Genomic DNA, 139,602 nt, shown 5'->3' on the forward strand with positions numbered 1-139,602 from the left:
TGTAAAAAACGGAGATAGTCAAAATCCACTACGGTTTAAGCAAGTTTTCGCTTCCAAACTTAGCCGGATTATACTTCGTGGTTATTCACGATACCTTAATTACTACTATTTCAAACTTATGTTCATGCTAAGTGACTGCACGTTTCATATTAAACTTAATTTCAATTTATACTTAGGCAGTCCCACCTCTTATTACGTAGTATTTACATCCTCTTTGATGAACTATGTTATTAACGTGATTGTATAACTCGTACCTAGTCAGATATTTAAATGTCGGGACGTGTAAAAGCACCCGTCTTGCCAAAATGCTATAGGTCAGCGACCGCTAGAGTAAATGCGTCTTCGCAACTCGATATCATTCTATTGCATAATCGTATAGAGTTGACACGTTACAACGATCATCTCCGATTGTGATACCTTGTTTACCTAAATTATGTAACAAATAGCAATTTTTTTACATATTAGAGTTGCTCTAGTTGTTGGGTAGTCTGTGAAGGGCTAGATTACTTGGCAGTTGGCGTTGAGTGGAGACGTCCGCGTCGCTTCATTGTGTGTCTTCTACCGCAATAATCACGGGGAGTATTCCAAAGAGCTGTTTGATCTGATTCCAGACGCTGATTCCACCTTCGCACGTCACGCCACAAATTAGGATGTCATCTCCACCCATCTGGATGTGTGGCGATTGTCTCCTGTGCGATTTTACAGAAACTTTCAACCAAGCTGTGGAATGAGCTTTCCTTGTCTGGTGTTTCCGGGACGATACGACATGGGTACCTTCTAAAAGCCCATGATTCCTCTGGGGTTGCAAGAGAATTAATGCATTATATGTTGTTCTATATCGACCGCTGCAGGTCTGGCCTTATATAGACAACTGGTCTCATCTGTGGTCGGTTGCACCCCAAATTCGGCTCGAATCATTTGCCTGCATGCGACACAGAGCTGTTTGATTTGTCAGGGATTCCTGCTGCTGACATTCAACACAGCATCACATTCCGCAAACTAAAATACCATCCACACCACTGTAGTGTGTGGTATATTGTGGTGTTTACAGGACAGATCAAGGCGTAGGCACCTTCGAAAGCAGCGCGTTAATGAGTTAACGCGCTGCGATCAAAGAAAAGTCTAGCGACACTCGTATGATTTTTCTCCTTTTGCAACATTTTTTTATGGAAGAGGAGATGTTGAGTGATCACAACACCACATTCTCTTGAAACACTCGTGGTCAAGCAGAGAGGAAATTTTTGTGCGTCTTAAGTTTTCGCTTGGGTGTAACGTCGAAGCCACTACAAGAATCTCTTCAAGCAATTTAATATTCTCTCATTAAGTCCCTTTGAGAAAAATATGTAAATATGAGTGAAATTATATTCTGAGTACTACTTAATTTAATAGATTTTCATATACCAGTCTGCGCTACACGCTCTAAAAATTTATTTCATATCTCAAATACCAGGACCAATACTGGTATTTGAGATATGAACTAAACTGGAATGCCACTGCATAGAGTGTTTGCTTTCCAAAAACCCAAGATTTAATGATGTAGATATGTTTTCGTGTTCCTCTAAAACTTACAAATTCAGAATTGAATCTCAAGTTGACGAGCGCAATTATTGTAGTTCCGTTCAGAATTTTTGGGTTTTTCAAGAATCCTGAGTAACTACATCAGCTAAACATCCTACTGGTCTCGTCACTTATTGTACTAAGGAAAAATTAAGTGCTGGTGCCTAAAGTGTCGGAAATAATAGCTAAGTATATTATTTTGGAACGGGTCATTTGAAAATGAAATAAAAGAGTACAGTTAGAGCATATAGAACGGTATCAAGACTCGGTTACGTCTCTTGCAATTCGTCATCCGCGTTACCGAGCTGTGACAAATATTATGGAGATTTCACGGCCTCATGTCATTGTCTCATCTGGTTGTCACAACGCGCGGGTGCCTCGGTGTGTTTGGCGAGAATGCTTCGCAGCATACTAAAAAGTATTTACGTAATTCGAAATGTCGTAACAGATGTCGCATATAATGTTGTATTTTAGCAACAGATATATTTGGTTCATTGGGTCGTTTATCAACACTTAGATTTTTTTAATCTGCGCTACTAATAAATTACTAGGACTCAGTGAGCACAAATTCAAAAAATATATTTAAGCGTCTTTGACAAAGAAGGCTTACTATAGAAAAAAAAATGAATAATTCAACGATAAGTATTTAAAATGTTTTAAAAAGCAATAAGGACTGATGATTTAAAAACAACAAAATGAGAAATTTAATAGTTGTTATTCATAAGTATGTCACATATGCCAAACAATGTAAAAACTATTATAACCAGGGATCCAGGGAAATTGATAACTTTAATATTGTTGATAAGGTTTTTCTTATGAAAATAAGAGACAAGACGAGCAGGACGTTCAACTGGTGGTAATTGATACACACAGCCCATTACAATGCAGTATTGCTCAGGATTCTTGAAAAACCTAAAATTTCTGAGAAGCACTACAACTGCGTTCGTCACCTTGAGACAAGATGTTAAGTCTCATTCGCCCAGTAATTTCACTAGCAACGGCGCCCTTCAGACCGAAACACATTGCTTACAAATTACTGATTCACGGCAGAAATAGGCGCCGTTGTGGTACCCATATTCTAGCCGGCTTCCTGTGCAAAGGAGCCTCCCACTGGTACATGTAAGATGACAAACAAAGGAGGTGAGAACTCTTTAATAGCGTAAGATTGCAAATTATTGTATCAAATTATACTAATTAAGTAATGACTGACTGAACACACTTCGTTTTGTGTTAAGTTTTTATTTTAAACCTTTGTAGGCAAAATCATAAGATGTTTAAATTGACCTTTTCTAGTGTAATACTCGTATAAAGTAATTAGATATCATAGAGGATAATGATGCTTGGTTCATTTCTGGCTCTACGCAGGCCACTTTAAGATTTATAATATTACTACCTGTCCCAGCAAACGTTTTATTGCCATATAAAGTAATTAAAATAAAATTTTGGGATGCAACCGATTCTCAGACCTACCAAGTACATCGTACTACAATTATTGTATTCGATTGCCATCTTGCAACTCTATTGCGGATCTGTGGATGGAATAGAATATTATAAAAATCGCAATACAATAATAGGTGTTGATCGTAGAGGGTTGAAAATTTTGGGCTGCATGTATTTTTTTATGCTATATCATAAAAAAATAAAAACAAAAAAAATTGTCCAAAAAAATAAAAAATAAATTTAGTGGTGGACAACCCTTAACGTTTAGGGGGATGAAAAATAGATGTTGTCTGATTCTCCACCCTAGCCGATATGCAAGCTAAGATTCACAAAGTCTCGGAGGAGTTCAATTACGTACACCGGGACACGAGAATTTTATATATAACATATTAAATAGGCTAAGTTATTATATGATTTAAAATATGGGCTGGGAGTTTCTTATCAGTTCTTCTCCCCATGTCATAGCCCCTTGACGTATTGATGTATCAAGTGTTGTTGCAATGTGTTATGTTTTGTCACTCCCAATGGTAAATACTTATATTTCTATTTCTAATGTATAGTAAATATATAAGGAGTGAACAAAGCATACAAGATTTTATACCGATAAGACACTCGAACGGTTAGCTCAGTTGGTTAGAGCTCCGGCACGGAACGCCTGAGGTCGAGGGTTCGAGTCCCGCATCGTTCATAAAAAAATTGTGTTTTTTTTTAAATTTTATTTGTGTATTAATCTTAGAAGTGAGGGTTATCACTTTAAAACATAATAAATTGTTTAGATTTCCAAGAGCGACATCTCAAGTCAATTTCCTAATATGAAAATATTGGGGTTGAGCAGGTTATCAACTGTAAAGTAGATCCTGTAGATGAAGCCACAACCTGAGAGTTGAACAAAGCTTACAAGATTTAATAACGATATGACACTCGAACGGTTAGCTCAGTTGGTTAGAGCACCGGCACGGAACGGTAGTGGGTTCGAGTCCCGCTTTATGTTCACGAAGCATCTTTACACAAACAATGAATTCAAGCTGTAATAATTGATGCAATTGTATAGGGTAATTTACATATTTTATACAGTTTATTCTTTTGGACTTTTTACGAAATATTTGATATTAAAAATGCTTTTAATTTTTAACAAGATACATATTGAATGCAGCACCATACAAACTATTTGATTGAAAGGAGTCGCTATTGAGTTTCTTGTATGTGAACTTCACTTTTTCCGAACATATTATAGTTATTTCAGTAAATATATTACTTAAATATTTTAAATGACGATTCTAAGATGCTTTTTCTTTGACTTTGCCTTTGACTAACACGAACACGTGCGTAACAAACAAAGTAATATAAAATAGTAGGAATCTAGCCCGATACATTTTATATAAACACATAATACACAAAACTTAACCGAACATTACTTAAGTTAATCAAGTTTATCAATAAAATCAAATTTATTATTCTATTTTATAAACGAACTAGTTGACCCAGCAAACGTTGTATTGCCATATAAAGTAATAAGAAAATTAATAATTAAAATTTTTGGGGTATAAAAAATAGATGACGACCGATTCTCAGACTATATAATATTTAGGGTATATAGTTATTTTATTATTATCTAGGCTAATTATTTACGGGTGTGCAAAAAAAGATTCGGAAAACAGCTGTTATATTTCTGAATGTTGGCCAAGAAGTGCTTAGTATCATTTAGAAAGAAAGATTATATTAAATGTAATTAACTATTTATTTTAAATTATTCTTTCGAATTGATTTCTGAACGACGGGGGACACATCAAAGGAAAAACAAAATATTTGTTTATATAAATTTTTTCCGAGAATTTTCATATTTATTCATACCTTCCCTGGACTTCCACAAATAATTCAACACCAAAATAAGCCAAATCGGTCCAGCCGTTCTCGAGTTTTAGCAAGACTAACGAACAGCAATTCATTTATATATATATATATAGATTATTAATTGTAATTTCTGTGTTGCTCTTCATCTGTTCAGAAATACCTTCGTTTTTTCATTCGCTTTAAATTAAAACTATTTTAATATTACTGGTAAATAAATAAATCCATATTGCAATAAGAAAACAACCATTATACAGTTTCAAAATCTGTACAATTTATCTAAACACAATATAACTTAAATTTCAAAATTAACTTTCATTGCTATAGTCACGAAGTAGGCTGTTATTAAACTGATTTACCCTATCCTTTCGTACTAGTAAATACTGTATCAAGATCATTGTATACAGTCCCACTACATATGCTACATATTATGTAGAAATCGCGGAAACTTTAAGCTTGGTTGGCAATGTTCTACTCGTATTTCATACTGCTACCATATTACACAATATAAACCATACAAAATCAATTATACCCTATTGCATACACAGTCTGTTATCTGTTTTCATGAATATAGTAGTTATTTAAAAAAAATGTAAAACAAATTAAGATACCTGCACTATTTTATAACATTTTGGTCCAATGGTCTGTGAACATTAATAGTGCTTTAAGGCGTCCCGGGAAGTTGTTTTTTATGCCAATACGGGACGAGATGAGCAGAACGTTCTACTGACGGTAATTGATTCGCCCTGCCCATTACAATGCAGTACCACTCCGGATTCATGAAAAACCCAAAAACTCTGAGCGGCACTACAATTGCGCTCGTCACCCTGAGACATAAGATATTAAGTCTCATTTGCCCAGTAATTTCACTAGTTATTGCGCCCTTCAGACCGAAACACAGTAATCCTTATACATTACTGCTTCACGGCAGAAATAGATGTCATTGTGGGGTACCACAAGGAGGGTACCACAGGATGCCGGCTAGATTATGGGTACATAATCTAGCCGGCATCCTGTGCAAAGGAGCCTCCACCTGGTAAAGCTTTCCATTTTTAAGACATTCTAGGGATATGATACTACCATGTCTAATTTTATTTAACGTTGACACATTATTATTTATTTTTCGCCTTATCTCCAAAGGTATCATATTGAAACGGTCGAGTTTTGTTTTATAGTCTGCACGTTTAATTAATCTTTAAAAGCTAGAAAACGAGTGAAATTCCGTTGAATAATGGGCCAAACTATGTCAAAACAAATGGCAAACATTCCGCATCAAACTGGATAAGAATCACGAAACTCGAATCATAATTCTCATCGTAATATGTACATATATAAAAAAATACCAATTGAATTGAACTCCTCCTTTCGAAGTCGGTTAAAAATACACACAAGATACTCGTATACAATGTGCCAATAGAAGACAACATTGACAACGACTCAAAAGCCTGCGCACGCGCCGAATACATAGAGCTCGTTCTTTGTATTCTGTCAGTGTTCAGGAGCAATGACCAAGCTGACATAGATTTGACTAATATAATAATGATGTCTAGACATTGTTGAAGAAGAATTAACTGGAGCGATTTCATGATAGGTAACTGTAAACAAACAAAAGATAGTAACTGCTTGCATTTGGTGTTTCCGGGCCTTGTTTTAATTGTGCTGTACATTTTATTTTGATACAAATTATATATCTTCAAACTAAGCATCGACTGTACTGCTATACTGTTACTTTTTATGAAAATAAGGGACGAGACGAGCAGGACGTTCAGATGTTCGTAAATGATACTCCCTGCCCATTACAATGCAGTGCCGATTATTGCAAGACCCTAAAATTCTGAGTGGTACTGCAACTGATCTCGTTACCTTGAGACATAAGATGTCCAATCTCATTTACCAAGTAATTTCACTAGCTACAGCGCCTTTCAGACCGAAACACAATAATGCTTACATAATACTGCTTCATGGCAGAAATAGGCGCAGTTGTGGTACCCACAATCTAGCCGGCATCCTGTGCAAAGGAGCCTCCCATTGGAGTCTTTACGATTATGATTATATTGTATACATGTGGAAGTCTAGTCATGCAATCTCTTACCGTTACTTCTTCTTATAATAGTACGAGTTACGCAAATCAAGAATATTAGTCACAATCTGAAGTTCACAAGGTCAGGCAATCACTTAGCTCGCAGAAAGTGTTCGTGGGTGTTCATATGCATTGTTCTTCAACAATGGTGGCATCTATGCAATACAAAAGAAGTCGTGTACAGATAATTCGATAAACCCCAAACAATATCCATCTTTATATACCTAGACATAGAGCCTTCTTCCCTGTATTGAATCTAGAATTTGGTAGAGTTTCAACTGGTCTGATACTGATATATTATGCATGAGTTGCATCTATCAAGGATTGTTTTGTCGCAATGTAAATTTTGTGAAACTCAAATATAAATAAAATAGTACTTAGTACCCCTTTTTCAAGAAATAACACAAACGGATGAACTTGAAATTTAACACAGCTAAAGTTTATTTGGAGGAGAAGTATATACTTAAAGCTTTAATTTTTTATATAAAATGCCTTATCATCATCATCAGCTGGAAGACGTCCACTGCTGGACAAAGGCCTCCCCCAAAGATCTCCACGACAATCGGTCCTGCGCTGCCCTCATACAACGTATTCCTACGATCTTGGCCAGATCGTGGGTCCATCTTGTGGGGGGCCTACCAACACTACGTCTTCCGGTACGTGGTCGCCATTCGAGGACTTTACTGCCCCACCGGCCATCTGTCCGTCTATCTAGCTATCTGCCCTGTTCACTGCCACTTTAGTTTCGCAGCATTTGGGCTATGTTTGTGACCTCAGTTTTCTTTTTTTGTCAACACACACTACTGATTGAATGACACACAATATAGAGGATTTTAGAGGAGAGATATTCATAATTTAAAAATTTAATGAGTTATGGTTGAATTATGACGTCTCGGCGACTACTAGTATATAATATGTTATGTCAGTCATCAACAGACGAGCAAAAGAATCACTTGGTGGTGGGTTATGATACCTACGTCATCTATCATACGCTGCCGGTTAGGTTGTCATGTCAAGTTGAGGAAAGGCTAAAAAGTGCAATTCTAACTTCACAACCCGTACTTACATGTTAACTGTTAGCTGAGGGAATTTAGTCCTGTTATGTGCCATGCGTAAAAAGTTTACCACTTTATTGGTATTTGTTCATTCCCGGATGTTTCACAGACATGATTTCGAGACGTCCAGCGCTTCACATGCCACAAATTTTTCCCATCATCAGATGTTGTAAAAGGAGACAGCTCGTATCCGGCAAACTACAGGCCTATTGCTATTACCTCCCTACTCTCCAAAATCATGTAGAGCATAATCAACCGCCAGCTCTTGGTATACCTAGAGGGTCACCAGTTGATCAACGACCGACAGTACGGCTTTCGCCACGGTCGGTCGGCAGGTGATCTTCTGGTATACCTAACACAAAGATGGGCGGCGGCTATTGAAAGCAAGGAGGAAGGCCTGGCAGTTACCCTGGATATAGCGAAGGCCTTTGATCGTGTATGACACAAGGCGCTCCTCTCAAAACTTCCATCATTTGGGCTTCCCGAGAGCTTGTGCAAGTGGACCTCCAGATTCATCACTGGGCGCAGCATACAGGTCGTTGTCGACGGATATTGCTCATACCCGAAGCCCGTGAATGCTGGAGTGCCCCAAGGCTGTTTGCTATCTCCCACGCTTTTTCTTCTGCATATCCATGATATATCGGACACCTCCAACATACGTTGCTATGCAGACGACAGCACAGGTGATGCCGTATACACGGGCCATGCAGGTCTCTCTCGGGAAATCGTCGACCAGTGCCGGGAGAAACTTGTGTCTTCTATCGCGTTCTCTCTTGAGAAGGTCGCGGAATGGGGCAAATTCAACCTTGTCCAGTTTAACCCCCAGAAGACACAAATTTGCGCGTTTACCACAAAAAAAACCCATTTGTCGTATCACCGCTCTTCGACAACACTTCCCTTAAAGCCTCGCCTAGTATCGGAACACTAGGTCTCGAAATCTTGAGCGATTGCCAATTTCGTGGCCATCTGGAGGGCAAAGCCAAATTGGCTTCGAAGAAACTGGGCGTCATTAACAGAGCACGGCAATACTTCAAGCAGGCCCACATTCTAGCGCTAGCGCCACATATAGAGTATTGCTGTCATCTCTGGTCTCGTGCACCCCAATATCAGTTTGATCCGTTTGACCGCGTGCAACGTAGAGCTGCTCGAATTGTCGGGGACCCAGTGGTCTGTGAACGGTTGGATCACTTGGCATTGCGTAGAGATGTCGCTTCACTGTGTGTCTTCTACCGCATGTATCATGGGGAGTGTTCCAAAGAGCTGTTAAACCTGATTCCTGCCGCCGTATTCCACCTTCGCACGACACGCCACAAGTTAGGATATCATCCCCACCATCTGGATGTGTTGCAGTCCTCCACAGTGCTGTTTTCAAGGAGCTTTCTTACAAAGCTGTGGAATGAACTTCCTTCTGCGCTGTTTCCGGGACGATACGGCATGGGTACCTTCAAAAAAAGAGCGTACACCTTCCTTAAAGGCCCGCAACGCTCCAGTGATTCCTCTGGTGTTGCAAGAGATTGTGGGCGGCGGTGATCACTTAACACCAGGCGTATGCTCGTTTGTCTTTCTATTCCATAAAAAAAAAGTACTTCCTCTCATTACATAAGAAATGTCGCAGATATACTAATTATCCTCGTTTGGCATTCTGCGGCAGTTCCCGGTTTCTGTCAACGCACAGGACCACCTCGGTATACAATACTTTTTGGGACCAGCTGATGTGTAACATTCCCCAATAGCACCACATCTGTTTTTGTTTTCTGTGCCAGATGATACCCCACCCACAAGTACATATGTGTTGGCATTGGTAGAGAAGTTCAAAGGCTGGCTAAAACTTTGCTAAGGTTCCCTTTCGAAGTCCTTCATTAAACAAGGCCAATTCAAATTTATCTTAAAGTCCATGAATGACATTACGCTTGTTGAAGATGATGTCGAAAGATTTAAAAAAAATCTGTTAAGCATTTATGCCAAACATAGGTACATGTCATTTGGTAAGTAAATTGTCTAGTTTTTTTGTCATACGAGAACGATTTTGCCAATATTTGGGCAGCCTCGGACCAATTGTCGTGGAGATCTTTGGGGCAAGCCTTTGTCCAGCAGTGGACGTCTTCCTGCTGAAATGGATGGTCGTGTGTATTGTGGCGCTCCACCACAGTGCTGTTTTCAAGGAATTTTCTTCCACATACCACAAAGCTGTGGAATGAGCTTCCTTGTGCGGTGTTTCCGGGACGATACAACATGGGTGCCTTCAACAAAAATGCTTACATCTTCCTTAAAGGCCAGCAATGCTCCTGTTAATCCTCTGGTGTTGCGAGAGAATGTGCGCGGCGGTGATCACTTAACACCAGGTGACCCGTACGCTAGTTTGACCACTTTTTCTATAAAAGAAAACAATACTTAAGGTTGGCAATTTACGGGGAAAATGGATAAGGTTATCTAAGTAAGGTTACATTTATATTTTCACAACTTAATTTACTTTATTAAAAAGTAGTTAAATTTATTTGTCAAAAACTGCATTAATTTTAAATTTTTGACGAAAAAGTTGAAAAGTGCCGAAATATCTTCACCCAAATCCAGCATAAGTAGTTGTAAAGATAGAAATTTGGATTGACACCAACCTAACTCGCCGATTCAACATACCAATAACTAAGAATTAGCCTTTTCTAATGTAAATTTCAATCTTGACCATCACTGCATTGTAGTGAGTAGGGTGTATACCTACCATCAAATGAACGTCTAAATCGTCTCGACAATTCTTATTCTCTTTAAAAAATGATTTAATTTTTATTATATTTTATTCTTTATTTTTCAGACGCTGACGTTTTATATTCATAAAAATACGTATCACAATATTGCAGCGAAACTGTTCAGTTTGACCGGTCTAAACTGGTTATAGAATTATTTTGTAAGGTTCATTAAAGCTTTTGGTTTTGAAGAAATATTAAGAAACACGATCTATTGTGTCGAATTTCTTCGAACCTCAAAGAAAAACAAGATACACGACATTGTATTTTATATTCATCATGAAATATTGCATGTTCAAAACATGTTAACGAGTCACCAGCTTAATGTAATATAAAGTTACATGGAACAGTCTCACTTTGCTCACTACCTTGACCTTCAAAACAAATGCTTCTGCAGCAACCTTTAAACTGATTTTCAATAAGTTATTAATATTTTCATGAGACATCATTAACTTTGTTTATTTAATCAAATATTTTTATTCAGAATGATGTCACTTATTGAAAGTCAAAAACTACCCATTCGAAAAAGTTTACCTCAGACCTGAGAAGAACGGGCTCACGAAACTCAGCGGGCTTTTTTATCATAAAAATAATGTAATATCGTATATGTATAGTAACAATATAATTTATAAGACAGTAAGCGTCGCAAATATCAGTCAGTGAGTTACACATTTTTGTGCCGTTTGGTGTCGAGAAACTTGGCCCGTGCGGCCCTGAGGCGCGGAGAATGTACAAAGTACTATCTTCGCGCCTTAATAAGGCTACTACTGGAAATCCAAATTCAAATATTTTCATTCAAAATAGGATGAGACATCACTTATTGAAAGTCAAAAAAACTACCATCCATTCCAATATGAATGCCTCAGGCCTGAGAAGAATGGGGGCAACAAACTCAGCGGGGTTTCTTTTTTCATCAAAAATATGTTTTACAATTAAAATAACATTTAACAAAGTAACATTTTACAATTAAACTTATTATTTAATAGCCTGAGGGCGGTTGCTCCATTCCCAATCTATGGTATCATTAAGACAGTCATTTATGTTATAGTAACCTTTATCACACAAACGTTTTTTAACAATTCTTTTGAATAACGTAATACGTTTGTTTTGAACATTTTCTGGGATCCTGTTGTAAAAGCATATACATCGCCCCACAAAAGACTTGCTAACTCGACTGAGCCGAGTAGTAGGCATTATAAGCTTATGTCTGTTCCTGGTGTTAACATTATGGCTATGAAAGTTTCTCGCAAATTCTCTTATGTGCCTATGAACATACATTACATTATCAAGAATATATTGAGCAGCAACAGTCAAGATGCTAATTTCTTTGAATTTTGCTCTCAATGAGTCCTTAGGGCCTAGGTTATAAATAGCGCGAATAGCCCTTTTCTGCAGCACAAATATTGTATCAATATTGGCAGCGCTGCCCCACAGAAATATACCATAGGACATAATACTATGGAAGTAACTAAAGTATACAAGTCGCGTTGTATCTATGTCAGTTAATTGTCTAATCTTTTTAACCGCGTATGCTGCAGAACTAAGTCTGTTCGCCAATCGTTCAATAAGGGGGCCCCATTGTAATTTGGAATCCAGAGTAATGCCAAGAAATTTAGCAGATTCCACCGATTTCATCACCTCTCCGTTTAACAAAACACTTGCATCGACATTTTAGACATTTGGTACGGTAAATTTTATATATTTCGTTTTCTTGCTATTTAACAATAGGTTATTAGCGCTAAGCCTACCTTACACGATGTCAGATAGAATATCGTTCACTTCGTCATACATAGCATGGTTTCTTTTGACTTTGAAAATCAGTGAAGTGTCGTCCACAAACAATACTACCTTATGTTTTTTCTCTATAAGATTAGGAAGATCATTTATATAGATAAGGAAGTGGAACGGTCCGAGAATAGACCCTTGTGGTACCCCTATACTGAGAGGAGTCCCTGGAGATTTCCTGCCATTCACGTTGACCTTCTGAATTCTATTGTTTAGATATGAAATTAGAAGATCGAGCGCAGTTCCCTTTGTGCCATAGTGACATAGCTTCCTGACCAGCGTTGAATGTTTTGATAAGCTCAACACCTGCATCCGTTGTTGAACGTCCCCTAGTAAAGCCAAATTGTTTCAAATGAAGTAACTTATGAGAGTTAAAGTAGGTAAGCATTTGGCTTAAAAATATTTTTTCAAAAATTTTACTAAGGGTCGGCAAAACCGACATAGTTATTCGGGTCAGAAGAGAATCCCGACTTAAATATTGGAGTAATTTTATTATGTTTCAGAAGGTCAGGAAACACGCCATGATTAATACAATTATTAAAAACTATTGCAAGATATGGTGCTATGACATCAATTATTGAACATATTATTTTAATAGAAATGCCCCATATATCAGCAGTTTTTTTCATGTCTAGAGATTTGAAAGTTTTAATTATTTCTCCAGGGCTAACAAAACTAAAATTGAAACTTTGTTGACATTCTATAATATTTTCCAGAAAAAGTGACTCAGCAACACTGGTGGAGGGGACAAGAGTATTTGTGATAGAAACTGGAATCTCAGAAAAAAAATTCTCAAAAGCAGTAGCAACTTCCTGCTGAGATTGAATTATTGTATTGTTTATTGATAGATTGTATTCAATGTTGCGGTCTTCCAATCTTCCATATTCCCAGTTGATAACATTCCAAGTCATCTTTATTTTTATTTGGTGCCTTTTTAATTATTTGTCTGATATGCATAGAGGTTGCAATACAACAAACACTTTTAAAAAATTTAGAGTATTTTTTAACATACTCGAGAAAAGATGCATCATGATTATACAATGATCTCTGACTACGAGTATATAGTTCATATAGCCTTTGTCTGCTCCTATGAATGCCAGCTGTTGCCCAATCATTTAATGACAGGAGACCACCTGATTTGACTGTCTTAGAAGTAAATATAGAAGCAAACTCTGTTTTAATTATTTTAAATAACATATCATACATTTCATTGGGATAAATATTCTATTTGAATAAATCCAAATTTGAGAGTTTAACTGACACATTGCCTCTATATTTCTCCATTCGCCTATTATTCACAGGAACAAACGTAAACTTTTTAATACAAATGCAGGCAGCTATTTCGGTGAACGGATCAGCCTAACTATCCAACGCGGAAATGCTGCCAGTATTCTTGGTACGCTTCCACGTAATGATAGTTTTAATTTTATGTAGTAATATAAAATTTTTTTTTTTCACTAAATTATTAACTAATTTATAACATTTATTATAAAGTAGCGCTAAGAGCAGTCACTCCATTCCCAATCTGTTTATGTTATAGTAACCCTTACCACACAAGCCATTTTTTAAGAATTCTTTTCATGTCGTCGATGTGAAATCGGCTTTACTCACGGATCACCATATTCCAGATTCGTACCATTCGGAGGTCCCTCATCAGGGTGAAGAATATATTATAATAGTAAATGTTAAAAATTCTGCTATACTAATTTTCTTTAAGGCCGCTCGTTAGAAAGTACGGAAAAAATTGGTGCCTTACATTTGTTACACGATCGAAGCGAGTGACAGTCGCGTATTGGTCATTAATCATAGACTTTCGAGTCTAAAATTGATACCAGAGATACCTACATTCGACTGAAGTATAAGAAACAAACATCTATACTATAAATGGAGAGCCGGTTTTTTAGTTCGGTTATACTGCGAAAATACTGAACCGATCAGAATAATACTTATACCTTATGATACAGCGTACTTAGGAGAAAGTCTTAGTATATGATATGTTTGTGATTACTTGTCCGGAACTTATATTTTTTGACATAGAAATCAATATATTCGCAAAACAAATAATTCAGTTAATGAAATTTCATAACATAATATGACATTACAATGGGCAGGCGCATAGTACTTAATTTATATGGCAAAACAACGTTTGCCGAGTCAGCTTTTATCCCTACCTAATATTATAAATGTGAATGTAAGTTTTTTTGCTAAGCTTTTACGCCGGAGCTACTGAACCAATTTTGATGAAATTGATACAGCAATAGACTAGAGCTTGGGAACAGATATAGGCTACATTTTATCCCGGAAAAATCCATGATTCCCGTGGGAATTGTGAAAAACTGAAATTCACGTCGATGAACTACTCGTATAACTATATAAATAGTAGGTTTATTTTGATATAGCAATCTTCCTCGAAATAAGAATCATATAATATGTTGGGAACGGGAGCGAAAACGGGAACCGGAACTAGAATAGGACGTGAGATAATCTTCAATTCCAAACTTGCCTATTATTTCTAAAAACGCTTTATCTTCGCGGACGAAATAACGGGCACCAACTAGTGTTTAAATAATTTGTCAATGATGATAATCTTTCGAGCTCTCCTACAAAACAATGTCTAATTATTTAAAGGAAAAAATACTATACTATAATCTTGTCACATTACCGTCTTTAATTAAATGTTACCGCTGATGCTGATGATAGTTGATACGGCATGCCCATTACAAAGCAGTGCCGCTCAGTATTCTTCAAAAATCCAAAAATTCTGAGCGGCACTACAATTGCACTCGTCACCTTGAGACATAAGATGTTAAGTCTTATTTGCCCAGTAATTCCACTAGCTACGGCGCCATTCCGACCGAAACACATTAATGTTTACACATTACTGATTCACAGCAGAAAATAGCGCCGTTGTTGATACCCATTACCTAGCCGGCATCCTGTGAAAAGAGCCTCCCTTCTTATATTATTTTAACTAGACTATTTATGTATCACAAATCGTGCTCTAGATTGTTTGTAAATTAAAATTCGGCCCAAGTTCCCCGGGGATACCGTTTACAGTACCGGCTACCGTTATAAGTTACCTTCACGCATTTTAATTTTCTTATTATGAGTGCATATTATGTATTAGACACTAATAAATAAGTAACTAAACGGCTCTAAGTAGGCTTTAAGTCAGGTGCCGATTGCATTATAAACAATAACGGCCTTACAAAAACTTTGGTATAAAGTTATGTCTCAGAATAAAACAAGGATATGACAAATGATTACGAATCCCCTTAATGACGTTTTTTTTCTACAAAAATGGTAGCTAATGTCCTTTCCCAAGATCTAGTCTATTTTTGTACCAAATATAATCAAACCCGAATTCGGAGTTAGGCGTGACGTTGTTTGGACTTCCATAGATACGAATTTTCATCCCTAAATTCATCACTACACAAGTAAAAATTTTGAAAACACTAGGCTAAATACTTATTTACTTCTTATGAATTGCCTACACACAAAGTTATGGAGTCATCTTCGAGTAAAAAATTCAGCCCTAAATGTGTTAAAATGATATTTATGCGAAAGAGTTCAGATAAGCGATGTAATAATGGCAAACGGTCTTCGGGTAAACCTGTAGGAATAGGTGTTCCGCAGGGTTCTATTCTCGGTCCATTCTTATTTCTTGTATATATTAACGATTTACCGTTTGTGGTAGATGATGGCCATGAGATTGTATTGTTTGCTGACGATACTTCACTTATTTTTAAAGTGAAGCGACGTGCAGATATTGATGACGAGTTAAACAATACACTCTCAAAGATAGTGAGTTGGTTTGAGACGAAAAATCTGCACTTAAACAGAAAAACACAAAGTGTTTACGGTTCATTGCACAAAACACAGCGGAGGTACACACCAACGAACTTATAAATGACCAGAGATTGGAACTTGTGGACACTACTGAGACGAGATTAGAGAGTATAGGAATGTTGCGGCCGCTAGATTAGTGTACTTCAATTATTTTTACAGCATAATGACATACGGTATTTTACTATGGGGTCATGCAGCTGACATTGATATAGTGTTTGCTCTGCAAAAGAGAGCTGTTCGTGCTATATATCAGCTTGGTTATAGACAGTCTCTCAAAGAAAAAATTAAAGAAATAAATATTATGACTTCATTGTCAGTACATTTATGAAAATTTAATATACCTACGTTAACAAATATCTATATATTATAATATGATTATTTTATAGCAATATCAATGACTGTACAATATTGTATATTTTATTAAAAAGAGCGCAAAAAAAGAATGCTGGGAGAGTTACTTGCGCCCCTTCTTCTCTCTCAGAGCGCCATTTGTTTCCGAAGCGGTAGTAGTATCTAGTATATTAGAAATGATATCAAAAAGAATTCAAAAGGAATCTGTTTTGAGAAAATAAATTGGCTTTTCTGCCTTTTTCGTGGTTTGAGATTTTTGAGTGAAACTTTTTTCACATGGTACCTATGTATTTCTTCTTTTAAAATGTAACATTCAATTTTCGACTTTCAGTTGCTTTTAGTTCAGCTTAGACAAGAAAGATGGTTACTACGAAAATTCGAGTGATTTTTAATACAAGTACCGACGCGGAATTAACGCGGCTGCAACAGCTCACAATACTATTGTTGCGATTGGAGAGGGGACTGCTAATGAACGCACCGTGCGATTTTGGTTTAAACGCTTCGTTATGGAAACTTTGATTTGAAGAATGAACCACGTGAAGAACTCCCACACAGGTGAATAATAATAATAATAACAAATCAATAAAATTTAAAAAAATATGAAAAATGGGTGCCTCATGATTTGACTGATCTGCAGAAAGAAACGCGTGTTGATATTTCTGCGGCCTTGTTCAATCGATGCAGAAATGAAGGAATATTGGAATGAATTGTGACATGCGATGAAAAGTGGATTCTTTACGATAACCGTAAGCGAAAATGCAATGGCTGACCCAACGTCAAACGCCGCAATAGTGTCCTAAAGCAAAGCTTACCAATAAAAGTTAATGGTAACTGTTTGGTGGTCTCAGCATGGTGTTTATTCACTATAGTTTTCTAAAATCTGTTCAAGCAATAGCTGCTGAACTCCGAACAATGATAACAAAACTAGCAGTGAAACAGCCCCGACTCATGAGTCGATCTTCACCATTATTGCTCCATGATAACGCGAGACCTCATACGGCACGAGGAACCGTTTTAACTCTACAGGAACTGCAATTATAGACCATTCGTCACCCTCCGTATTCGCTAGACCTTGCTTCAACGGATTAAAATAATTTTCGTGATTTGGACTATTTTCTACGTGAGGTGACATTTCTAAGTTTTCTTCTCAGGCGGCAGTACAAAATGCTTTCACACAGTTTGTCGAATGTAGCTCACCACAGTTCTATCGCAAAAGCATAAATGACCTTCCTATTAGATGGCAGCAATGTATAGACAATAATGGTAATTATTTCTAGTAAATACATAAAATCGGCAACTTCATACTTTAACCTCTAATATACTATTATACAATATTAGGTGGCCTGCGCTGAACCAGACAAGAACCATGCATTATTATCCTCTATATAATCTATATAATATCTATATAATCTACTATACTTACTATAGTATAGAGGAGTAGATTATATAGAGCCTTCTTTGTCAGACAAAAATCTTTCTTGAATTTGTCCTCGGTGAGTCCTAGTATACAGTATGGTTTTTTATTGTACACTGAATACCAAGACCTACCACGAAGCCCTTAACTCTAGCTAACACGGCATGTTTATTCTCTATTCTAGATTTGAATGAATTCAAATCACAAATTTTATTGAATTCAGTATTTTTTCTAACATATATTATATTCATATAACATGTATGTTTGTATTTATTATACTTATTTTTCGCCCCGACTTCAACGAGGTTGAATTTTAATGTAAAAGCTGTACAAAATTTAACGACTTGCCTTTGTTAGCAGCTAAGTGTTGTAAATATTCACTTATTTTTACCTCATTGTAATTTACGTAGCGTTATAAGTTAAACAAAATAAATAATAAACCGAATTAGTGCAATTCCGGGTCGCCCCCAGCGGGTTCCGTACAAATTTGGAGGTTCCATTCCATTTTAGACGTCCACTGCTGGACAAAGGCCTCCTCCAAGGATCATCACGACGATCGGTCCTGACTAGATCGTCGGGTCATCCTACCACCACTACGTTTTGGTACGTGGTCACCATTCGAGGACTTTAATGCCCCACCGGCCATCTGTCCGTCGAGCTATGTGTCCTGCCCACTGCCACTTCAGTTTCGCAACCATTTGGGCTATGTCAGTGACTTTGGTTCTCCTACGGACCTCCTCAATTCTCATTCGACCTCACAGGGAAAATCCGAGCCCTCTGAGCTTCCTCTTAAGGCCCGTATGTCATCGATGGCAACACACACTGGTTAAAAACCCTCGTTTTCACATACTGTAGTATTTTGTAGGCACATATTATTATAAATTTTGTTTCCCTTGAGAGTGTCGAAATATACGTTTTATAATGATAAGCGGCCGTTAATTTTTTACGTTAACTTAGAAGTTTCATTTTTTCACACCTTCAAGAGACTGCAGTCTTGAGCATATCCGTTCAATTTCAACTCGACACCTCCACGCGTTTCCGAGATACAGGGTGTTGACAGACAGACAGACGGATGGATAACAAAGTAATCTTACAGAAGTTTTGTTTTGTATTTTGAGACACGGAATCCTAAAAATTTTTAATTCTTTAAAATATGTCGCTGAAATACTATTAAAGGCACTCTACAATGACAAGGGATATCCGCTGTATCGTAGAAGAGCGCCGCGTTGGCAACTTACGATCAGTTCGTGTGTGTATTATTTAAAATGCAAAGTTTCCTACCAAATAAAAAATGCTGCCCATAGTAACTATCCCACCCGGACGAAATCGCGGATAAAAGCTAGTACATAATATATATATATATATGTGATATGAGGAAATTTTTAATGTGATAACATTCGCTCTAGTTTAAGGAAATGATGCAATGTGTTCCGGTCGGCATTGGCGTCAGAGTTATTAATACCCGCAGCGAGGCAATCAAGCCAGGTTGTCACTCGACATTCACCATGATAAAACCTTAAATGAGGAAGCAATGAACATAAATGCATCCGTCCGAATTCATTATCTAATAAATATATTCTTAACATTTACATGTATAGCAATGTATTATATAGTATACTAGCTGAACTGACAGACGTTCTGTAGACAATAAAGAAAATACTGTATTATAGGAATTTGCCAAAAATATTTCAAAACATCAAGAATTATTTCGTAAAAAATACTCCCTGTTGTTATAATGAAATTGTTTCAAAGCGAAACTGTCAAACCGTGAGTCACTAAATTCTCTTATAGAAAATATGTCCATACAAAACAAATATTAAAAATAAATATAATAATGGGTCCCAAATCGAAATAAATCCTATCCTATCTCTCAAGTTGGACCAAACTGCACTCCATGAAGTAATCCCCATTAAAATCCGTTCCGTAGGAGTCCATCGCGGACAAACAACGTGTCACGTAATTTATATATATTAAGATATGTATAAGTGATAAATACCACCCGCATAACGTTGACGTCTGGCATTCCAAATTTCTTGCCTCCCACAGCCACTTTGTGGAATCAATTACCGGCTGCTGTTTTCCCGAACCGATACGACTTACGGATGTTCAAGAAAAGAGCATTAAAAGCCGGCAATGTATCTCTAGAACCCTGGTGTTGCGGATATCCATGGGCGGTTGCCTCACCACTCTCCACCACGTAAGCCTCATGCCCGTTTGCCCCCTTTGAAAAAAACATTATTAAGGTTGTTGACGTCACGGATGCGTCTGCCACCTGTTATGAATTTTAATTGAAATAAAATAAAATATTACGATTCCAAGTATTCTACTGTGTTGTGAATACAGCTTAGGCTTCGGTTCAGTAGTGATAGTGTTTTGGTGCTTAGATTTGAGCAAAAGTGGCGAATTAATTCAATACAGCACCAAATGTGCAACTATTATTTTTTTAAACGTGGGTAGTGGAAGAAGTGGCTCGCTGACTCTAATAAATAATTAATATTGCGATGAATTACTGTTTCAAGCGATTTACAACGACACCTACCGGCTGTGTTGCAAACTACTATTAAAAAGCCACCTGGCGGCGTTTTCACAGACTACGTTACGATAATCAATACGAAGGTTCAATGTGTGTGTCGCGGGTGGTGAAAATTCCTGTCACCGCTAGGTGCCGCTGCATGTACGTGTTCAACGATTTATCATAAGGCGTGCGTTGCAATTACAGAAAATAATCAATCTAATTAATTAATTAGTTAGTCAAAGCTCACCACACGTTTCATACTAAACTAAATTTTTTTTTTTTACGCAAACTCTCTCTCTCTCTTTGCAGTTAATTGCGTATCGTGGCGGGAATACTTGATAGTTCTTATTAACTCTAAATTATGGTTGGATTGCCCTATTTCCTTCATATTTTAAGTCTTGACACCATTATTTAGCGGTTTCTAAAATGGTTGATAGAACGATAACAGCGAGCAAAATTATAGCGCTATTGATGAAGATGGTAGTCAATCTTATGTGTCCCAGAGGCTAAATGTGAGTCGTTTGATTGTCCAGAGATTCCTCTCCTGAAGGCTCTTTGTAATAAAAACACATTGAATACAAAAATAATTAACATTTAGAATTCGATAATTTGGTTGTTAAAAGAAACAGAGCTTCCTTGTGCGGTGTTTCCAGGAAGATACGACTTAAGTAAGGCATCGAAGCGCGTACACCTTTCTAAAAGTCGGCAACGCTCCTGTGATTCCTCAGGTGTTGTAAGAGAACGTGGGCGCCGGTGATCCCTTTACGTCTGATGACCCGTACGCTCCTCTTCCATAAAAAGAACAGGAGAGGGCGCTATTAGAAGTTGTAAGAACATATAAAATTGGATTTCAAATTCTTAGTTTTATTATTTTGATTTTATAAAGGTGATAATAATACACGACTCTGTTAAAAATTTTAGGAATCTAACGTGTCTTGTGATTACCTGTAAGATTCAAACCAGAGAGACTGTCTGTCTGTGTGTGTCTCGCAAGACAACGATATATTCAATACAATATATAGTTAAGCATATATAAATACAAATAAATTTTCATGGTTCGGAAAGAAACTCACATATTCATCATATTATTAAGAAAATGTTAGCAACCTTCTCAAATTTTACTAGCAATATCATCTGAAGAAGATTTTATTTTTTAGAGTCGAGGAGTTTTCACTGTCGAAATTTTAATGGTCCATAATCGAAGCGTATAAACGACACCCTATTACCATATTACTCGATATAGTCCAATTGTTTTAATTGAGTTAACCATGTCATGTGGGGTATCGTATAAAAGGTCTTCATTGGCATAAACTTCGTTAGAACATTCTGTAAAAATCAAATATTGAAATGACTTTGGCCGTAGTTCGGTTGATTTCGCCGCCCTTTCTCAGGAGTGACAGGCCGCGTTTTGTTGCATTCTTCGGTGTTTGAACGAGGTTTAAATTTAGAAATATTAATATTTTCTTGTTGCAAGTGTTAAAGGGCTTGTTTTATTTAACAGATTATGGTTCTATTATTTTCAATGAAAAATGTGCAGATACATATTTTGTGCCATATACCAAATGAACCCACGAGAATCTCTAAGGGAAAAATTCAAAGTAGATGATGAGAATGTACGGCCATTATATTTATAGCAATCTCCTGCACGTATATAAACATTATAATTTATACAGTGAAATAAGCAACAACCATAATTTAAACACTAGAAATAACTACAAGCTTATAGTGCCCCCTACTAGGCTCTGTAAAATCAACAATTTCTTTGCGTGCAATGGTATTAAATTTTACAATAAATTACCAAACAGTGTATCTGGATTATCAATAAATAAATTTAAATCTTTTATTAATAAAACACACTTATGTCGAATTAATTTAAAATATATATGTTTAAACTATTCGTAATTAGCATGTATTTGAATCTGTGATTTTATGTCAATATAATATTTTTGACTTTGACTTTGCTTAGTTTTTTCTTGTACCTAATAAGCCACCGAAGTTCGGCCCATCCCTAGTTTATTTCATCCTAATTTTATTATTAGATAAATGTATCTACATAAATACATTACCGGAAGTTTAAGATGAGGGATCATTCCAAGAATTGTTATAATGTAATTAATATACATGAACAATTATTATGTAACTTGTGGTTCTTGTGGGAAACCGTAGTTAATAGCATTTTATCGTATTGATAACCATTGTTAAACTAAGCTTGACTCAAACAGATATAATAATAAGAGTATAAGTATCAAATTGCCGTTTTGATATGGAAACTTTTCATTAAAATAAAACCTCTTTGGTGTGATATTTCGAAATGAACCTTTTTCACATGGCAGCTACGGACGAGTAAAAAAATAAGGACTCCGTGTCACCTTACATAACAGCGAGGCACCAAAATAAGCCGGTAAACGTGTAAATACATATCCCCACGCACACACTTACACTAATACAAGCCAATCGGCCGCCAGTACGAGATCTGCCATCGTCTGAGACAGATCCGTTTGCGTCGCAATAAAATATTTTAAAAAAGCCGTCGTGCGTTGTGAAAACATGTAAAAACAATAATATAAAAGTATTTGTGGATATATGATTACTTAATGGAGAAAAAATTGTGTAACTGGTATACCCCGTAACCGCACACGTACTAGCATAAAGGTGCTTCACTTGCTAATATCACGGCGCGGAGTCCTTCTTTTTTTTTCTAGTTCGTGTTGACAGCTAGAATATTCTAGATATAATGATAGTTTTTAGGATCGGCCAATTAATAAAACGATAATGTGTTGCTCTGAAATAATAAAAGATTTATTTTGTTACTTTATTTTATATTTTTAACACACTTAATTTGTAACATCACCATATTAAAACAAACCTGAAATAATAAAAGAAACGACATTAAAGTTTACTCTTTAAATATGCCAACTACTTATTAATTACTATTGATTGTCTTTAAAGATGATGTAAAACAATAGAATTCAAGAAGAAATTTAGAATTTTTTTAAAAATTACAAGAGAAATGAAATAAAGTTCCACCGTGCAACCGAGCCAAAACCCTCAATGAATTTGCCTTACATTTTGGAGCCTCTTTCGTTCACTTATAAAAATATAACAATTAAATAAATAACTAAGACTTAGGTCTTTAATCTTTAATAAACAAATTTCGAGAGAGCAGCAAATTTCTGTTTAAGACCCGAAGCCGTAGGATATAAGGTGAAATATTTTGCCTTCAGTTGGCACATTCAATAACGGCCGTTCCCAGTATACTACTATAGCCGTTCCAAATACTATCTACAGATTGAGATAAATTACTTCCTTCTACTATCAGTAATTAGCTGTCAATAATCTGAAGCTGTCCTTATATACAATAATATATATATATATAATATATATAAGCAATTTCCATACAAACTTCTATCATCTCTTCCCATATCTGTCCCATTGACCGACAGCGTGTACGGATAAGGTGAGTTACCGTCGATAAGTTTATTGGGACAGATAAGTCAACGATAATTACGATTTTTATCTCAAGTAAGAGATAGACTGAATATTGGGAACAGCCGTAAGACATCAACTAAGAAAACGATCGAACGAACATCCCTAAAGTAAACAGTCGACTGTCGAGTCTACAATTTAGCATTCTCTAGTCATTTTACTTTATTTGATTGTTTGAACTTTGACCCCATATAGTTCATATAATTTCCGCACCAGGAAGTGTGTCGCTACCAGTATAGCCAACATTAGAAAAGACGAATTTGATAATCTCAGCACTATCCCGCTTTCGAAACTCGAAATGGTCTTACCGAATGCGCCTGGTGTAGCATTAATAATTGTTTACATATTATTACTTAAATCATTTAGACGTCTAGATAGACTATCACGGCTGTGAGTGTCGAAAAAAATTGAGTTTAGAACTAAGCTCTATTTTGAAGACTGCACGCACACTAACACAACAGCAAGACGTAGCTTGTCACGCACACTGAAGTATTATTCCTGGCCTGTTTTTATCAGTTGTCTAACGGCAAGAGACTCTATCTACATGTATTAATTATCTAAGCCTGATTAATACGAATGATGGCAAATATCTTAGTACTTATCTCAGATTTTAATTGCAATAAAAATAAAGAAAAGTACGCCAAAAACATAGATGATTGGGCTTTAATCCTTTGCCTGTCCTAGTAATGGGCGAATAACACAATAAATTAGATTTAAATTTATTTTATGAAAATAAGGGATGAGACGAGCAGGACGTTTAGTTGATGGAAACTGATACGCAAGCCCATTACGATGCAGTGCCACTCAGGATTCTTGAAAAATCCAAACATTCGGAGCGGCACTACAAATGCGCTCGTCACCTTGAAACATAAGATGTTAAGTCTCATTTTCCCAGTAATTTCACTAGCTACGGCGTCCTTCAGACAGAAACACAGTAATGCTTACACAAAACTGCTTCACGGCAGAAATAGACGCCGTTGTGGTACTCATAATCTATGGCTCTATATCGGCATCCGGTGCAAAGCAGCCTTCCACTGTCTGTCCTGATTATGGACGAATAAACACAAAAGATAATACATCCATTAAATATTGATAAAGTTTTGACTTCTGTTTTGATCATAAACACACACTGCATTTTTAACAGGTTTTTACAATGAACGTTAGACAGAAACGCAAAGAACACATTTCTGTTCAACTGAATGATATAAATCATGTGTGTTTAATTTTAGTTATGCTGTTCACGTACTAAGCCGACTTTTCCTACTCATAGTGTGACTCGATTGATATTATCTTTGGCAAGGGCATTCAATATTGTGCGACAAACAAATTGTATAGTATTAACGAAATAAACTATTTCTGTTGTCCAGAAGACGTCCAATTTTGGCCAGAGATCTGCTTTATCATTGTGTGTCTTGTCGCACCAGAATAGCACCATTCCATCACCTCCCTAAGGTGTCGTAAGAAGCTACTAAGGGATAAAAGAAGGAGCATCAACATCTACTGCGATCGCCAACACTCACCAATAATACCTATACCATTATAATTATTCTGGTAAATTTTGCTCTAACTGTACTCGCTCCCAAGCCAAACCGACTTTAAGCGAACGATCATTTCATAGTCGATCATATCAGCTTAGTGAGTAAAAAGTTTTCACCTCAAAACTCGGGTGTCGGCTGTGTCGCTTTTATATAGCCATAATTATTTATTCAAACAAACCAATATTATTAATAAATACAAGTATGGGTGGTGTCTTAATTCGTTAAGACGGTGTACGTGTAATATTGCATATTCCTTAGCGGTGTTATAATACATATTCGCTCCATATCGGAAGCTGGGGTACATCTGCGTAGTACAACAGTGATATAGTGAATTTATTTCTGTTGGATTTATCTATTCCTGTTTATTTACCTATAAATTTGATTCAAATTCGACTTGTTTCAATCCCAATTAGAATTGATGGTTCTAAATAAATTTCAATAAACTTATTTCGAATTCGATGATAAGGGAAGGAGTTTTAGTATGAAATTGCCTTAATGACATACTGGCTAGTCCAGGTCCACACAGTTCTACCTGCCATGACGTTTCGGTGACATGGCAGAATCTAGGATAAATACGTCGTAAAAATAAATATATTATTTAATGCATTTGCTTCCAAAACAGTAGATTTTTCCATGCATGTTCGTTCGTGCACGTGCGGACTTGTCATCTCCACTAAAAGACATACTTTCAGTACTTGTATCTAAATCTAGTATCTGTCATACTTGAATCATCTTTCGAATGGTCTTAAAAACAAAATAAAAAACAAATTTGTAACGTTTTTTTTATTACGAATTGAGCAAGGGGAGATTTCCACAGTGTAATATATCTTAGAGACTAGATTATATAACAAAGTTTAAGTAAAGTGATTTACGTAACAATTATTATTGAATTCTTAAACTACTTATTGGTAATAGTTATTTTAGCAATGGCATTTGTTTAATAACAGGGAGTCGTAGATAATAAACCCCCTTATACTGGAGTTGGAAGCTCTTAGCAGGCTAAAATTAAAATTAATAAACACTAAACTTAGGATGGTCATTAAGTTTAAGAATTACAATTCAATACCTTTTAAATGTTAATAAGGCAGTTTGTCAAAAAAACCCTCAGGGACATTTCACATCGACTGGAAGATGCTTATTTAAACATGAATTATGTTTACAAATTCACATAATGTATTTTTTATACTCTTTATTAATAATGAATAAGAAATATTATTTTAAATTGATGTTCTAATGTATTTTTAAACGTCAATATATACAGAGTGTGATTAAGTTTATAAATAATTGTCCTAAGGTCGCTGATCGTTGGAGTTCTCTTATTGTGAATTGGCCATTAACCGTGCATCCTCTTTACATCGGTTTAGTCGAGTTTGTCACGCGTTACCAATCACTATTTACGTTTCCCGTACCCACCCCCGCCCCCTCCTCCGTAACCACCGCCGCCGCCACCGCCGTAACCCCCTCCGTAACCCCCTCCGTAACCTCCGCCGCCGCCACCGCCGTAACCCCCTCCGTAACCTCCGCCGCCTCCGCCTCCGCCGCCGCCTCCATACCCGCCGCCATAACCACCGCCTCCTCCGTAACCACCGCCGCCATATCCTCCTTGACCGCCGTAATTGCCACCGTGATTTCCACCGTATCCTCCATGATCTGTAGCGAAATAATATTGAAATAAATAGCTTCGTTCAGTAAATAAAATGTTGTATCCAATATCCATGTCTCTTATACTGTTATACTAAAACAAGAAATATGTGTGTGTTTGCTCATATCGGTCCGCACGAAAGAAGTTATTACTTCTTTGGCGTAACTAAACAAAAATACTTAAAAAAATATTCCTAGTGCTATTTTCCGTTTGTAATAAGAATAATATTGTAATAAGAAATAAACTATAAATGAAAATATTATTAAACCGCATAGTATAGTTAAATAACGTCTATTTAAATACCATTAAGTTATTGTAGTACAATTTAAATTTGGAACAATAAAAGATTAATTAACGTATAACCAAATTTCACTCAACATTAAATGTTGCGACTTTTGTACAACTCGGGCGAGACAACATGACACCTGGCTCAAATGTCGTTTGTGCAATGTACAGTGTGCAAAAAAGTTTTTGTTTCCATTTTACTTTCTCATACAAATATATTTTTTAATATTTTTATGAATGTAGGTATACTATTACATTACATAGATGTATCAGTTTTAGGTAGTCACTTGTAATTATAATTGTCATTCGATTTATATGGAAAAAAAGAAAAATAGGTAAGTATTCGTATCTTTGTATTACATTTATTTGTATACCATAGTTTGAAAAGTTATATTTTTACTATCACGCTGAATCGTCAATTTCATGAATTTCTACTATTCCAGGTAAGTACTATATCACTATCATTGTCATCTATAATAAATATCTTTAAAAAAAAACGTCCAAACGTAATAATGGCGCTGAAAATATAACGCTGTAGTTACATTTAATACTGCTAAGGCAACTGTCAAGATCGAGCGAGGTGTCATGTTAATTCGTACAAGTTATACGAATTAAACAAACCACCGGAGTGAACCCGCAGACGTTGACAGTTCATAGTGAACATTGTCAAACCTATCCGTTGATGCACACACATGCATCCATTCCAATTTACAATAAGATCGACTACTACTAGTTTTGCTAAAGATAGACTTAATACCACTCAAACCAACTCAAACTCGAAAGATAGACTAATACTAATAGAAAGACTAATTATTACTCGAGGCACTTGGCACTATGATATACTATGGCACTTGATTTCCTCGTGATTCGCCTTCGCTAAATCAAAGGTCCTTACGAGTCCTACGTAAAATTCCAAATCAACACATAAAACGCTGCAAAAAGAGCTGGATAGGCAACTCACTCTGTAATTGCAAACATTGACCGAAAAAAGTCTGAAACCCTTAAAACAGAAACTTGGCTTAAGAAAACTTGGCAGTGGACTGTCTCCGACCAAAATAAAGCCATCGAAAAACTTCTATCGATATCAAGGAATATAATCAGAACATAATATGCGGATGGAGATGGAGAGTTTTGGATAAGTTTTATTGAAATTTAACAATAAAATGAGACAGAAGAGGTGAGTATTAAATAAATATTTATGAATTATACAGAATAGGTCTATTTTATAAAATAGATACAGATACGGAGGAATCGCATGAGCATTACCGGCCTTTAGGTGTAAATGCTCTTTTTGACGATAATAATTTCGTACCGACTTTACACACGGCATAAGAAAATGCTTTAGCCAATATACACTAATACGAGTATTCTAACCAACTGAGCTAACCGTTTGGGTGACGTAGCGTCATAAAATCTTGTATGCTTTGTTCAACTCTCAGGTTGTGGCTTCAACTACAGGATCTACATTACAGTTGATAACCTGGAAAGGAACGCCAGAGGTCGTGGGTACGAGTCCCGCATCGTTCATAAAATTTTGTTTTTCAAATTTTATTTGTGTATAGCCCTTATAGTCAGTAACCGTACAATGTCGAATCTGCCAAAGGAGGAAAAGACCATGAATGTAAAGTAATTAATAATATTCTGAGTGTATTCTCACAGCAAACTGACCAGTTTATAAATAAAATCCCACACGCTTACGTACGTATTAAACGTTTTTTGCCATTGTTAATTTATAACTTTTTCTGTTAGTTATAAAAACACGTTATCCAAAACTTATATGTAGTCACAAAAAACGAATCGTTATCATAAAACTTGAAGATGTATCTCTACTTCAAATTAATGTTTTAAAGATAAATTAATATTCATGTGATTATGAATTGGTTGTTAATTTTATAATTTATCTGTAAGAGGAATGTTTCCTCTTCTTTGTGTTTTCGAGTAATTTAAGGGTGGTATAGACGTTCAAGTTAAATTCTGACAAAAGTTACACTTATGTACGAAATATGGTTATAGTTTACCAATATACATTATTTGGTGGTTATAAATAAACTTAATTACAAATAATCCTATGTCGCTGGAAAAGATTTCGAGCTATCAGCTTAGAGGAGGCTGTTTTTTTTATGAAAATAAGAAACGAGACGAGCAAGATGTTGAGCTGATGGTAATGCCCATTACAATGCAGTGCCGCTCAGGCTTCTTTAAAAACCCAAAAATTCTGAGCAGCACTACAATTGCACTCGTCACCTTGACACATAAGATGTTAAGCTCTTCTGACTGAAACACAATAATTTTTACACGGGGGTGTCCGTTTACACCACCCGAGCCCAAAATATATGGGTCTTATTTCAGGGCCTAATACGTAATGTGTATTTTCCTTCTCACAACAAAAAAAAACGACATTTAACTGTTTTAACATTGAACATTACCTACTATTTATACTGACTAATATTTTACATTATTAAAAAGGGCGTCAGCAATGGTCTAATTATTTTATTTTTTATCGCCGATACTTCATCAATATACTAAAAACAACAGTTTTAATCCTTTTAAAGGTCAGAAGAATAATTCTTCCTACCAGGCGTAGCTCTTTCAATAGTAAATTTAACGCAATATTTTATTTGGTTTTTACGTATTAATTATTTTTAAGTATTATTATAATGACAATACAAACGTTGCAGTGGGTGAATAATGACGGTGACTAAAATTGAAAAACTTGGACCGAAATCAAAACTCTCCCCATAGACAGAGTTTTAGAGAAGTTTTTTTGAAATGTACTAACAATGTAGAGAGACCTTAGAGATGAGTATTAAATCAATATGTAATAAATATACAGAATAGGTCTGACACACCAGTGGGAGGCTCCTTTGCACAGGATGCCGGCTAGATTATGGGTACCACAACGACGCCTATTTTTGCCGTGAAGCAGTAATGTGTTAGCATTACTGTGTTTCGGTCTGAAGGGCGCCGTAGCTAGTGAAATTACTGGGCAAATGAGACCTATCATCTTATGTCTCAAGGTGACGAGCGCAGTTGTAGTGCCACTCAGAATTTTTGGGGATTTTCAAGAATCCTGAGCAGCACTGCATTGTAATGAGCAGGGCGTATCCATTACCATTAGCTGTACGGCCTGCTCGCCTCGTCCCTTATTTTCATTAAAAAAAACACACTTAACATTTTGACACACTACGAGTAATTATCGAAGATATACTCACGATGTTCCTTTATGACTTTAACGACAACAGTTTTGGATGGTTGCCCGTAGCCGTGTCCGCCATAGCCTCCTTGGTAACCACCCCCATAACCGCCACCATAACCTCCGCCGTAACCTCCTCCCCAACCACCTCCAAGAGAGAATCCACCCCCTCCTCCTCCCAAAAGTAAATGTTTTAATAACGTTCTCTTTTGTCTGTTAGATCTTCCATTGTTATGTTGTTCTTGGTCTTCAAGTTTCTGTGACAAAAGAAGTTAATATCACTGATCTTATTGATGTATCTTTTAAAATTAAGTAATAAATGCTATGGGTAAGTAGATTACCTCTATCGTTAGTTAGTAAATACAATTAACTTATGGAGAAATACGGTAAAACCTATGTGGAGTCATAAAAATTTTGCATTTTCTTATACAATAAGGGTGTGCTGCTGTGAATTTAAGATATTGTTTATATAAACTACTATAAACTGAGTACGTTATCTGAAAAACAAAAGATTGCAAACGCTCAGAAATACCGTAAATTTAATATTAAGTTAAACAATAAATGCACAAGGCTAAGTCTCTTTAAAGAATATAGTACATCATTATACAAACAAAACCTCACTAGTACTAGGCTCCTTAGCACAGGATGCCAGCTAGATTATGGGTATCACAACGACGCCTATTTCTGCCGTGAAGCACTTATGTGTAAACATTATTGTGTTTGGGTCTGAACGCCGCTGTAGGTAGTGAAATTACTGGGCAAATGAGACTTAACACCTTATGTCTCAAGGTGACGAGCGCAAATGTAATGTCGCTCAGAATTTTTGGGTTTTACAAGAGTCCTGAGCGGCACTGCATTGTATTGGGCAAGGCGTATCAGTTACCATCAACTGAACGTCCTCCTCGTCTCGTCTCTTATTTTCATATAAAAAAACAGTAAATCCATATTTTATTAGCCATCTAAATCACTTTGTGTTCTACGGTCATACCTGCAGGCCCAGTGATGTTTTTTATGTTAAAATGACATCATCAAGACCCTAGCAATTAATGACTACATTGATAATGATTGATTGTCTTATTATGTTGACCTTAACCCTGTAAGTATTAAGCCTTGATAATCATAGTCTGACCCTATTTCCGGAATTTATAAATAGAAAATAGATCTTATTTAACTTTTCAATAAAACTTTAAATGTATTATTTAAAGTTTCAATTATGAATGTAGTTTAAGAAAAATTCCTCTTAAGATATGTGACCCAAATTATTTACAGTATTTATGTATTTATAAAATGGCAAGGTAATTTCGACCTATGCTGTGGTATTTTTTCAGGCTAGGACATGTTTTTGGTAAAAACTGTAATTTGGTATATTATATTGCCATTATAATCAATAAGCAATTAGTTTGCTAAACGGGTCAAATTTAAGACACTAAATTTATCTAATTTTTAATAATAAATTGTAAATGTATTATATTACTTACCTGGACATAAATGGGCTGTGGGTTCGCTAGAGCTTTTGCCTCAGGCTCACGTCTTTCGCCTTTCTGATCCTGCTGTGAAAGCAGAACCAAAATCGGGAACTGTCTCGCTCGATCCGTCACCAGGGCCTTAGAGTCTCGTGGAGGTGCCAATACAGGCGCCACTAGAACTACCCTCTCTCCACCTTCAAGGGCATTGTCATTGACCGAGCCCTTGGCACTGACAATACCAAGTGCCAATACACACAGCACACCTCTTAATACCATGATGGTTACTGACAAAGGATTCTCGCCGCCAATCTATTTATACGTCTGTTTTTCATATCGACGCCTCTGTACGTCATACGTCTACTTGACACAGAGATTCCCACAGTGACGTTATCATGTTGAATACATGTAATTAATTCTATGGGTTATAACGGCAGATAATGGTTTATTTGTAACAACCATTGTTACTTTGGAATTTCTTCGATTTTTCTTTGTGAGTGCTACAATTACGTTTTATGATACAATAAGATGTTGTATGTGTATATACAATTTTTGAATCGTAATGTAAATAAGGTGTATGGTTTTTATATCAATTGTTGTTTATTTTATATCAAAATAGGGTAATCTTCTAATATATAAAATTCTCATGTCATGGTGTTAAACATTAAACTCCTCCGAAACGGCTTGACTGATTCTCATGAAATTTTGAGTGCATATTGGGTATGTCTGAGAATCGGACAACATCTATTTTTCATCCCCCTAAATGTTAAGTCCACACGATTTATTTATTTTTTAATTTTTTGACATTTTTTTTTAAATTTGTTTGATTATGAGTCAGCATTAAAAAATACATACAACTTAAAATTTTCACCCATCTACGATCAACAGTTACTCTTGTATCGCGATTTTAATATCGGCAATACAACGTTTGCTGGGTCAGCTAGTAATATATATAAATCCAGTGTGGTGATGTTTGTTTCCAGGGAACTCCTGAACTAATTTTGACGGGTTTTATTGGGGATTTCTTCATGAAGTGCAGTTTAGTTAAACTATAATTATTTTGTTTTGTATGGACATATTTTCTATGAGAGATTTTATTGACGCAACGTTTGATAGTTCTGCTGTGAAACAATTTCATTATGACAACAGGGAGCATATTTTACGAAATAATTCTTGATGTTTTGCAATATTTTTGAGAAATTCTTAAAAACCAGTATTTTATTTATTATGTATAGAGCAACTTTGGGTCAGCTAGTCTTTATACATATAAATATTATGTGTCACGTTGTTTGTACGTGATGAACTCTTAAACTAGTGGACCGATTTCAACCAAATTTTGCTCACTGTGTGGAGTTTGATCCAACTTTTTTTTTATGGAATAGGAGGACAAACGAGCGTACGGGTCACCTGTTGTTAAGTGATTACCGCCGCCCACAATCTCTTGCAACACCAGAGGAATCACAGGAGCGTTGCCGGCCTTTATTACTTAAGAACTTAAGAGATAGGATAGGATTTTTTCATTTCGATTGGTGACCCTACGATTATTTTTTAATCACAAATTTAATTTTTGTATGAATAATTCTATGGAACAGGGAAAAATGAAATAAATATTATAATGATTGAACTTCTACAAATTTTGTAATTAAAAAAAATATATAAATTTTGATATGGAAAATATATGTCATTTCGCTATCAAACCAAAAATCATAATATTAAAAACTATATGTATGATTATTTTTACGTTTATCGAGACGAGCAGGACGTTCAGCTGATGGTAATTGAAATGCCCTGCCCATTACAATGCAGTGCCGCTCAGGTTCCAGAAAAAACCCAAAAATTCTGGGCGGCACTACAATTGCGCTCGTCACTTTGAGATACAAGATGTTAAGTCTCATTTGCCCCGTAATTTCACTAGCTATGGCACCCTTCAAACCGAAACACAATTATGTTTACACATTATTACTACACACGGCAGAAATAGGCGCCGTTGTGGTACCCATAATCTAGCGGGCATTCTGTGCAAGGGAATCCTCCCCTACCGCTGAATTCCACCTTGGCATGACACGCCACAAACTTGGGTGTCGTCCTCACCATCTAGATGTGTGGCGTTAATCTACAGTGCGATTTTTAAGGAACTTTCTGACACGTACAAGTAAACTATGGAATAAGGTCACGTTTATCTTCCAGAGGAGTAAGCCCTGATGAAAGATTTTCATTTGTCCTGGTCTTGACTTTTTAGTTTTTTTTTTTTTATGGAAAAGTAGGAAAAACTATCGTACGGGTCACCTGGTGTTAAGTTATCACCGCCACCCACATCCTATTGCAATTCCAGAGGAGTAACAGGAGCGTTGCCAGTCTTTAAGGAAGGTCGAATGTCGTATCGTCCTGGAAACACCGCACAAGGAAGCTCATTCCACAGTTCTGTAGTACGTGGAAGAAAGTTCCTTGAAAACCGCACTGTGGAGAACCGCCATAAATCCAGATGGTAGGGATGATGTCCTTTTTAGTTTTTTTTTAAATGTGCGTATATAATGTCCTTTTGTCCCTATACTTTAATGAATAAAACAACCTTATTTACTTCTTCTGCCACCTATTTCACATAAAAAAGCTTTGAATGAGAAATATAACGTTATTATAATTTAAAACGTTTAAACGTTTTTAAAAAACTACTATAATAATTGAAGTACTTGTACCCAAGCCTATTCATTTTACAATGAAGACTTTTAAATAACTTTTGTATTATTTTTGTTTGAATTTTAACTCACTTTAATCTTTAGCATGTAGAGTTTACCTTAAAATGATTGTGTATACTCTGTGCAACTAATGTTTGTAAATAGTTTAAGAAAAAACGTAAAATCGCTATTGAAGCTCGACAAATATGTCTAGAAATACATATTTCAAAGAATTTATTAAAATATTTTCAGCATGTGAAGTTTTTTTTTGTTTTATTATTATTTTTTTCATTGTCATTTAACGCTGTAATTTCTAAAAAGCGGCCAAGTGCGAGTCGGACTTCCCCAAGAAGGGTTCCGTAGCAGCAAGTAACATAATGTAAAAGTTCTTGTAGTTCGTTGTAACTTCGATCGATGTTTCAAAATTAGTGTATATATTAAAATTAAATTAATGATAATACGATTTAATGACATATTGAAAAAAAAACTACGTCTTACTAGATGGTGGATGATAATGGTAATGTGCATCATATATATTTTTTTAGTTGTATTCTTTTATTTTTGAAGTAATAGGGGGGGGGGGGGGGGTTGACTCACATTTTACCACTTTGGAAATACTCAGAGAGAACGCGAGAACTACTCAGTTAAGAAAAAACAATATATTAGAAACCTCAATATGATTTTTGTAGACCTATCCACATCCATCACACAGATGGGTTTAATGAAAAAAAAAATTCATAGAATTTTCATGCTTATAGACTACATCTACTTACCAAGTTTCAACAGTATTGTTCTTACAGTTTCGGAAAAAACTGGCTGTGACATACGGATGGACAGACAGACATGACGAACCAATAAGGGTTCCGTTTTTTTCCATTTGACTCCGGAACCCTAAAAAGCAAAGCCGAGTGCCAGAGGTGTCGGCAAATAACCTAGGGGATGTATGCAATAATTTAAGAATATAAAAAACAGTAGTTTATATAAAGATTCTCGTATCAGCAACAGTTGTATAGTCTTACCACGTTGTGGGCATTCCCATAAACCGGATACGGTGTCGCGCTTCGACCATTAACTACAATGTTAGTTTTTTCTATATATTAACTGTGATAAACTTGATTCGTTTATTCGGGTACTGAGATTCAATGATTAAAATATGGACTTTACTTTTAAGTTCATATTCTAATGCCCATATACTTTTGGGCCTTTGTAGACGTGATTCATTGTATTATTCAATTATAGTCAACTTTCAAGTCTCCTAAATAACTTTAAATTTATAAAACTTTAATTTCATTTGTAAGACTATAATTATTTTATATATTTCACTAATTATATATATATATTTAGTGAAAAAGGTCTTTGTTTGAGGCTCAATCACGCCTAAATCACTGATCGTATCGAAACTACCACTATGCGATGCGAAATTTTATGGCTACTTATTTTTCGAATTCCAACGTTCCTTCATTAATTTCTTTCCTTTTTATATTTTCCCAGCGAAGCGGGTGGGAGCGGCTAGAATATATAAATATATATAGTAAGTAAATATATAAAAATCAAACCAGTAGCACTCCCAACAGTAATTATTGAAACTGTTATTATTAGTTGTCAAAGGATCAAATTGTTTTTCATTGATATCCTTTGGTTGTTTTATTTTTTTCGAAAATGTATTGAAAACATTATTTGAGGCACATGCGGAATTGTCATTTACACGCCTTCGGCTTGGGGCGAGAAACTGTGAAACTCCTGAAAAAATTTAATACTTTCCGCACTTGTATCGAAATGTTCTAATTTTACTTTCGCAACTAAAGGTTTTATCTCAATAAAATGTTTAAATAGGAATAACAGAGAGGTTGTTATACTGAAACATGCAGGGCAAGCCTGTCAGCCATTAAGTTGGCATAGCGACATCCCATTCTGCACGGACGCACACCAAGAAAGGGAAGAGATTATTAGTAGGATAGATCTTCGTTATATCTGCTTATGCTTTAAGATAATGTTTGATGAAATTTATTAAAACAGAGGACGTAATTTGACCGATTAATTTATTTTCTAGTTTAAACTTATTAGGGTTCATGTGTCGAAGACTATTAACCTTTATAATGTATGTTGTGTGTCATATCATGTGTAATATAATATGTGTATATTTATTTTAATTAATTTAATGCATTTATAAACCATTTTATATAAGAAAAATAGCGTTATGTTCTTCTTCACTATTTAAACTTTAAGTGTGTTAAATTTTACGTTAATACGTTTGCGCATTTTTTAAAGGGCTACTAAGTTTTCGATTCACGTGTTAATATGTAGATAAATAAATAAATAGCAATAAACAAATCACCAAACAATAACAATAAGAAAGTAACAAGCCATATATGCCAACGCGTGGCCGCAGAAGCCACCTGCTGAGCTGTTTTGGCGCCAAACCCGACGCCGGCCACTTAAGGCGCTATATCCACTTGTGCTTACAATAGTCGAGGTATCATTATGCGGTTTAGGTTACGAGTTGCTTACGAGATAAACAAGCTTGGTTATTGGAAACAAATTCGTCATTTATGATAGATTCGTGCTGTGACCTATCCTAGCCCTAGCCGCTCTTTCAGAGTTGTACGAGAAATTGTGACTATTTTGACTAAACGCGTCAAAATAATAATATTGCAATTGAATTCTTTGTATTATTTTTATTTTTGTGGACACGTGAGTTTTTGATAGACGTTCAAAAAACAAAATTTCTTTTAAAAAAATAATTTCGCAAAATAATGTTCCCGTAGTATGGTTAACAAACAAAAATGGCCGCCGCCCGCTGAAGCCAAATAAATACTATTTTGTCTTCAAAGCGTTGCGCTTTGTTTTATGGCTCTTAGAACCAAGAGCAATTAATAATACACCCGGTAAAAAAATCTCTCTGGTTTTTTTTGTCTAGGGATACGTAGATATTGGCAGTTTATTGACGGCTGTCTAGCATAGGACCATAGAAACGCTTACCGTGTACGCTTGTCCACTGGAGTGTATAGGAAGTTAATAAAATAATAGATGGGTACAACTTCGTGCACTGGTATTTTATAAAACAACGCATTATTAAATTTACTCATCACTTATTCACGGTATAAATAATTACGTAATTGCACTCGTCTTGATATAAGAAAAACCCAAGTTAGTGTACCTAATGCATATGGAAAAGGTGTACTTAACAGTTTTTCTGTTAGAATAGTTGATTATGTATTAGTGTTGTTCAATTTTTAACATTATAATCGTAACATTTTATTTTATTTTATGGCATTTTAGAATTTTTTTTAACCTGCATTATGAAATAAGTTGTTTATAGCACTGCTAAGTAATGATTGTTATTTCGACTCATAGACAGCATGAGTTTTAAAATGGCGAATTACATACAATACAATTAAATAAATAGAAAAAAATTGGCAGTTGCTGAGACTGCCGATAGAAGTGACAACTTGAAATTTTTAGTATTAAAATTTGAAATTTAAAATGTTTTTAAATAATTAAATTATCTTGCTTTTTTAGGATTGTTTTTAGTATATCATGAACCATATGATTTTTTGAAAACATATATTTTGATATATACACAGTCAGCACTAAAATTTAGCTATATATACTGACATTTATAACAATGATATGCTGAACATAAAAATGATACTAAAATACATTAAAAAGACATGGGCTAGTAAAAAATAAGGACTCCGTGTCACCTTACATAACAGTGTAGCACCAAAACAAGCCGATTAACGTGTAAATACATAGCCCCACGCACACACTTACACTACTACAGGCCGATAGGCGGCCATTATGAGAATTGTCATCGTCTGTGACAGATCAGTTTGCGTCTCAATAAAATATTTTAAAAATGCCGTCGTGCGTTGTGAAAAAGTGAAAAAACGATACTATATAAGTATTTGTGGCCATATATGATTATTTAAGGGAGAAAAAATTGTGTAACTAGTATCCCCGTAACCGCACACACACTAGCATAACGGTGCTTCACTTGCTAATATCACGGCGCGGAATCCTTCATTTTTTATACTTGTCCGTGAAATTAAAATGAATTCTGAAGCTTACAAGATTCCATGTTATTGAGAGACAAACGGACAGAAAAAACATTTCTAATTATAAATTACTTGATCACGTGGTACGTATTCTATACGGCTTATGGAATACCTTCGAACAAAACAACGTTATCATAAATAAAATGCTCGTAAATTTTGTATTTTGATATTTCCATGATATCATAGGTACAAGTTAAAGCTGTTTTGATGACGTAATCCAATTAATTCATATCGTATAATAGCGGGATTTCCGACTAGATCTACTCTTATATGATAGGGTAATCAATTTATATTTAAACAGATTATTATTATTATATTATATGATGCAAAATGACCACTTTTCTAACATCCACATACAAATAAGACCTTAAATGTTAATGCTTAAACATTTGGCCCTTATAATTGTCATTAAAGTTAGTAAAGTATTATTATTAAAGGTTAGTGCTTCATAAAAATGTAAATGGTTACGTAATGTTACGTAAAATTATAAAACACGATATTTTTCCAAGTTTGTATAGGACTTCTTATTTTTTGATTATTTTATTTAATTTTTATAAATACCTCAAAATTGTACATATAAAAAAAATCGGATGCTAGTTTTTTCGTTTCTTTGCATTTTTCGAGGACATTTATCTTTATACCTAGGTACCATTGAAAATGTTTAGAAAATGAACAACGGCTTAATGTAGAAAGTTGCCAATACTTTTATTGTTTTTCGAAGTAATCTCCGTTCCTCTCTACACATCGTCTCATTCTCATTCGATGGAACCACTGAGAAAAGCAGTGGGCCCATTCTTCCTTAGGGGTCTCTTCTATGGCATTTTCGTACGCTTTCACCGCATCTTCAGGGCTCGTAAAGCGAATACCTCGAATTTTATCTTTAGTTCTTGGGAATAAATAAAAGTCGCAGGGTACCAGGTCAGGACTGTATGGCGGATGACTCATTATCTCGACATCTGCCATAGTCAAATATTCAACAGTCCGTTTTGGGTAATACGCTGAAGCATTGTCGTGGTGAAGGAGAATCCTGCTTCGAGGGCGCTGCTGTCGAATTTTTTCCAAGACAACAGGCAAACAGCTATTGACGTACCAGTCTGCAGTAACTGTCCTTCCATCTTCTAGCACAACTGTCGCGAAATGACCTTTTTGACCAAATAATGAGGCATCTTCATCATCTTTTTTCCTTGACTTCTTCCTTTCTTTACCTTAGTTGGCGGATCCTCTAAAAGCAACACCCACTGATCTGATTTTCTTTTGATTTCGGGTTCGTGGCAAAATATCCAGCGTTCATCACCTGTGATGATGTCATATACAGCATTTGAGTCACCTCCGTTGAACTTATCAAACATTTGGCGACACCAGTCCATGCGAAGGTGTTTCTGATCGTCGGTTAAAGTATGGGGAATCCATCTGGTACAAAGCTTCCTGACGCCTAAATGTTCGTGTAATATTTTTTGTACTTGACTCATACCAATGCCCGTATCTGCTGATAGGTCACTCTCTTATCTTCCTCTATCATGCGTCGGACAGCATTGATGTTATCTTCAGTAGTCGCTGTTAAAGGACGTCTCTCACGCGGATCATCATTGAGATTGCTACGTCCACGCTTAAACTCGTTAAACCAATTGTAAATAGTGGCACGAGATGGTGCTTGCTTAAGAAATGCTAATAGCAGCCTATCATAGCTTTGTTGTTGAGTAAGCCCACAACGAAAGTCATAATCATTTTCACGTCTTACAAGAGTTTTAGATTTGCCAATTCACAAAACCAAATGACAAATGAATGCAATATACTACATTAGGTTACCAAAGAGTTCTAAAATTGAAATTTAAAAAAAAATCATATGAAGTTGATATTAAGTCAAAATAAGGTGAAAAAATAAATATTTAAAATCAAAATTACAGCGTATCTAGGATATAAAAAGTAACTTTTCACCAAATTTCGTGGAAATATTTTTTTTTTTTTGTAAAAGAAAAAAATAAAAACTTGGTTATTTGAATTTTTCACATAAATTTTGAGGTTTTGTAAAAAGAGTGCAAAAACAAAAGTGTTAGATCCTTTTATTAGCTACGACTTAGCTATTTAACTTTTTTCCATAGGACTTGTAATTTCGATTCGATTTCCACTTGCCGACCTCAGATCGCCCGTAATTTATTTTGTCCTTTCAATTTTGTTATACTCTCTTCCTTTTCCAATGGGTTTCATCTTACTATTATTATTTTTCACTGTTTATCATTTTCAAAGGCTTCAGCACCTGTATATAAGGGATCCAGAAGAATTAGGGAATTAAAAACTTATGAAAAAAATCTTACTAAATTACTGAATTAAAAATTATAAAGGTATATCTTTGTAAGATAAAGGTTCCATTTGAAGGTATTGAGGGGCAGAAATAATTCTATTATTGAAATAATAAAAATGCAGAGTCGATCTGAGTTAAGGGTATACAGTTTATATTTTTGTAACTGTTAAAGTGAAGGGAGGCTCCTTTTCTCTAGTGTTACTGTTTTCTGAAACGAAATAAACATAATTATTTATCGACTGTTAGACTCAGGATCCATTAGAATGATATTAAATTTATGAGTGTGTATAACTTCGTAGAAATATAATATTTTTAAGTTGGTAACCCTTAATGTCATGGGTGACGTCAAAAATCCTTATTTACAAACATATCCAGATTTTATGTAAGCAAACATTATTTTATTAACATTATCTAAAGCTAAGATAATTTAATGTTAACTCAGATAAAAGATCAAAACAGGCCAGGTTTAAATTAATTTAAATCAAACATTACTTTAGTGTGAGTGACAAGCTACGTCTTCCATTCGCGATTTGTATGCCACTTTGTGTAAGTGTGAGTGCATTGCTCAAGGTAGAGTTTAACTGTCAACGTCAATTTTTTCAACTATGTATTTCACAGCCGGCACAGTCTATTTACACTTATAAATAAACTAGCTGACCCAGCAAACGTTGTATTGCCGATATTAAAATCGCGATACAAAAGTAACTGTTGATCGTAGATGGGCGAAAATTTGAAGTTGTATGTATTTTTTAATGCTGACTCATAATCAAACAAATTAAAAAAAATTTTCAAAAAAATAAAAAAAAGAATTCGTGTGGACCACCCTTAACATTTAGGGGGATGAAAAATAGATGTTGTCCTATTCTCAGACCTACCCAATATGCACTCAAAATTTCATGAGAGCCGTTTCGCAGGAGTTCAATGTTTAACACCATGACACGAGAATTTTATATATTAGATGATCTTAAAATAATTGTGTTTAATATACATAAAAAAAGCGAGTTTGTGTATGCATAATATATTACATGAGCAATATAAAAAAGAAATACATAATGTTAGAATCTCAGTAAGCTTAAATACTGTGCTTAAAAGTAGTTATGGAGTATTGCTGTCATCTATGGTCTGACGCACCCCAGTATCAGCTCGATCCATTTGACCGCGTGCAGCGCAGTGCAGCTTGAATTGACTGGGACTCAGTTTTCTGTGAACAGCTGGATCACTTGGCAATGCGTAGACACGTCGCTTCATGGTGTGTCTTCTGCCGCATTTATCACGGGGAGTGTTCTGAAGAGCTGTCTCACCTGATTCCTGCTGCCGAATTCCACCTCCGCACGACACTCCACAAATTAGGATAGCCCCACCATCTGGATGTGTGGTGGTCCTAGACAGTGCGGTTTTCAATGAGCTTTCATCCACGTACTACAAAGCTATGGATTGAGCTTCCTTGTCCGGTGTTTCCGGGATGATACGACATGGGTACCATAAAAAAAATGGGTACCATAAAAATAAGGTAAAAATTAATAAATTAATTAAACACGGATTGTGTTTAATTATGACAATTTTAACTTAACTAGTATAGAATAATTAACACGTACCTTGGGTGTAGCATTACTGCAGTTTGCGGTTACTATTAACAACAAAAAGTAATATAATATTAACTTCAACATCTTTTATTATATTTAAAATATGTCTATAACTTTAAATTTAAGTTGCCTCACACAGTAATGAAAAATAAAGGAATAATCATGACAAAATAACTTGCATATATATATGTATTTATACCTGTGTAGTTGCATTTAAGATATTATAATTTGATTATCTTCATTTTAATTGTTTCAGTAATTAGATAGGGATGTGGTACATTAGTAAGTAAGTATTAGGGAAAATTAAGTACGATATTATTGTTAAATTTGTTATTCTTATTCTATATGTTTATTTTAACAATGTATACAAGAAAAACAATGAATCTTATTGATAATCATATTTATGTACAAAACATCCAGCAGTACCATAGCCTATTGCTTGTAAGTTTGTTTACATTTGTTGTTTATTATAAATGTATACAAGAAAAACAATGAATCTTATTATAAATTATATTTATCTACATAGTATCCAGCAGTACCTACCATAGTCTGTTGTTGGTAAGTTTATTACATCTGTTGTTTATTATAAATGTATACAAGAAAAACAATGAATCTTATTGAAAATTATATTAATGTACAAAGTATTCAGCAGAACCTACCATAGCCAAATATTATAAGTTTGTTACATTTGTTGTTTATTATAAATGTATACAAGAAAAACAATGAATCTTATTGAAAATTATATTAATGTACAAAGTATTCAGCAGAACCTACCATAGCCAAATATTATAAGTTTGTTACATTTGTTGTTTATTATAAATGTATACAAGAAAAACAATGAATCTTATTGAAAATTATATTAATGTACATAGTATTCAGCAGAAACTACCATAGCATAATATTAAAAGTTTATTACATTTGTTGTTTATTATAAATATATTCAAGAAACACAATGAATCTTATTAAAAATTATTTTTATCTACATAGTATCCAGCAGTACCTACCATAGTCGTTGTTGGTAAGTTTGTTAAATTTGTTGTTTATTATAAATGTATTCAAGAAACACAATGAATCTTATTATAAATTATACTTATCTACATAGTATCCAGCAGTACCTTCCATAGTCTGTTGTTGGTAAGTTTGTTATATTTGTTGTTTATTATAAATGTATACCAGAAACACAACGAATCTTATTATAAATTATATTTATCAACATAGTATCCAGCAGTACCTACCATAGTCTGTTGTTGGTAAGTTTGTTATATTTGTTGTTTATTATAAATGTATACCAGAAACACAATGAATCTTATTATAAATTATATTTATCTACATAGTATCCAGCAGTACCTTCCATAGTCTGTTGTTGGTAAGTTTGTTATATTTGTTGTTTATTATAAATGTATACCAGAAACACAATGAATCTTATTATAAATTATATTTATCTACATAGTATCCAGCAGTACCTACCATAGTCTGTTGTTGGTAAGTTTGTTATATTTGTTGTTTATTATAAATGTATACCAGAAACACAATGAATCTTATTATAAATTATATTTATCTACATAGTATCCAGCAGTACCTTCCATAGTCTGTTGTTGGTAAGTTTGTTATATTTGTTGTTTATTATAAATGTATACCAGAAACACAATGAATCTTATTATAAATTATATATATCTACATAGTATCCAGCAGTACCTACCATAGTCTGTTGTTGGTAAGTTTGTTGTATTTGTTGTTTATTATAAATGTATACCAGAAACACAATGAATCTTATTATAAATTATATTTATCTACATAGTATCCAGCAGTACCTTCCATAGTCTGTTGTTGGTAAGTTTGTTATATTTGTTGTTTATTATAAATGTATACCAGAAACACAATGAATCTTATTATAAATTATATTTATCTACATAGTATCCAGCAGTACCTACCATAGTCTGTTGTTGGTAAGTTTGTTATATTTCTTGTTTATTATAAATGTATACCAGAAACACAATGACTAAGTGAAAACATATGTATCTACATAGCTACCTATCTATATAGTACCCACCATAGCATATTATTGTTTAATTTTTTACAAACAAATTATATTTAACATAATATATTGCGATGCTTCAATGAAGAATTGTATTATTTATCGTTTTTCTTTATCTTCAAGTCTCTAAAACAAGAAATATCTAATTAAATGTAATGTTTTTAATAAATAATTAAAAATAATCAGCTGGGATATAGAAATAGAAGTAAGTTTTTTTATGAAAATAAGGGACGAGACGACCAACACGTTCAGCTCATGGTAATTGATACCCCCTACCCATTACAATGCAGTGCCGCTCAGGATTCTTCAAAAATTCTGAGCGGCACTACAATTGCGTTCGTCACCTTGAGACATAAGATGTTAAGTCTCATTTTGCCCAGAAATTGCACTAGCTACGGCGCCCTTTAGACCAAAACACACTAATGTTTACACATTACTGCTTCACGGCAGAAATCGGTGCCGTTGTGGTACCCATAATCTAGCCGGCTTCCTGTGCAAAGAAGCCTCCCACTGGTGGAGTGGCAATAACATAACATATCACAACAACACATGAAGCTACATCAATAGCGTACACCTTCCTTAAAGGCCGGCAACGCTCCTGTGATTCCTCTGGTGTTGCAAGAGAGTGTGGGCGGCGGTGATCACTTAACAACAGGTGACCCGTACGCTCGTGTGTCATCCTATTCCAAAAAAAAAAATAGGGGCTTTGACTTGAGGAGAAGAACTCATAACGAACTCCTTAGCCTACTTAATACACAGAACCAGACAAGAATCATGCTTCGTTACTATATGCCGTCTTTGTCGAAGAAGCTTTAATATATTTCTTGAGTCCTAGTCTGCCATCATCATCATATGATGATGATATAGAATGAAGCAGTACTTCATCATCAATTTCCCCTTGATTGCTTAAGAAGCACAAACAAAAGGCGGAACGGGTAAATAGTCTTGCGCACCCCGTTTATGTCATTTGTTAACTATGAGTGCAAATATGAATGAAATAATAAATAATGAAAACACAACGGGGGCGATATATTTCAATTGGTAAATATTTTGAATGGATTAGGAGGATAAATGACCTAGTTTAGGACCCAATAAGTCATTACTGCCAATCATCTAAGGAGAGATGCATGAGAGATAGGTTTAGCTTTTAAGATGTATACAAATGATTTAAGTTTTCTTTTGTGTTAATTCCGCCAATATTTGTTTTTAAAACAATTCGACACGTGTTTCGCCTCTACACGAGGCATCCTCAGGACGTGTTGTCTCGCCAAAATCTGGCACGAGAATTAGAGTCGTGCCAGATTTAATTAACACTAAAGAAAACTCAAATCATTTGTATAATTATGGATTTCCGCAAAGTAACGCCTACTTCAATTTTTTTTTTTAGATAGACATATATCATTGCGGACTTTTATGTAGACCTTTATAAGATGAATGAGTGAAAACAAAATCGGTTCAGTAGTTTTTAGTTTATCGCGAACAAACAGACAGACGCATCACAGGACTTTGTTTTATAATATGATAATGTGTTGATGATATTATATTGTAATCCATATTTATATAGAAAGAAAAACTCGCTGAGTTTCTTGCGCCCGTTCTTGTCAAGTCTGAGGCAGTCTATTTTGAATAGGTTGGTAATTCTATTTTCAATTAAAATATTAGAATTGGAATTTGTTTTTTTTTTATTAAAAAAATACCTATGTATTCGCAATGCAAAAATATCAGTCAATGACATTTCGATACATTAATATGTATCGAGGCGCCAGTGGGAGGCTCCTTTGCACAAGATGCCGGCTAGATTATGGGTACCACAACGGCGCCTATTTCTGCCGTGAAGCAGTAATGTGTAAAAATTACTGTGTCTCGTTCTATAGGGTGCCGTAGCAAGTGAAATTAATGAGACTTAACATTTTATGTCTCAAGGTGACGAGTGCAATTGTAGTGCCGATCAGAATTTTTGGGTTTTTCAAGAATCGTGAGCGGCACTGAATTGTAATGGGTAGGGCGTATCAGATACCATCAGCTGAAAGTCCAGCTCGTCTGGACACACATTTCATAAAAAAATATATATGCCACTTCATAAAATGAGCGCGGGTACTTATGGCAAAACAACGTTTGCGGGGTTAACTAATATATTATTTAAAAACGGTTAGTAATAATTGTAAATAGATTACTTACCTTTACATGGTATATCGGCTGAGAAGATTCTTCTTTATTCATTATCATCACAGTCATATTGCTCGATGAAAACAGCTTCAACAAAGGAAAATCCTTGGCTGTTTCCGTCTCTCTTGCCCTACCACTTTTTGCAGATAAAACGGGTGAAACAAAAACTACTTCTTTATGTGTTTCATCTTTTTCACCACTCGCTGTGTATGTAAGAAATATTGCACATATGATTAGAAGTTTCATGGTGTTTAAAGCTAAATGAGCTATTTGATAGAAATCAGCTATATTTATATAGTTATTAAGTATGCGAACTCACGACTAAAGTTTATACTTCCGAGTCATGTCCTTAGAATATCACGAATTATTCTAATATATCTTCATTATTAACTCATGTGAGTTTGTGTAGCGATAAATTCACGTGGAATTGAAATTGTGATATTGATGCTGGGGATGTTTATTTTGCTTGATAAGGATAAATCTGGTTATAAAGGTTGCCCTCAACTATAGGGTAAAAGACGGATAGTTGCGCCAAATTTTTTTTTTATGGAATAGGAAGACAAATTCCTGCCAAAGAATTCCATCTTCGCACCACACGCCACAAGTTAGAATATCATCCCAACCATCTGGATGTGTGGCGGTACTCCACAGTGCGGCTTTCAAGGAGCTTTCTTCCATGTACTACAAGGCTGTGGAATGAACTTCCTTGTAAGGTGTTTCCGGGACAATACGACATGGGTACCTTCAAAAAAAGCACGTAAACCTTCCTTAAAGGCCGGCAACGCTCCTGTGATTCCTCTGATGTTGCAAGAGAATCTGGGCGGCGGTTATCACTTAACACCAGGTGACCCATACGCTCGTTTGTCCTCTTTTTCCATAAAAAAAAAGAAACTGCTTGAGACTCTTACCAGTAACTGCTAACCTATAGCGGCACGCTATGATGGCCGTTTTGACGTTTGTCCACTCATGAAGTTTCGTATTAATTAATATTTACATTGAAGGAGCAAATTACTGAGTATCCAACAAGAAAAAAGTTAGTGCAATCACTGAAGGAAGCTGGATTATTCTTCGGTGGGGAAAGTTCTTTAACGAAGATTTTGAAGACCGTTGGATTGCGATACAAGCAATGTAACAAACGCAAAATATTGATGGATAGAATTTATATCGTGATGGCAAGATATAGTTTTTTAGGGCAAGTGAAAGAAATTAAAAATTGGCAAAATATTGTGTTTTTGGATGAAACATGGCTTAATGCTAAGCATACTGTCGAAGGTTCTCTCGTGGCTTTTGCGTCAATAATCACTGGAGACTATCATGAAGAAATGAATGGAGAAAATTTTAATGAATGGTTTACCTCAATGTTGTGTAGCCTCCCTGAATCATGTATTATAATTATGGACAATGCCCCATACCACTCGATGCAAATTGATAAGCCACCTGCCCATTCCCAAAAGAAAGCTGACATCGTCGCATGGTTTCAAAAAATCGCGTAAGTGCAAACATAAATATGGTAAAAGCGGAATTAGTACGTCTTTTAAAAGAAAACAAACCAACCAAGATCCGATACGTCATTGACGAAATAGCGTTAGAACATGGGCACTGAGTTATACGGTTACCGCCTTACCATTGTGAATATAATGCAATTAAGTTGATGTGGGCTCCAATTAAGGGATATGCTGCAAGACGCAATACAGAAACATTTACCACAACAAAAATGCAAAAATATTCGAATAAGCTTGTGAACATGTGACTAAAGGAGATTGGCAAAAGGTTGTGAATTGAACTGTTAAATTAATAACCGAAGATTATGAAAGAGATGTGAAAATAAAAAATATTTTAGAAATCGAACTTATAATTAATGTAAGTGATGATAGCAGTGACGATAGTGCAAATAGCAGTATGGACGAATCTGATTAAATCTGGCCTTTTGTTACACCTTTTTTTCGTCTCTTTATGTATTCATATGTTCCTTATGTGCATATAAAGTATGTATAATCATTTTCATTCCAATATTCAGTTCGTTCCAATATATTAAGTAAATATTTATATTTTTTTATTAAACCTTTTTAACCAGGTACTACTTGCAACAAAAACTAATCACTATTATAGTATGTCAAAACGGCCATCATAGCGTGTCGCTAGTGTAGTAATCATCACATCTTGACATCTGATAACATAACAAAACTGTTATGTAATACAAAAAAAACTGATAAGAATTATTGACTGTGAATCTGGAATTTACTCCGTACTTATTTTTTTAATGGACAAACAAGCGTGTGGGTCAACACCGCACAAGGAAGCTCATTCCACAGTATTGTAGTACGTGGAAGAAAGTTCCTTGAAAACAGCACTGTGGAGGACCGCCACATATCAAGATGGTGCGGATGATAATTTGTGGCGTGTCCTGTAAAAATGGCATTCGGCGGCAGAAATCAGGTGAAAAAGCTCTTCGGAACACTCCCCGTGCTAAATGCGGTAGAACACACACAATGAAGCGACGTCTCTACGCAACGCCAAGTGATCCAGCCGTTCACAGAGCAATGTACTAATAATACTCTGATAATGTAGAAGTTACAGGAACACTTAGTAAGAGTGCCTCTTTTTATTAATTAGAGGGGCTAAACGGCCAAGTGGTTATTATGACCAAGCCCATCTCATCAAACCTTTCTTACAATTAAAGCACAAAAAATCAAATGAGCCTGAGATGTATATCAAGACCGTATCGAGAAAACGTCCTTTAAGCCTGTGTTTTCCTCTGAAAGCCATGCGTGTCCATTTATATTTGTGTTTGCACAAAACAGAATACAATTCTAGAACCATTGTGTGGCTAAAGATACTCCATTACACCTCAAAGGTCACACATAACTCGTTTTACTGGTATCCACTTCTTTGCACAATAAACATACTACATAATAATAATATGAAACAGGGTGAAAAATTATGATATCAATTATAATTTTAATAATACTAGATGATGCCCGCGACTTCGTCCGCGTAGATATGGGGTTTTTAAAAATAATAAGCAAGATTGGCATTCAATATTATCTGATGTCCTATTCCAGTTCCGGTTTCCGTTTTCGCTCTCGTACATATTATATGAATCTTATTTCGAGGATAAATAATTATAATCCATGCTTTTTTTCATCACTATAGTACATTTATTAAGAACAGTTATTTTTTTCAATATTTTATTTATTTTATTTATTCATAAAGGCTGACCAACTAAATACAATTTACCAACTTATGCACTGAGAATTAAACAAATATAATAAAATAGTTTAAATGTACTTAAATTATAGGTAGGCACAACATTACTATAAGAAATACATGTGATATTTTAAAATCTAAAAGCTATAAATTTTGGAGAGCAACATAAATTTCTTTTTTTAAAGTTTATAAATTTTGAAAAGAAGATATCAATGTTTTCATCTATATTAAAAATACTTTTATATAATTGTAACATTAGCTGTAGAGGAGAGTTTAAGCCATAATTACTGTGGTGGAATTTAATGTGCATTGGGGAAAAAGTACTAAGCCGACAATTGAAGGCAGGCACATTCAAACCGATTTGTAATAAAAGCGAAGGACAGTCCATATCATAGCTTTAAAGTTTATGTAAACACAGCAATTGTGAAGCATTTCTGCGTATTCGCCCCTGAAATCTCATTTGAAATGTATTAACCTACAATTATCCTCTATACAACATATCCTATTGTATTAACTGCAATCTGGCTCCTTCAATTTATGTAAGGTCCTTGTAACTTCCAAACTTGGAAGTGCATCAGTTAATCCAGATTAATTTTTCTTCATCTCGGTGAGTTGCATTGTCACCTGAAACCTGGTAGGTCAGTTAAAGAAAATATTCTACCTGTTCCAGGTACGCCTGCATCTACCTTGACATTCATATAGTTAAAGTATCGGCTCCATAGTAACCTGAATAAGGATAGCTCTTAATTCGAGGTTAATTTGCTGTTTCTATGCTGGGCTATATAAATATAAAATTAAATGTATCCCTGCTTCCATCTCTACCTGTTGTTTCCTGAATGTTAGTATTTGTTATTACAGAAGTAGTGTTCACTGGTTATCAGCTGGTGTGTATACTATCTTCCATTCAGTTAAAGGATGGTTCCATGGTTGCCTGAAAACTGGTTTTGTTCATATCAGCTAAGACTCTACCGGTTCTATAGTTTCCCGGTAGTTGGTTGTTATGAATACAGAAGTAGAGTTTACCGGTTCTGTGCTGTTCCGTATACAAACTTTCTTCAATTCAAATATATGTATAACAGGTTCCACAATTGCCTAAAAACTAGTTGTTCTTAAATCATTTAATGACTCTACCGGTTCTGTAGTTTCCCGAATATTGGTTGTCATGAATTCTGAAGTAGGGTTCACTGGTTCTGTGCTAGCTGGTTCAGTAGTAGCCTCAAAACTGGTTGTCCTTGAATCAGTAAAAGACTCTACCGGTTCTGTAGTTTCTTGAATGATGGTTGTTATGAAATCAGAAGTAGGAATCACTGGTTCTGTACTGGTCTGTTTCCTATTTTTCTCCAATTTGTATAAAGGATTCATCGGCTCCATGGTTGCCGCAGAACTAGTAATGCTTAATTCAGCTACGGACTCTTCTGGTTGAATATTTGCGTTAAAATTATCAGTATTGATAATAATCGTAGGGCTTGCCAGTTCTATTCTTTTCATTGCATTTAAAGTCGGACTATCAAAATCAAATGCTGACTCAGTTAAAATCATTGCTTTTCCTTGATTGTCAATTACTTCTGTAGTTGTTTTACTACCTTCGATATCTACATAATCTCTAATTTTAACATTGTTAGCTTCTGCTGTGTATTCTGAATTACCACCAACTGAAATTGGTCTTACGAAAAATTTTACCTTAAGAGCACTGTTCACTCCTTCTTTTGGGTATAGTCTAACACAATTATTAAGAACACATGTGGATAGTATTAATATTAGGTGTAACGTCACCATTTTGCTTGTCGGAAACAAGACTGTTGAATGTCTTGTAGCAACGTTTAATATGGAATGGATATTAAAGACTTTGTTGTGCATATTTGAATAATTTATATTTCGATGTTATAGATCTTGTTTAGAGTTGTATTTCGAAATTTACGACAATACTCGAAAGATTCCAATGTTACGGTGATGACATATATGATAGTTTTAATAGGAGGGGCGTAACAGTCGTAACTGTCGCCCAATTTAAGTCATATAACGCCTCACTTAAGTAGGTGATTGTCGTCGCCCAAAAAAATAACTTGCACCACCAAAGGAATGAGTTAAGAACATGCGCGTTGCAATACATTACTATAAGAGATGTGCCGATTATAACTTTGACCGACTAGCCGACTAGCTGATGAGTCGGTTGTAAAGATGTCGATTAGTCGACCAAACCGAATAGAATTATTTTTTAACAAAAATAATTTAATTTTGGAAACGGATTACCAAAGAAGAGTTTGCGTTACATTTCGAAATGTATAGAATGATTATAAAATAAAAATATTAATAAACAAACACGGTTTTTATGTACTGTAATTCCCCCTACATAAATTTTAGTAACAAATACATACAAGGTAAGAAGCCGGATAATCGCCTTTACCGACTAGTCGGCACATCTCTAATTACTAAGTATATTAATAATACGCTGTCTTTCGAGTTCATTACTCACAAACAAAGAAAATTTCCTTACCTTTATGAACGTTGATTCACCTCACAAGAATTTATTAATTAAAACATCAACAATGCAGAAAAAACTCTAATTACATTGTTAATACTTAAACATACTTATCAAATTTAATAATTAAGAAGTACGGTCGTAGACCACTTACAGTAATTGAAGATAATATAGACACACACACACACACACTCAAACACACACAAAAACACTCACGCATTGTTCCCGTCGGGGTAGGCAGAGACAATAGAATGCCATTTGCTTCTATCCTTACAAACCTCACGCGCTTCCTCTACATTCATTACTCTTTTCATACATGCTCGCTGGTTGCGGGTGCTTCGGACCTCTCCTTTTCGCAAAACGTCCCCAATTTGGTCGACGAATGTTCTACGAGGTCTCCCGCGACCGACTTGCCCACACACACTTGCCTTATATATTTGATGCGTCATTCTTTCTTCACTCATTCGCTCCACGTGTCCAAACCATTTCAGCATTCCTTTTTCAGTCCTTGTCACAACATCCTCTTTCAAACCACAGCGCGCTCGTATAAAGATAATATTCATATAAATTAAACTAATTAATATACTACATTATTTTCATACCCACCGCTTGTAGGGAAGACACTGTATATTTTATTATTTTTATTTATGGATTGTGTTTATCCCAATTGGTAGACCAAATAAAAAAACGGGTTGCACTCCGGGACTGCCGGCAGAAGTGAAAACTTGAACATTAACTTTGTGCATTTTTTTATATTTTAGAATAGTTTGGGAATAATTTGACACGAATTGCTTTATTTATCAGTATAAAAGTACTAGCATTTATGTGGTAAAATACCATATTCATTTATTGCGCGTACACAAAAATTACAATTTGTATTACATAACAAATTAACACTTCAGAACTATTACAATTATTTCAATTTCAATGACTCTTTCACCATCTTCATTACCAACATCATGATCGCGAAAAAAACAAAACTCTAGCTAGCTCTAGCTCTAAAACTGATACAATAGGTTTATGGTAGCTGAAGTAAGAAACAAAATAATAAATTAAAAATAATAAGTAACAAAGAAATACAAATATAACTATCGCCTTAGGGTCCTCACTAATGACAAGGCTTAAAAATCAAATAATTAAACTGTAAAAATATTTCACGGCTTCTTATCCCTCGACCTCGCGATGTTTCAGCTTCGCAATCGTGTCCTGACGCGAGTTCAACATTTTAAACCCATCCCAAGAAAAGTACTCAACCAAGTAGTACACCTAACTCCGAAAGAATTATTTTAAAATGGGTTTAATATCGTGACAAATATAAAATTGTTTAACATCTTTATATGTATGCAGGAATAATTGGACGTAAATTAGGTTTCTACGTGTGTCTCCTACTTTATATTCTGTTATTGTCTTCAAACAAAACCAGAAGCGATGATGTATTATTTCGATTCACTTAAGTATCATTTGTAGTCTAACACGAAAATGTAACTTGTTATGACGCATGGGTTATACCAGATCCTTAAAAAATTGATGTTGGAAGAGCATCACTTATAAAATGTTATTATCATAACTTAAGGTCTAACCTTTTTAAAAATTATGCACTTGCGTACGATTTAAACAATGTGTTGAATAATTTGACAACCCATATAGCCGAATGGTTAGTGACGCTGTCTTAGCTAGAGGTCCCGGGTTTGAATCTCGGTAGGTGCCAACATATATTAAAAGAATATGGATGTTTGTTTCCGAATCATGGATGTTTATATGTATTTATGTATGTTTAAGTAAGTATATTGTATTAAATATATCATTGCCTTATACCCATAGTACAGGCTATGCCTAGTTTGGTGCAAGATAATTTGTGTAGAAGTGTGTCAATGTCATTAAATTATTAATTAATTAATATTTATATTATGGAGTGTAGAAAATTGAAGATAAATTTATTAAAATACAAATAGTTCAGTCATGGAACATACATCATCTTACAAGAATGTTCGGAAGAAACTCAACGGGTCTTTTTTAATATTGCGTACCCAGAGGGTAAAACGAGACCCTATTATTATGACTGGGCTGTCCGTCCGTCTGTCACCAGACTGTATCTCATAAGCCGTAACAGTTAGATAGTTGAAACTTTTACAGATGATGTATTTCTATTGCCGCCTTAACAAAAAATACTGAATAAAACAAATATTTAATTTTATTTCCCGAATTATTTATTCTTTCACCTTTGTTTCTCTCTATTTAGCGTGTTCGAATGGATAAGAAGGAACCCTAAATCCATTTTAATTTATAAATAAATCCTACACACATTATCTTAGCAATTCTGTACGTAGCAGAAATTGAGATAATAAATGCAATTTTATATATGGCGTTTCCTTTTGTCGACTCGTCCCAACAATGTTAACTCTTAAAATATTTAATTTCGAAGCTATTTTGGCTAGGGGATCTTAATGCCACTTATTTAACAAGAGCCTCACAATTAAGGCGTGAACACAGAGATCAGACGTTATTGTACAAAATAATTAACAACTTTGTTGACTCTCCACTCCTACATAGGCTGCACTAAAAGTATCGGGAATGGAATATTTCCACTGTTCCTGTCATATTAAAATCTTTTTAATTGAAAATTCCTTGGTTTTAAAAATCGAATACCATTTATTTTTTTTAAAAACATTCTCGGTCTTGTCACAAGGTCTTGTCAAACTTGTTTAGTCGTTGAGAAAATGGAATTGACTCGAGAAAATTCTAGAGCGATTATTTATTATGACTTTCGAAGTGATTTAACACAAAAACAGTGTGTTGACCGGATGATTTCTGCATTTGGTGTTGAAGCCCCATCCAAAACCACAATTTATCGCTGGTTTGCTTAATTTCAACGTGGACGTGTCAAGCTCAGTGATGATCCCCGTCAAGGTCGTCCAAAACTGCAGTCACCAAAGAAAACGTTTATGCTGTGCGTAAGCTGATTGAGGAAGATCTACATATGACATACCGTGAAGTTCAGGCGACTTTAGACATTGGCATGAGTCAAATACAAATAATCTTGCATGAACAATTAGGTGTAAAAAAGTTGTTTTCCCGATGGATACCGCATTTGCTCTGTGAAGATCAAAAAGCGGCTCGCGTTACTTGGTGCGTCAGAACTCTCGAAAGATTCCACGCTGGATCCTCAAATACTGTATACAACATCGTATCAGGTGACGAATCCTGGATATACGTGTACGAACCCGAAACAAAAAACCAGTCACGAGTTTGGGTGTTCGAAAATGAGTTAGAGTCAACAAAAATTGTTCGTTCAAGGAGTGTTGCAAAAAAATGGTGGCCACGTTTTTCTCCAAAACCGGCCATGTTGCGACTATTCCTCTTGAGGGACAAAGAACAGTTAATGCAGAATGGTATGCTAGCATTTGTTTGCCACAGGTCGTTTCTGAACTCCGTAAAGAGAACTGCAACCGCCGCATCATCCTCCATCACGACAATGCGAGTTCTCACACCTCGCACAGAACAAAAGAGTTTTTAGAACATGAAAACGTAGAATTATTAGACCATCCGCCGTACAGCCCCGACCTAAGCCCTAATGATTTCTATACTTTCCCTAAAATAAAGAATAAATTGCGTGGTCAGAGATTTTCATCACCTGAAGAATTTTGGAGACCCCAACTTCCGAATGGAATTGTAGGTGCAATGATTGGTTCCATGGTATGGAAAAATGTGTCAAATTTCGCAGAGAATACTTCGAAAAGCAATAAATACATTTTTAAATAGTAATGTTGTGTCACTTCCTTGATTCCCGAAATTTTCAGTGCCGCCCTCGTACTTAGTCGTATTTGCTTCAAATGTCCAATAATGGTTCATCGCTCCACCGATCAAATATTTTTAGTGCCATTCTTTAGGACTAATTATTGTAAGGATAGATTTCTTATCAGAGCTTGTAGAACACACAATGACTGTTATAACCACATAGACATATTTCGATGTAATAAGTACGATATTGTATCTTTTGTTAAAAAAATTGGTACCTAAAGGTTATATTTGTATCAGTGAATTTATTGGCTCTTTGAACTATTTAGTATTTTTATGTAATTATTTTTAATATGTCTTAAAACTTCACTATGTAATAAGCATCGTTAGGAACTATTTTGGCTAGTGTAATATTTATCGATTATCATACCTTTATGTAATATAAATAGCTGTAAGTTTCTTTATACAAATAAATAAATATGGACTGGTTGTCCTAAAACACCATAGTGCTGCATTTAGAGGAAGTTTTCGCTACAATGCAACCAAATGCTGGAATAATCTTCCAAGTTCCACCTCCTCTTCGTGAATTACGAACCGTCGGAAATGTAAGTCAGGATTCTTGGAACAACAAAAACAAGACCAGCTATGGTCGCATTGGTAGTGAAAATATAGGCGTATTCTAGTATAATAGATATATGCTTGTTGGTATATGTTTATTTTAATGTTACATTTTATTTTAAAACATCTAAATATATTATTTATTATCGACTTTTTTCTATTGAACTTTATGTATGTATTATTATTAATGTCTTAATGAACTATTTATACATGTGAATTACATAAATAAAATTTGAAAAACAAAATTTTATGAACGATGCGGGACTCGAACCCACAACCTCCGGCGTTCCGTGCCGGTGCCCTAACCAACTGAACTAACCGTTCGAGTACCGCCTCGTTATAAAATTCTGTTTGATTTGTTCAACTCTCAGGTTGTGGCTTCATCTACAGGATCTACTTTACAGTTGATAACCTGCTTAACCCCAATATTTGCATATTAGGAAATTGATTTGAGATGTCGATCTTGTAAATTCTAAACAATATGTAATGTATTTTTTTTAAAGTGATAACCCTCATCTCCAAGGATTAATACACAAATAAAATTTGAAAAACAAAATGTGAATTTTTTATTTTTTTCTCTTTCTTTCGTCTTTTTTTCTTTGTTACTGCATGGAAATAAAGTAATTACGAGAAATGCGAAACATCCATAGGCATCGCATCACCACACGAACCTTGGCATAAATAAAAATCAAAATGTGTTAAAAGCTCGGCACACACTCCTTACGAACGATTATTATGATATGTAAAATATATTTGTTTACCAGTGGGAGGCTCCTTTGCACAGGATGCCGACTAGATTATGGATACCATAGCAACGGCGCCTATTTCTGCCGTGAAGCAGGAATGTGTAAACATTATTGTGTTTCGGTCTGAAGGGCGCCGTAGCTAGTGAAATTACTGGGCAAATAAGACTGTGTGTTGGTCGTGGCCTTTCATCTATCTCATTCTGACAAGCGGGAGAGAAAGGGATGCGAATACTTGCCAATAATTGTACCATATTTAATGAGAAATATTCGTTGTACAAAATTATTTAAGCATTTTGCGAGCCGATCTTATGTAAATAAAATAAAGTTACCAGTGATAAGTCACCGGTGATAATCTTTTTTTGCGTTGTGAACTTATTGTTTGTGAACTTTTTATAACACACTTAGACTTGGTGATTGGATTACAGTTCACACACGACTACGGAGAAAAGTGTGCTTACATTGTCTTTAAGCACATTTTTCCCGTTCTCACACGTCATTATCCGGAAACACATTAAATGTTTAAATTATGTATTTTATGAATGACAGTCAAGTTCAAAATTCAAACTTTTTTTTTCAACACTACTAATGTTCAGACAATCCGTTTCCTTAAATAAGTAGTTAGCTTAGATTATTTGGAGTTTACTCCTTAAGAATCGATTTTCATATAAGGCGCCCGGTGTGAGAAAAATATGGAGAGTAAAACCTACTCATCAAATGGCATAGTAACGTTTTTGGTGCGCATCATTTCTCGCGCACCTTTCATTTTCTTGAATTTTGAAGCTTTATTATATAATTGAAATTGATTTATTATTATGCTTTCATAAAGTTAAGTGAAAATTCTATAAATTATGGAAAAAAGTGGTGTAAATAATAGTGCCGGAAAATCTGATAAGCATGGGTACTAAGAAGTTAAAATTCATACATTAACATGACGTGTATTGTATATATAAACATGTGTGCTTTGTATTTATTAAATATTGAATTATCAATATAATATAACTCATACAAATTTATATAAGCTATGCACATAATAAAATGTTTAATTTAATATGGAGAGTATATATAGCGTATTTCACGCCAATTAGATAATTTCTTACCTAACCTATTATTTAATTTTTTTCACATCTATATTTTTTTTAAGTTATTAAGAATTATTTTCTATTAACTATTTTTGTAGTTATGATAATTAATGATACGATAATATAATTATGATGATGTAATCATGTAAGATCTACTTAAATGTAAAATATTTGATATATAATATTTCGCCGAATAGTCGTAAAAATTGTAAGTAAAATAAATAAAAATATATATATTATTTAAGAATTTTTATTAATGCGTCTATGTACCCTTACCTTTTTTAATTAATACGCTTTTATTAGCTTCTGCTGTATGTATGTTTGTAACCGACTCCATTGGACTTGATTTTGTTTAGTACCTGTTCAAAGACAATCGTTCTTGAGGAGTAAACTCCAGTCGTGCGTCCGAGCTGACACACACACTTTTTTATTTTATGAAAATAAGGGAATTACGAGCAGGACGTTCACCTGATGGTAATTGATACGCCCTACCCATTACATATAATTTAGATTAGATAATTTATACATCTAGATAGAGCCTCTTGCTTCTTACTTGCGTTGCCTAAGCGCATGACAACAGACCAAGTTTATTTATTACTTTTTTTTCGTGTGCGTCCGTTGCTGAAAATAGAGTTTAAAAGTTCATCGCAATTTATATCAAAGTGTTCATGGATGTCACATCTATCTAGATTCTAGACGTATAAATTAGTAAAATTGAAATGTTTAACTAGCTTGACAATATTATTGTTTTTATTTATTCAAATATTATTAAATGAACAATATTTTGTGTTTTTTAAAGTGATAACCCTCACTTCTAGGATTAATACACAAATAAAATTTGAAAAACAAAATTTTATGAACGATGCGGGACTCGAACCCACGACCTCCGGCGTTCCGTGCCGGTGCTCTAACAAACTGAGCTAAACGTTCGAGTGGCGTATCGTTATATGTAAAATCTTGTATGCTTTGTTCAACTCTCAGGTTCATCAACTGTAAAGTAGATCCAGCCACAACCAATGAAAGTCATATTTTCTTATATCTAGGAAATAAAACAGTTTAGGTATGTACTAGCAATATGTAAAAAATACTATTGAAAAAAAAGTATAAATGAAAAACATATTTTTAAAAATAAACTAATTACCTTTTAATTGATAATAAATATATAAATAAGTAGCAATTCAATATAACAGTATCATGCATGCATAATCAATAATGCCATGACATTTCTATAAAAACAACATTGTTTTGAAAATGTTTTGGCGTACCTAGTGTTGATTGAAAAAGTGATTTTTTTTTCTTATCAAACATTTTTATTTAACTCAATAAAATCCTAGGCTCAAGTTTATACCTAGATGTGACAATATAATGTATGAACGAAATTACAAAATAGAAAAACTGATAGGAATATCTTTCCCCCTTTTCTCTTTTTTGGTATTTATTTGTATTTTTTTAGATTGACAGTAATTTATGTGATGCAGTTAAGTGTTAATTGAATGCATTTAACTCATCTTAAGAAACATGGTGATATGATATATATTACGGCTGCAAAAGTCGTACTAAACCAAAACAAAAATCATAACCGAATATAACGCATAGTTTTTAGTTAAATTATTCATTGATTTGTAAAAATATTCATTCAAAAATAATTTTAATATGTGATAAAGAATTCATAACATTAGAAATTATGTGTAAAAATGTTAATTATTATCAACATAATCAGTATATTATTCAACCAAGTCAGTAGTAGTAAGATTAAAATTATGGTTCTCTTAACAAAGGCGATGTTTATCCATATTCTAGTACTTTATAATTTGTCCGATTTCTAGGATTATTTGTCCCTCTCGGTTACACGTGCATGGCAAATCCAGTTGAAACTTTATCCCAGATAACGTCACACCAAATTACATTTTAAGCTACAGAATACCTTCTGTACTATTAAAACCTTGTTTAACCATATTTGGTACTGTAAAAATCAATTAAAAAAAATATTTAATTTAAGACGTAACACCGCCATATTGATACAACCATTAATATTAATAAGTACAACTAAAATAAATATTCATAAGACTACATTAATGTATATTTAAATATTATGGACTAGTTTTTATCTTAAATTGAAATGTCACAAAAACATTCGACTGTCCAATTTATCATTTAATAAGTTATGCTAAAAATTAAATATAAAATTACACTCAATAAGATCAAGTCATATTTAATATTTTATTTTACAGTCGTAATGTACTTTATAATATCATTTGAAAGTATAGCTTACGTATATATAGCACTGTGGGCTTTTCAAAATATTGGTTCAAAAAATGACAATATTGTTTATATTGTATAGCCTAACTAGTTTAGCTATTTAAAAAAAAGGGATGATACAACCTTGAAGCTTAAAGTAAGTGATACGCCCTGCAAATCACAATGCAGCGCCACCCGAGATTTTTAATTGGACCCGAAATTCTTAGCAGAATCGCAATAATAGCTCTCGTCCCTTTTAAATTTACAATGTTAAGTACTTTTGGCCTAGTAGTTTCACTAGCTACAGCGCCTTTTGAAACTTCATCAAGGCTAGTGGTGCAAGATCAGTGAAAGAGTCCTTCGCACCGGATTCCGGCTAGATTATGGGTACCATAACGTCGCCTATCTCTGCCGTGAAGCAGTAATGTGAAAACATTACTTTGTTTCGTTCTGAAGGGCGCTGTAAGTAGTGAAAGTACTGGGCAAATGAGACTTGACATCTTATTTCTCAAGGTGACGAGCGCAGTTGTAGTGCCGCTCAGATTTTTTGGCTTTTTCAATAATCTTGACTGGTGCTGCATTGTAATGGGCAGGGCGTATAAATTATTCTCTGAACTTCCTGCTCGTATCGTCTCTTGTTTTCATAAAAAAAAGTGTGACGAGTTGAACACGTTTCGGAATAGGACCCATGTTCACGTATTTGTAGTGGACATTTATGACTACATTTTATACAAAGGTGATCATCATCAACCGGCGGCGCAACCCGCACTCCTCGCCCTATCAAGCCGCCCGCTGCGAGCTTACACACGTAATGCCTGAGTGGGCGCGATCGCAAACTCACACACACCATGATCACGGATCTCCGGTTGTCTCGAAACTCGACCTGAACTGATTGAGCAGAGTGAAGCCATTTTAAACACAAAAAGTTGGTAATGTCTTATGAAAATTTTAATAATTTAAATACCTACCTATTATTTATATATGCGAGTGCATTTTTATCCTTCTAGAGTATATCCGCTATATAATTTACATGTTTATTCAAATTATTTTACTTAGAAACTAGAACAGCTAGAAAATCATCGTGCCTCCTTCCGAAACCAGGTTTGCTTTTGAATGCAACTGCACTGCCTTTACTTCTTCCCAAAAGGTCTGGGAATGGAAAGTTCGGAGCTCCCCGGTGCCTGATGTCAAGAAGTCCATCTCCAAAGCTCGGCTGAAATTGTAATAGATGTATTTAGTACGAAAGTCATTATTAGAAATTTGAAGTAAAGAGATAATTGTAGAGATTGTAAAAATATTGTTGACTAATGCATTAGAAAACGCATCTCCTCCTATTGATAGAACAGTGGGAGGCTCCTTCGCACAGTATGCCGGCTAGATTATGGGTACCACAACGGCGCCTACTTCTGCCGTGAAGCAATAATGTGTAAGCATTACTGTGTTTCGGTCTGAAGAATACCATGGCTAGTGAAATTATTGAGCAAATGAGGCTTAATATCTTATGTCTCAAGTTGACGAGCGCAATTGTAGTATCGCTCAGAGTTTTTGGGTTTTTCAAGAATCCTGAGGGGCACTGCATTATAATGGACAGGGCGTACGAATTATCATTAACTGAACAGCTCAAATCCGGGTTTGAAAGGGTTTGAGCTGTTGTTTGCTTAGAAAAGTTGCCTCATTGTGCATGTCCTACATCTATTATGTAGTGTGTTCTGAGTAGCTGTTTAACTTGATTTCCACCACCAAATTACATAATGTCATCACATGCCACAAAATAAAAATTCCATTCCCAAATGGATGTGTCGACTTTAATCTACCATTAGGAGGCTCCCTTGCACAGAATGCCGGCAAGATTATGGGTACCACAACGTCGCCTATTTGTGCAATAATATGTAAATATTAGTGTGTGCCGGTCTGCAAGGCACCATAGCTACTGGGCAAATTCAACTTAACATCTTTTGTCTCAAGGTGACGAGCTCAATTATAGTTCGGTTAAGAATTTATGGGGTTTTTCAAGAATCCTGAGTGGCACTGCATTATAATGGACAGGGCGTATGAATTACCACCAGCTGAACGTCCTGCTCGTCTCGTATTGTCAAAAAAAATATTAATTTTATAATGTCTCCTTATTATAGTATATTTTTCATTTACTAATCTATCTTTAAATACTTACACTGGGTTGTGGAAAACCGCTTATGGAGTTAAATCCAAAAGCAGATGAAGCGCTTTGACTTCCGCTTCCAAAGTTTCCACCGAGCGCTGAAGAGGAGGAAGCTGCTCCAGACAATGATGTTCCACCACCGTTGAATGACGCAGCCTGACTGCTCGCTTGACTGCCTCCAAAACCACTGGAAAAATGATACAGAAAAAATCATAGTCACGAGAAATGGAGGGTCATAATACATGAGAATTGTAAAATTGAGACTGTAAATAAATAGGTGAAAAATTATATTTGATTGTTAAATATTTCGTGACGTATGTTCCGGGTTGTAGAATATAGAATTAAATATTAAAAGCCATGTCGAGGCAGCGACGCGTAATTAATACTAATAAATGAAAAGCCGTTTTTTCCTTCGGTTATACTGCGAAAACTACTAAACCGATCCGAATAATACTTATACCATAAGATGCAACGTGTTTTGCAGTAGGTTTAACTATATATTCTATGGTGATTACTTATCCAGATCCTATATTTATTGACAGTATTCAGTCAATTCAAACATTTCATTACATAATGCGACGACAATTCATAAAATATATATATGGCAAAACAACTTTTGCCGGGTTAGCACTTGTTATGAAATAAATATATTGATTGGTTCATTTTCTGTATTAATTATTATTATGCTATTATTGTTAAAGGTTTGGATATGTTATTTATATACAAGATATTTAATTATTCACTCTATATTTGGACGTTATTCCAGAAAAACGTTCCAAGCCACAAACATCACATTTTAAGGAAATCGTGTTTAAAGTTTAATAAATATTAGTGTATTCCATACATGTGGGTTGGGCTACTAAGTCATGATGTCATTTAAAGAGTAGGGCTACCATTTTTTGTCAGTCTGTTAATATGAATCGCGTGACCAGTTTTGTGGTCTTAACTCAATTTCGACATGATTGTGGTTTGACGTCCAATTGTACAACTTGAAAAACGATTAGTTATAATTTTCTCGATAGGAAAAAGTCCAAATTATGTCTCAAAAATGAAATAATCCCTGAGGCATAAGCAGTTCACGAACAGTCAGATTTTAAATAATGACAAAACTGAGTGTTTTCGTTAACGTTAACACTTTCTTTGGTAATAATAAGGTAAGTTTTAGATTTTTCACAAACCTGCCAAATCCATTGAACGATGAAGCTTGGCTTGCTGAATGAGACGCACTGAAGCCTTCACTGAATCCGAAGGAGAATGACTGTGATGCTGAATGGCTCAATCCAGCTCCACTTCCGCTGCTGCTAACACTAGCCGTCAGACCGCCATGCCCCGAAGGTTGCACATTAAACCCACCACCCACTCCAAACCTGGGTGTCACTTGTCCTAATGACTTCACTTTATCACTAGGCAGTAACGTACTTGGATCGCGTTCCAAATGTTCTAAAACGGGCAGAACAGGTGGCGTAATAATCGGCTCCAGTTTCTTATCCTGGCGCCTTTCGTCGGGAAAAACGAATCGGCTTGGCGCGCAGTGGGCGAGCCCTAACGTCAACAGGGACACACATATGAGCTGCATGGTTACTTCGTTGGCTACTAGGTTGTTTTGAAGTCGTAAGGTGTATTAATAGGGTCGGACAAGGTTAATCGCGGCGTTGGCATGCGGCACGCGCCGCAGCCTTCAGAAATCCCACTGTGCTTCGTCCGGGCCGATGTCCTGGCAACTTCTTATCCCCACTCCATATATGCCACCTACGCTGCGTCGTAAATCATATCCTTTTACAGCTAACACTGTTAGGCTGAGATCCATAGAGCGTAATTGGACTTTCTCAGACTTTAATAGCCAAGTTCAAAAATAAGCACAGTCTTTAATTTGGTATTTATAAGTCATTTGACAGCAGGTGAGATTATGCTAAGCTTGAGCTAAGGAAAAAGTTAGGTGCGCGTTCCATTACACACAATTATACAATTCGGATTATCTTAAACAAACTTGAGCAATAGAAAAACATTTTTCATAAGGTTAAAATCTAGATTAGACATTGTTAAAAATACCTTTTTTAATATAATATGTAACTAATTTTATTTAAGTGTTTCATAGAATTAAGGGATCATTAACATTTTTTTAAATCTGAACTTCGTTATACGAGTATCTAAAATACCATTTAATTAAAGAACAACATAGGTATCTTAAGAAGTCGGATTATAGTCTTAAGTTTTTCCTAAGTCATCGTTGTAGGGAGTGGGTATCCAGAGGGAGCCTCCATTGCACAGGATGCCGGCTAGATTATGATTACCACAACGGCACCTACTTCTGCCGTGAAGCAGTAATGTGTAAGCATTATTATGTTTCGATCTGAAGGGCGCCGTAGCTAGTGAAATTACTGGGCAAATGAGACTTAATATCTTATGCCTCAAGTTGACGAGCACAATGGTAGTGTCGCTCAGAGTTTTTGGGTTTCTCAAGAATCCTGAGGGGAACTGCGTTATAATGGACAGGGCGTATTAATTACCATTAACTGAACCTTCATAAAAAAAACTCAAAGTGATGTTTATAAATACGGAATTCGACATAAATCGGCGACTAAATAAGTCTGAGTATGCTCTATAGGTCTCAGCCTTATTGTCTTTAGGTAATGGAGCGGGAAAACTTAAGATCACGATCTTGGGAAATCCACGCGGCCTACTTTGTATGTTACGCAATGAAGACACTTTGTACTTACTTTCAATGATTTTTGATTTTAGAACGCTGTCGTACTTTTTGTAATTGTTTGACTTTCGTTTAACACTAAGCTGTTATCTCCAATGTTAGATGATCTGTGTGTACATTAAGACGACATTGTCAATATCATGATTTGCGTATTTGATTATATTAACAACTAGATGACCCAGCAAACGTATTGCCGTCATAGTTACCAACTGTAGTCTATCAACCAAGTATAGGTAAAATTAAGTTTGTTTTTTACCTCCTGAGAAAGTTAGGAAGTAACAAAGATTCTAATTAGTTATTCATTTTAAACTATTCTTTTAACTTGATTTCTGATCGACGGTAGACATGTCAAAGGAAAAACGAAATTGTTGTTTTTATTTAATTCCGAAAATTTTCATATTTATTCACCTTTTAAATCTTCTCCGGAATTCCACAAATAATTCAAGACCAAAATTAGCCAAATCGGTCCAGCCGTTCTCGAGTTTTCGCGAGACTAACGAACAGAAATTCATTTTTATAAATATAGATAGATTAGTATAACATAATGTATACGCGATTTCGGTTTGGTATTGGTAGATTGTTAAAAATGGAACTGTAAGTTATTTGAGAGGTTTATCGTCATGATAATTGTATTCATGTAATAATATTTTTCTGGTTATCTTAATGCCTTTGATAACCGAGCACGGTACAGAAGCGTTTTTGTGGATCGTATTGTAATAATTGCTTGTCACAAAATGCCTTAAGAAATAATTGATTTTCTTTGATGGATTAAGAGAAAATGAATCAATGATAAAAAGACATTTGAATCTTTTTTGACTCTGATAACTACGACACATGTTTACAAGCGTGCAATGTAAGGTTCTGTTATTATAAAATAACGAATTGGAATGTTCATAAACCGGTATGCTAATTGTTTTCACTTTTACCTTAACTCAATCATCGTAATATTCAATGTCGTACAGATTACTCAGCTCTAGGGTTGTCAAAACTGCTATATTTATGTATACATATATTTTTTAAATAACAAATAACATTGATTGTTATTATCTCTTTGAATTTGAATTGACTAGTTTGTAGGTAGCGCAAAGTTGCATTTTATACACTTTATTTATTTTATATGGCCGAATTTTCACCGAAAATCAACAAGCATGCTTACGTTTCGTTGTGAATAAATGTTGATGAGTAATTTATCAAATTTAGTCAACTGTAAAACTTAAAAAAATATCATTTCAGAAGCTAGAAAAGGAATAATTAAAACAAAATCTATAAAATTAAATGATATTCCAAAAGCAAGTACTAAAAATTAATATAAGTTTCACCTAATAGAAATTGACAAAGTGGTGATAGAACGGGTAAGGTCCGCACGTGACCTTGGAGTTCTACTGGATGGTGCACAAATGCTTGTGGAACACGTAAATACTAAAATTAGAATGCATTTTTTAAATTAAAGACCTTATATCAAATTAGAAACTATCGTAAAGAAGATTTGCGTTTACGTGCGTGCGAGACAGTGGTACTGTTTAATTCCTGTAGCTCCGTCTATGGGCCAAGGTTGACCGCTACGGAAGCGGCGGTGAGGGCAATACAGAGAGTGCAAAACTCATGTGTACGCTTTTGTTTGAACATACCGAGGAAAGCATATACCACTATCTACTTGAATAGCAAGGGCATCCTAAACATGAGTGCAAGAAGACAACTTCACTATGCTATAGTGGATAGAGGAATAAAAAAATTGTGTGCTAATTAATCAAAAAAAATGTAAAAAGTATATACGAGAGTGCCAGCCCTACAGATATATTTGAGAAATACTGTCACATTGATCCAGGGTCAAACGTCTTTTGTCAAGGACGATGTACGTCGAACGTATTTCTTCCAAATGTGTAGCTTTACAATATGTATTGAATCTAATTAGATGGTAGAGGTCCACTGAGTCCGGTTCTAGAAATACAATCCTACATTAGTATAGAAATACATCGATGGACGTTGAAATGTGTGCATATTTATAAATATAAAATAAAACAAGTTATTTCAAGTCGAACAACAGTTAATTGTTATTTGTAACAACCACTATTATTTGGAATTAAAGCAATTATAATTATTATATTGAATAATAGGATCAGTATTAGTTATAATAATTCAATTTATTTCATTTTCTTACTGCAACTGTAATGTCGTGTTAGGGTTGCCAGTGCTCTGCGATCGGCTGGATGACTTGGTGTTGCATAGAGACGCTTGCTTCAGTGTGTGTCTTACGTATCACGGAGAGTATTTCACTTGATTCCTGCCGCCTTCTTCTTCTTCCTTATCTATATTCATAAAGGTTTCATTCATTCATTCAGGATTTCAATTGCGACAATATCCTCCTCTAAAAATTAAGGAATCGTTACTAAGTTTTGATATATGAATGGTACAGAAATTTTCTGTGTCAAACTGTTATAAATATTGATTTGGCTAATAGGCCTGTATTCTGTTTGACCTGATTCCTGCCGCCAAATTCCACCTTTGCACGACATCCCACAAATTCGGATATCATCCCCATCATCTGGATGTGTGGCGGTCCCCCACAGCGCGGTTTTCAAGGAGCTTTCTTTCACGTACTACAAAGCTGTGGAATGAGCATTGTACGGTGTTTCCGCGACGATACGACATGGGTACCTTCAATAAAAGCGCGTACACCTTCTTTATAGGCCGGCAACGCTCCTGTGATTCCTCTGGTGTTACTCTCCTCTGGTGTCTCCTGGCCCTACTCGTAAGTAATTATATAAATGAATTTTATTTTCTATATTATTGCGAATAAATATACAATATGTTTGTGTACGTCTGTGTATGATTTGTATAAATTTTTCCAAAAGAGTGTAATTCTCTTTTCAGTTTGTACTCAAAAGGCTGTGTTATGTGTGAAAAGTTGTAGAATTCAAGTTTATAATACGAACCTTTTATGTATCTCTATTTATTTGTATTTAAGTATGTTTTATTATTATGTTTAAGTAGCTATGTTATTATATTGTGGTGCTTTACAGAACAGTGCGGTTTTCAAGGATTTTTTTTCCATGAACACCCATGTTTCATTTTACGGTGTTAATAAGACAAAACTACATGGGTACATTCGTAAAAAGCGCGTTCACCTTTCCTTAATGCGTTCCCCAACGCTCCTGTGATTCCTCTGGTTTTGCAAGAGAATGTGGACGGGGGTGATCACTTAACACCAGACATCAGACCCGCACCTTCGTTTGTCCTCCTCTTAAATAAAAAAATTGGCAGATGTAGAGACTGATGCATATATACATTGAAAATTTCACTAAATCCATTCAAGTTCTCTTAATATAAGAGAACATATACAGCTCTAATGTTACATAATACGGCAGCTGTATAGATACAGATATACTGCTATAAGCACTTCAGTGAAGCGAGCTCACGAGATTTCACCCATCCATGAAGTGTTTAACTGTATGTATTTAAATTTACTTTTTAAATATTAATCTTAGATCATTTATACTGCTGAGACAGCTGTGAAAACATAAAATAAAAATATTTAGAAATAACCTCTATTAGTGCAATTCACGCACACTGACACAAATTGTCATACGAATCGCGAGTGTAAGACGTAGCTTGTTGAAGAAGATACACTAAACTTATATTCCTGGCCTGTTTAATCGGTTACTTAACAGCAAGAGACTCTACCTAGACGCATAAATTATTAAAGTTATTTACTTATCGGGTGCACCAGTCATGAGCATGTCAGTGACGCGAATCCATAAGATTTTCCTCTAACAAAAAGTGCCCAACGCGGCTAAAGAACTTTCCCTTCAAAAAACACCAAAATAATTGCGTAATCCGACAAACAGTAACATTTATTGCCTGATATTGACATGGCGAAATAGATTTTAGGCCTCGCAGATGAAGTAGTTATAATATATAATACTAGCTGATGCCAGCGACTTCATAATGAAGTTTGGAATTGAAGATTATCTCAAGTCCTATTCTAGTTCCGCTTCCCTTTTTCGCTCCCATTCCCAACATATTATATGAATCTTATTTCGAGGTAGATTGCTATGGCAAACTAAACCTACTATTGGTATAGTTATAGCTCATCGATGTGAATTTCAGTTTTTCACAAATCCCGCGGAAATCATGGATTGTTTCAAGACAAACAGTAGCTTATGTCCTTTCCCAATCTGTAGTCTATCACTGTACCAAATTTATCAAAATTGGTTTGGTAGTTCCGGCATAAAAGCGTAACAAACAAACTTACATTTATAATATTAGTAGGGATATTCAGTAAGTCTTGGTCTTACACTTCTCGATTCTAGACTCGTATTCGTAAAAGGTGGCGAAAGAGTTCAATGGCGTGTCGTTCTATGACGTCTTATTTTAGTTAATGCCAAGTCACATTTTACAATACCTACTTGTTATTCTCAAACGTCATTCCTGGTAAGAAGAAAATATGCTGGCCGCATTCACGTACTACAAACAAATAGACTCCCAATCGCCTATTAAAAGGTCGTCAAAAATGTCCGAGCGGCATTGTTTATACGTTTACTGATATACATTAACTAATTTAATACATTCATTCAAAATAACACCTTATTTCGTAGCAGTAATGTTCAGTCTCGCTATACGCTCATAAGTAGCTCATTGAATATCACACGTTTCGTCGGCGATGTATTTTGTTTTAGCAATAGTAATGTAATTAATTAGCAAAATGATTAATAACGTCAACTTAGTTACTTACATAATTTTGTTAATTTAAAGGGGCACTTACCTGAAATATGTTTTTCTTTCCATCCTTTTTAAGTTTGGATATGCTGTTATTTGGACAGTTTTTCACTGAACACTTTGTCATTGCGTGGCGTTGTATTCAAAGCGCGGTGAACACAAATGAACGAAAACTCCGCCTAAGACGCGTAAGTAGAGTTTTTGCTGTAAACAATTTTTAAGCGTGATTGTGCGTGTAGTTGTTTATTGTACGTCAATGGTTCGCAGCTAAAATAATTGCAATTTACAAAATAAATAAGCAAACAGTTTTTTTATCTGGTTGAGTTATAAGTTATAAACGTTGCAAATGTAAGAGGGGAGCGAAATGTAGGTCTGTTTAAGCTTAATTTGCAAACTACCCCCGTTTCCGAAGTTAAATTTTGTTGAATAGATAGACTTTCTTTTTTGGAAACTGGCTAACAATTTTGCATCTTTGAAGTAAGAAAAATAACTGTGAGGCGAAATCGGTTAAATGAAATATAGGTACCTACTGATATACTATACATCATTGAAACACTGATAAAACAGCAATGAATAATATTATGGCTATATAGTTTTATTTAATTTAAGTTTGAGGAAAATTTTTAACTGACTTCAAAAAAGGAGGAGGTTCTCAATTCGTCGGTATGTTCTTTTTTATGTTTGTTACCTCAAAACTTTTGACTGGGTGAACCGATTTTGATAATTCTTTTTTTATTTGAAAGCTGGTGCTTCCCGCTTATTGTAACGGTCCAGATCTGGCAATGGCATCCATGAGAAAATCACAAAATTCTTAAATTTGCTATACATACGTATCGCAAAGTGGATGATAAATTTACGAATAACTCAGTATCGCGTGTCATCCAATATAGGTTTGTTACTACATACATAGTTATAGGTGAGATGTGCTTGAGTTGTGAGGAGGCGAGAGGCGAGAGCGGGTTGCGGCGGAAGGACAGCGATTGTATAAAAATACGCAATTATTTTTATACTTTTTAGTGCACATTATATCTATTGTTTTGGAATAGTGTTTTTAAAGTCGGTTGTTATTTCGTTAAAAATTTTTAATGTGTAGGTTAGTATTTGCCTAAAAAATAAACATTAGAAACGAATGTAAAAATAAACAGTCTGGTCCAAAAATAGTGTCAAGGCAACTTCCAGGGATCGTGCAGGCTTAGTTGTATCTATGTTTGATCCTATGTTATTTTAAACTCAGGAATTATCCTCGAATTCCTCGAAAACATGGCCATTGACTGCGTTTTTATTTGTACGTGGTGATTGAAGAAAATAATAATTAAAGAAATATTTGGAGCATTGTCATCCATGTAAACCTGGAATCAACCTGTGGAAACCTGTTTCCGCAATAAAAGACCCTCTTCCTCTCTACTATAAACTTTTATCTCAAATAATAATGGCGCTATCTACTGCTATTGAGTTTTTCGTCTATAGATAACTGAACGAATGTCAGATAATTAACTGTCAAAATATTCACCAAAGACGAGCTCTAAATTGATTGACACGTTCTTCGTCTTGGTCGCATTCGACATTTCATTACGTACATAAGTACCTACGTAACTCAAGGTTTTTGTAAAGTTGGTCACTAAAGCCTTCCACTCCTTTCGGTCCTCGACATTCCTTATTGCAGTCGTAAGTGGTAGGCCAGTGAGTGTCATGATCTGGTACGACCAGGGGCTAGGTGATCGTCCGCGTGGTCTTTTGCCCTCTTTGCCTATGACTATCAGTTTGTCTCAATTACTGGGAAGGCGTGATGATCAGTTTGGTAATAAAATTTTGGCTTTTGATTTTGTTCATGGACATGTCTATGACTCTGTAAGATTTTATGATTAGATACTTAATACATCTAGATCGAGCCCCTTGCTGCTAGATAATCGATGAAAACAGGCCAGGTTTATTAAGTGTGCGTGGTAAAAGCTATGCTTTGCCCAAAATAGAGGATGTCTGTCAACCTCAATTTTTTCGAAGTTTTCAGCTGTCACAGTCTAATTAGCGGTATAAATGATCTCAGATACTAGCGTACAGGTCTGAAATACCAAATATGCGTGACGAATTTTGGCTTGTAAATGTGGGCGTAATTCAATTCATTGAATTACGCCCACATTGACAACACTGACCTCTACTATATACCACTGGACTGGCGGCTGTCAAAGTGCTTTTGTGCCTGTTTGATATTCGCCATTTTGGCGCTGTTGGCCATGTAGCGAGAGTCTGTGGTACTAAAACTAGTGATGACCTCAGCAAACATCGATAGATGGTGAGAACACTCACACAAAAACACGTTTTTAATAAAAAATGTGTGAAGTTGATTCTTGAAGTACAAATAACACGGAATACGAACGAAATTAATTCGAAATCCAAAAATACTTCATAGTATTATACATTACTTCGCAGCCATTTGTATTATGTGTCAAAATTAGTTCTCTGGACGCTCGCGGGTGGCGCTTCAAATAGGCACAAAAAAATTGCTGTCAAACATATGGAACAGCCTGTCCAGTGGTATTTATACCGGTCAGTGACTGAGGAGCTAATGGCAAGCGTGGCTGACTGTTATCACTTGTCAATCAAAATCGGTTACAGTAACAAAAGATTCGCTTTTCTTTTCTATCTTGCTGTATCTTCTTTAGAGTCTATACAATAGTATATTGTCAGTAGGTCATAGCCTAAACCTAACATTCGCACTAAATTTGTTTATTCCGATAACCTTTGCAGAGGTTAAAAGGAAAAAATACGTCCGAATGATAACTAAAATAATATGACACATTTTCCTGTTCTTTTTCATATTATATTATTTATTTCTATTATCATTATGAGTTCTACCATTGATGCAATATATCGTTGTATTTATTAAATTTTATTTGATCACGTTTCAAACATTAATATTCACTCAGTGGTGTTGTGTTCAAACTGTTGCACGTAGTTTCTTGAGCGGATTCTGTTTTGTTTTATCCTGGTGAGTTTTTAATACGTTTTTCCTTATGATTTGTCTTGGCTCAAGGCGTACGTAAGGATAGAATATAGATTCATGGTTATGTTATCCATGTTATAAAATTTGCGATGATTCTGTGCCGTTCTCATGTTTGCTTTCGATTTAGGAAAATCTCGGTTTAAATATTTGCTACTGAAACAAGAGTAATGTTTTTGCGACGTAGATAGAACTGCTTCAATTTATTCTTGAAGTCTTTGAAGGTATTGACTTTTTTTACTAATTATAAAACATATAAAATACTAGCTGCCCCGACAAACGTTGTTCTGTAGATACTAAAACAAATACTGTTTTATAGAAATTTATCAATTATATTTCAAAACATCCAGAATTATTTCGTAAAAAATGCTCCCTGTTGTTATAATGAAATTGTTTCACAGCGAAACTGTCAAATCGTGCGTCACTAAATTCTCTCATAGAAAATATGTACATACAAAACAAATATTGAAAAATGAAAATAATTATGGGTCCCAAATCGAAATAAAAACTATCCTATCTCTCAAGTTGGACCAAACTGTACTCCATGAAGTAATCCCCATTAAAATCCCTTCATTTTTAGGAGTCCATCGCGGACAAACAACGTGTCACGTAATTTATATGATAAGCCTAAGATAAATTTTTTGGTAAATTAATTTATTTTATATTTTTATTTGGGGAGCTTACAGAAACATTTACAAATCAGTCATGGCATCAAACATGAATAACTCATTCAACCCCTTGGTTGGTGGTTGTTTAAAAGGAAACAGTTGTAGTGGCTTTTTTTTCATAATTTTTTTTTCGACTCTTCCTTCCTTGGTTTTTAACCCTAGATCAATATTATTTTAAAAAATGTTTTTCTTTTTTGACATTAAAATTCTTCATCATCATCAGTCGGAAGATGTCCACTGCTGGACATAGACCTTCCCCAATGATATCAACGACGACCGGTCCTGCGCTGCACTTATCCAACGTATTCCGGCGATCTTGACCATATCGTCGGTCCAATGGTAGGGGGCTTACCAACACTGCGTCTTCCGGTACGTGGTAGCCATTCGAGAACTTATCTGCCCCACCGGCTTTCTGTCTGTCGAAATATTTCATTATTAAATACAATAAACTCAATAATTTTTTGAAGTATATTTAAATATTCAGTAAAATACGTCATTTATTCACAATTTTCGGTATTGTTCTGTTGTTACTTTTAGTAAGTTTTGCTCGTAACAATATTTCAGGAGTTATAAAAAATTTGTTCGTCACGGTGATGTGAACAAATATCACAAGTAGGTTATTATTAAAAAATAAACAACTATTATTTTTTTCAGTATTATAGATTGATGTAAAGATTTGTGTTGTGATGCTGATAATAATAATTATTGCTATAAAATGATGAAAAATCAACCAAAGAATTTGGGGTTAAGTAAATAAAGTATTTATTTTTCTGTCAGTACTATTATAGCGACACAGAACAACAGAAACTACAGAAATGTTAACAACAAAAGCATAACAATGAAAATTTCAAAGCCAAAGCAGTGATCGAACGAAAATATCACGACATGTAATTAGCGGTAATGAAACTGCAAACCGCCCATTTGCCCAGTAATTTCACTAGCTACGGTGCATTTCAAACGGAATCACAATAATGTTTACACATTACTGCTTCATGGCAGAAATAGGCACCGTTGTGGTATCCATAATCTAGCCGGCATCCTATGCAATCCTATGCCTCCCACTGATAAAATCAGTTGAAAAATGTATGTATTCGAAATAATATTCTACAAGACACTGTTATATTCTTAGAGGTACTTTAACTATTAATTAAATAGCTACTTTGTTACAAAAAATAAACATCGCACATTCTGGGTGAGCCGAAAAGAACCTGTAAGAAAAAAGGAGGTTTTTTTTTAGAAATACGAATACTTACTTTATTACACTCTTTACACTCAGTGCATGTAACTGACTAACATTTAGAATTTAATATTACAAAATATACTTTTTTGTTTTTTTTTTTTTTGAATTAAAAAAAAAACAGTTTTGCAGAGAAGATTATAAAAGATGAGCAGCTTATTTCATTCAAAATAATATGTAGTAGGTACTTACCTTTTGAATTTTTTTCAACCTCTGATAAACTCAATTTAAGTTATTATCTAAATATAATCAAATCAAAGTAAAATCATTTTATTCATGCAGGCGACGGAAATGACCCTTATGAATGTGAAAAACAATGTTTTTTCTTATTGAATCTACCGCTACTTCGTACAGGGTTAAGCTAATGAGAAGAAGTAGCAAGAAACTCATTGCCACTCTTCTCAATAAAGAGTTACATTTTCATCGTTTTACAAATCATTTCAATTACAATATAATATGTAAGTGATGCAACAAAACATACTCAAACGTCAATTAGTCAATGCCTTACAGGAGCAAGTTAAAAAAGTAAGTGTAAATTAATACAGAACAAAAGTTATTGAGTACAGTAGCTGCATCATCTACACACACCGTAAAAAAATAAAGGTATTTTAAGGTACAAGCATTTTATGAGCGATTATAAAAAAAAATATGTAATAACTTTTAAGAATCTGAAGTTAATATACAACATGACGTGTGCTATGTACTATAGTAATACTTTTCTCATGAGGATGTTAAGTAAATTGTAATAATATTGACCTGACTGTTGAATCACTCACACAAATCCGGTTCAAGTTATATTAGTAACCTTTTTAAATGTCGTCTGTGCATCGGGAACTTGTTTGAGCGATGCAGCAAGGACAAGGTAGCCCCTGGTCGTGTGGGGTTTTATTTGTGATTCATCATGAAGAATGCATTGATACATACAAAGTCATCTCAAAATGTCGTTTCTTGAAAGCAATTTGAATCCATGTTTCAAGCAGTATTTGACGCGGAGAGTTCCTTAGGGTTAGAGTTTCACCTGGACAGTATGGTGTCACAACCAGTCACCGGTACCAACTAAATATATATAGCTCGATAGAGAGATAATATTATGTACCTTCTGGGCTGCCTGCTTTAATTCTACAATAACATAATAACTCTATATAACTTGTGCAAACTAAATCTAAATTAACATTACACAATTCCGGTCCCTACCCAATGTCAGTTAAAATTTATAATAAGTTACCAGAACACTTAAAAGCCGAAACCGATATTACAAAATTAATAAGCTCTTTGAAAAAGTTACTTTTGGAAAAAAGTTACTATTCTATTAACGAACACTTAGAGGAAAAAAATATTTGAATGTCTGCCCCTCTGTCGTTCATTGCTATGCATTATTACGAGGTGCATGTGATAATTATTTAGTACTACAATGCTGTTTAGTAACGAAGTCGCATGTAACGAAATCTAATTAAATAAATAAATAAATATCAGTTATTCATTGTTCATAGCATTGTCTACTGAGAGATACTCGATAACATACCCTTCGAAGTCTAACATTTTTTTTATTTGTAGTTCAGTATAGAAACAATTCTAATCATTTGTCTTATCGATAATTTGACATAATTCGCTTCAGTGTAATCATGCCTTTATAAACCTTGGAGTAAACTCTTCTTAAATTCTTAGAATAGCAGCTACATATTATCCAGTTTGAGAATTATTGTACACATTAAGTACACTCGTATTTTTGGTATAATTATTTTTTATTGTACAAAACTTCTTTACGTTTTTTTCATGGAAAAGGAGGACAAACGAGCGTACGGGTCACGTGTTGTTAAGTTATTACCGACGCCCACATTCTCTTGCAACACCAGAGGAATCACAGGAGCGTTGTCGGCCTTTAAGGAAGGTGTGTATGCGCTTTATTTGAAGGTACGAGTACCCATGTCCTATCGTCTCAGAAACACCGCACAATGAAGCTAATACGACAGCTTTCTAGTACGTGGAAAGAAGTTTCTTGAAGACTGCACTGTGGAGGACCGCCAAACATCCAGATGATGGGAATTACGTGTACCCATAATAATATAGTAGCATTAATTTCATCTGGTGTACCCTAATAATAATCGGAATGGTCTGTTCCCCAGCTAAAGGTCACCAAGAGAGGGTCACCAGTTGATGAACGACCGCTTTCGCCATGGACGGTCGACAGGTGATCTTCTGGTATACCTAACACATAGATGGGCGGCGGCTATTGAAAGCAAGGGGGAAGGTTGACAATTAGCCTGGATATAGCAAAGGCCTTTGATCGTGTATGGCACAAGGCGCTCCTCTCAAAACTTCCATCATTTGGGCTTCCCGAGAGCTTGTGCAAGTGGACCTCCAGCTTCCTCACTGGGCGTAGCATACAGGTCGTTGTCGACGGATATTGCTCGAACCCGAAGCCCATGAATGCTGGAGTGCCCCAAGGCTGTGTGCTATCTCCTACGCTGTTTCTTCTGCATATCAATGATATATTGGACACCTCCAACATGCATTGCTATGCAGATGACAGCACTGGTGATGCCGTATACACGGGCCATGCAGGTCTCTCTCGGGAAATCGTCGACCAGTGCCGGGAGAAACTTGTGTCTTCTATCGAGTCCTCTCTCGAGAAGGTCGCGGAATAGGGTAAATTGAACCGTGTCCAATTTAACCCCCAAAAGACTCAAGTTTGCGCGTTTACCACTAAAAAAAACCCCATTTGTCGTATCATCGCTCTTCGAGAACACTTTTCTTAAAGCCGCGCCTAGTATAGGAATACTGGGTTTCGAAATCTCGAGCGATTGCCAATTCCGTGGCCATCTGGAGGGTAAAGCCAATTTGGCTTCGAAGAAACTAGGCGTCATCAATAGAGCACGGCAATACTTCAAGCCGGCCCACATTCTAGCGCTCTACAAAGCGCAGGTCCGGCCACACATGGAGTATTGCTGTCATCTCTGGTCTGGTGCACCCCAGTATCTGCTCGATCCATTTGACCGCGTGCAACGTAGAGCAGCTCGAATTGTCGGGGACTCAGTGCTCTGTGAACGGCTGGATCACTTGGCGTTGCGTAGAGACGTCGCTTCATTGTGTGTCTTCTACCGCATTTATCACGGGGAGTGTTCCGAAGAGCTGTTTTACCTGATTCCTGCCGACGAATTTCACCTTCGCAAGACACGCCACAAGTTAGGATATCATCCCCACCATCTGGATGTGTGGCGGTCCTCCACAGTGCGGTTTCCACGAAGCTTTCTCCCTCGTACTACAAAGCTGTGGAATGAGCTTCCTTGTGCGGTGTTTCCGGGACGATACGACATGGGTACCTTCAAAAAAAGCGCGTACACCTTCCTTAAAGGCCGGCAACGCTCTTGTGATTCCTCTGGTGTTGCAAGAGAATGTGGGCGGCGGTGATCACTTAACACCAGGTGACCCGTACGCTCGTTTGTCCTCCTATTCCATGAAAAAAAAAAAGGTACCCTCACCGCTCCTCCACATTAAAGGTAGGCAAACACCATGTATGTGCAAATGTAATCTCGCATCATCGTTTACAAGGCATAATGAAGCCCCTTATCATATTTTCGAGCAAGATTCTTGCGTGAAAAACGTATAATTTTAACAGGCGCAAACAGCTTATATACTTACAATCCTTGTTGTTGATTCCTAAACTGAATAAATATACCTACCTTTACATAAAAAGTATAAGCTATAAGAATAAGTATTCTAAGTTTCGAACTTAACAAATGCGTCAAGCCAAAAACAAACTTGTTTAACTGTAGAAAAAAGTGGTAGTTCAAAATAGCTCTGCAGTATTAACTATAACCAACAGAAAGCATTGGCCAATTTACAAATAAGACACAAGGGTTTGGTAAAAGGATTCATTGAGTTCATACTGTTGTTCATGAACCCCTTGTTTGCGCATTTTCTGGCTAGCCTTCGCCTTGAGAACTGAGTGCGCTTTTCGTCCCCCGCTAACTAACGTAACAGCTACTCCAACGGAAGCCAATGCAACAGCTTTCCGATATTTATAGTATACATAGATTCTTCATTGTGTGTCTTCTATTCGTATTCAAGGGGAGTGTTCCGAGGAGCTGTTTGACGTGATACCTGCCATCGAATTCCACTTTTGCACTACATGCCACAAATAAGGATATCTGGATGAGTGTCTGTCCTCCACTGTACGATTTTCAAGGAACTTTCTTCCACGTACAACCAAGCTGTGGAATGAACTTCCTTGTGCGGTGTTTCCAGGACGATATGACATGGGCAACTTTAAAAAGGAGGGTACACTTGTACAAACCGCCGGCACGCATCTCTTTTTCATCTGGTGTTGCTAGATAATGTGGGCGGCATTGGTCTTTATATATAAAAAAAGCCCGCTGAGATTCTTGTTCCCGTTCTCAGGTCTGAGGCAGTCTTTTTTGAATGGGTGGTAGTTTTTGACGTTCAATAAGTGATTTTGAATCCTATTTTGAATAAAAATATTTGAATTTGAATCACTTAACATCAGGTGACCAGTTCGCTGGTCTGTCCTATTGTCCTCTCTTCCATAATAAAACTACATCTCCGGTTTCAACCCCCTCGAGTGCTTAAATACAAAGAATCATGGTTTGACGAATTCCTATACAAAATTTCACCTCCTTCTTCAATCTCTTCATGCCTTTAAGTCTACCTTTTGTTGTAAATATTATTACAACATTTTTATATCAATACCCATTGCGTCGACACTCTGGCTCCTTCTCATGTCCAAGTTACGTCAGTTGGTGCTGGGGCTGCTGCTTCGACTGCCGAAGACGGCAAGCGACGCAAATATGTCGGTCTCAGTGAGTCATACGTCTTTGTGCCCTTTGGTGTCGAGACACTTGTCCCGTAGAGCCCAGAGGCGCGGAGAATGTTCAAGATACTATCTTCGCGCCTCAATAAGGCTACTGGAAACCCAAGCGCTGGCAGCAACGGTCAACCGATCAGCCTAACTATCCAACGCGGAAATGCTGCCAGTATTTTAGGTACGCTTCCACGTAATGATAGTTTTAATTTTATGTAGTCATAGTATTGTGAATATAGTTAAAAGATTTGTTTTGTTTAATAATAAATTAAATATTGACTCATTTGCGTCAAATCAATACCCAAGGCCTATTTTTGTTGAAATTTATTCAATATCGGTTTGGTTGTTCATTATGTTGAGGCCTAAAAGCGTAACAGAAAGAAAGATAGAACTAACCCAGATACTTAATTTATGCGTTTTAAAGGAGCTATTCCCTATTCATCCTTAATAAAAATATTCTAGAGCCATAATATGTACAAAACGAATATAGAATGCTAACTCGATAGAAAGGATATTGTTCACCAATCTTCTTGATAAATATTGTTTTCAGAATATTCTAGAACAATACATAGAACGCTAAATGAATCATTAAAAACATTGAAATAAAATCGTTTATCTGTATTGTTTTCATTAAGCATTGTTATCTTCCAAGAAAACTAGTTAGTAATGTGTATTCAGCTGAAGATAAATTTATAAACGGTTTTAAACGTAACATATTTTTTCAGTTGGACTTCAGCGTGTATAGACACAACTAGAGATGACGACGATGGCCGCGTTTTTGCCAATTGGTTTAATACTTGCGTCTGTTCCCGGTGAGTAATAATAATATTAATATATTAAATAAAAATTACAAAAAACAACAATAACTTTCTTCTACACTAAGCTGTTATTAAGTGTGTTATTAAGATTATCAACTTATTTTTAGAGATCTTCTAAGTACAATGAAATGAAAAATATTGAACTACCTACCTAAAAGTCAATCAAATTATAATGACAATATAATGTTGTTACAATTTTTATTATTTTTGGAATTGGTGTCTTGCTCTCGCCTCGTCACATCGAGCATGCTACACAAGCACATCTCACCTGTAACCATATATGTAGGTTACAAACTTATCTTGGCTGACACTGACTCCAAAAATAACAATAACAATATTTCCCATTGGTCGCGCACAAACTTCATTCGCTTAATTTTACCAGTGGAAGGCTCCTTTGCACAGGATGCCGGCTAGATTATGGGTACCACAGATGGCGCCTTTTTCTACCGTAAAGCAGTAATGTGTAAACTTTACTGAGTTTCGGTCTGAAGAGCGCCGTAGCTAGTGAAATTACTGGGCAAACGAGACTTAAAATCTTATGTCTCAAGGTGACGAGCGCAATTGTAGTGCCGCACAGAATTTTTGGGCTTTTCAAGACTCCTGAGCGCCTCTGCATTGTAATGGGCAGGGAGTATCAAGTACCATCAGCTGAAGGTTCTGCTCGACTCGTCCCGTATTTTCATAAAAGTAAAAAAATAAATTACTTAATGCAAATTATATTATTTATAACATTTTCAATATATATTTTGTAATTGCAGGTGCATATTTATATAACTTCAACTATGCAGGGTGAGTGTTATGATATTAATAACATTAATTTTTTCTAATAGGGATTAAGATTCCTTTCTTCTTTATTCTTATAGGTTACATTACATTACATTCTACAAATTGCTCGCAGATTTTTTTTAAATTTATTTTCGAACGTTTCATCACAATGTCTGTAATACCTTTAAACAAAAAGAAGATAAAAAGATAAGATTTATTTTATTAAAACTAAAAAATTTTGTTTACCTTTATACGACAATATTTTTAATACAAAACTTTTCTTTTCAGGGCCCAAGCGGGGTTCGGGGTGAGCAATTCATTTGTCATAAATAATTATTTTAATTAAAAACTATAAAAGGTTTACAACAAATAGAAAAAAAAGGGTTGAATGGCTTATTAGCTCCATATTGCAAGATTAAGTATATTTCTATCTAATATATAAAATTCTCGTGTCATGATGTTAAGCATTGAACTCCTCCGAAACGGCTTGACCGATACTCATGAAATTTTGAGTGCGTATTGGGTAGGTCTGAGAATCGGACAACATCTATTTTTCATCCCCCTAAATGTTAAGGGTGGTCCACACGATTTTTTTTTATTTATTTTTTTAAATTTGTTTGATTATGAGTCAGCATTAAAAAATACATACAAATTCGAATTTTCACTCATCCACGATCAACAGTTACTTTTGTATCGAGATTTTAATATCGGCAATACAACGTTTGCTGGGTCAGCTAGTATTTTATAAAATACCTAAGTCAAAGTTGTTCCAAAAATGTATCAACAGTTTTTCAAGTAAAGTATGAGTGACGTGGTCAAAATAGTTCGAACTAATCCAAAGAACCTTAAAGCTGCAAAAATAGTGTGCAAGGTTTTTACTCTATTTTTTTGCAAGCTCTGTGGAGTTTACTTTCATTTAAGGCGAAGAGTAAGCAGAAAACACGCAAACATGGTGTTTTTAGACAAGTTTTGTGGTGAAAGTATAGCATTTCGAGCTATGAACACTACTAAATCCTGTTACACATATCCTTAAGTCTTATTTGTAGGTTGCTTATGCTTGCTATTGGTTATAGTTAACACTGCTGAGCCTTTTTGAACTACCACTTTTCTTTGAAGTTAAACAAGTTTTTTGGCATGGCGTGACGCATTTTTTTGGTACTTCTCTCAGAAAAGTTATTCTTATAGCTTTTTTTTGTGTAGGTTCATTTATTCAGATTAGTAGTGAAAAACGAGGATTGTAAGCATATAAACTGTTTTCCACCCAAGCATTTTGAAAATATTGGCTTTGTTACATAGATGGCGGGCCGGCAGCCGTGAACTCATATCGCTCAAGGTCGCTAGCATTTAGTGTCGCCTTAACATAATAACTTAGCTAGAGTAATACTTGCTACTAACTTCTCTATACTAATAAAATAATTCTTTTTTTAGCCACAATTTCCCCCATTCCCCCCCTTCCCTACTATTCCGCAGATAGTGATGCCTACAATGCCACAGATCGTAATGCCAGCTTTCCCACAAGTTTCCATAATTTCCCCGGAAGACATCATTAAGAAGAGTATTGGACCTGGAGAGAACTTTCAAGGCATATCAGTGTCTTCGTTAAGTTCATCTATTCTTGGAAAAGATGGAAAGGTTATCAGAAATGGAGGAACCACTGTTTACACACGCAACAACGATGTTGTTAAGAAATACAACTGTAAGTATAGATTTTATTGATGATGCCCGACTCTTATATGTCCTCTGTAAATCGTCGGTGATCCAAAAACTTATTTTTTGAATAATTCACATAAATTTTGAGGTTACGTGATAGAAAGGCCTTAAAGGCCGGCAACGCTCCTGTGATTCCTCTGGTGTTGCAAGAGAGTGTGGGCGGCGGTGATCACTTAACAACAGGTGACCCGTACGCTCGTTTGTCCTCATATTCCATAAAAAAAAAGTGTGAAAAAAAAATTTGTAGATCTTTTTATTACCTACTACTTTGCTTTTTGACTTGAAGTTTTGCGAGAAAGCGAGATAAACCGTTTTTATCCTAAAACACCCCCCTGACCTTCCACTTCCCGACCTCAGATCACCGTAATTAATTTTTCCTTTCATTTTTATTCCTTTCTCTTCTATTTCCAATGGGTTTCAATCTACTATTTTTAATTGGTTTAAAAAATTATCGCCCCTGGTCTAACTAAGTAGATTCGTTGACTCTTACTAAGATAATTCGATCCTCGGCCGCCACGTACCAATGTCTTTTCGGTTTTTTTTACCTACCTGGTTACATTATTTCTGGATCTCACGTCATGACGTCACATCGTCGCCTTGTTACGGTGTGCAAAACAAGCATCACTGGAATATTATTTTTTATAAATAAACAACTGTATTATAGGGTGATGATAACAGGTGTTGTGATGCTGATTATTTTATAATAATGATGAAAAATCAATGCATGAAGATTCATACATTGATTTTTTTTTACTTAACCCAGATGGGTTAAGTAAAAAAAGAGTTTATTTTTCTACTAGTACTATTATCTAGCGACACAGAACAACTGAAACAAAATAACTATTAACAACAAAAGTCATCACGTAACAATTAAAACTTCTAAACAATGCAGTAATAGCATGAAGATATCACGAAATATACCTAACGGTAATGCAACTGCAAACCGTACTGACGCAACAGGACACGCGCGAGGGGTTCAAAGGTGGCACAGGAGGGGCTTAAACTCCAGAGATTTTGTGGCCATATAGTTTGTTGATTCGACGCTTTTAGCGTCAGTGGTTTGACTCCCAGTGACTCCTTTGTACAAGAGATGTGATCAAATAACATCTATCTGTATATTCGTATATCTTCAATTTAAAGCCACGAGCGATGGCTTTGTCTGTTCCATGTAATATACCGGTTTTAAGAAATGTCTGCAGCCTGTTTAAAACCCAGTTTAAATTTGAGAAGAACTTAAAGCATTTGGCGAGATTTGCTAAGATCATCTTTCTTTCTTACCGTGTACTCCTTCCTTAAAAATATTACAGTCAGTCCTAATTATATCATTATCAGCCAAAAGACCTCTGCTGGACAAAGGCCTCCTCCAAAGATCTCCACGACGATCGGTCCTGCGCTGCCCTCATCCAACGTATTCCGGCGATCATGACCTCAGTCACTCCTCAATAGTGTTTAATTATTATAATATTATTGTTTTGTTGTTGTCATTATACTACGCATTAACTTCAGTATCGCCAAAAAAATAGAAAGTTATTAAAGATCCAATAATCGAAGATATTTGATTATTAGTAGTGATGGGCCGAATGTGGTTTGAACCGAATACGAACTTCGGCCGAACATTTGGTAAAAACCAATAATTCGACCGAAGTTCGGTTGATTTTCGCCGCGCTTTCTCTGGTGTGACAGGTGGCATCATGTTTTTACATCGTGGTTAGCTACGCCTCACCCGCACTAGGTCGTTCGGCGCTAATTAGTAAATACGTCATCTTCATGACGCATGTGTAATTGTTTACATATAACTAACAAAAGAAAAACCGACGAATTTAGAACCACCTTCGTTTGTGAAGACGGTTAAAAAGAGCGACTCTATTGTTTTCATTTCTGACCGTGTCCTTTCATCTGTCCCATTCTGACAAGCGGGACTTGTCAATAATATTGTACCATATTTCATGAAAAAATTATGTTTTTTATCAATGTTAAATAAATAAAATAAATAACTTAATATGAAGTATTCTTACTTGTTTAAACAAGGTTTAAGTTGAGAAAGATTAATATTTTCTTGTTGCAAGTGTTAAAGGGTTTATTTTTACTCGCTTTTTATTAGCTTCAGCTGTAAGTATGTTTGTTTGTAGCCAACACATTTGGACGCGATTCTGACCCACTTTAAACGGCCAGAGTTCGTTCAAACTTCATAGATTTGAATACCTTCCTTTGATAAAATTATTCCATTTTATTATTTGCAAAATAAGATTTTTGTTAGTTTATATAATTTTTTCATTTATTGTCGATAAGGCAGGAATTGATGTTTCTTTTAAATTTCAACAAATGCGTGTTTTTTAAAAGTACTTTTATGTTAAACAGATGTGACAGATTTTTGGTTCTATTATTTTCAATAGTGCAGATTATTTTTTTAGTTTTTTCTTTTACCGAATAAGTCGAACTTCAGCCCAATGCCGAAGTTCTGTTCAAGCCCCCAAAGTTCGGTTAAACCGAATGTCGTAAGACAAATTTCGTCATCGCCATCCCTCATTATTAGTTTATATCATGTCTTTAATTAAACCTAATTATAAGTCAAACACACATCTGAAAAATTATATTTTATATATTACGGGAATTAATCAATGACGTTATACTTGATTTTCTTTCATATTTTAATAATATGTGATGTAATTAAACGTAAGATCAACATATATATTTTATAACATGAATTCTATATTTATCAGTAATAACTCTGTACTTCTTTTACAGTTGACGATGGCACGGATATAAACATTATGTAAGTATCTAATATTGTATTTCTATCTATTCGTTAATATACATGATTCGAAAACTTTACGATCTTTTCAAGAATGCTGTTGGGCACGTTTTTGAAGTATAGGTACTTCGTTACGCACATTTGACTTGGAGAGTAAGCTGGTGACTGCTTCACGAGAGCGTTACGAACGAACGCTAACTTAACGCGAACGGTGATTTCTTGACTTGGGGAGTAAGCTGGTGACTGCCTGACGAGAGCGTTACGAACGAATGCTAGTGTTACTTGTACTGTGATTTCTTCACTTGGGTAGTAAGCTGGTGAATTCCTGACGAGAGCGTTACGAACGAACCGAGGTTGCACCTACAACCTGATCTCCCGAAGTTGCACCTATAGCAGGCCTGTCTCACTCCCTGTTCTGAGTATCCGTGGTTGTACCTCCAACCAGCACCTCCAAGGTTGGCGCGTGTTTCCGCCTGCTCCGTTGGGGGCCTGCAGCCATCGGCCGTAAGCCAGGGCAGTACTCGTCCACTACAAAGATTGGGAAGTGAATTATTAGACCGACTCCTTTTACCCACGGCCTTGACCTTTCATCACGAATAAATTCTGTGATGACGTATTTCTTCTTTTATTTCACACTGGCATGGACGGATAATGACTACGTCACACTTTTCCGAACTTATGAAGTTTCTTTGGCAGTTTGTCGTCTTACCTGTTGTGGTGCTCTTCAATTGTGAAATTTTTTCATCAGTGAAGTGGATATTTCTGTACTTTTCACCCCACGTATCGGACAGCAAATATCTTTGTCAAGCCACACTCTTTAACTGAAGGGGTTTATTTAGGGCATGCCCTATATCGAATATAATAATATACAGTTATACATACAACACAATTATTAATTCAATTTATTCTATTGTTTCAGATCGACTTCGGTAAGGAAAACATGAAGCATTTTATGCATGAAAATATAACTATTTAAGACTTTACCTCCCTATTAACTTATCAAACCTAAGGAATTAATTTAAAATGAAATAGTTCAAATTATATCATAGAAATAACGTTAATATTTTACAAATAAACAGTTTTTTTCGACTTCTTCACAGCAGTCACAACCTAACTAGACTTATTAATTATCTACGATTGTTGGTTATATTTACACAAAATAAAATTATTTTGAGATATTTTGAAATTACTTTTGCATGTGAATCATAAATAATTGTTTGCCAGCGCTTTTTGCATGTTATTTACTGCTTCAATAAATTACTCGTGTGATTTTTCTTTTTTTTTAGAATTCCTTCCCGCAGTTTTCCGACGTCGTAGTGCCAGAGGTAATAAAAGTATCTTAGCTGATTACTTTTTTTAAATAATTTAACAAAATTAATGACTTTAAAACAGATTTTCGGAACAGGAACTTTCACCCACGTCACCCACTACAAAGCTGTGGAATGAACTTCCTTGTGCGGTGTTTCCGGGACGATACGACATGGGTACCTTCAAAAAAAGCGCGTACACCTTCCTTAAAAGCCGGCAACGCTCGTGTGATCCCTCTGGTGTTGCAAGAGAATATGGGTGGCGGTGATCACTTAACACCAGCCGACGAACGTTTGTTCTCCTTTTCCATAAAAAAAAAAAAAAACAGATTGCACCTGGGTGAATTTGACACGTTACTGTTATAAACCTATATTTGAAAACTTTATAATATGACTGGCTGACTAATTGATAGACGTTGTTCTGTACATAATAAATAAAATACTGTATTTTAAGAATTTGTTCATAATATTTTATAACTTCAAGAATCATTTCATAAAATACGCTCCTGGTTGTTATAATGAAATTGTTTCACAGTAGGACTGTCAAACCGTGCGGCAATAAATTATCTCATAGAAAATATGTCGATACAAAACAAATATTGGAAATACAATAATTATGGGTCCCAAATCGAAAAAAATCTATCCTATCTAAAACTAAACTGCACTCCATGAAGTAATCCCCATTAAAATCCGTTCATTAGTTTAGGAGTTCACTAGAAAGAAACATCAGGACACTGGATTTATATACATTAAGATAAAAGTGGGCGGTGGTGATCACTTAATACAAGGTGACCCGTACGCTAGTTTGTCCTACTTTTTGATAGGAAAAAAAACAATTATGTAGTTCCTGTATCCAGTAAGGAAACTGGATTTGATTTTCTAAAAATTTACACTCGCACTTGGCTCAGGTTGCAGCTATTAATTAAGAGTATACTTACTATAACAGATCATTATCCATTCTTTTTGTATGATAATAAGGTACGAGATGAGCAGGACGTTCAGCTAATGGTAATTGATTCGCCCTACCCATTACAATCCAGTGCCGCTCAGGATTCTCGAAAAGCCCAAAATTCTGAGCGGCACTACAACTGCGCTCATCATCTTGAGGCATAAGATGTTAAGTCTCATTTGACCAGTAATTTCACTAGCTACGGCGCCCTTCAGACCGAAACACAGGAATGTTTACACATTACTGCTTCACGGCAGAAATAGGCGCTGTTGTGGTACCCATTATGTAGCCGGCATCCTGTGCACAGGAGCCTCCCACTGGTATCGTGTTGTAGGTATAGTCAGTAGTATTATTATGTCACATTCTTTGGTATAGCGCACTTGGTTCGGCGCTCCCGTAAAATATATAAGTTAAATAATAAAGGTTTATTAATTTTTGCCTTTCAGTTGGTATTCAGTTTCAGTTTTCAGGTGGTATTTTTTTTTGTTAAAAGTTTTTTCAATGATTTAGATAATAGAGAGTTACATCTGTACATTATACATTTTCCGAATTTCATAATAGCTTAAAGCTATACGCAGCATAAACCACGATTGATTTTTCGCGTCAGAGTAATGTGTAAGATAATTTATACATAGATAGAGCCTCTTGCTGTTCAACCGATAAATACAGGCCAGGAATATTAGTGTGCGTGTCAAGCTACGTCTTACACTCGCGATTTGTATGACACTTTGTGTTAGTGTGCGTGAATTGCTCTAAATAGAAATGAGTCTTAAAGTCAATTTTTTCGACGTTTTGACAGCTGTCATAGTCTATCTAGACGTATAAATGATGTAAGAACCACATTACGTGTGGATAGATTCATCTACTGTAGTAACTCAATAACTCTAGACGTTTGAGTATTTTTGTTGCATCCCCTCGCATGGATTGTAGTAAAAAAAATTGTAAAATGATAAAGCTGTACTGATTGAAAAGAGTGGCATTGAAAAATTATAAATATGTATATGTAAATGGCAAAATGTATAAGCTATTGACATAATTTTTTTTCATTTGTTTTCAAAAACAGTACCTGATCAATAACTTAAGCAAGGACCAGACATCGTCCCATCCCACTTATATAATCACCGGGAGACTCCATTGCACCGGATTACATTATGGGTACTTAGATTATGGGTACCACAACGGCGCCTATTTCTACCGTGAAGCTACAGATTACTATCTGTAAGCATTATTGTGTTTCGGTCTGAAGGGCGCTGTAGATAGTGAAATTACTGGGCAAATGAGACTTGACATCTTATGTATCAAGGTGATGAGCGCAGTTGTAGTGCCGCTCAGAACTTTTAGGTTTTTCAATAATCCGGAGCGGCAATGCATTGTAATAGGGCGTATAAATTACCATCAGCTGAACGTCCTGCTCGCCTCGCCCCTTATTTTCATTAAAAAAAATATGCTCGCCATGACATTGTAGTGAGCATAGCAAGCCATATTAGGATATATACAGCTAAAATCTTTACACATTACTTTTCCTTCCAGATACCAGTTATCCCGCCAATAAAACCAATAAATCCCAATATAAATTACAAGCCAGGTAACAATGAACAGTTCGTGGGTTCGTCCATTGTATCCTACAGGCACGAGAGTGACGTCAATGGTGTTAAGTCTGCAGGAGGTCGGACTACTTATACCAGAAACATAAATGGGGACGTTCAAAAGAAAACAGTTAAATATGGCGATTTGGATGATTTGGATGATTAAAACTATAAGGAAAATATTTTAGTTTTATACGTTTTGTTAACATTTGTATTTTGAATGACACTTTTGTAAATTATTAATCTTTTTTTAGTTCTTCTCCTTCATCATCATTATTACTGCTCATCCACAGTTCACTTGCTTTATTTTTTTATTCAGAGAGATATATATTGGTAAATGTATTAGTAACAATATTTCTAATGAATTATGCTAGTACTGTAAGCCAAATATATTTATAAGACTAGAGCTAACAGTATCCAGTGTTTCTGGAAGGAGCAGCAAGAGCAGCAAGCTCTGGCAGCAATCACCTTTAAGATGCTGTTACTAATACGAAGAGACCGCTTTTTTGCTGATAATGGCATGGACACTATCCACTGATGCATCAGCATACATCCCAGAAGCACTTACGGCCGTTCCCAATATTGAGTCTATCTCCTACTTGAGATAAAAATCGTAACTATTGTTGACTTTTCTGTCCCAATAAACTTATCGACGGTAACTCACCTTATCCGTACACACTGTCTGTCAATGGAGGGACATATAGCTTTCCAGAGAAAGAAGTTTGGATGGAAATTGCAATTCGCGCGTCCCAATATAAGGCGATAAGAATGACTTATCGGGTATATTGGGACAAAGGAGCATACGGGTCACCTCGTGTTAAGTAATCATCATCGCCCACATTCTCCTGCAACACTTGAGGAATCACAGGAGCATTGCCGGCCTTTAAGGAAGGTATGCGCTTTTTTTGAATTTGAATGATATCGTTATTTCTGGCGTGTCGTGTGAAGATGGAATTCGGCGGCAGGAATCAGGTGAAACAGCACTTCGGAAGACTGCCCATGATAAATGCGATAAAAGACACACAATGAAGCGACGTCTCTACGCAATGCCCGAGTGATCGAGACGAGAGTGGCTCTAATATTATTTATGCTTCGAGCAAACCTGCGGGCAAGCATATTGCTCCTCACTCACAGCTCGGTAATCAACGGAGTTCAACCTTTGAGGAATCGAATCGCGAAGGGTTTATTGCTGTGCTGTGCAGTGTGTTTGCCGGATAATCTAATCAGTCCAGTGCCCGAAGTCCAGTTTCCGAAGGTCAGAACATACCTGGGATGTTTGCAAACTTTTTGGATGCTAACTCGACGTTCTTTTTCCGTTGGTTGGCCATTTCTATACATTCCAGGTTTACATGAGTTGTGCTGTAAATGTTGATTTTCATTATTATAACACAAGAGATAAGGGATTGCATGTAACTAATCCTGGTAGGCTCTATAAGATACATAATAGCTTTAAGTGTAAATGTATACACTTTTATGATAAAGTATTCGCTGTTCAGGCATAATCTATAAATAAATTGATATGTTTTATTAAAAAATGACTCTGCCGTAAATCTTACTACTCCACAGCTAAATATCTAAGCAATTGGACAGGCTGGGACTAGATTATGATAATTTTATAGCAATAACAATGACAGTACAATATTGTATATTTTATTTAAAAAGAGCACAAAAAAGAATACTGAGCGAGATTCTTGCGCCGTCTCAGAGCGCCATATCTTTCCGTAGCGGTAGTAGTGTGTGAACTGATATACAAAATTTTGAAAAAATAAATGCCTTAGGACTATCCTTTACTATGATTGTGAAAAGACGCTTGTTAATTGGTGTTTGACAGGTTTGTGTCAGGGTGCCCACTATAACACGGAAATCATTTCTGTTTAAGTTGATGAGTCAACCGTACAATCAGGTTACTACTTTTAAATGGATTAAAGGCACCTAAAACTAATTGACCCCCAATACTCTTATAACACTATAGGAATCACATAAGCGTACCAGCACTTTAGCAAGGTACACACGATATTTCGATGGTATCCAAAAGAAAACGTCCCAGAATCAAATCAAATCAAACAACGTATGTAAAACGTAACATCATATGAAAATAGATTCAATTTGTAACTTTGCACTATAAGGAGTACGTTTAACCGGCGATTTCATACCCCTATGATGATTTGATGAAACCGCGGGCATAAATACCAAGCTGGATGATCTAGTTTCTTAAAACTCACAGATAAATAAACAATCAAATTCAAAAACACTATTCCAAAACAATAGATGTAATGTGCACTAAAAGCTATAAAAATAATTGGGTATTTTTATACAATCTAATTAATTAGTCTATTCTATTTTATACTTTTTAGTGCACATTATATCTATTGTTTTTGAAGTCGGTTGTTTTTTTGTTATTTTTTTTTTATTTTATGATTTTTAATGAATTTAAAGTACAATAACTAACAATTTGTCTAAATATGTGTAGATATACAAAATTTTTCAATGCAGCAATGAACGTAATTGCTATGCAATTTGATTACAGACAGTTAGACATTCTGCCACAGATCGCACCCATACTTTTTTCCCAACTCTTTTGTCCTGTTCAGCACCGACGAATCCGAAGTCGAGCGCGTAGTCACATCATTAAAAAACAATAGTGCTAAGGCCTGGGACGCAATCTCTACTGGATTCTTGAAGAAGCACAAGAGAATCATAATCCCTCCTCTTACATATATATGTAATGAGCCTGAAAACGTTTATATTTCCTTCGGCCTTCAAAAGGGCTATTATCCACCCTATCTTCAAATCAGGTGATCGAAGTCTAATTATAAATTACAGAGCAATATCTGTATTACCCGCGATGTCTTAGGTACTGGAAGAAATTATTAATATTAGACTCACTAAGTACTTAGAGTCACATAATCTCCTGCCTGCAAACCAATATGGCTTTAGGAAGAATTGCTCCACTGCTGATGCTGTACATACATAATTTAGTGGATCACATAGTCAGAAAACTTGACGATAAACAGAAATGTGTAGCACTTTTTCTGGACCTTGCGAAAGCGTTCGACACGGTTTCGATTTCGATATTGCTATCCAAACTGGACTCGTTAGGTATAAGAGGAAACCAATTATCCCTGTTTCAAAGCTATCTAACCGGTCGATCCCAATGTGTTAAGATTGGCCCTTATACAAGTTTAGAAACTACCATTGAATATGGCGTTCCTCAGGGGAGCATTCTTGGCCCAAGCTTGTTCTTAGTATACGTAAACGACCTATGCAATCTTAAATTATATAATAGAAAAATATTTTCTTACGCAGATGATCCAGCATTGGTATTTTCTTCCGGAACGCTGTCCGGGACGTATAGTGTTGCTCAAGATGGATTTAACGCAGCAAATAAATGGCTTAAAGAAAACCGGCTGACCTTAAACGTAGCCAAAACTAAAATGATCCATTTCTCTATGCGCAACCATAAAGACGAAGACTCCTTACAAATCACTGTTTTACCAAATGAAAAATGAAAATAGTATATTTAGCGATATGCCAAAATATTTTGAATTATTACATTACGACATGGGGTGTTGCTGCAAAATCTCGCTTTCTCTTGGTGAAGCGTGCACAGAGGGCTGTCTTGAAGGTATGTTGTTTTAAGCCTCGCCTGTATCCCACAACAGAACTTTATGAATACTGCCAAGTTCTGACAATCAGGCAACTCTTCATATTGGCGATTGTTATCAAATAGCACCCTTTAACAGAGTTTAGGCCAGAGTCTACTCGCCGCAATCATCTTGTGGCAGTATCTACGAAGGTAAGGACGTCATTTAGCCGCAGATTCGTGTTTCTGGGACCGTACCTTTATAATAATCTACACAAGGTATTATGTTTGTATGGTCTAAACATGTACAAATGTCGGTCAACTGCACACGAATGGCTCCTTTTGCAAGATTACTATCACACAGAGAGACTTCTGGAGGTCTTGGATAGCACACCTATAAACCGAGAACACCCTATCGTACGCATATTTGCACATACACCCTCTCTCTCTCTCACACACACACACACATACACATACACACACACACACTCAGTCACACATACACACACACACACACACATTTACCTCTATCCTTTGGAATTTCAAGCTTTTTAGTCACTGTGTAAAAGTGGAATCCTGGTGACCAGTAGTAATACAGGTATTTTATTACCTACCACAGGCACCAGCGATCCACGACCAAAACTTATGTATCCCCTGTATTTTTAATTTTTCGCTATATTGTAATTTTGGTTGTTGGTAAGAAATAAAAAGTTATTATTATATACTGTAAGTCGTTAAGGAGTCCCATTGATCATCATATTCGACTACGACAATTACTTGACCATAAATATGTTATGGTAGATGACCTAAATATCCGGATAGTATAAAAAAGATTCGGCCGAGTATCGTTAATTTGCTCCTTAGAATTAAAAAGTTTTGTTACTTTATCATGGATTTGATAATCAGAACCAAACAAACTCTCACCAAACTAGCTTTGAAATATATCCTTTCCAATAAAAACAAATCATCGAAATCGGTTGGCGCGATATTGAGTTATTCGAAAATTTATCAGCCACTTTGCTATACGTATGTATAGCAAATTTAAGACTTTTATGGTTGTCTCATGGATGCCACTGTCAGATCTGGACCAAATTATAATGGATCACACGGGAAGCACCAGCTTTCAAATAAAAATAAATTATCAAAACCGGTTCACCCAGTTGAAAGATTTGAGGTAACTAACATAAAAAAAAGGAACACCGACCGATGAATTGAGAACCTCCTCCTTTTTTGAAGACGGTTAATAATAATTTGTAGCTTCGAAATAATGTTTGTGAACAAAAAAATCAAAAGGATCACCTTTTTCTCTTAACTTCTATTATAGTAAGACAGGTATCAATATTTATATCTTATCTTCAGGTTTATTTATTATCAGCCGGAAGACATCCACTGCTGGACAAAGGCCTCCCCCAAAGATGTCCACGACGAGCCTGCGCTGCCGTCATCCAACGTATTCCGACGGCCTTGAGCTGGTCATTGGTCCATCTTGCGGAGGAACTTCATACGCTGCGTCTTCAGGTACGTGGTCGCCATTCGAGGACTTTACTGCCCCAACGGCCATATGTCCGTCAAACTATGTGCCGCCCACTGCCACTTCAGTTTCCCAATCAGTTGGGTTTTAAAAGGTTTAGTATCGTATCGTATTAAAATATCATAATATCTAATACTTTCCTATATTATTTTAAAGATCCGTCACATCCACGCTCAAACAAAACTCAATATTGCTTATCTCTTCAAAATGACTATTAAATAATGACTAGTATTTAAAACAATAGACTTTGAAACTATTGTCATGAAAATGGATTTGCTGAAGATTTTGTCCGACTTCTTTGTGTTCTTATAAATCACTTTCAAATTGAAGGATGAATCTCCAATATAAAATGATAAATTTACCCAAAAATTTCAGTATGAAGATAAGTTGTTCAAAGGCAACAAGAACATCGACGATGCAAAAATTTACCATTTTACTTTTGTGTTTCACATTGACACTGTGCGCAACAGGTGACTTGTTTTAGAATATATCATTTCCTATTTATAAATTGTATATACGTATTCCTAATTCACTATATATATATTTTGGGAAACTTTGCTAAAAATTCATAAAGGTTTTATAAAAAATTTATACTTCTTTTAAGGTTTTATAATTAAAATTGTTATTACAAGTTCTATTTGAATTTGAATTCAAAACTTTATTTCCTGATTTCAGCTAAAGAATGGCAAAGAAACGATACTCCAAAAGCTAACTCAAGGTATAAGTTATTTGATTGACATTATATGTTCACGATATATGATTGCTTTTTGCTTGAACGTATTTATCATTAGTCTAAAGTTTATTATAAAAACATACAATTTTAAAATGTTTTTCAATTCAGTTATTTAGGATCTATAAAATCAATAATCTTTGAAGAGTTAGTGCCATATAAGACATTATTAGTTTTATGCCAATAATGAGTTACTTAACATACATAATAAAGTAATTGAACAACAACGTCATTGATATGTCTAATTTTGTTAAATATGTATGATATTGTTTCTTATTTACATCTAGGCGTGAGAAACGAGAAGAACCCTCCTCAGAAACTGAGAGTTCTGAAAATGATGACGTAAAAAATGAAGAAAGCAAAAATGCCGAAGGTGATGAGGATAAAGATGAGAAAGAGGATGCAGAAGAAGGAGAAGAAAAAAAGGAAGAGGTATTTGTTTTACTAAGCTTATCTGAAAGAGACACCATTACTTACCATTACACTAGGATATAAAGTGACATGATTGTTAATCATCGAAACGTTTTATGACACGCTAAGCATTAGGGCGTATTACTGGCATGTTACTCAGAACATAATGTCACAAAGGTTGTTTTAGGATCATGAGATGGAAACAAGCTTTTCTCAAGCAAAGCGAAGTACAACCCTTTCACCGTGAATTTAAACTTTATCGTTAATTTCCTTTCAGAAACCCTGTGAAGAGAGCATCTATGTATATCAAGTTCCTTTGGCTATCGAGTATATGGAACCAGAGGTCTATTTAGAAGAATTTTAGAAAATGTTGTTATTGAAACGATAAATTAAAGTTTGTGTGTTACCGTTTGTTACAATAAACATTTTGAAATTACTTTCAGATTTTAATTTCAATAAACCTAAAGCAAAATTAAGTCACTGAGCTAGGTCTAGGTCCGGATATTTTGTTATTTATACTAATTTTACTTTTGTTGGCTTTGATTAAAGTATCTTCACTATCTGTCTCGCTCACTCTTACTAAACTACACAACCCATTTTTCTTTATAACGTTCCGCTGTAAAATTGAGGACCACCAAAGTCCAAAGAGTTTGTGCGAAATTATTGATGATAATTGGTTTTGTATTCTTCTACCTAGTTGATCCATTTCGTTGAATATCCAAGATATAAGTATTAAATCTGCGGGGATTCCTTGATGTAGCCCATCAGTTCGTATGTCTGTCATAAACTGTATTATAAGAATAAAATTTGAAAAAAAAATTTTTGAACGATGCGGGACTCGAACCCACAATCTCTGGCGTTCCGTGCCAGTGCTCTGCCAACTGAAAAATTTTGTTTTCTATTTTTATTTGTGTATTGATACATACCGATGAATTGAGAACCGACTCCTCCTTCTTTGAAGTCGGTTAAAAACATAACACATTTTTTAGATTTACAAGAGCGACATCTCAAGTCAATTTCCTAATCTGCAAATATTGAGCAGGTTATCATCTGTAAAGTAGATCCTGTAGATGGTGCCAAAACCTGAGAGTTGAACAGTTAGAAGAGCTCTCGGACGGAATCAGATGCCTCGTGGGTTCGAGTCCAGTATCGTTCATAGAGTTTATTTTATCATATAATCTATTATATTATACCTTAGACGATACCACAGACACAATAAAAGTATTAGAACAGCAGCATTACCCAGCGGCCTTCTTGACATTTATACCTACGTCTAAGCGGAACGCTAGGGTTGCTTATACAAAAAGATTGACTACGCGGACGGCTTTTTTTTTTTTTTTGCGCCCAAGCAAGGGAATGGGCTACCCTCCGGGTTAACGACGGGAGGGAGGTGGTGAATGCTCATGCATACCAACGCAGCCTCAGTCTGCGTTGGTTATGTGGGACTCACGTGAAAACCTAGGTGCCTACCCACTAAACACCACCTGCAGTTGGCTTTGGGCAGGTGCCCTCTAAGCCTACATCGAAGGCGACCTTCTCTTGGGGAGAGAGAGGCGCAAGCGGCACTCCCTATGGAGTTTCCGCTGGGATATTGCACAGAAGGTGCTATCTAATTCGGATTAGTGACATCAGAAGGATGATCACAAACTAGAGATGAATCTAAATGCGTCTGATTATCCCCGGATGCCAAGAGGCGTTCCAGGTCAGACGAGAGTTTGTTAGGGGGATCGGAGAGGGCGTGTCTGGGCCTCCTCACTTGATAACGTGAAGGAGGGGGGGCGGTGTAATCCGACGCGGACGGCGTGCCGCAGTTAATTTAACTCGGACAGCCAACAGTTCGCCGAGACTGCACCGCATGGCACTTAATAGTTTTGTCTTCCCAAAATTGTTAAGCGGCCATATAAATGGTGTGTATGTGTGCGTGCGTCGACTCGGGCATTTTAATACGAAGTTAAAGTACTGTTCTATTCCTATGTTCTAACACAGACTTGATAATATTATTTTTAAAATGAAGCCATTATATTGTCACGTCTGAGATTCACGCCCAGCCCAATAGCAACGTAACTACGATGTTAAGTAGTATATGTAATTTTAACAACAAAAGAACTAATACTAAGATACAATATAATACAATTATATAATAAGATACAATACAATTATAAATAAAAATGAACAAAACTTATTTTACTTAAATATGGCAGAACTAAAATATTACATTAAATGAATAATTTTTGTAATTCCTGTCTAGCAACATATCAATTTCCGAAGTTTATACCTAAAGCAGAGAGCTTATCATTAAAAATTTCTATACTTTGATCAACTTTCGAAAGGCTTATTATAAGTGCGAACAATTCTATTAAGAGTTCGAAAGTGACCTAGGTTAGACTTTGCAGTATTTGTTGAAAATGTATCGCGTTTGCTGATTCTCGGGAGTCTCATGGGAGCGGATACATTAATAAAGGAGATAATTTCGGGGCAGTCAATTCCACTGTTAAAAATTTTATATAAAAAGAGACAATTCAATATATTCCTCCTATTAGTCAGTGTGTGCATCTTAAAATATCGCAAACGTTCTGAGTAGTTTTCTAATAGATTGCATAGATTGGATTTATAAGAAAGATGCCATATAAAACGTTTTTGGATTGTTTCTAATCTACTTTTATATATTTGGTAGTGAGGACTCCATACCACAGAACGATACTCTAAGATACTGCGTACAAATGCATTATAAATCGTTATTTTAGCTTGATAAGAATTAAATTCTTTGCCATTCCTAATGACAAAAACCTAATGTTTTTAATGCTCTGTTAGCGATGGTATCGATGTGTATATGAAATTTCAGCTCTTTGTCTAATGTTACACCTAAATCGCAAAAAAAGTCCACTTGAGTTAATACTGTCCCATTGATTTTATACAAAGAATTTAAATTGATTTTTTTTCGTGAGAACTTCATCACCACACATTTTGAGGTATTTAGAGTGATTCTATTATAATAACACCATTCCACCAATCTGTTTAAATCTTCTTGTACAAAACCAGAATCTTGTGGAGATTTTATAGGTCTAAAAAATTTCAAATCGTCAGCAAATAAATAATATGTTGAATTAAAAAAACATTCACTAATGTCGCTTATGAAAATATTAAAGAGAGGGGGGCCTAAATGAGATCCCTGTGGAACACCAGACGTCGCCTCAAAGGATGCAGATGTGAAACCGTTAACCACAACTCTGCACGTGCGACTAGATAGATATGATCAGGTTTATTTATTATCAGCCGGAAGACATCCACTGCTGGACAAAGGCCTCCCCCAAAGATGTCCACGACGAGCTTGCGTTGCCCTCATCCAACGAATTCCGACGGCTTTGAGCTGGTCGGTGGTCCATCTTGTGGAGGAACTTCCAGCACTTCGTCTTCAGGTACGTGGTCACCATTCGAGGACTTTACTGCCCCAACGGCCATCTGTCCGTCAAACTATGTGCCGCCCATTGCCACTTCAGTTTCGCAATCAGTTGGGTTTTAAAAGGTTTATTATGTTTGTATTAAAATAACATATACTAATAATACTTTCCTATATTATTTTAAAGAAGTCGAGCGGGCTGGATGGCATTTCTCCAATCGTGCTTAGAATGTGTGCCCCTGAGTTGACGCCGGTGCTAACGCGTTTATTCCGGCACTGTTATACAAAAGGCGTAGTCCCTGATTAATGGAAGTCAGCCCTTGTCCATCCGATCCCAAAAAAAGAAGACAGTTCGGATCCGCCTAACTACAGGCCTATTGCTATTACCTCTCTACTCTCCAAAATCATGGAAAGCATAATTAACCGCCAGCTCTTGGTATACCTTGAGGGTCACCAGTTGATCAACGACCGGCAGTATGGCTTTCGCCATGTTCGGTCGACTGGCGATCTTCTGGTATACCTAACACATAGATGGGCGGCGGCTATTGAAAGCAAGGGGGAAGGCCTGGCAGTTGGTCTGGATATAGCGAAGGCCTTTGATCGTGTATGGCACAAGGCGCTCCTCTAAAAACTTCCATCATTTGGGCTTCCTGATAGCTTGTGCAACTGGACCTCCAGCTTCCTCACTGGGCGCAGCATACAGGTCGTTGTCGACGGATATTGCTCGAACCCGAAGCCCGTGAATGCTGAAGTGCCCCAAGGCTGTGTGCTATCTCCCACGCTGTTTCTTCTTTATATCAATGATATGTTGGACACCTCCAACATTCATTGCTATACAGACGACAGCACTGGTGTTGCCGTTTACATGGGCCATGCAGGTATCTCTCGAGAAATCGTCGACCAGTGCGGGGAGAAACTTGTGTTTTCTATCGAGTCCTCTCTTGAGAAGGTCGCGGAATGGGGTAAATTGAACCTTGTCCAATTTAACCCCCAGAAGACTCAAGTTTGCGCATTTACCACTAAAAACCCCATTTGTCGTATCACCGCTCTTCGACAACACTTCCCTTAAAGCCTCGCCTAGTATCGGAATACTGGGCCTCGAAATCTCGAGCGATTGACAATTTCGTGGTCATCTGGAGGGCAAAGCCAAATTGGCTTCAAATAAACTGGGCGTCATTAATAGAGCACGGCAATACTTCAAGCCGGCCCACATTCTAGCGCTCTACAAAGCGCAGGTCCGGCCACACATGGAGTATTGCTGTCATCTCTGGTCTGGCGCACCCCAGTATACGCTCGATCTATTTGACAGCGTGCAACGCAGAGCACGAACTGTTGGGGACTGTTCAATAATCATAAAACCAAATATATTAAATTCACCGCGCCTAATGTGAAAAATGTAGATGCGAATATTTTATTAAATGGAGAGGTGGTAAAACAAGTGGAATCTGCTATATTTCTTGGCATTACTCTTGATTCCAAATTGCAGTGGGGCCCCCATATAGAAGGATCGGCGAATAGGCTTAGTTCTGCAGCATATGCTGTTAAGAAAATTAGATGGTTAACTGACATAGATACGGCGCGATTAGTATACTTTAGTTATTTTCATAGTATTATGTCTTATGGTATATTGTTATGGGGCAGTGCGGCCGATATTAATACCATCTTTGGGCTGCAGAAGAGGGCTATTCACGCGATTTATAACCTAGGTCCTAAAGAATCATTAAGAGAAAAATTTATAGAAATAAACATTTTGACTGTTGCTTCTCAATACATTTTTGATAATGTTTTGTATATTCATAAGCACATTGAGGAATTTTCTAGAAACTGTGACATTCATAATGTTAACACGAGGAACAAACAAAAATTTGTTATGCCTACTACTCGGTTGGGTCGAGTTATTAAGTCTTTTGTTGGGCGATGTATATGCTTCTACAATATGATCCCAGAAAATGTACAAAACAAATGCATTACTAAATTTAAAAGTATTCCTAAAAAACGTTTGTGTGGGAAAGGTTATTATAGCATACACGATTTTCTTAATGACACCACGGACTGGGAATAAAGCGAACACCCTCAGGCTCTTTAATTATAAATGTTTATTGTACGATATTACATTGTAATCCATATTTTATATTTAAAAAAAAAAGCCCGCTGAGTTTCTTGCGCCCATTCTTCTCATGTCTGAGGCAGTCTCTTTTGAATGGGTGGTAGATTTTGACGTTCAATAAGTGATTTTAAATCCTATTTTGAATAAAAATATTTGAATTTGAATTTGAATTTGACCGCGTGCAACGTAGAGCAGCTCGAATTGTGGGGGACCGAGTGCTCTGTGAACGTCTGGATCACTTGGCGTTGCGTAGAGAATTGTGTGTCTTCTACCGCATTTATCAAGGGGAGTGTTCCGAAGAGCTGTTTAACCTGATTCCTGCCGCCATATTCCACCTTCGCACGACACGCCACAAGTTAGAATATCATCCTCACCATCTGGATGTGTGGCGGTCCTCCACAGTGCGGTTTTCAAGGAGCTTTCTTCCACGTACTACAAAGCTGTGGAATGAGCTTCCTTGTGCGGTGTTTCCGGGACGATACGACATGGGTACCTTCAAAAAAAGCGCGTAAACCTACCTTAAAGGCCGGCAACGCTCCTGTGATTCCTCTGGTGTTGCAAGAGATTGTGGGCGGCGGTGATCACTTAACAACAGGTGACCCGTACGCTCGTTTGTCCTCCTATTCCATAAAAAAAAATGTACTACAAAGCTGTGGAATGAACTTCCTTGTGCGGTGTTTCCGGGACGATACGACATGGGTACCTTCAAAAAAAGCACGTACACCTTCCTTAAAGGCCGGCAACGCTCCTGTGATTCCTCTGGTGTTGCAAGAGATTGTGGGCGGCGGTGATCACTTAACAACAGGTGACCCGTATGCTTGTTTCTCCTCCTATTCCATACAAAAAAAAAATTCAAAGGTCACATTCACGCTCAAACAAAACTAAATATTACTTACCTCTTCAAAGTAACTATTAAATAATGACTTGTATTCAACACAGTAGACTTTGAAACTATTGTCATGAAAATGGATTTGCTGAAGATTTAGTCCGACTTCTTTGTGTTCTTATAAATCACTTTCAATTTGAAGGATGAATCTCTAATATAAAATGATGAATTTACCCAAAAAATTCAGTATGAAGATAAGTTGTTCAAAGGCAACAAGAATATCGACGATGCAAAAATTCACCATTTTACTTTTGTGTTTCACATTGACACTGTGCACAACAGGTGACTTGTTTTAGAATATATCATTTCCTGTTTATAAATTGTATATTATACGTATTCCTAATTCACTATAAATCTTTTTTTGGAAACTTTGCTAAAAATTTATAAAGGTTTTATAAAAAAAATATTTTTCTTTTAATATTTTACAATTAAAATTGTTATTACAAGTTCTATTTGAATTTGACTTTAAAACTTTATTTCCTGATTTCAGCTAAAGAATGGCAAAGAAACGATACTCCAAAAGCTAACTCAAGGTATAAGTTATTTGATTGACATTATAAGTTCACGATATATGATTGCTTTTTGCTTTAACGTATTTATCATTAGTCTGTCTAAAGTTTATTATAAAAACATACCATTTTAATTGTTAATAAATTCAATAATTGAGTATCTATAAAATCAATAATCTTTGAAAAGTTACTGCTTTATAAGACATTATTAGTTTTATGCCAATAATGAGTCTCTTAACATACATAATAAATTAATTGAACAACAACGTTAATACACTAATTGTGTTAAATATGTATGATATTGTTTCTTATTTACCTTTAGGCGTGAGAAACGAGAAGAACCATCCGCGGAAACTGAGAGTTCTGAAAATGATGACGTAAAAAACGAAGAAAGCAAAAATGCTGAAGATGATGAGGAAAAAGATAAGAAAAAGGATGGACAAATAGGAGAAGGAAAAGAGGAAGAGGTATTTGTTTTACAAAATTTTTCTGAAAGAGACACCATCACTTACACTAGGATATAAAGTGACATGATTGTTAAATTTGAAACTCGAAGTGCTTATTATTTTATTCAAACAAAACAAATCTTATATCTATATTTACAATACCATGACTACATAAAATTAAAACTATCAATACGTGGAAGCGTACCTAGAATACTGACATTTCCGCGTTGGATAGCTAGGCTGATCCGTTGACCGAGATAGCTGCCAGCGCTTGGGTTTCCAATTAATTAATTGATTGTCAATCATCGAAATGTTTCATGACACACTAAGCATTAGCGCATTTTATTATGTTACTCAGAACATAATATCACAAAAGTTGTTTTTTATGTAACAATACATGCATTAGACCGCATGGCAGGAGTAAAATCTTTATCAGGGTGAGGTTAATAATACGAAATACGACTTTATTGAAATAGCAAGTCCCCTTAGTAGGCTCGAACCGAATTTACTCGCATGAGTGTGACCAACCGAGCGCATCGAGTTCAATTCATTCAATTCAAATTAAATGAATTGCTCAACTCTCATAAAGGAATTTCCTCTTCAAAAAGACGTTTTGACTCGCGTATTAGTTTGGGAATTATATTATGTTCAAAGTCACAGTTCTTTATTTGCAAGAAACATTAACAGCTAAAGTTGTTACAAATTTAGGATAAGAGGGAACATCCTCATGAAAGACATGCAAATATTTCGGTGGTTACAATATACCTAGGTAACACTGAAAATGTTAAGAAAATGAAAAACGGCTTAATGTAGAAAGTTGCCAATACTTTTATTGTTTTTCTAAGTAATCTCCGTTCTTCTCTACACATCGTCGCATTCGATGGAACCACTGAGAAAAGCAATGGGCCCATTCTTCCCCGATCCTCGAAAGGAAATACCCACTGAGCTGATTGTCTTTTGTGACCTGTGACGATCTCAAATACGGCATTTGAGTCACTGCCGTTGAACTTATCAAACATTTGGCGACACCAGTCCATGTGAAGGTGTTTCTGGTCGTCGGTAAAAACTCTTACCAATGCCTAGGCTTGCCCTTGCTATCTGCAGATAGGTCACTCTCTTATCTTCCTCTATCATGCGCCGCACAGCAGTGATGTCACCTTCAGTAGTCGCTGTTAAAGGACGTCCCTCACGCGGTTCATCGAGATTGCTACACGCTAAAACTCGTTAAACCAATTGTAAATAGTGGCACGAGATGGGGCTTCATTAAGAAATGCTAATCGCAGCCTATCATAGCTTTGTTGTTGAGTAAGCCCACAACGAAAGTCATAATAAATCATTGACCGAAAATTTTCTCGCGTTTGGTTCATTTTCACATGTAACAAGAGTTTTGTAATTTGCCGCAAATTCACAAAAACAAATGACAAATGAATGTAATACACAACATTAGGTAACCAAAGAGGTCTAAAATTGAAATTCAAAAAAGTTTTCATTAGCAATGTTTCTAACTGGCCAGTTCTAAACATTTTCAGTGTTACCCACGTTCAATAACAACGTGATTTTTTTATTTAATTAATTAAATATTAAAAGAGAAACGTTCAAATATTAATATAGTAAAAATAATCACTGAATTATAATTATAAGAATAACTTTGGTACCAGTTACCACTTCGTTTGATAGTATCGAGTAAAAACAATATTATTAATAGCTTTAATAATTTACATTTTAATCTATTTACACTGTCTCCTCTCTTATTTCTTTTGGTAATTTATTAAACATTTTTTTACACATAGCATGACAGGATTGATGACAAGGGACGAGACGAGCAAGACGTTCAGCTGATGGTAATTGATACACGCTGCCCATTACAATGCAGTGCCGCTCGGGATTCTGGAAAAACCCAAAATTTCTGAGCGACACTACAATTGCACTCGTCACCTTGAGACATAAGAGTTCTCATTTGCCCAGTATATTTCACTAGCTACGGCGCCCTTCAGACCGAAACACAATAATGCTTACGTTGAGGTACCCATAATCTAGCCTAGTGGTATATCTAGGATACTCGAAATAACGAGAACAAGCATTTCTTCAAACAAACTGAAGTACAACCCTTTACATCGCTATTTTCCTTTCAGAAATCCTGTGAAGAGTGCATTATTTACTATCCAGTTCCGTTGGAAATCGAGTATATGGAACCGGTAGTCTATTTAGAAGAATTTTAGAATGTTATTTAAAAAATGTTACAGATATTTTGCTATTGAAACGATAAATTAAAGTTTGTGTGTTACCATTTGTTACAATAAACATTTTGAATTTACTATCAGATTTTAATTTCAATAAACCTAAAGCAAATAAAATTAAGTCACTGAGCTAGGTCTAGTTCCGGATATTTTGTTATTTATATTAATTTTACTTACTGTTGCTGGCTTTGATTAAAGTATCGTCACTATTTGTCTCGCTCACTCTTACTAAACTACACAATCCATTTTTCTTCATAACGTTCCGCTGTAAAATTGAGGACCAGCAAAGTCCAAAGAGTTTGTGCGAAATTATTGATGATAATTGGTTTTGTATTCTTCTACCTAGTTGATCCATTTCGTTGAATATCCAAGATATAAGTATTAAATATGCGGGGATTCGTTGATGCAATCCATCAGTTCGTCTGTCTATCATAAACTGTATTATAAGAATAAAATTTGAACACAAAATTTTTTGAACGGCGCGGGATTCGAACCCACGACCTCTGGCGTTCCGTGCCAGTGCTGTGCCAACTAAAAAATTTTGTTTTCAAATTTTATTAGTGTATTGATACATACCGACGAATTGAGAACCGAGAATTCTTCCTTTTTTGAAGTCAGTTAAAAACATAACAAATTGTTTAGATTTACAAGAGCGACACCTCAAGTCAATTTCCTAATCTGCAAATATTGGGGTTGAGCAGGTTTTAAACTGTAAGGTAGATCCTGTAGATGAAGCCAGAACCTAAGAGTTGAACTAAGCATACAGGATTTTATGACAATACGTCACTCGAACGGTTAGCTGAGTTGAGAGAACGCACTGGCACGGAACGCCAGAGGTTGTGGGCTCGAGTCCCGCATCGTTCATAAAATTTTACTTGTGTATTAATCCTAGAAGTGAGGATTATCACTTTAAAAAAAAAACAAATTGTATTATAATAAGCCCCTGAACCAACCAAATTGGAGAGGAGAGCAGATGTGTATTGATAACCAATCAAATTTCGTGATTTCCAGATCTCTCCGCTTAGCTTCAGTGGAAATGGATCAAGCGGAGAGGATATGTTTCATTTTCTATTGAATTTTTTGCCGCGTCATAAAGTGGCGCTGCGGAGAGGGATGCGTGCAGTCGGTGTGTCAGGCGGACTACGCATTTCACACCCGAAAGCGTTGTTATAAGCACAGCTCACATCTCCTCTCCGCTTTGGTGGAAATAACCTGACATCTTCGCGATCTTGTACGGGCGAGGTAACCTAGCTCCGCTCGTATCCTCAAGGCCGTTGGCTTGAAATCAGCATTAAGTAGAATTTGTGTATCTATTACCGCTTTTATCACGGGTAGTGTTCCGAAGAGCTATTTCGCGTAATCCTTCCGTCCTAATCCACCTTGGCATGATACGCCACAAACTTATATGTCATCCTCACCATTGGATGTGTGGCGACTATGGTGCGGTTTTCAAGAAAAATTCTGCCGCGTAAAAACAATCTATGGAATGAGCTTTCTTGGGCAGTGTTTCCATGACGACAGGAAAGCGTGGACACATTCCTTAAAGAAGTTGATAATAATTTGTACCTGAGACAAAGGACTGATCAGAATTACATAAAAAATAAATATTGAATATCGTAATATTAAATTTACTGTGCACTTGCGGAGTATGTGCAAGTTTGTAGTATATGTTTTTTTTATTTATTTGGTAAAAAAAACAGAACATTTATCCAAAATCTAGGTACATATAAGTGGCTTATAATATATTATGCTAAAATAATTGTTTCTTATAAATTTCTCATTAAGACTTAAAGTTTCTAATGTGACCAGAGGGCATACCATCAACTTTTAATAAGCGATGCGAATCCAATGCAGGTCAGTTTAGGTACCTAAACTGAATCACTAAAATTCGTACCATGAAGTGCTTTTTACTGTATGGCGTTTGGATCGCTTATGAAGAATGAACGAAATAAAAATGCGTTCCGAAACCTAAAATGATATGATTTTAGCGGTCTTTTTGCGTAGAAAATATTAAAAAATACATTTTAAAATTGCACAATTGCGTCAAATTATAAACCATTAAGCCCTTTTTTATATTAATGAAATAATAGTAATGCCCTGTGCTTCCCCGGGGCGTAAAAAGAATAGGGTAGTCCCAGGCCCTAGGGTGTCATAAGAGGCGACTATGGGCTCATTGAAAGTGGGAGAGTCACGCTGCCGTCTTATGCATGCGTCTCAGCACAATCGGGCCAGACTCGTCCGGGTTACTTACCACATTCGCACAGAATACCGGCGTGAAGTAGCGGCCTGGTGCCGCTATGTTTCGCATAGGTTAGTGTCGAGGACCGGAAACCATCCCTTCCCCCCCTCCCTCTCCCCATCACCCCCCAACAAAAATATGGGAGCAGTCCTAAAAAAGGTATTACGCCAGAAGGGTACCGGCTCTACCAGAGCCGGAGAATCCCTCCCCGAACATTCGCGCTCGGGCTGCCCCTCGTATTCTGGGGAGGGCACAGTACCGCGCATTTCACAGGACAAACGGGGCAGCAACACCACGGCACCCCGCTCCACGCTTAATGTGGACTTCTGTAACATAAGGGGAATTCACTCCAATTTAAAAGTCGTCCACCACCACCTTGAGACGGCGTAGCCGGCCTTGTGTTTCCTTACGGAGACGCAGATATCTCGACCGAGCGATACGTCATATTTAACGTACCACGGGTACAAAATTCAGCACAATTTTTTGCCTCATGCCGGGGTATGTGTGTACGTTAGGGAGGATATCTGCTGTCGCCGTCTCGGCAATTTTGAGGGTAGGGACCTGTCTACTCTCTGGCTCCGCGTAGATTTAGAGGACCGCGTCCGCATCTATGCGTGAGTCAACAGGTCCTATAGTGGTAACGCAGAAACGGATCACCTCATGGGCGGCGTTCAAGCGGCATTTGATGACGTGCTTGCACAGATCCCCTCCGCTGAAATCGTAGTCTTGGGTGATTTCAACGGGCACAATGCCGAATGGCTTGGATCACGTACCACAGACTACGCATGGCGATCTGTGCATATTTTTGCATTGGCGTAAGGTCTGTCCCAATTAGTTGAGTCGCCAAGGCGACTCCCGGATGTGGATAGCCAAATGCCGTCCTTATTAGATCTTCTGCTGACTACACATCCCGATAGTTACCAGGTCAAAGTCAACGCCCCTCTCGGAACGTCCGACCATTGCCTGGTCAGGAGTGTAGTGCCGACGCCAACGTCGCAGACCACCAGCGACCCGCCGCGTTTGCCACTACAAGTCAGCAGATTGGGATAGGATGCGTTCCTTTTTTGCATCCTATCCTTGGGGCAAGGTTTGTTTCCCTTCGGATGATCCTAGTGCCTGCGCCGTTGCAGTAGCCGATGTGATACAGCAGGGTATGGATATTTTTGTACCAAGCTCTGTAGTACCGATCGGTGGCAGATCACAGCCCTGGTTCGATGCGTCAGTTAAAGCAGCATCTGACTGCAAAAAACAGGCGTATCGAACTTAGGCTGCGGCGTTTGGCTCAAAGGATCCGAACTGCAAAGTTCTGAAGAGGAAATATAACCATGCCTCCAGATTTTTCAAGCGGCAAATCACCCGTGCGAAATCGAAGCACGTCGTCAAAATCGGCGAGCAGCTTTTCAGTTACCCGACCGGAACACGTAAGTTCTGGTCGTTGTCGATAGTTGATCTTGGTAACTTCAACCAGCCGGCCATGCCGCCGTTGCACATAAGGAATGACACCCTGGCCCATACTGCAAAAGTGAAAGCCGATCTCCTGTGCTCTCTTTTTGCCTCCAACTCGACTCTTGACGACAACGGAAAAACACCGCCGATCCCGCGGTGTCAGAGCTCCATGCCTGAAGTACAGTTCAGACAAAAAACTGTTTGGCGAGCTCTGTTTTCATTGGACGTCAGGAAGTCGAGCGGGCCGGATGGCATTTCTGCAATCGTGCTTAGAACGTGTGCCCCTGAGTTGACGCCGATGCTAACTCGTTTATTCCGGCACTCTTATTCAAAAGGCGTAGTTCCTGACTCATGGTAGTCAGCCCTTGTCTATCCGATCCAAAAAAAAGGAGACAGTTCGGATCCGGCAAACTACAGGCCTATAGCGATTACCTCCCTGCTTTCCAATATCATGGAGAGCATAATTAACCGCCAGCTCTCGGTATACCTTCAGGGTCGCCAGTTGATCAACGACCGGCAGTACGACTTTCGCCATGGTCGGTCGACTGGCGATCTTCTGGTATACCTAACACATAGATGGGCGGCGGCTATTGAAAGCAGGGGGAAGGCCTTGGCAGTAAGCCTGGATATATCCAGGCGTACTGCCAGGCCTTCCTTTCGCTATAGCGAGGGCCTTTGATCGTGTATGGCACAAGGCGCTCCTCTCAAAACTTCCATCATTTGGGCTTCCCGAGAGCTTATGCAAGTGGACCTCCAGCTTCCTCACTGGGCGCAGCATACAGGTCGTTGTCGACTGTTATTGCTCGATTCCAAAGCCCGTGAACGCTGGAGTGCCCCAAGGCTGTGTGCTATCTCCCACGCTGTTTCTTCTGCATATCAATGATATGTTGGACACCTCCAACATACATTGCTATGCAGACGACAGCACTGGTGATGCCGTATACATGGCCCATGCAGGTCTCTCTCGGGAAATCGTCGACCAGTGCCGGGAGAAACTTGTGTCTTCTATCGAGTCCTCTCTCGAGAAGGTCGCCGAATGGGGTAAATTGAACCTTGTCCAATTTAACTCCCAGAAGACTCAAGTTTGCGCGCTTACCACTAAAAAAACCCCATTTGCCGAATCACCGCTCTTCGACAACACTTCCCTTAAAGCCTCGCCTAGTATCGGAATACTGGGTCTCAAAATCTCGAGCGATTGCCAATTCCGTGGCCATCTGGAGGGCAAAGCCAAATTGGCTTCGAAGAAGCTGGGGCTCATTAATAGAGCACGGCAATACTTCAAGCCGGCCCACATTCTAGCACTCTGCAAAGCGCAGGTCCGGCCACATATAGGGTATTGCTGTCATCTCTGGTCTGGCGCACCCCAGTATCTGCTCCATCCATTATGCATGAAAAAATCCTCTTATAATCAAAAATACTTTTATGTAATTAGATAAATTTCAATTTTAAAAACTATTTGAAAATAAGATCAGGACATATAACAAATATACAGTGAGTTTAAAGGAAGATGGCGAGAATGCGTGTTTTTTGGGACCCTCTGAAATAAGTGGCATGTATCATGGAAACTTATTAAGAATTGTAGAACGTAACAAAACTAAGAAAAAAGCAAATCGTAAGTAAGTCTAAAAAAGTGAGAGAAAAAAGATATACCTAAAAGTAAAATATAACCTAAAATTATTAATCAATATTTATTTTTCAATCAATAATATTATTTGTATCTTATGTCTATGCCTAATTACTATCAGCAGCTTATAATTGCGGATTCACAATTCATTCTTTTTTCAATCAGGTATCGAATCTTTTAATGATACTTACCTACTGATTTTAGGATCAAAAACGATAATAATCTTATTGAATCTTATTGTAATTCACAATTACTACTGAATTATTGATTTGAGTAGGTATACGAGTAGATAGTTTGATGGTGTCGGAACATCCATATAAAAAATGACTTGTCATGTCAATGTAAAATGTAGATGTCAATAATCAATTGCGCAAAACGTTCCGTTAATGCAAGATGACCTATTTTTTGATAAATTATTATAATTTATATCTTTTGACTCCCATATCCAAGCGCCTCAATAATTTTTGTATAAACATCTTATAAACTTATGTTTATAATTAATATAAACTTGTACTTGTACGATGCTTCCTTAATTTTTACATTATGTGGGTCCATTCTCGCCATCCTCCTTTAAAAGTATCCGACTATATGACTCAATCATTTATATTGCAGTGCTGAAAAGCATCGTCTTAAATATTTTATTATATGCATAAACTACTTCAACAAAACCTCTTTGCTATAATTACGCTATTAATCGTGCGATATGACCACATTGGAAAGGCCATCGTGGTATTACTGTGTTTCATAATAATATTCCTATGATAGTAAACAGTATATAGAATATGCTTACATATTCCTTTCGCCAAGTAAGGATCAGCTAATAACGGAATTTACGTAATATCTGCCAGCAAGATCTTTTTTTTATTATGAACAGAAAAATCTCTGTCGGGTCAGATGTAAGAAAATATTTATATCAACAATAAGTGAAATAAACGTGATATATAAAAAGAAAAACATGAATTACCACTAGTATTCAACAGGAGGTTATATAGCATCACTTTTATTTTATTCGTTTCGTTGAGAAGCAGTGTTCCTTATATTGCTGGTATCAAATAGTCATTTATTTCTTCCAGAAAAATAGGAAAAAACTCGATGCTGTGATGGAATAAGTTAAGAGTCTGAAAAAAAAATTGACATATGTAGAAGGGGTTTGTAATTTAAACGCATATAAAATAGAAAATCTGTATTTTACTATTTCCACTAATAATAATTATTATAATAAATGACTCAATACAATTTACAGCGTTACCCCTTACAATTCACAATAATTAATGTCCTCTCGAATTTTTTTTTTTTTTTGCGCCCAAGCAAGGGAATGGGCTACCCTCCGGGATAACGACGGGAGGGAGGTGGTAATGCTCATGCATACCAACACAGCCTAAGTCTGCGTTGGTTATGTGGGACTCACGTGAAACCTAGGTGCCTACCCACTAAACACCACCTGCAGTTGGCTTTGGGCAGGTGCCCTCTAAGCCTACATCGAAGGCGACCTTCTCATGGGGAGAGAGAGGCGCAAATCCTCTCGAACTGAGCGCTCTGACTTATATAGGGCACGACCGTCACAGTGATGATGCTACCAACTGTTAGTTGGTACTACAGTAGTGCCAACTAACAGTTGGCGAATCAAGTTAACCAAAGAATTGAATACAATTTGCTATTATAGTTATTTCTAAAATTATAGTTATAATTATATAAAACAATACTAACACAGTAAGTAGTTAAATAAATATATGAAGGACGCCGTAAATAGTGAAACTACTGGGCAAATGAGACTTAATTTCATCGAGATCTTATGTCTCAAGGTGACGAGCGCAATTGTGGTGTTGCTCAGAATTTTTGAGTTTTTCAAGAATCCTGAAACGGGTAGGGCGTATCAATTACAAGCTGAACGTCCTGCTCGTCTCGTCCCTTATTTTCATAAAGAAAAAAAGAAAAGAAAAGGTGTCAATTTGGTCAGCCATATCATTCCAGTGAAACTGTTGAAATCCGTATGTTAGCAGTTCTTTATTTGGTCGATTTAATAATAATAGACGATCCGACATCGCAGACATCATCTGAGTGTCACTGACACAATCTCACTCACACTGTGAAATCAGACGCGGAGAGCCACATAATTATTGAGCATACTTTTGACAATTAGCACTTCAAAGATAGGTACCACCAAAACGAACCAATCAATCAAGGTGGTTCAATGCAGAGCTGTTCATAATTCTTATTTGAACAATCACAATCATAATAGAAAAGTCATCACACTACGATATAGATTCTAAATAATTACTGAATTTGGTAAGCCTACCCTTTATAACAGCACGTTTCCTATCCAAATCACGAACTAATTCACAACTCTCTACATTTAGCAAGATAGGAGGTTTATCACGAGATTTAGATTCGGAAGGCATTTTGTAGGCCATTGACAAGAGGAGTACGGTTTTATGATCGTCAGCTCAATCACACGTTACTGTTGCTACTTCGCAACGTCCATCTTCAATTGACTGGAATCTTCATATTACACTGTACCGATTTCACTAGAATTAGAGATAATTACATAGTTAATTTAATATACTGAAGAAGTAAGTTTTAGTACAATGAACAGGAGATGATTGAAATGATTGAAGGATTGGCCCTACCGATGTGCGCATGATTTTCGATGAATATCCATCTCAAATTCGATTACAATGTGCGCTTATTCTATGTATACTTGTTTTACAGCTTCTTTATATGATCATAAAGTCTTTTTGAGTTATTGGCGTACATTTTAGAAACTTTATATATTTTATACTCACTGTGCAATAATAGTTTCTTTTGCATCCATTTTTTTATCATCCTTTTTATTTTTCTCCGGAGATTTGACCAGATCGTCGGTCCATCTTGTGGTCTTGGTAGGCCACCAACACTGCGTCTTCCAGTACGTGGTCGCCATAAATTAATAATTATCCAACTATAAATAGCAGATATAAGCGCCCAAAATATGGTATAACTTAAAACGGTTTTTAACATGATTTTCTTACTATAATTGCACTGTACGTAACCCTAAAACAACGCAACAACTGCAACTAAATATTATGATAACTACAGAAGTGAAAGACCGAACAAGTCGGCGCCGACGCGTTCGCAATATACAAATATGGCGGTCAGCCTCTACTTGACTAAGTTTTGTTCATACGCACGGACGAGTAAAAAAAGAAGGACTCCGTGTCACCTTACATAATGTTGAGGCACCAAAACAAGCCGGTAAACGTGTAAATGTACGTAATGGTGCTTGCGTAGCCCCAAGCATACACTTACACTAATACAAGCCGATCAGCCGCCTTTATGAGATTTGCCATCGTCTGTGACAGATCAGTTTGCGTCGCAATAAAATATTTTAAAAATGCTGTCGTGCGTTATAAAACAATACTATAAAAGTATTTGTGGATATATGATCATTTAAGGGAGAAAACATTGTGTAACTGGTGTACCCCGTAACCGCACACACACCAGCATAAAGATGCTTCACTTGCTAATATCACGGCGCGGAGTCCTTCTTTTTTTACTAGTCCCTGTTCTTACGAAATGTTTGAATATGTCTCGACAATAGCTCATCTATTTGAGTGAATATGTATAACAGAGTACTATGTTTTGTACGTGAATTTTCTTTCAAAATATCAAGGCAGAAAGGAAATCCGTTTGAGTAAATTTTCTCAGAGATAGATTAGATATTGTCACGTAATATGCATAAACAAAAGCTCATCTATTAGAATCTGACACGTCGTGACTCAAATAGTATATGCTTTTCTAAATTCGCGGCCGGGGAACGACCTGACTTCAGTTGTAGTCTTCCACTGCTGTCGATATTTTTATTATCTTTAAATTTATTAGTAACATGACATTAGTTATAAGAAAATAAATAAAAAACTTATTCGATTTCACGACATGATGAGTCATAGTTCTTGTCGGTTCTGCGCAGGCAACCAAAAATTGTATAATATAGACGTAGTAAGTAGACTAAGTTGTTGTATGATTTCATAGAAGGGTTGGGAGTTTCTTGTCAGTTCATCTCCCCATGTCAAAGCTCCTTTACGAACTGATGTTCTTCAGAGCTTCGTGACGTTTACCAAGTGTTGTTGCAATATGTTATGTTAATGTCACTCCCTTTGGTAAATAAATATATTTTCCTATTATCGTGCGCAAGTTCGATTTTGCGCATGCATTTGCGTTCGCAAAGTACCACTTTCCCACACGTGCGTGCATCGGCAAGAGCATGTGGGAATGAAGCTGAGCGTGAATTGAAATATTTGAAAATAATTATAGTGGTCGAACTTTGCGCAACGTAATAGGAAAAATAGTACATTACGATACTCGTGCACACGTAGGTCATCCTGCATTCGCTTCGCTCGTGCGGCAACAACCTACTTTGTATAGTAATGTACATTACCTATAACCTTTAGCTAGAAATATGTATCTTCTAGAAGTAACATTAAATTTAAATCAATATAATAAGTATTGTATAAAAACCAAAACTCACCGAATTGGTCTTGATTTCTGCCAAAATTATATAAATTTTTGTCATTGTCATAGGTATGTTAAACATTAATTTTATAAATAACTGAAAATAGTCAAAGGAAGTTAATTTTCCAAGATAATTAAGTAGGTTATCAGGAGGAATATCTTATAACATTAAGGCTGTGTTGCATCAAGCTGTTATACTTAAGGTTTAAGTCAAATTTTACGTTCACAGTAACGTTTATTTTAACATATACTGCGGAATGTATTCCACCATCGTATGCCTTGGCATAGTTAAAGTAAAAGTTAAAAAAGAAATATCAAGGTCACTATATAGCTATTTAACAATTACTTTTACTGGCGAAGATTGGACGGTTACGGTTAACAGTTAAAGTTATGACGTCATCTAAAAATTTACAAATGGTGCAACTCATTCCTACTTGGTGTAACTCAGCCTAAAAATGCTATCCTTACTTATCTGTGACTAAACTTATTTATATTATTTTTTAATCATTCAAGAGATTTCTCTTACTTGCGAAGGTTTTTTTACTTTTACTTAGAGACACTGAACCTGAAATATTTGTGACATCTATAGAATCTCAAATTATGTCCATGCGGGGTGGCATTTCACTTACGATTTGGAAGGTCTTTTGTTTATTGAAACTTAAAATTTTAAAAGTAAATCACATAGATATTTAAGATATAATGAAATATAATATTACCATACAGTCGACGACAATCTTGCAATGCTCTACGATATCAATCAAATCCTTATACAAGAAGTTAACTGTGAAAATATTACGACCATCTTTAATAAGCAATCTTATATTCCGAAGCACAATATGTACGCCGCAAAATAATACACAATTACCACAGTGCTAGATATATGTACTGTTATAAAATTATAAAAAACATAAATTCTTATATAATATAAGGTATCCCATTGAAACTTATTGACGTTAAATAAAAGAAAAAGTGTTACAGCAAAAAGGAACTCAAGTAACAGTATGAGATTTATTTAAAAAAAATGCAATTTGCCCCTGTATTTGATTCAATAATTCTTAATGTTTTTAAATAGTAGGCGAGTGTCCTGTTCTTTATAAAAAAAGAAAAAATTTTCAAGACAATTATTGATGTCATGATTTCCGTTTGGGCAAAATACAAAGGCCTTACATCCAGATATAAAATGACAGCAAAAATTTAAAGCAATGGAGTCACATAGTTTAATATCGTTATAAATATTTTCTGTAGAAAAGATTTACACTCAAAAAACCCGAAGTCCAGCGAAAATAATATCTGTAACGTCATTAATATAAATTTGACATATTTAGATATTGGTTCAACTATAATTTTATTGTTTATTTCTAACTGCCTAGAGCGAATCATGGTATTACTTTCACACTGGCTACTGTACTAACCTAGAAGGACACTTATATAAATTAATACCACAGACATGTTATCAGTAGGATCACCATAATGACAGTTCAATTAATTGATGTCACCACAGACAGTAACCTTTTTTTAGAAAATTGTGTAGAGCCGTCAATAAAAACTGAGATTGATGGAAACTCTTTGGAACCAAAAAGAAGTAATAGCGAGCTGGTCAAACAAAAAAAAACATTGCGTGCGTACAAAGTACACATGTCAGAAGTGAAACTTGCATGGTGCATGAACCTCTAAACTGCATATGAATTCCTGGTACGTGTTGCTAGGATGACACATGATTTCAACCGCTATGAAAGACATTCCTACCACCACTAATATATATAATAATATGTTCTCCTCGTGTGTATGTAGTAATACGTCGTGCGCTTGGAGTCAGAATATATTAAGGTATACTCGCGCCATACTTAAGACAATCTCTTCTTTAACTATGATCACCTGGTACCAAAACATTGTATTATGCTTGCTATCTCATTATCTCCCATGTTAAATATTATGAATTGATGTGACTGCTCTTTTACTGGCGCTTTTTCGTTTCATCGACTTTCAAATCACAACGATGATAAAGAAGTTTTCACTTCAATAGTATGCATATTTCTGTCTCATTCTTTGCCGGCTTCATCCTACACATTTTTGTATTTGTGTCTCTTACCTGTCGTTTTTCCCGTTGTATCCGGTTTGAAATCACAACGATTCTAAGGAAGTTTCACTTCAAAAAAATCAAAGTTTAATATAATTTGATCCTTCATAGTTTTTGCAACGAAGTTCCTTATGGGACGTTGCCCTAACCGGGTAAAAACGTCCGTAACGTAAGACATGAAGTTTAACTACTCTCTTCATGTACGTTAAAGCGTTGCTACGCGACAATATCTTGTTGATTATTTAACTCAACATGAATAAAATAACAAATAAAATATACATTTACAAATGAATTATACACATACAACAACAAAAATAAAACAAGTGGTAATCATACATATAACCAAACAAAAAACACGTGTTGCTTATAAGTATGTGAAATGTTTAAAAAAATAAATATTGCACGCCTCGTTTTTTTTTTTTTTTTTTTTTGAGAGGAGGAAATACTGTTACGTATTTACGCCCCGGAACGGGGCGTAATATGTTGGACTCGAGTGTCCGCGTAAGCGGACACCCCATACCGACTAAAACCTCCTCTGTGCTGTTAGCAGCCCTGGCTTTCACAGCGAAGTAGGACGTGGGCCGTGGAGGCCGCAAAGACTACGCAACAACAGTCGCGGGGCGTCTCCTACGGAGACTCGAACCTCAGACCGGCTGTGTGCTTGTGGGAAGGAGAGAGAATGAAAATGAAGATGAAATGAAGATGATAGATGAAAAGGTGATAAGAGCACACTCGCCGGCGAGTGTGGTGATCTTTTGTGTAATGTATGTAAGTGTGTATGTATATGTTTATGATTGCATGTATGTGTGTTTGTATGTATGTACGTAGTGTAAATGTTTGTGTGCATGTATGTTTGTGTTTGCGTCTGTTTGTGGAGTGTGTTTGTGATTGTGTAAGTGGTGTATGTCAGTCCGTCAGTCAGTCCGTGTGTGAGTGTGTGTAGTGAAGCGATTACAGGACGAGGACTAACGTCTCGTCGGGTATCAAAACAATGTGTGGTGTATCTAGGGTGCGGGCCGCTGGCCATCGTCAGAGTGACGAGTGCCAGTGGTTTGCGGTGGTTGACCGCGCCTACGCCTGCGAAGGCGGTGAGTGCGTGTCTGTGTCGGTGTTTGTGTGGGTGTCGCGTTCGCGATGGTGATGTCGTCATCCGGGTCTACCGTTACATGTCTGGGACGTCTTATTGGGTTGAGACTATGGTGAAGGGGGGTGTACCCGCATGCCTTCCTAACCAAGATGTTGGGATGGTTAGGCGCCTTGTCAAAGAAGCGTCGCGAGATCTCTTTAAAGTGTTGAGCTATTGTCGGAAGCTCTAGGTCGCGGTGAAGGTCAACGTTTCGGATGAACCACGGGGCTCCGGTTGCCATGCGCGTGAATTTATTTTGAACTACTTGCAAACGACGTAAGTAGCTCGGTCGGGTGTGCGCGAAAACGACGCTTGCGTATGACAGTATGGGCCGTACGATGGTTTTGTACAGCGTCACTTTGTGTTTGAGCGGAAGTTTGCTTCGCCCACACACAAGTGGATAAAGGCAACTGAGGACAAATCTGGCTCTATTGCATACCGTATCAATATGTTTCTTGAAGTTCATATTGCTGTTGAACGTGACTCCTAAGTATTTGTAATCCTTCACCCACGGTATGGGTGTTTCATACAGTTTAATAACGTCAGTCGGTTGTTTTTTAGCGCGGATGCTATTCGCGTTACCGAAGAGTACCGCTGCACTCTTGGTGGGGTTCACTTCAATCCGCCATTTTCTGAACCAGTTGCCTAGTTCATCGACGGCGGCTTGAAGCACTTTAATGTTCTTGCTCAAGGTTGAGCGGTTGGAGCCGAAGTAGAGTGCCGTGTCGTCAGCGTACTGAGCGAGCTGGACACTCGGAAACTTGGGAATGTCGCTCGTGAAGAGCGAGAAAAGAGTGGGAGAGAGGACCGAACCCTGTGGCACGCCAGACCTGATGGGTCTGGGTGAGGATAGGGTGCCCTCTACTCGATATCGGAAGGAGCGATCGGTAAGGTAGGCTCGAATGATGCGCACGAGCCTGTCTGGCACTCCCAGTTGATACAGCTTGAATACTAAGCCGTTGTGCCATACCTTGTCGAAGGCCTTCGCGACATCGAAAAACACGGCTGCCGTGGTAGCGTGAAATTGACGCCGTATGAGAATGTACTCGGTGAGTCGGTGAGCCTGCTGGGGACACGAGTGAGCGGTTCTGAATCCGAACTGTATGTCGGGTATCAGGTTAAGCTCCGCGATGTAATGATTAAGACGCGCGAGAATTAATCTTTCGTAAAGTTTCCCGATCGAGTTAACCTGTTGTTAAGTGATCACCGCCGCCCACAATCTCTTGCAACACCAGAGGAATCACAGGAGCGTTGCCGGCCTTTAAGGAAGGTTTACGCGCTTTTTTTGAAGGTACCCATGTCGTATCGTCCCGGAAACACCGCACAAGGAAGTTCATTCCACAGCTTTGTAGCACGTGGCAGAAAGCTCCTTGAAAACCGCACTGTGGAGGACCGCCACACATCCAGATGGTGGGGATGATATCCTAGCTTGTGGCGGGTCGTGCGAAGGTGGAATTCGGCGGCAGGAATCAAGTTAAACAGCTCTTCGGAACACTCCCCGTGATAAATGCGGTAGAAGACACACAATGAAGCGACGTGTCTACGCAACGCCAAGTGATCCAGCCGTTCACAGAGCACTGGGTCCCCGACAATTCGAGCTGCTCTGCGTTGCACGCGGTCAAATGGATCGAGCTGATACTGGGTTGCGCCAGACCAGAGATGACAGCAATACTCCATGTGTGGCCGGACCTGCGCTTTTTACAGCGCTAGAATGTGGGCCGGCTTAAAGTATTGCCGTGCTCTATTAATGACGCCCAGTTTCTTTGAAGCCAATTTGGCTTTGCCTTCCAGATGGCCACGAAATTGGGAATCGCTCGAGATTTCGAGATCCAGTATTCCGATACTAGGCGAGGCTTTAAGGGAAGTGTTGTCGAAGAGCAGTGATACGACAAATGGGGTTTTTAAGTGGTAAACACGCAAACTTGAGTCTTCTGGGGGTTATATTGGACAAGGTTCAATTTACCCCATTCTGCGACCTTCTCAAGAGAGGACTCGATAGAAGACACAAGTTTCTCTCGGCACTGGTCGACGATTTCCCGAGAGAGACCTGCATGGGCCATGTATAAGGCATCACCAGTGCTGGAGGTGTCCAACATATCATTGATATGCAGAAGAAACAGCATAGGAGATAGCACACAGCCTTGGGGCACTCCAGCATTCATGGGCTTCGGGTTCGAGCAATGTCCGTCGACAACGACCTGTATGCTGCGCCCCATGATATGAGGAAGCTGGAGGTCCACTTGCACAAGCTCTCGGGAAGCCCAAATGATGGAAGTTTTGAGAGGAGCGCCTTGTGCCATACACGATCAAAGGCCTTCGCTATATCCAGGCTAACTGCCAGGCCTTCCCCCTTGCTTTCAATAGCCGCAGCCCATGTATGTGTTAGGTATACCCGAAGATCACCTGCCGACTGACCATGGCGAAAGCCGTATTGTCGGTCGTTGATCAACTGGTGACCCTCTAGATATACCAAGAGCTGACGGCTAATTATGCTCTCCATGATTTTGGAGAGCAGGGAGGTAATAGCAATAGGCCTGTAGTTTGCCGGATCCGAACTGTCTCCGAATTTATTTGTATATCTATATATATTGAATATTAGTGATAAAACTGATTTGAATGAACTGTTTTGATTGCATTTATAGATTTGAGGTTAATTGTCAGCATGTATAATTTATTTACATAGTTAATTAAAAATTATTACATTATTATCAAAAAAAAACTTTTTTTCGTTTTGTTTTATTTCTGGTATATTAACAAATTTTATGTATAAATAAAAAAAAATCTATACTTGTTTATATTAAATCTTAAATGTTTATACTATCTTTGATCTTAACTATTTGTTAAAATTTGATTTATTTTTCCAAACGCCACAGAAGTATAACTTCAAACGCGTGTACACACGCTCTTTTTATTGCTATTTTTTTTTTCTTTATTTCAATTAACTTTACTGAGTTTTTTGACTAGTAACCTGATCATTTCAAAGGAAATCGCAATACACATAAATTATGCAAAATGGCGGCTACTTTTGACACTGACATTGTTATAATGAGAAACAACTATTTTTCTTTTTGATTCTGTATTCTGGATTCGGGAAGGACGTAAAGTGATGTTTTAGCAATACAATAATTTTGTCGATTCCTTTTCCATCAAGGATTAATAACGAAAAAATAAAGAACAAGATTATTTATATCTAGATTGGGTTCTTATTTTTGATAAGTAACCATGACACCTGCCTGTAGAATCATAATATTAACATATACAATTGCATTAGAGAAAATGGCGCCTCCATTTGATAATTCCTGCATATCGCATACACATAAGCACTTAACTATTCGTGAAATATTTTTTTTTTATGTATTTTCCTCAAAATCATGCAAACTGTCTATATAAAAATTTAAAAAAGAATTAATTTACCTTTTAAATTTTTTTTACACAGTTTATGTTAATAGTAGGTATTCAAATACAAATATTTTTATTCAAAATAGGATTTGACACCACTTATTGAAAGTCAAAAACCTTTCCAAAAAGAATGCCTCAGACCAGCTTATATAGAAGAAGCCGGTTCTTTTCGAACTTTAATTTTAAAAATAAAATTTGAATATTTTGAATTGTTGAACGAAATACAAATGTTTAACGCCTACATGAAAACTTTAGCAAATAGTCTTATCGGTGTTAGTTAATTCACTTTGAATCATAGTCATGTAAATTCATATATATATACTAGCTGCCCCGACAGACGTTGTCCTGTAGATAATAAAAAAAATACTGTTTTATAGGAATTTGCCAATAATATTTCAAAACATCAAGAATTATATTGTAAAAAATGCTATTTGTTGTTATAATGAAATTGTTTCACAGCCGAACTGTCAAACCGTGCGTCACTAAATTCTCTCATAGAAAATATGTCTATACAAAATAAATATTGAAAATAAGAATAATTATGGGTCCCAAATCGAAATAAAAACTATCCTATCTCTCAAGTTGAACCAAACTGCACTCCATGGAGTAAGCCCCATTAAAATCTGTTCATTAGTTTAAGAGTCCATCGCGGACAAACAACGAGTCACGTAATTTATATATATAAACTAGCTGACCAGACAGACGTTGTTCTGTACATAATAAATAAAATACCGTTTTTGATGAATTTGTCAATAATTTTTCATTGTAACATAATAATATGCTCCTTGTTGTTATAATGAAATTGTTTCACAGCGGAACTGTCAAACCTTGCGTCACTAAATTCTCTCATAGAAAATATGTGCATACAAAACAAATATTGAAAATAAAAATAATTTTGGTTCCCAAATCGAAATAAAAACTATCCTATCTCTCAAGTTGGACCAAACTGCACTCCATGAAGTAATCCCCATTAAAATCCGTTCATTAGTGTAGGAGTCCATTGAGGACAAACAACGTGTCACGTAATTTATATATATAAATATATATATATAAATGAATGCCACTTTTCGTTGTAATTTTATAACTCAAGAACGGGCTTACCTATCCAAACCAAATGTTTAGGCTTTGTTCGCACTTATTTTGCAGGTCTAGATGTACTGAAAAAAGTTAGTGCCATGAATTTTTATTCATATCGATTGATGATTCGTCCACAAGATCAAAATTATATCTTGAGACGTGGTAAACTATATCATCAGTACATCGTTGATATGTATGCCAAAATAGAAACTGAACGTCTTAATTTTATTCGTTTCAACCAAGCAAAATTAAGATCCGAAGAATATACTCATTTGCAAGATGCGAAAGCGAATGATGGTAATGTTAATGATGACATTAAGATTATATTGCCATCTTCGTAAATTGGTAGCCCACGACATATGAACAAATATGCACAAGACGCAATGTCTATTGTACGAAAATAATTTACATGTAATCCGCAGTGGGATGACATCAAAAACAATTTATTTGAAGGACAGTCGACAACAGATCGTCATGACAATAAGGCACGTATTTTTATTCAAAAATTTAAAGCACTTATGGATTTAATTGTGAAATTATGTGTATTTGGAGAGGTGCGTTGCTATATGTACTGCATCGAATGCCAAAAAAGGGGATTGCCGCACGCACATATTATATTAATTTGGCTGGTACATAAAATAGCTCCGGATCAAATCGATAACGTTATATCAGCTGAAATTCCTGATGAAACTGTTGATCCTGACTTATTTCATATTGTTGTTAAAAACATGATTCATGGTATGATTGATGGAAAGTGTTACCCAAGGCAATTGACTTCAGACACAATAACGAGCAATGACGGATATCCGTTGTATCGACGTAGATCACTATATGATAATGGCAAACCGGCAACAATTAAAATGCGTAACCAGAGGGCCTACCATCAACTTTTAATAAGCAATGCGAATCCGATACAGTTCAGTTTAGGTACCTAAACTGAATCACTAAAATTCGTACCATGAAGTGCCTTTTACTGAATGGCGTTTGGTTCGCTTATAAAGAATGAACGAAATAAAATTGCGTTTCGAAACCTAAAATGATATGACTTTAGCGGTTTTTTTGCGTAGAAAATACTAAAAATACATTTTAAAATTGCGCAATTGCGTCAAATTATAAACCATTAAGCCCTTTTTTATACTTATTAAATAATAGTAATATAAATAAATATAGTTCTTTGAATTACAAATTAAATGTTTGCTTATGTGTATTCGTAAAAATAACGAGTTATGAACGCACCTCCATTGAAGTTTGATTTGACAGGACCACAGAGTACATTTTTTTTAATTCGTTCTTGCGAACAGACTATAGCCCGGGCCCTTACTGCCTTGTCTTTAGTATTTTCATATTTGGTATTTATTTTTAGTATTTGTTTTACAAAAAAGACCAATAAAGTATTCTCATCTCATCTTTAATCAATAAAAATTTCCTTTTCTATGTTTTCACTATTTTTTAAAAGTTATTAACAACACGATTCACTTTCCTCTAAAGAAGTAGCAACTTTTTTCGAATCGGTCACTTTGACAAATAAGCTATCCAGTTTATTTTGAAATAACACCTCATGGTACGAATGAATGAACGAACTAAATCAGTTTGCGATTCAGTTGATATCATTTTTGACATTCAATTGACATCATTGCGATTTAATCAGTTGATTTAACGTCAACCTAAATTCTAGTCACGTCGTGGTACGAAATAGCAATGCAGTTCATTTTAGGTTGTGAATTGAATCGCAATAAGAGGTCATGGTAGGCCCACAGGACTTTGAAGTTGATAATCGTTGGGTGGTTCCGTATTGTCCATTATTATCTAAAATATTCAATGCTCATAATATAAATGCGGAGATTATAATTGAGTTTTCAAAACAATTGTTAGAAATTTGTGATGACAAAATATAAATCGACAGTACCAACGGATTGATCGCTGTACCAAACAATTTTTGTACAATTGCGCAATCGATAGATGAATTCATTGAATGTGTTTTTCCGAATATTCTTGACTATTACAAAAATCATGATTGGTTGAAAGAACGCGCCATTTTAGCACCGAAGAACATTCATATCAATGCCATTAATTTTCAAATTCAAGCGAAACTGCCGGGTGTAGTCTCGACACATAAATAAATTGACAGTATCTTGAATCAAGATGAGGCAATGAATTATCCAATTGAATTTTTCGCATTGCTTGAATCTGAAAGTTAGTTCTATGATTATATTATTTATTTATTAAATACACACAATAGAAATACAACAAATACATAATAAACAAAAAAAACTATCAGCTAAATACAAGATAGGCTGCAACTCTACGAAATTTGAATTTATTGCGAAATATTATTCCACCAAAACTGTGTAATGGCACCAGATTGGCAGTGAAAAACATATTGGCAAATTTGATTGAAGCTACGATCACAACTGCAAAATCAAAAGGAGAAGTTTGTTTGATACCGCGTATCCCTATGATTCCAATTGATATGCCATTTGAGTTCAAACGATTACAATATCCTGTGCGTTTATCATTTGCGATGTCCATCAACAAGGCCCAAGTGATAACTCTTAAGGTTTGTGGTGTGAATTTGGAGGAATTATGTTTTTCACATGGCCAACTTTATGTTGCCTGTTCCAGAGTCGGTAGGTACCGTTTGCCCATGAATAACATGCTCAAAATGGAAAAACAAAAAATATTGTTTGGCCAAATGTTTTGGATAAAGTTTTAAAATAGCTAGCAATTAATAAAATATTTTTTTGTTTGAATAAATGAATTTTATGTTCCAATTTTTATTTTATTATTACACTTTATACGTAGCGAAGCACGTACCGGGCCGCTAGTATTTTATATGAGTATGTTCGCATATTTTTGACTCTTTAAATGGGACCTGATAGACGTAATTTTATATCAGAGTTCTCCATTGTATCTGTGACCTTCATCATCATCATATCAGCCGGAAGACGTCCACTATTAGACAAAGGCATCCTCCAAAGATCTCCACGATGATCGGTCTTACGCTACCCTCATCTAACGTATTCCGGCCATCTTAATCAGAGCGTCTGTCTTTCTTGTGGGGACGTAACACTACATCTTCCGGTAAGTGGTCGCCGTTCGAGGACTTTTCTGCCCCGCCGGCTATCTGTCCGACGAGCTATGTGCCCAACCTACTGCCAATTCAGTTTTGCAATCATTTGATCTATGTTGATTCTCCTACGGATCTCCTCATTTCTGAATAGATCTCGCAGGGAAATTCGAGTATAGCTCTCTCGATTGCCGTCTGAGCCTTGACCTTTTTCATCAGATCTATAGTTAGCGACCACGTCTGCGTCTGTGACCTTCACCACCCAGTTTTTGAGATCGGTATGCTTATTGAACTCAATATTGGAAACATATCACACAGCCGTTGAGTTTGTCTTATGTTCTCACGAACTCTACTTTTTCCGAACATTAAGTAGAGTAATTAAATTAAAAAATTATAATGACAGTTCAAATGCGCCAAAAAAGTTTCAGCCCAAATTTATTCAAATGAAAAAAGTTTATTTGATTTTGACTTTTTTACCATCCATTAAAAATGTCATGTCAGTAATAAATTAATCACTCAAAATAGAGTTGTGTAAAATATTAAAATCTATAAGATTCACGATAAAAAACGACCTACCAATATAATACAGCGAAAAAAAAGTTATGTGACCTTGCAAGGACCTTGGATTGTAGGTAAACAGAACATAAATAGAGATTGAAGAAGAACAGACAATAATCGTAAGGATCGGGAAAGTTCTAAAGTCACATTCGAACATAAGAAAGAAAAAAGTTTCAAAAATAACAAGAAAGTATAGAGTCATGACCCACTTAAGAGGATTATTTTAATTAACTAAAATTACTTAACTAAAATACTTACAGAGGAAAAAAATAATTATTTATTTATGTAGATAAATTAAGACTATACGAGCATTAATAACCTATTTTTTTTATTAAAATTGGGTGTTGTTTCATAATATTAAGCCGTTTCGAATGAGTATGGCAACAAACACTGTGACCCGAGAATTTTATGTATATAGATATATGTTACTGGCGAAACCCGATTTTTAGGACAAACTAGTTTTTCCTAGTTCAAATCAGTTCATCCCTCAGGCGATAGGATGCACCGGTACAGACTAGGTTAAACTAGTTACTCCTGTCGCCTAAAGGATGAAGTGACTTGGCCTAGGAAAAACTGGTTTGTCCTAAATTCGGATTTGGCTGGCAACATATCATCATCATCATCATCAGCCTGAAGACGTCCACTGCTCAAAGACAAAGGCCTCCCCCAAAGATTTCCACGACGATCGTTCCTGCGCTGCCCTCATCCAACGTATTCCGGCGATATTGACCTGACCGTAGGTCCATCTTGTGGGGAGGCCCCCTACAAGATCAACACAGCGTCTTCCGGTGCGTGGTCGCCATTCGAGGACTTTACTGCCCCAACGGCCATCTGTCCGGTGCCACTTCAGTTTCGCAATCATTTGGGCTATGTCGGTAACTTTGGCTCTCCTAAGGATCTCCTCATTTCTGATTCGATCTCGAACTCCGAGCCTAGCCCTCCTCTCTGAGCGACCATGAGGTAACATATAAATACATTCAAAAACATGACAATAATTCTAAAGAAGTGTTTATTACAAGGTAATTTTCAGAATGATTATTACGTTTGTTTACAGACACTTCACAGAAAGATTTAACAAAACCTTCACATATTCAAACTTGACGGATCCACTTCATCAAACAAATTAGACAGTTTAAAATATCACTGAGATAATCAATGAAGTAACTAATTAGGTATTGTAAAATAAGAACAATTTGTTACATAGCCTGAAATTAGCACAACAAAAGTCACTAAACTATTCAAAAAACTACGTCGAAACGTTCCGCGAAATTGCATTGAGACTGACAAATGATACGACGTATAATAGGCGTCTATTTTAAATATTCATATATAACATGTTTTCGTCAAGAATATTATCATATAAGTAAATCTGCTCAGTGTCGCCAGTGCCGTGAACTATTGAGTATTGAAAATATGTCTAAAGTTATATTTATTTCGTGTTTGGTTGCGATCTGCGCTGCTTTTGTACAAGGTAAATATTATCAATTATTAACTAATCATTTAATATAAAACTATAACCAAGAATCATAATTAAATGTAAATATAACAAGTTATTATTATATTGTCTACTAGCTGACCCGACAGACGTTGTTCTGTACATAATAAATAAAATACAATTTTTTATGAATTTGTCACTATTCCTTAACATCAAGACTTATTTCATAAGATATGTGAGAGGATCCTTTGCACAGGATGCCGTCTAGATTATGGGTACCACAACGGCGCCTATTTCTGCCGTGAAACAGTAATGTGTAAGCATTAGTCTGAAGAGCGCCGTAGCTAGTGATATTACTGGGAAAATGAGGCTTAACATCTTATGTCTCAAGGTCACGAACACAATTGTAGTGCCGCTAAGAATTTTTGAGTTTTTCAAGAATCCTGGCACTCCATTTTAATGGGCAGGGCGTATCATATACTAAGCTAAGCTAAACGACCTCCTTGTCTCGGCCCTTATAAAACAGGAAAACATTTATTCCTATCTGTCTTTGATTATTAAAGAAAACAAAACACAGTAATTATTATGAGAGATATTATTGGGTCATACATTAATTCTTGATATTGTTATGAAATATTATCATTATAATCAGTATTTTATTTATTATGTACAGAAAAACTTCGGTCGAGTCAGCCAGTAAGTAATAAAAATATTCCGATATTGAATAATATTATAATAAAATATCACCAGTAATTTAATTGAACATTAATTGTCTGGTAAATATCTAAAATAAAATAATAATAACAAAAATACAATGATTTTATTCAAATAACATTTAAGTGGCATGTAAGGTTAGATATATTGAGTTATATAATAAACGGTCACGGCCAACCACCATTTGACCTCATGAAATTCACACTGATTGATTGTGTTCTTGCGGAAGTAAATTGCCTTCTATTCATACATAGAACATTGTAAAATTATTGTTTTGAAATATTATTATGACTAGCGGCTCCTGTCATCCCGTCCGTTTGTCCGCGTAGATTATAGCTTAGATCATTTATACGTCTAGATAGACTATGGCAGCTGTAAAAACGTCGAAAAAAATTATGTTTAGAACTAACCTTGCTATTGCACTGGTGATGCCTTATACACGGGCCATGCAGGTCTCTCTCAGGAAATCGTCGACCAGTTCCGAGAGAAACTTGTGTATTCTATCGAGTCCTCTCTTGAGAAGGTCGCGGAATGGGGTAAATTTAACCTTGTCCAATTTAACCTATTTGTCGTATCAACAACTTCGATAACACTCCTCTTAAAGCCTCACCTAGTATTGGAATACTGAATCTCGAGCGATTGCCAATTCCGTGGCCATCTGGAGGGCAAAGCCAAATTGGCTTCGAAGAAGCTGGGCGTCATTAATAGAGCACGGCAATACTTCAAGCCGGCCCACATTCTAGCGCTCTACAAAGCACAGGTCCGGCCATATGTAGTATTGCTGTTATCTCTGGTCTGGCGCACCCCAGTATCAACTCGATCCATTTGACCCAGTGCCTTGTGAACGGCTGGATCACTTGGCGTTGCGTAGTAGTAACAGCAAGAGACTATCTAGACGTATAAAGTATCTAAGAATTTCAGTGTATTAAATTAATTAAAGTATCTTTTGTTTGGGAAACGATTGAAATGAAACATACACTAAGCGCCGACTTCACCAACGACACTTTAAACTGAGTTCAATAAAACTCACTGTGAAGGAACGTGACCCCACACATTCAGATGGTGGGGATGATATTCTAATTTATTTATATAATAAAATACCTACTCAGTGATTTATTTTACCGTGATTTTAGACAAATAAGAAGTATTAATATACAAGCTAATATAATAATTTTAATTAATTCAAAATAAGGCGTCATTTTGAGGCATTCCATGCAAGATTGAAGATGGCTCCACCTGTAAAAGACGAAGTTTTTTAAACATATAGCTTATACCTTACAAGTTTTAATTTACATTTATGTTGTTTTAATATATAATTTCGAAGTCGTACTTGTCATAAACAGATTCTTCTCAAACGTAGAATATTGTATATTTGTTAAAAATTCCACAAAAAATGCAAAAACATAAGCAAAATATGATAATGAAAGAACCAGCTCTGCGATTTCTTTTCACATGATTATAGACAAGTTATAAAAATTATTATACAAACTTTGTTTTACATTTAGATAACTTATAGAGCCTCTCGCTGCTAGAGAACCGATGAAAACAGGCCAGGTTTATTATTCAGATATTACTTTCTAACTAAGGTCCTACATTGTAACTTTCAGGTGCTCCCGTGACAGCCCAAGAATTCCTCAATGCAGCTGTTAATGGAGATTGGAGTGTATTTCAAAGAGTGTAAGTTTAATCAAAGAAATATTATTTTTACAATATTTAGTTATCAAACAAAATTTATGAACGATGCGGGACTCGCACCCGCGACCTCTCGCATTCACTGCGCTCTTTCCACTGAGCCAACCTTGACGTATCGTTGATAAATCAGTGGAAAGAGCGCTCGCACGGAACGCTAGAGGGCGCGGGTTCGAGGCCCGCATCGGTCATTAATTTTGAATTCAAATTTAATTTGTGTAATTAATCCCAGAAGTGACGGTTATTTATCACTGTAAAAAGTAACAAATTGTTTGGTTATAAACTTAGAACTTTTAACATAGTGGACACAAAAATGTATGGAGTGAATAACTTCAATTTTTTTTTTTGTAGTTAAGGCTATGACAGCTAGACAATATAATAGTAGAACACGCTAATCATAGACTAAGAATATATTATCTCCCCTTGACAACCTGACAGCCAGATAATGCATCATCAATTTAAATTTGTCAATGTATGCATTCCTAATGGGTAATTAGTTTAATATTCAGAGCACTAAGGAGCTAATTCCATGCGTGGCTGACTGCTTACGACTTTTCAATGTAAATCGGTTACAGTAACAATCGATTCGTTTTTTTTCCCATCTTGCTGTTTATCCATTAGAGATGTTCTTCTCTCTCGCACGCTCTGTTTGTCTATACGATAGTATGTCAATAACTTTATATATCAACCTAAATGGAGATCATCGAAATTGATTTAAATAGTACCAATTGAACGTAGATAAAAGATGAACACTAGATTCACTCTCAGCGTATGTAAATGAGATAGCAATAGTCTGTGACATGTGTTTTGTTTTATAAACAATAGGTAACTCATTCATAGATAAAGCAAAATTTTACAAGGTTATTTGGATACCATAACAAAATGGTATATAGCGCCTGTCACAGTATATTTATGTAGATAACAAAGCATACGTTATAGTGCTTGTTAAATCAATCAATCAAATCAAAATCAGTTTATTCACGTAGGTCACGGAAATGACACTTATGAATGTCAAAAAAAAAAAAAAATCTTATTGAATCTACCGCTACTTCGTAAAGGGTCGAGCTAATGAGAAGAAGTAGCAAGAAACTCATTGCCACTCTTTTATATCCAGATTTACATTTATCGATTTACAAATCATTTCAATATACATTACAATATAATATGTAAAATGTTAAATGTCAGTGCCTACATCCCGTACAAGGAAACGGAAAAGGTAACGCCTTACATGTTTTAAGTAGCAAAATTCGGTGCATTCATAAACGAAATTATAAAGTTGCAGGAGCTCAATAAAAAATTTAAAACGAATTGTTAGGAGTGCCGCATGCCAGTTAAAAAAATTGATGAAGTCCATAACGGTTGACCGATTTTGTTTCAATCGACAATTTAGTGTCCTTCAAAAAGTAGGTACTTTCTAAATTTGTAAACTTTAATACTGGTTAATAAGACAATACATAAATATGAATATGTATATATGTATATTTGAAAAAATATTACCAAATTCAAGACAATTTGTGATTTGAATTCATTCAATTTACAAGAAGGAATAAACTGTACGTGCCATTTAATAAGTTAGATAGAGCCAAGGTCATACTCCTTCATAGGTCTTGGTATTTAATTTTACAATAAAATACCAGACAGTATACTAAGACTCACTGAACACAAACTCAAGAAATATATTAAAGGTTCCTCTACAAAGAAGGCTTACTATAGTAGATTATATAATAATAAAAATATTGACACGCTCTTCCACAATATCTTGCCCCAAACTAGGCATAGCCTGTACTATGGGTACAAGACAACGATATATTTAATACAATATACTTACTTAAGCATACATAAATACATATTATAAACATATATGACTCGGAAACAAACATCCAAATATTATATAATTATTTAAATTGTATGATATTATATTAAATAAGCTAAGTTGTTATATGATTTAAAAGATGGGCTGGGAGTTTCTTATCAGTTCTTCTCTCCATGTCAGAACCCCTTTACGAACCGATGAAGCTTCAAGACATTTGCCAAGACGTGTTTTCTAATATGTCATTGTCACTCCCCATGGTAAATAAATATGTATTTCTAATAGGACTATAACTTTAGTTACGGGATGATTATAACAGGTTATAAAATTGAGATCTATTTGAAAGTATTGTGTAATCACTGTTTGTTTTAAGATCAATTCAATTCTCAATTACTATTGATATCAATTTGACTTTTATTGTTTAGATATAATATTTAATTTTAGCGAATTCTTAATTTTTCACCATTTTTTACTTAATTCCTGATTTATATAAAACCATTATAACCATTCATAAAAAAAACAACCTTGGTTCTATTAACAATGCTGAAACCCTTGAAAATGATAAAAAGTAAAAAAAATAGTATAGATAGATATATAAATATAGTAAAAATATACATTACTATAGTTAATGTTCGGAAAATTTAAGCCCATCAAAAGGCATTTCATAGAGAATTCATACCTGTTATTTCGCAGCAGCAAAAATATGGATTACAACTAATCAAAACTATTAGTAATTAATGTAAAAAGGATAATGATTGAGTGTTATATTATCCATTTGTTTCATGGAAAAGGGGGGGTCCTTATCCAATTCCCGACTTAATTTAATTTTTCCTCGCCTCCTCAACGTTATTTATTTTTCCTATAATTTTTTTTATATTTTCTTCCTTTTCCAATAGGTTTCACCCTACAATTATATTTTTGGTTTCAAAAATTATCGACCCTGATCTATTCAGCTAATATAGCATATTATAAATATGACTCAAAATCGGACGCACCTCAAATATTTAAAAAGAAGATATCCATGAATAAATCTAGTGTCATCGAATCACTATTATTTATTCTTTTATTGAAAGCTCAAAAAATCGTACTATCACCAATAACACTAAACATAAATAAACTGAAAGAACATATATAATTGCAGAGACAACAAAGTTGAAATTATTATTTCTCCTAGAAAATTACTAACGAGTAGGTACATAGTGTCGTGTTGTTTAATATTTGTAATTATGTATTTACAGGCTAAATGGTGGCGGTTTTGACGATTTGGTAAGAAACTTTTTTATATTTTTTTTTATTTTTTATGGAATAGGAGGACAAACGAGCGTACGGGTCATTATCATCATTATCATCACCTGGTGTTAAATGATCACCGCCGCCCACAATCTCTTGCAACACCAGAGGAATCACAGGAGCGTTTCAGGCCGTTAAGGAAGGTGTAGGCGCTTTTTTGAAGGTACCCATGTCGTATCGTCCCGGAAACACCGCACAAGGAAGCAAGAATTACAATAATTATAAAGAGAAACGGTTAGGTGAACACAATAACGTTAATACGATTAACATGTTGCTGTAATTCCCGAAATGTAGGTATTGAAAACTATATTTAAACAATTTTAAAAATGATTATTAAGAAAAAAATTAGGGAAACAGTTGACCCTAAAGGCCATCCCTGCAACTGCCCACTAATTCCATACCTAAAGGCTTCAAATTATACCTACTCTACGAAAAACTCAAAATCGTCATACGATTTTGACTTCTTCGATGTCAAAAGTCCGGTAAAAAATTGTTATAACACTATTTTTTGAAATTACAAACGGAAAAAACTTATGAATGAATGAACAAGCATTCGAGGCAATTTATTGAGCATTCATAATCAATCTTTGAGTTTCAATTGATAGAACTCGGAATTTCAAAGTAATTACGAAAAACTACTTGTTTGGTTTTCTTTCGTCAACAATAACTCACGAATGAATCAACCGATTTTGACCGGCTTCTTTGCGATCGACGTGGTTTTTCAATGTAAAGAGCTGATATTTTAACATTAGTTATAAGAGGTTTACATACATCCATATAAACACACATTTAAGAAGGAATATTGTAATGGATGTGAAAGTTTTGTATTTGTTCAGCACATTGAATTGAATCTGCACAATATTACATACAATAGTAACATTTTGATCACAGTCGTATGGATGAATTTTTAAACAAAACACTTAACCGTTAAAAAAATTTACCTTACAAGAAAAAGAAAAATTAGAACACCAGAGACATGGCTGTATAACGTTGAACCCTTCGCCTGTTCTAATAATCAGCAAGAAGACCAAACGCACCGCGCGTTATCAGTTTGATCAAAATACACTGTGCCATCCTCTTTGAAACCTGTAGGTCACTGTTGCTATTACATATTCTTTGCCTGAAGCATAAAAATCAAATGTCTCATATTTATCTACATTAATTCAATTATAATAAACTTATAAGTTTTGTATTGGTTGGGACTCGTTAACACAAAATAAATATATTATTTTAATATGTAGATTGACAATACATACCATTTTGTTTTCAGAGACCTCAGCGAATCGCAGGCCAGAGTGCAGCTGCGTCGATAGCTAATTTAAGGCCCTCCGATGGAACACACGTTTTCGGACAGGCAGAGACCAGTTTCCAGTCAGAGACCAACGAAGGCGGACAAATATCCAGGAAAAGTGGAGGTTACGGGATAGTCAACAATGATGGAGTCACCAGTACCTATACCTTCAAACCCTAGATCGGTTTCGGAAAGAATTATAGCAATATCCAAATTAATGACGTATGCTTGAAATACTTTTAAGTCCAGTTACATTTATTATTATAGCTCGCCATAGACATAGAAATCTAAATGAGAATGTAATAGAAATCTTATAAGGGCAAAGGCATTGTGGGACCATTGTCGCCTAATTTAAACTTACATACACTGTTTCGTACGCTTGCAATGATCCGGATAGTGAGAGGCTTGTACAGCAATGGTGTACAAAATGATGGCAATACTAATTAATCAAAATCAAATCAAATCAATCGAAATAAATCAAATCAAAATCAAATCAAATAAATCAAATCAAAATCGCTTTTTTCATGTAGGTCAAGGAAGTGACAATTATGAATGTTAATAAGAAAATAAAGATTCTCATACCGACTGAAGGAATAGCATTCATGGTCATGAAATAAAAATTCTCATAGTGAAAAATATCATAATATTTACTGAAGAAATAAAATATTTTGATTGGCAAGTACATGTTTTGAAGAATTTTCGCAATTAGATATACCTACTACTTATATAAGCAATTTTTCCAATGTTCCAATTAATTCTTATCATTACTATGGTCTATAAGTCTCCTGTGAGGAGACATCCTTAAATCCGCTGTTTAACTTCTAGTACCTTCTTATTAAGATTTCTATGAACGTAGAGCTTAGTATATGTTAAGGTTTCACTAATATGATAATTAAAAAATATTGTATTACTGTACTTGGCTGAATAATCTGCCCTCAGCTTAACTTTATTTATCCTCAGGCTAGCAAATACAAATGCTTTGACTAAATAAACTATGAAAATTGAAATTTGAATGCATTTCAATATTGCTTTTGGTAGAAACAGGCAAATGTTGACAAGTACAACCAATGCCTGTGGGTCGAGCCATTATTACAGGTGTTCTGTAAAAGTTTTCTGCAAAGAGGATGTAAATACTACGTAAAAAGAGGCGGGACTTCCTAAGTAAGAATTGAAATTTAGTTTTGTATGAAATGTGCAGTGATTTGACAGACGTTTGAAATAGCAGTAATAAAAGTATGGCGATTGGCGACGAAGTAATATCCGGCTAAGTTTGAAAGCGTACAGTTTCTTAAATCGTAGTGGATTTCGCCTATCTCCGTTTTTTACAAGATTATAGCCGTCATCTGTGAATCTATCAATGACTGCACGTTTCATACCTTTTCATACAATCGTTTTTTTTTCTTAGACAGTTTCGCAAGGCTGGCTAATGTTGACACGTACAACGAATAGCCGTAGGTCTAACCATTATTACAGCTGTTCTTCTGACAGTTTTCCGTATTTACATCGAAGCCTCGAGGGCCCCAATATCAAAATTTAATTAGAGCATTAAAATATGTTTACAAATAGTGTCTAATAACATCTATGAAAGTATATTTTCATTATTTTACTACTATAATTGTCTTAGTATTTATTCAATAATTTTAATGCGTTAATAAAATGTTACTAAAAGTAATATTTATTGTTTTATTTTACCTAGTCAGTTCAGACTTAAGTATTGATGCAATTCCAGTTGGTTGATGGTTTCAGATGTCAGGATAGCGGCCATGCTTCATACAACTGTTGAAAACCGTTTGAAGATATAGTCAAAATCAAATAAATTTTATTCAATTAGGCTTTTGAATCGTTACTACAAGTATTTCTTTTACTTTACTGTAGTAAAATGTATTTTACCATATGTTCGTAAAAAGTTGAGCTCGAGAGAATAACATATAAGAAACTCAACGGCCAAGAGAGAGTATAGAGATCAATCAAATAGAGTATTTTACAAGGGCTGTAATATAGTTAGTAAGGTGCTGCATCCAATATATAAGTCGTGTTTAAACAATGTAAACTATTTTATAAGAAATAATAAAGAATTAACTGTTAAATATAAATTATCGTTTATTGGATGCATCAACCTTTACAGCTTGAATACATTGTTTGTGTAAGGATGCTTCGTAAAAATGATGGTCGTGATTACTGTCACAATTAGTAATTGCATCCAACAAATACGAGGTTTTTTAACTATAACAGGTCGACCTGGCACCACCAGCAGCCGTTCATGAGTGGACGCATGGACCAGCCATCATTTCCCTCGCTCATATTTGATTTTCAACTGTACAATACGATACAACAACATTACATAGGTGGCACCTAGTTAATTGCAAACGAGGTGGTAGTAACAACCCCGAACCAAAGGCGAGGGTTTTTAATGTCACAAATTTATGATCCAATGTCAAGATTCAAATTTCGATTCATAGTTGTAGCTACTGAAAGCAATATATGCATAGGTCACGGACGAGTAAAAAAAGAAGAACTCCGCGCCAAGTGAAGCACCGTTATGCTAGTGTGAGTGCGGTTACGAGGGATACTAGTTACACAATTTTTTCTCCCTTAAATAATGGATATATCGCCACAAATTCTTATAAACTATCGTTTTTACAATTTTTCGCAGCGCACAACGTAATTTTTAAAATATTTTATTGAGACGCAAACTGATCTGTCACAGACGATGACAATTCTCATAAGGGCCGCCTATCGGCCTGTAGTAGTGTAAGTGTGTGCGTGGGGCTATGTATTTATACGTTAATCGGCTTGTTTTGGTGCTGCACTGTTATGTAAGGTGACACGGAGTCCTAATTTTTTTCTAGTCCGTGGCATATGTATAACAAAATGAAAAATATTTCACCTTAGTAGTATATAACATAATATTTTATTAGTACATATTTCATTTTATTAAAGTTTATAGTAATACCCTACAGACACGAAAGTACGATATTTGTATGTTTTACCATAAATAGTTAAAATACCACTTCGGAAAATTTATCCATCTAAACCTTTAAAACTTTCCACTTAAATTTCATTGCACTATTTTCAAATATAAATGGGACCATTTGGTATTTGGAAATTGGATCAAATAAGTTGGAAAAGACCAATAATTTCTTCTTATGGAAAAGCAGGACAAGCGTGCGTACTGCTCGGCTGGTTGTTAAGTGATAACCGCCGTCCACATTCGCTTGCAATACCAAAGGAATCACAGGAGCGTTGCCGGCCTTTAAGGAAGATGAACGTGCTTTGTTTGAAGGTACCCATGTCGTATCGTCCTGGAAACACCGCATAAGGAAGCTCATTCCATAGCTTTGTAGTGCGTGGAAGAAAGCTCCTTGAAAAACCGCACTGTGGAGGACCGCCACACATCCAGATGATGGGGATGATATCTTAATTTGTAACGTGTCGTGCGGAAGTGGAATTAAGCGGCAGAAATCAGGTGAAACAGCTCTTCGGAATACTCCCCGTGATAAATGCGGTAGAAGACATACAATAAAGCAACGTCTCTACGTAACGCCAAGTGATCCAGCCGTTCACAGAGCACTGGGTCTCCAAAAATACCAAGAACAATCATTGAAAGTACTTAATGAGTTTTCTGGTAAAACCTACGCGCAACATAACAAACATTAAAGCACTTTAAATATTAAATTTAAATTTAAATAGTTTGCAATATTCGGCCACATTATTCATATCAATGACTCAAGAAAAACTCGGAAAGCCCATGTTGCACTGTTATTAGACACGGTATAAAAACCTGCAGGTATGAGTTAGACCGATTAATTTTATCATTAGTTAATTGATCAGGTTGGAATATCGTGATGTTTAGACAATCGTGCGCACGATGATTGTATAACATTACGGACATCAGCTAAACAAATTTATTTATCAAATGCTTCTGTTAGATCACTGAAAAGTTAGAATACTGTTTTTGCCCCTTATTATTGTTACAAATCGGTTATTTTTTAAATGATTATTTTCTATCTAAATCTAATAAGTAGTTTGGTATCTTCATTTTTGAAAGTACAGGATACCGTAAATTGTAGAATAATCTGCTCCGGTGATATTAA

The 139,602-nt window shown here is 35.9% G+C and overlaps 5 protein-coding genes and 1 long non-coding RNA gene across 8 annotated transcripts; 3 read left to right on the forward strand and 3 right to left on the reverse strand.

Moving 5' to 3' along the window:
- Window positions 1–26,424: 26,424 nt before the first annotated feature.
- LOC126971858 (uncharacterized) lies at window positions 26,425–32,542 on the reverse strand. Its single transcript, XM_050818369.1, has 3 exons — window positions 32,255–32,542; window positions 30,796–31,033; window positions 26,425–27,306 (listed from the first exon to the last, which is right to left on the reverse strand). The coding sequence occupies exons 1-3, from the start codon at window positions 32,516–32,518 to the stop codon at window positions 27,047–27,049; spliced, it is 762 nt and encodes a 253-aa protein (XP_050674326.1). The 5' UTR covers window positions 32,519–32,542; the 3' UTR covers window positions 26,425–27,046.
- A 10,921-nt stretch (window positions 32,543–43,463) lies between these two features.
- LOC126971878 (uncharacterized) lies at window positions 43,464–47,354 on the reverse strand. 2 transcript variants are annotated; one of them, XR_007731005.1, is made up of 4 exons: window positions 47,065–47,354; window positions 44,779–45,012; window positions 44,083–44,430; window positions 43,464–43,851 (listed from the first exon to the last, which is right to left on the reverse strand). It is a non-coding gene; the product is annotated as an uncharacterized LOC126971878 (long non-coding RNA). The 2 variants fall into 2 exon arrangements; XR_007731004.1 differs by having other exon boundaries at window positions 43,464–43,966.
- Window positions 47,355–62,079: 14,725 nt separating this feature from the next.
- LOC126971859 (uncharacterized) lies at window positions 62,080–65,019 on the reverse strand. Its single transcript, XM_050818370.1, has 3 exons — window positions 64,491–65,019; window positions 63,325–63,499; window positions 62,080–62,367 (listed from the first exon to the last, which is right to left on the reverse strand). Exons 1-3 carry the CDS (start codon window positions 64,886–64,888, stop codon window positions 62,203–62,205), a joined length of 738 nt encoding a protein of 245 aa, XP_050674327.1. The 5' UTR covers window positions 64,889–65,019; the 3' UTR covers window positions 62,080–62,202.
- An 8,550-nt stretch (window positions 65,020–73,569) lies between these two features.
- Window positions 73,570–87,768, forward strand: LOC126971872 (seroin-like). The gene is made up of 7 exons (XM_050818392.1): window positions 73,570–73,718; window positions 81,180–81,266; window positions 82,031–82,061; window positions 82,326–82,344; window positions 83,466–83,733; window positions 86,493–86,520; window positions 87,419–87,768. The coding sequence occupies exons 2-7, from the start codon at window positions 81,212–81,214 to the stop codon at window positions 87,441–87,443; spliced, it is 426 nt and encodes a 141-aa protein (XP_050674349.1). The 5' UTR covers window positions 73,570–73,718; window positions 81,180–81,211; the 3' UTR covers window positions 87,444–87,768.
- A 7,261-nt stretch (window positions 87,769–95,029) lies between these two features.
- LOC126971869 (uncharacterized) lies at window positions 95,030–96,968 on the forward strand. Of its 2 annotated transcripts, none has more exons than XM_050818389.1 (4): window positions 95,030–95,442; window positions 96,131–96,173; window positions 96,473–96,617; window positions 96,874–96,968. In XM_050818389.1, the coding sequence occupies exons 1-4, from the start codon at window positions 95,340–95,342 to the stop codon at window positions 96,958–96,960; spliced, it is 378 nt and encodes a 125-aa protein (XP_050674346.1). In that variant the 5' UTR covers window positions 95,030–95,339; the 3' UTR covers window positions 96,961–96,968. The 2 variants fall into 2 exon arrangements, with proteins under 2 accessions (XP_050674346.1, XP_050674347.1); XM_050818390.1 differs by lacking the exon at window positions 95,030–95,442 and adding an exon at window positions 95,831–95,925.
- A 6,217-nt stretch (window positions 96,969–103,185) lies between these two features.
- Window positions 103,186–106,256, forward strand: LOC126971873 (uncharacterized). The gene is made up of 4 exons (XM_050818393.1): window positions 103,186–103,268; window positions 103,477–103,519; window positions 103,818–103,962; window positions 106,074–106,256. Exons 1-4 carry the CDS (start codon window positions 103,214–103,216, stop codon window positions 106,158–106,160), a joined length of 330 nt encoding a protein of 109 aa, XP_050674350.1. The 5' UTR covers window positions 103,186–103,213; the 3' UTR covers window positions 106,161–106,256.
- Window positions 106,257–139,602: the final 33,346 nt, after the last annotated feature.

Source organism: Leptidea sinapis, chromosome 24 (assembly GCF_905404315.1).
Source record: "Leptidea sinapis chromosome 24, ilLepSina1.1, whole genome shotgun sequence".
In the NCBI taxonomy this organism is placed as follows: Eukaryota; Metazoa; Arthropoda; class Insecta; order Lepidoptera; family Pieridae; genus Leptidea; species Leptidea sinapis.

What these genes read in the sequence shown, in the direction of transcription:
- LOC126971858 (XM_050818369.1), bottom strand. Translation starts at nt 32,518, where the DNA reads ATGGTATTAAGAGGTGTGCTGTGTGTATTGGCACTTGGTATTGTCAGT. An exon ending in CACAGCCCATTTATGTCCAG is followed by an intron (nt 31,034 to 32,254) that starts GTAAGTAATATA and finishes CTTTTGTCACAG; the next exon opens with AAACTTGAAGACCAAGAACA. An exon ending in TAAAGTCATAAAGGAACATC is followed by an intron (nt 27,307 to 30,795) that starts GTGAGTATATCT and finishes ATTTCGCTACAG; the next exon opens with ATCATGGAGGATACGGTGGA.
- LOC126971859 (XM_050818370.1), bottom strand. Translation starts at nt 64,888, where the DNA reads ATGCAGCTCATATGTGTGTCCCTGTTGACGTTAGGGCTCGCCCACTGC. An exon ending in TCGTTCAATGGATTTGGCAG is followed by an intron (nt 63,500 to 64,490) that starts GTTTGTGAAAAA and finishes TCATTTTTCCAG; the next exon opens with TGGTTTTGGAGGCAGTCAAG. An exon ending in GCGGTTTTCCACAACCCAGT is followed by an intron (nt 62,368 to 63,324) that starts GTAAGTATTTAA and finishes TTACAATTTCAG; the next exon opens with CCGAGCTTTGGAGATGGACT.
- LOC126971872 (XM_050818392.1), top strand. Translation starts at nt 81,212, where the DNA reads ATGACGACGATGGCCGCGTTTTTGCCAATTGGTTTAATACTTGCGTCT. An exon ending in AATACTTGCGTCTGTTCCCG is followed by an intron (nt 81,267 to 82,030) that starts GTGAGTAATAAT and finishes TTGTAATTGCAG; the next exon opens with GTGCATATTTATATAACTTC. An exon ending in GGCACGGATATAAACATTAT is followed by an intron (nt 86,521 to 87,418) that starts GTAAGTATCTAA and finishes CTATTGTTTCAG; the next exon opens with ATCGACTTCGGTAAGGAAAA.
- LOC126971869 (XM_050818389.1), top strand. Translation starts at nt 95,340, where the DNA reads ATGTCCACGACGAGCCTGCGCTGCCGTCATCCAACGTATTCCGACGGC. An exon ending in ACTCCAAAAGCTAACTCAAG is followed by an intron (nt 96,174 to 96,472) that starts GTATAAGTTATT and finishes ATTTACATCTAG; the next exon opens with GCGTGAGAAACGAGAAGAAC. An exon ending in GAGAAGAAAAAAAGGAAGAG is followed by an intron (nt 96,618 to 96,873) that starts GTATTTGTTTTA and finishes ATTTCCTTTCAG; the next exon opens with AAACCCTGTGAAGAGAGCAT.
- LOC126971873 (XM_050818393.1), top strand. Translation starts at nt 103,214, where the DNA reads ATGCAAAAATTCACCATTTTACTTTTGTGTTTCACATTGACACTGTGC. An exon ending in ACTCCAAAAGCTAACTCAAG is followed by an intron (nt 103,520 to 103,817) that starts GTATAAGTTATT and finishes ATTTACCTTTAG; the next exon opens with GCGTGAGAAACGAGAAGAAC. An exon ending in GAGAAGGAAAAGAGGAAGAG is followed by an intron (nt 103,963 to 106,073) that starts GTATTTGTTTTA and finishes TTTTCCTTTCAG; the next exon opens with AAATCCTGTGAAGAGTGCAT.